Below are 144,179 nucleotides of genomic sequence, written 5' to 3' on the forward strand. Positions count from 1 at the left end.
ATGTATGGAGGCCAGTCTTCTAAGCAGGCAACATGGGTTTGAATCCTTACCTGCATGTTGTCATTCCCTGATTTCTTACACTAGATCAAGATCCCTGGAACCTGTCTGATTTTATTGATTAGAATAAACATTTAAATGATGTCTCTGTGTTGCTTTAAGGCCCAAAGTGACTACAACATGTCATCTAGATTAATAACTCAGTTCTTCTGCAGTTGTCAGGTGATGCACCTTCTGCCTGACATTCCTGTCCAGTAAGGGAGGTTTTTGTTGCCACTCTAACAGAGCTAAATACTGCTAGTGCTGAGAGTAACACTGGCCTTTATTGTCATATTAATGATTGACGCTGGTCTATTATTATAGACCCCAACGGAGAGTACGGTCTAGACCTGCCCTCTTGTTGATTGATTGATCACTCAGCTTCATGTCGATCATTTACTAATAAAGATGATCTCTCAAGAACACCACAAGGAATTTTCTTCAAACTAATTAATGTTCACTTTGACTCAAAGATGATCTGACTATGTCAATGTTATTTCAAATCTAAGGAGTACAGTTTTGCACATTTGCACACTTGGACTTGAATTTTGGATCAGATTTTGGAGGTCAGAGATCAATATGAACGTACATATTGTTATGTGACAGTCACCTTGTCCCATATTGTAGCTCCTACCTCTTCTTCTCTACTTACACTGTCAAGCAACGCTATACCTAGCAAAGGTATTTAGTTGCAGTTCATGTTTTATAATGATGAAATATGTTCAAAGTGATTTAGAAATGTCAGTTCACAGCTGAGCAGTTATTTGGCTGCACTAGAAGTGGTTGACTGTGAAAGTAAAACTTATTTTTGAGTCCTCTGAGCTAATTTTCATACTCGTATGGGTGCAATATCTGCAAACAGGCTACGTAGAAAACATTTTCTTTCAAGCTAAAAATAACACATTTGTGTCTGTAAGCACTTCATTTTTCACCTGTTTAGTAGGTAATAATGCTGATCCTAAAAATCACACTCCTTGTACAGTATCTGTGTTTTTTTTTTTTTTTTGCATATCTTGTGTTCTCATGCTATGAAAACAACCCTTGGCTGAGCTGTTGTGATAGTTTTGGTAAAGAAGTACACATGAATAAGGGCAGGTTTGGGAAGTGAATAGCAAGAGAACATGATGGAGAGACTACCAGTTAATAGAGATTAATTATTATGCTTAATTATTTAAATCTCCTTGTGTGGGTGGTATTAAAACTCTAGGTTGTGCTTGTGTGGTAACAGATTGTCGCTGCCAGTACAAGCAAATTTCACTCACAGTTATGTGAAGGTGGTGTAAACAAGCAAAGAAAGAAAAACACAGGTCTGTATTTTGCAAGAGAAAATAGATATAGTTGTCTTGTTCCTTGTATTCTTCATCAGGTGTGTTTACAAATGTGCTCACAGTACACAGCTCACAGCGAGTCTCCCACTGCCAGCGCAGTTGACAGCTTCACATACACAGACACCCACCCGCAAGCATCATATCACACGATTCCTACCCATAGATAACATCTCTGTCATATATTATGTAACATCTGCTAAAATATGTGACTCACAGCACAGTCATCCTCTGCACAGGACTGTGATATCAGCACACACAGACACTGCTTCTATTGTGAATACACCAGTGCTGGAGAACGTGTAAATAGTCATCCAGATAGTCATGATGCACAGCGAAAAAAAGCCTAATGACTTCTTGTTTTTGTTTTGCTTACGGCATCACTGACAACAGAGGGTTGGTCACTTTAGACGGCAGTTTGTCCAACAGTTTGTAGTCCTGCATCGTCCTTTTCACTGTTTAATGAATCCTCAGACAAACAAGGTATCCGATGGTTCTTCAAGGGGACAGTCTTTTTGTTGTTCATGGTCATCCTCATGGAAACAGCTGTTGTCAAAATCCCTCTCTGTGAGTCTGATCACCCTCCGTGTGTTAGATTTTGGTCCATCATCATAGATGGTTATCCGTACAAAACATGACCTACCAATAGACATTTTATTTCAATGTCAGCATATTAATATATTTCAATAATATCAATAAGAAACACATTTCCCTTATCACCCTGTAATTCAGTGCAGATAAACACTATAAATACAAAACTCTTGTACTTTTAAAACACAAATATCACCTGCAGCTACCGCTTATTTACACATAAAACACCTTTTTTTGCTTTTTAAAACTATTTCACTTCAAACCCACAATGTATGCTTGTAATTATTACAGTATGATTGCATAAATTCTAACTCATCCATATGTCTGTAGATGAAAATAAATATAGGCAGGTCATTTGTGGTTCACTCTCTTCCCAGGAAACAAAAAAAAGAACAGACACAATCAAGTTTGAAAAAATATAGAACAGATAGCTAAACTGCAAGTGCTGTGTTTTTAGTCCCATCCTTTAAGAGAAATGCTGCTCAGTACCATTGAAAGTGGAGCGTGTCTTCTTTTTGCTCATGTTTTGATGCTACAAACCCTTCTTGAAACTTACTTTACAGACAATCCAGAGACGAAACCAGGAGTGTTACATAGTTCTAAATTCAAAGTATCAAAAGCGTCTGTATGGATGGAAACAATAAATGTTGAAAAGAAGCCAGTTCAGTACTAAAAGGTGACCTCTTTGTTCAGGTGCAGGCATGTGCAGTAATGCATTACGAAGCTATCACTAGAAAGCAGCGCTATTGCCAAAACGCGCAAGCAATAGGTTTTAAAAAGGCAAGTGAATGCAACGTCTTACATCTTTTCATGCATCAGATTACATCCCAGTTGTATTTTACATTTGCTGCTACATGGTTGAGGAAGTGTTTTTTTCTCTGGCTATAGCAACAGAAAAATAAAAAACTATTATCTACAAGTTGCCCGTCTCCACAAAGAAGAGAATTTTTGTCACCTTTGACTGCATCTGACATCAATATTCAGTGCTATGGGAATGTTTTCAACAGTAAATGGTTCACAAAGTTGCACAAATCTTTAGTACAATGCAGGAGTTTTGAAGTCTTTGTGCTGCTTTTTCTCCAATGACTCATTTCTACGTTTTGATAGTGTGAAATATACGAAAAGATGGGCTTCAAAATGACACCATTTGAACAAAAGTGACACCGATCCACTACATTTATAGACAACACAAGATTCAAATCAAAAATTACTCTTTTAAAGTTATGGAAATTCATGCAGTCTGTAATGGCTGAGGTTGTCGGGAGTTTTCTTTTCCTTGGATTTGAAAGTCTGGGCCTGAGTAGGTCCCAAGTGGTCTGAAAGTGAGCCAGGCATGTGCCACTGTCTGCCTCACTGTCTGTATAGTGTGCATGTAAACAGAAGACTGTGTTCAGGCTTGGATCACTTTCAGAGCACTTGGGGGACAGCTTGTTACAGAGTTATTACTACTGCTTCTATGACTATCATTGTAACGGTTATTACCACTCTGGGCAACGCACTGACATCAGTTCAATTTTAGGATTGTGGTTCACACGGGAGTTTATGGCAATGTGCAGCCGCAAGTCTTCTGCAACTGTCAGTGTCGAGAACTTATATCAAACACTTAGGTGCTGAATAAATCTCAGAGATATATTTTTAGATCAAAGATAGAAGTAAACACACTCAGTATGACCCACACATGCATACTGCAGATGTATGCACGGGTGCCCATGACACCCGCACACAAACACACACTTTGACACACGCACGTCGAAGTTTCTTTGCACTACTTTCTCACAAGCTTCAATCTGTGACACGAGTCCTCTTTTTTCCCGATGTTGTTTATTCCAATAATTTGTGTCTTCTTCTCCTCGTCTTTCCACAGCGGCCTGTCTCCGTAGCTTACTGCTGGTGTTGCTTCAGGCTGAAAACAAAACACAGGAAAGAATTTGTTAGTTGTGTTTTTTCTCTGACACAGACAGATCCGACAAGACAGCACTCTTTAACCACAGGGAACGACGAACCCACGGGGGAAAGATATTCTGTTTCTGCTATTCTCTGTCCCTGGGAGGTAATCTCATTTACCTGTAACTCTGTGTCGCATGCCAGTCTTAATACAGTGAAGATGGCAAATAAATAAAGTCTTCATTGGTAATGCATCAAGACAAATGTGCAGAGATGAAACAGTAACCCTGCAATGCTTTTATCCCGCTGCTGCATTATAAAGAATTTCCTTTTACCGGGAATGACAGCTCCACTGTACATGAAGCATTAAGCAATAATCCCGTTCCACCATCTTCTCATAATTACAGTCGTCTATTACGCCTGCTATCTGGCCGTTCCCCAAATTAAAACAAAGCAGAAAAATAGGAGCATACACCCTCATGTTTAAGGTGCAATAATTACTGTGGATTTGGTCTTTATCTGTGGCGGCTGATTGTTTTTCAAGATGACAGGCGCTGCGGCTGCATTTTGCGGCTTTATCACCATGAAACAAAGCAACTCCAGAGGCAAAAGTGCCACATTTAATTAAAACAAAGAGATAAGTTGTGTTGAAGCTCATGCAAAGCAGCATTCACCTAATTGAGTAAGCATTTTTTTAGGGAAACATATTCAGGATTTAAAGGCAGATAATTGTTAAATGATACTGCCTCTGATCTCTGCAGTGAATGACTGAAACAACAATCCCACATTAGCATTCAGAGTTGCTCTCAGTAATTCAATTGGCTGAATGTCACAACAGAAATCTCAACAATAATGCACAAGTAATTCAATACGTCTTTCATCTGCAGCTTTTGGTGTAATTGTTCCTCTTGCCAGCTTAACTTTGTTTCGTGATACGGCTCTAAAACGCTTTTTTTTGTGCCTCAGTGTGACCTTATCTTGTCTGTTTTTACCTTTTGTTCAGAGAGACAAATAGAAACAGACAAACGTAAAGAGAGAAATAAGATGTTTGTCTCTGTTTGGGGCCAACGGCATGAGCCTGAAACAAAAGTCGTCCCCAAAACAGCACAACAAATTCCACCGTTTTCATCTCAGTCCTGGTTAAAAAGCTCCTCCAGAGTTTCCTAATAGGAGAATTGCCCATCACACACACTGAACCATAAAGAGAGAGAGACATTGAGAGAGGAAGGGAGAGAGAGAGAGAGCGGGAAGCATAGGCACCCTAGCTGTCAGCACCTATCCCGGTAATGGCTGTTAAAGCAGTGGCCTCTACACCCTGTCTGCTCTGTCAGGACTCATCAGGCACTTTGGAGTCTCTGAGGAAAGGAAGGACGAGACTCTGGTTGCCTGTAGTCTTCTTTGGGAGGGAACAGGTAGCAGTGAAAAGGGCGGGGAGGGCACAAACAGGAGAGGGGCAGAGAGGAAACAGAATGGGGCAAAAAGATGAGTCAGAGGGAAAGCAAGTCAATTCAGGGGAGGGGAGAGAGCGAGCTAGAAAGAAGCCTGCCCAACAGCTAAATAGAAATCATTTGTACACTGGGAATCATAGTGATTTTTTAGAACTGTTGTTAAGTTGTCATTTACATGATCAAAATAAAGATATCAATCAATTAACCAATCAGTCAATCTCAGGGTAACTCACAATACAACAGGATAGGATGAGGAATAGGAGATGGGGTATGTGGCCCAGGATAATGCTTACATCACAGTATAGTGATTGTGCGATCTTGAAAGACAGTAACGATACATCATGAGATCTGAATAATTAAAGAATGTGCTGAGGTGCCTATAATCATGCAAAATCTTAAAATGTATTCACACTGCAGGTCAGCATGATCCCACTGAATACTTCCTCTGTTTTTACACTGTCACTTTCTTCCTCACCAATTTGACTTCCAATCCTGTAACTCCCAGTGGAGCCAAATGATGACTCAGTTTATTGACTGGGCATGCAAGTTTTATTCATTCTTTGATTGTTTTTATGTTTTTTGACAATAAATATCTATGCTAGTATTTTGTCCCTTTATTATACTTAGCTTAAATATGCAGGGCTTCCCACAGTGTGGGCCTGTTGGTGAGTTACTGTTAGTGGGCTGCAGGATGTCATTTACAATGAAACATAAAAGAAACGTATGACTGATAAAATAGAATCACTTTTTAAATCATCATTAAATATTTTTTAGTATATATTTTCTTAATTCCCAGAACTTAAAAACACCTTAAGAAGATTTAATTGACTTGCCAACTTTTTGTCACAGAACAGGTGTCATGGCTTAATTGGTGTTGGATTACCTGTGACACTCTGTTAAACACTCTTTAACGTCACTCACTTCCCCATTTCAGGATTTATCAGTCCTCTGGGGACATTTACTTAACTTGAAAAGAGACTGTGAATTCACAAAGTATTTTTCAAAAGTTCAACATTAGAAAAGAAAGAGTGGCTGACTTTGCAGATAGCTGATCAGAAATACAGAAATGATGGTGGCTTGTTGATTTTTCTTTGTGATTTCACAAATCCCTTCCAGACAGTGTTTATGTCTTTGAAGGAAATGATGTATTATTTTAGTTGTAAATTGTGCAACAAAGAGGGATGTTTGAAGTTATTTTGATATGCAGGCAGTTAATGCTTTGTAGGTGATTGACTAGAGCAAAAATATAATCAAAATAAAATTATTAAATATGCCTACTCAATGATTTTACAACATCTGAATCTTATGCATTTATTTTTCCAGATATAAGCACTAGGGGTAGACAAATTATTGGCCTGACCAGTTATTGAGCTTGATATTTGACATTTGGCCCATTATCGGTGTTGGGATTTTATTTTACAGATAATCAAACATTTAATGAATCATAAAGTGCACTACTTTAGTTCCACTGGAAAGTGTGCCTTCACCTCTGGCTTTATTTTTACCCTCTACACTCTCACCAAATGTCTTGTATATAACACAGTCTGATTGGCTAGATGTCACATGAGTAGTGGCCAGTCGACACTTAGTCCTGGGTTCCACTGACATCGTGAGTGCATGGCACCACCTCCTGTTTTCCTGCTTCTGATAGCCACATTCTGTTAACCAGCTTTGCATCACTGTAGTGTGATGTAGTTTACCGTAACAGTGTGAAGTTAGTTTACAGACTGTATTTATTTCACTTTTGACTAATAATATTAATATTTAATGTTTAATTGGATGGTAAATTATGCAACTCCAAACATCTTAACTCCAAGATATGCAGTTGTTTTTAACACCCCAACAACCAATTATTTGATCTGTGCGTGGCTGTGATCTCAGTCGAACAAGTTTTCCTTTGATTGACTACAGGCCTACTAATTTGTTTACAGTAGTTCCCAGGTAACATAATGTGTATAATTTTCTTTTGCTGGTATGAGTTTGGATATCTTTTTCCTGCACAGTCACATATCAACACTGCATGCACTAAATCAGTCCTAAGTATTTTTAAAAACACTTTTATTGGTACTGTTACCAGTTTGGTGTCAGTGTCTGAAAAAGCAGATACAAGGTGAAATATCGAAGGTAAGAAAAGTGCAGTGAAGCACAAGGTGAGGCAGAGGATGGGTTCCAGAAACAGGTCATGGTGTGTGAGTGAAGGGGCCTGTTAATGGAGTAATCCAATAATCCTTTCCAGGGTCATACATGAGGGATGCTAGAGACATGAGGACGTGTGTGAGGGAGGTTATAGAGATTTCATTTGCCTCTCTGTCTGAGGTTTCTGTTTGTGAGGATGCGAAGGTCACCTTGGCACTGTGTGTGTGGGTGTGCGCCAGGTAAACGCAGTCTGTGATGGTTGCCAAGGGAGCTGTGAGTCATGATTCAGGCATGACCCCCCTCCCCCCTACCGCCCTGACCTTATTAACAGCACAGACAGTGATGCTTGGAGCCGGATGTGTGCGTGTATGTGTAAACATAGAACATGTTAGTGTGAGTTAAGGCAAAGGTGTGAGGTAAGGCGAGGATGAGAGCCTGCAGGGGGAAATGAGGAGAGCCTAAGGTCTGGGTTTGCATGTGTGAGAGAGCAGAGCTCAGCAGCGACAGTCCTGAATTAACCCTTCACCTTGCCTCAAGCGAGGGGGAAACACATATACTCAGAGCCTGACACACAAACATGTATACATGCAGCGAGCCTGCGCTATTAGCAGGTCGATAGCACGACCATTTGCATTTGGAGTTACTTTACACTAAGCACTGTAATCTCTCACACTGGTTGCCACCCTCCCTCGCTCGCTGTGCCCCTGCCTCTTGAATGTGCATTAGTTTGCTTGGCACTTTGTGTGTGTCCTCTGTGATACTGATGCTGAATAATTACCAGGGTGAGTAGGCTAAATGGATTGTCCCCGACCTCGCCACTGTACCCTTGGGGCTAGCGTAAAAATCAGCGTCAACATCACACACACTCACACATCCTCACTGCACATAGAAGCAGGCCAGAGGTCAGAATTGTGTAACTAAAAAAGCGCACAGCAAGCAAAGGACATACAAAAGTAGTGAGCGATGTGAACATGATGACATTATACGGGTAGTTACAGCGATGCAGCTTCATCGGTTTGGATTACAACCCTGCTGACAGTTCCCATCAACAAAACTGCACTTTACTGGTTGCTTTGTTTTCCCTCTCGTGGACTCTAAGGGGCTAATTAGTGCTTCTGTCTGTTTTATTCTCTTTTTTATTCTAATGCATGTATACTTGAGCAAAAACTTTCCAGGCTGTGTAAAAGCCACCAGAGCCTGGAGGACATTATCTAATGCGTCTATGAGCTCTGTAACAGCACTTTTTAATGGTTCAGACTGCTGGGTATTTCTAACAGGGACACTGTTTAACCAGAAAGAGAAGGATCTACATAATAGAGCCTGACGGATAAATCAGCACGCAGTTAAGCTCCTATTATTGGCATTAATGGTGACAAATACACAAAATGCTATTGAACTGCATAAATGTTTTAAAGCCCAGTGAGGCTCATTTTTTAAATTCTCCTTTACAGCTGGGACCACTGTTGATTGTGATAATAAATATTTGGTTAAAGCAGTAACACATCCTCAAAACATTTGAGTATATTCACTGATACCCTTGAACCAGCATAAATAAATGATAACACAGTTAATCGCATCACCAATCTGCAGACATCACTTTGGCTTTCCTACCTCCTCAAATTAGTGGCAAACAGTAAACCAGTATCAACACACTCACTGGTAAAATTACTGCCACAGAATGGACTTTTGCAACACTGAAATCAACAGCTTAAACATTGGTTTTGTTGTAGTTTACACACGAGGCATAATGGTGACTAGACAGGATTAGGTTGTACACATGCGCAACTCCAAAAGTAAGTCAGTTTGAAGGCAAACTGCTGTAGTGCATAAACAAAGGAGCATGGTGTGAATCAGGAGAAGACCAAAAACATCTTCTCCGCCAAGAAATCTTAAGGTGATTTCTTTAAATAAAGAAATGTGGCAAACTTCTGAGAAAACTGCCACTTTTCTACTACTTTTCCCTTTAGCAGTAGCATCTATTGTATACACCAGCTTACCGTAGAACTTAACCCACCCCATAACAATTGCAAACCCATGCTGAAGCAGGTTGGGAGAAGAGCAAAAACATCGTTTCCATCTTGTAAAGCTTTTGGTGTGGCTCTCTGCTCTTGTTTTCGTGGAGAAATTTGGTCAAATTATGATGAAACTGCCAGCGTGATTACATCCAAGCTAATCGCTCCATCAGCAATCATTTCAACTCACACTGCAACCTCCTCCCCCACCCTGTAGCTCTCAAACTCATGCCAAAGCTGGTTGTCAGAAGAGCGAAAACACCTTTTCTAATCATAAATAGCCTTCCTGGTGGTATTTTACTCTTCAATTCATGAAGAAATGTGGTGCATTTCTGATGAAACTGCCACTACATCCGAGCTAATTGCTACACACTAGCAGCAGCCATTGCTATCAGCTTTCAGAACAACTCAACCCTGCCCGTAACTACCGCCCCATTCTCCTCAAATGATGCTGATTGGTCCAAACCATGTTCAGCGCGGTGCAAACAGTGTAGATTGAATCTTGAGTCTGATTGCAGACTGGCACACCTATCTGCTCTGCAAGGTTATTTAAATACAGTAATAACACATTAATACTACACTTGTAACACCACAATATAAAACCATTATCATAAAGAGCAAAAATATTTATGTTTTAAGCCATATTGTCAAATAATGAGAGGCTAACATCAAGCCGTAAAAGGATATCAAATACAGTGTTGTCAATGTTTTATTTGTATGAGTACGCTTACTTCAGTTGTAGTGACACCAATACCTGACACTGGTATCAGTGCATCCTTTATTTGCTTCCATTCATTCTTTTTTATTTTTCATGTATATAATAAAAAACAAAATTTAATTTTTCTGAATCTGTCTTGTCAAACTATCTTTAATCTCAGTCTTGTCACCCAAACCCCTTTGTAACTGTCATTTATCAAGTTATCTGATTTTGCTTGCATTTTTTGGCTTCAGTGTCCTCCAATCTTATTTTATGGGGATATTTTAGATATGAATGTGTGTGATCAGTCAGCTAATCGTTTAAAGGCAGATCCCTTGGTAGTTGGCATTAGAAAAACTAGTCTGTAACCCTAATCTTTAAATTTTCTGTCTAAACCGGGGTTGTCAAACTTGCCGTGGGCCACTTCAGGCCCTCCAGCAGGTGTCATCCAGCCCGCAAGACATTTGGAGAAAAAGATATTTAAAAAATATATATTCATTTTCAATATTTACTAACTTAGGTGTTTTAAAAACAAATTTTCATTCATTTTTCAAGATCTATCTATAATTATAGCTAAGAAAGATCATCATACGATGGAATAAATGAGTTACTGTAAATATGGTACATCGAACCCTCACACAGCAGCCCAGCTGCTTCATCACCTCAGCCTGGCAAACACACGGTCCAATAAAAGAGGCTGATACAGACGCCATGTTTTTTTTTTCAAGACTGAAGGAGAAGGATTTTTTTGTCAATTTTTTTTTTTTTCTTTTAAAGATTAAGAATGTAACCACCGTGCACAGCTGCACTTTGCTCTCTCCTGAGTCCAGTCCTGTCTGACCTGTTTAGATTACTTGCAAGTAATCTATATAATCTATACAATCTATATACTTGTGTGTGTACAGATATATATATTTATATGTTGCCAAAAAATTGCCTAGGCTGCAGAACGTCTTATTGGAGCAAATCCGGCCCCCAACCCAAAACAAGTTTGACACCCCTGATCTAAACTGTAATGAAGCCTCCAATTGCCAGTGTAGCTGCAGTTCACGACTTCTGCTGTATACTGTAATAGTGCACTACAATGTGAATATCAATAAAGGACACTGAACAGATAGCACCAACAGCTCCTCAGGCGGAGAGCGCTGTTTTGATCTTGAAAACTGGGATAATCTTGTCTTGTGGCTTTTTTCAGGTTTTTCTCTTTTATAAACAGTTGACTAAAGCAAAAGAGTAACCATGTTAACCTGCAAGGAGGATCTAAGGCTGGTGATGTGAGCACTGCTAATGTCAGACACACTGTGCAAAGCATCTTCGAATCATTTCCCCACTCACGCTGTGATCCTGTGTTGAACAATTTGTTCTGAATTTTGACTGTTGTCCAAGTATTTCCTTAATTTTTAGACTTTGTCTCTATATGTCAGCCCTGCGACTGGTGACCAGTCCAATCCAGGATGTACCCTGCCTCTTGCCCAGTGACAGCTGGAACAAGCTCCAGCCCTCTGAACAGGATAGAGTGGTGTAGAAAATGGATGGATTGATGGAAATTTCAGTTATATACAAAGCTGGATTGCATGTATTAAGAAGCTGGATTTTTTTCATTAAAGTACTTTTGTGACCCACCCAAAAACAGACAAAATTGTCCAAAGTCCAGATAATCCCCAGTTTCTATGCCTGTAGCCATATCTCTTCAGAGTAAAAAAGCAACTATTTCTCCTGTTGTTTTTCCCCCTGCAATTCTGAACCAAGATTTAGCAACATTTGAACTGTATTTCACACCACGACGTTCAAACTTTCATTGATTCCCTTTAACGTGGATGCTAAACTGCAGGGGCTGTTCTGTATAGATCATGATCGCTCTGATCCATTACACCACAAGCTGTCACAACATCACACATCAGCTTGTTGGTGTATTATACTGCTGCTTGCTTCCATGGAAACAAAACTTAAAGAAAGTCCCCTGAAAGGTTACAGATAACATTACAGAATTAAAAATTAAAAAAACTTTTAATTAAATAGTTGATGCCTCCACTGGCACATTAAACTTGCTTGAAGAGAAGATAAAGTTTGTCTGATTATAGACTGTTACATAGATGTGGCCTTTGAATTCTCCCTGAAAATATATAACTCTTAAAATTTGATTAAAAAATTGCTGTATGAAGGCAGGCATACAGTCACCGTGGGGAACAGCCTGCCTTCATCAGAACGCCTGCCAGATTTTACAGCTGTAGGCTTTGAATAACCAATTCATCTCTGCTGACGGCCTTATGTTCATTATTAATTTTACTTTTTTTTAAACCAGCCATTATTTTTGAGAAAACTTGAGTCGGAAACCAACAAGAGGATTAAAAGTTCCGCTGTTTTTTTAGTTTTTGTTTCTGCTGCCCACTTGTCTGCTAGCCAGCTAAGCGCACTGTTTTAATTTCAACATTTTATAAACAGGAAATGTTCCACTGGGTTTCTGTAGTTATATCTCTGCTCTTATCATCCCATACAGCCCCAATTACATCAGCCAGACTGGAGCGACCGGGTGGAGTCTGCAGCGTTTCAAATGACCTGCAGCTGACCGTGCATGGAGCAGATGCATGCTGCAGATAAGAAGAGCTGGCAGAGAGGTACATCCAACTGTTTAAAGAATGGAGAAATTTGTTGTCTTTTTTTCCCTGATGACACATTCCTAATGCCAAACACAGGCATACACAAATGCACACATATAGATGCAGATACACATACACACTTTTCACGGATGTTTCTGCGGTGAGAGCTAATCCTCTGCCGCTGTCAGCCATGCTTTCGTCTCCTCCAAAAAGCTCCTTACACAAGCCAAAGCTCATCCTGGGTGTGAAAGAACACACACACACAACCCACAGAGATACATTCACACGAATAGACGCACAAACTCTCTGAAAGTTAGGGTTGAAGATCTCTCGTCACTTAAGCAAAGCCTTGTCCGCCCTGTAAACAGCCCAGAGATATGCATGCACGATCTCAATAGCCTGTTTTCATAAGTAGTCGCACACTTTCCTTCATGTACACACAGCTATAAACAAATAGAGAAAACACATCTGTGCTGCTGAACACTCCATAATCAGACAGCTTATTCTAAAGGAAGCAGACTTTAAAAAACATCAGTACTTATTCCATGTGCTGCAAAAATAAACCAATGCTGATGGGTGAACACTCACACACACTAAGCCCTCATTCATAGGCCCTTATGTCCTCTTCTTTCTAAACTTAAAGGTTGTCTTGGCTCATATTTGTTCTGCAGCCTTGGTGTGCGCGCATGTGTCAGCAGAAAAAGTGACACTTTACACACTTTGCTGCACAATGAAGTGTGACAGCAACATTATTTGCTATCATACCCCTGTTCTGCTCTGATTTAAGGCAAAAATGTAACACACACTGAAGCGGGAATGGGTTGTGTGTATAAGTGAGAGACTTTGCCTAAAGTGGTCTCTACCGCACAGTCCAGTACCCGTATTGGGTTTCACCTGAGTGACTGGGTGAAGGGAGAGGAAGTGAGGTCGATGAGGTGGAACCTTCGGCCATGTTCTATGTTTCCCGGAGGATCGATACAGTGCTACAGCAGTGCAACAGAGCTGGCAAGACTCATTTTCCAGTACCAGTGTTCACTCTAACAGACTTAACAGAATTCAGCGCGCGTGCCTGCAGTAAGTCTGTGAGGGCTCAGGGCTGTCGCACTGTAAAATCGCTCGTGCTTTGAGGGCTCTCTCATGGACTTTTTCACACTTCATGCACACTGCCTGCAATCCAGCAAATGCTGCTGGAGGGAATTACACACAATCCATAGCACTGGAGCTATGGAAAACAAACTTGTAACTAAAACTTGGTTAGACATAGAAGCAACAGTGATATTAAAAGAAAAAGCTGAAAACTACATATGAAAATGCTGCAGTCATGGACTTGTTATGCAGGGTTTTTCCTGCATATTAAAGAAGTAGTGAACACATTAATGTTCTTTTCAGCTGTACACTGAAGTATCTGACTGAACTATGGTAAAACACATCAAGGATCAAGGATCAAGGATATTTTTATTATCCCCGTGGGGCAATTTGCTTCACAGCCAGCAGTACCATACAAACAATTTCACTCACAATAGAAATAAAATAAAAGTTCATACACATAGGAAACATTCAAAGACACAGAAAACAATGGCAATGGCCTCAAAATAAATAAGTCATGGGCAAAATTAAAAGGCTAATGGCAGTCGTGATAAATCAATGCTGGTGTTATTTCTGACGTTTGCAACAAACTGATAAAAATCTGCATTTTACGGCTTTTAATTAGCTCAAACGGACATCTGCTTTGAAAAATCTTTCCTGAAAGGCAGGGCTTAACTACCATCGGTAGGTTTCTGCGTCACAAACTCTATATAAAAAGTAGAATGTTACCGCCTCTAACTGACTTTCCAATTCAGAGACCACTCCCATCCTCTCTTGCTTGCACCTGCACTGCTTCGGAGCCAACAGACTGAACACGTAGTGCTCAGAACCACCACGCTCCACCACCACACTACAGCCTGCTTCAGGGGACTCTGGAGGGAAAAAAAATCCTCCACCTCTAAAGACTGCTGTGAGGCAGCAGTACTGTGGGACTCTGTCTGTGTCACTCTGTGGCAAGGGGATGTCATTCTCACTCCCGCCTCATCAAAAACCCCTGTCCTTTTCCCCTCCCTCCTCTCAGCACCAAACTGCTCACTTTCTATGTATTTTTTTAATTTCTGAAGTGGGCGGAGTTAACTTTGAGCTTGGGGTTCACTTACACTTTAAATTATGAGGCAGCCGCCTCCAGCAAATTTCGTGCCGCCTCCAGCTCCCAAAGCTCTGACGTCATAAAACTGTATTTTCTGATAAGCATTACAGCAGGTGGATGACATCCATAACTGAAATTATGGTATTACACCAGTTGGGTGGCGCTGGGCCCAGGAGTTGCTGCCAAAACTGCCAAAGAAGACACAAAGAACAGTGAGTTTCCTAAAATTTCCTTCACGACAGTGGAATGCATTGGATGAACACAGCAGGGATGAACGCTGCGGCAGACGCATACACTGAATAGTGCGCAGAGGAACGCTGCGCCCTGTGTGTGAGTGAGCCCAAGACACACAAATTAGAGGAGACAGTGCAGTTCCACTGTTTCTGTCATGTGCACGGGCTGGTCAGCATACGTTTATATATCGGTAATGTCCTTTCATTAAAATGATTAAACCCTGGTGTGTCATTACTAAGACTGAGCGTCAATCAGATGTTTCACTGAACAGGAAATATGGATCAGTATAGATAACTGGCAGATTTAAAACATGATCAAAACTGGTTGTGCGCACAGACCCGTCCACTGAGGCAGAGAGGAGGTCAGATAAACGATGTGAAGCAACAGCCGAACTTAACGGTCACTGACTGTATGTATTTGTTAGATATTTCATAACTCCTCCAGGCAGAAGCTGTAACGCCACTAAATTTCTCAGTACCATTTATTTTATTTATCAAAAATATATATTAAGCAAAGAAGAATAAACAGAATGTTGATCCCTGTGGAATGTGAACTTAACCCAGAAGTTACATTACATATTATTATAGATCATTTATCATAGTGAATAAATAATATAATAATGACCTTAAACACAATCCCAGCACAGATAAGGGAATAAAGGTAAAATGAAATAAAGGTGTGACAGACAATTTTCTGGTGGAAATTAGTTCCAGTTAAATCAGAGATTGTCATGCAGGTCACATGACTTCTTTAAGTGGACAATGAGTCAGTTATTACTGACATAAAATTGAAATTCCATTAGAGAAAGATTAAAAAAGCTTTTTGATGTTAATAACAGCTTTTTCTGGCACAGCACTAGTATCATTAAAACCTTCATCATGTCAGACCAGGAAACCGTTCAAAATCAAAGCACAAACTTATAAAGAGAAAAAACATTTTTAAAAGATTAAGCCTCTTAATTCTACTCTCAAAGTGTACTAAATTGATGTATTTTCCTTTTAAAATGTACAAAATTTTCTCTGGTGAAGCACGCCTCTGGACCACCCTAGAAAGGCTGGAATACATATAATCAGGTTGGTACCACCTCTGCCTCAATTTGAGCCAAGAAAAAACCCTGTTATGGCCTCAATTGTCACCAAGTGCTTTCCCATTTTCATTAAGTTGTATTAAGAGGCAATTATACATGCTCGATATCCCTCAGTAAGCAGGAAATTCATTCATGTTTTAACTAAAGGATAGGTAGATACCTGTTTCTGTAAGAGGTGAACCATGGGGTCTGACACCTAAACTCATAAACTTAGCTCACAAAAACTCACCAAACAATTCAAAAATAATTCTTAAAAGAAACTGTCAGCAGTATGTTTTTATTGTTGACATTAGACCTGTGGGTTTGTCATAATATCATAATTAGTACTTAGATGTGATACTAGTAAAAACAAATATTTAATACTAGAGGTGGGTGGCAAACCAGTATCAGTACTGTCACCTGTATTATTTCTGCTATAAAACGGATATTCGCAAAATCCCCATCACTGGCTCAAATGCTATGTGTTGTAAATTCACTTTATTGTTTATCCAAGAAGTGACAGAAAATCTTCTGTGAAAGGGCTCAGACAGCAAAAAAAATGTAATTAAAACACATTGAAAAACACATTAAAACACAAATAGTAAGTCTACATCCTTTTGAACATAAAGGGGGGTATTAAAATTGGGATATACTTCATAGTTGACATGATATACACAGGTATTGACAGATATTAATTTTCTGCTGATATTAACAGCAGATGTATCAGCTTTATCTATCAGCAGGATATATCATATATAACCTTAAATATTGATCAAATACAGGTGTACCATAAGGTATAGACGATTGTATAGGGGGCTACATGCTTTTCTCTCAGCTCCACTTGACTAGGCCTCCTCTTATTGCATAGGAAACATCTGAGGTTCTGTAAAATACAAAAAAAGGTGTGTATATATCAGTATTGCTACAGGATTAAAAAAGAGTTTGGAAATGTTGGCATATTGGTGTCAGGAAAAAATCCAATACCGTGCATCCCTCCTGTATAGTGTCTATTTTATATAGTTCAGGGTAGTGACATGGAGTGAATCAGGGATTTTTTTTTAAATCTCATTCTGGGATAGTGGGACTTCGTGTTGTCTGCCTGATGGCACACAAGAGGCACAAATGATGCTACTGTGGCTCAAACTACCAGTCTAGGCGGTGGGTAAATAAAAGGAGCATAATGGAATGATATGTGGCAGACAACAGCTCAATTTGAGCCCTGCCATTAGCATGTTTCTCTCTGATAGTTAAGAGCAAATCACTTAATGAATCTGCACTGCTTGTGCCAGGCACTGCAGTGAAGTAAAGCTTGAGTTCTCTCTAAGTTTCATGTCTGTAATAACAGCAACTTAAAGCAAGTTAGCCTACTATGCAAAGTGTCTGCCATCTATGTGTTGCACTGGATCAACTCAGTTTGGTACTGAGCCCAGAGCTGCAGGGATTCATGATATAATTACTTAAACATCTGTTTAAAGGTGCATTTTAACTGATGACTTGGTTGTTTTAAGTCCATGATGATTAAAAGAAGCTAAACAAGGTCAGAGACACAGCCGTAAACACCCTAACTCCATACACTCACTGGTACCTCTGATAAATTACTGATAAACTGGCTATTTTTAACAAATCCTTCACAATAAGAGTGCGTAGTTCTTACTTTGTTTGGGCAGCTGTTCCTCTGCTAAAGGTGCTTTGAGTTGTCCTAAGATCAGAAAAGCACAAGCTTAAGCCCATTTATCATTTGAATAATCAACACACAAAATCAGAGTTCATTAAATAGAAATAGCTCACCTTTTAATGTGTTTACTACTATCCTCTACATACACTGCTTGTACAACAATAGTCACCAACTCACTTAAATTGCTGTTTATATTATATAAAGGCAGACATTTATGGCTTTTCAAAAAAGTTATTAATAAATTCATTATAAAATTCTCATTTATTGCCCATGAACAATTAGAATTGTGGCATTGTTTTGTACTTTGTATTATTTATTGTGTTATTTTCCTGATCATCAATAACTAGACAGTGGGTTGAAATACAAACTGTCCACATACACAGAAATAATGAAAACTTAACATCGTCTCTCTCCTCTGCTCTTCTGTCTGCAAATTTCACTAAAAGGTGTCTGGGCTTTAAAATGAGACACCCATAGTAAGTGTCCCAGTACAACATCTGTATTAATACAGATGTGATTGAGACCAGCCTGATGTCATGTGTTATAAGAGCTGCAGATGTGACGGAGGGCAGAGCAGAGGGGCTCAGAAAGATTCTGACTGCATACAAACAAAATCCAGCTACTTCCCGTGAGGTGATGTGGATGTGTGTGCAGACTTATTTGCTTTAAAGACCTTAATCCCCCATGAAACAATCAGGAAATAATCTTTATTTCTCTGCTTCACCTCTTTGTTCCCAACAATGCTCACTCTCTTAACTCTCTATCTCTCTTGATCACCCAACCACAGCTGTGCTCTGTTTTGCTTGCAGCAGGTTTGGCCTGAAATTCTGATTGTAGATATGTTTTAATTTAATTGAAATAAAGCATCAGTTCTTCTAACACGATCAAATATCAAATTTAAGATGAACAAAGATAGTATTGTTGTATGCATGTAGTATCCTGAGTCAGTTGCTCTGCTCTGAAATAAGACTGAAGCTCGTCTCATTACCCTTCATCCTGTAATCCTGTCTGATAAGGTGAATGAGATACTTTCCTGCCTTCTATGCAGCGTGCAGCCATCAGTACATTCCATGTAAATCTTCCTGCTGTCACTCGTCTGTCTCACTGCCCTCTTTCAGTCGAGATCCTGTCAATCTATCGTCTCCATCCAGAAAGTAGTAACGCCCTGCAGCGGTCTACGTACTCTCCATATCTTTTTATCTCTCTGACTCCATCTTTCACTTCAGTTTAGGGAGATTTTTAGGGGAGAAATTTGGTTCACCTTCTCTTTCACCTTTCTACCTCAACTACATCCTGTTTCTGTCTGTACTAGTGCTTTCCTCCATGTCCGTCCGTCTCTTTTTATCAACCTTGTCCCAGTTTTTTGCCATCTCTCTGCCCTTTTTTATTCCTTTTGCCTCTGCCTCAAACGCGATGCTTCTTTCTGTCTTGCTGCATCTCTCTCACCATCTGTCTCTCTGTGTTTGTGGTGCATAAGTGTCTCTCCTGTGTCTATCAGTCTTGCTTACTCTCCTTTTCTCTTTCTCATAAACATGACTCTTTCACTGTGTCTGCCCTCTTTTCTGCTTTACGACAGTAAAACTGCCAAAAGCAGAGTTATGAGCCATCATTTGCCCCACAATTTAAAGCCTGTGTGCACAGATATACATCTCTACAATCACACTTCTTAACAGTTTAGCTGACACTTTCGGCCAGACTGACTTTGAGTATTAAGCATTCAGTATCTAGTTGAGCAGTGTGCAGTAAATAATGGGTGTCGTCTTCTACAGACATCAACCTTCAGACAGAGACCTATAGTTTCACCAAAAAACACTATAAAACCTTTTCCCCCTGCCTCAACAGCCCCCTTTTTTACAATACTAATGACTCTTCTGGTCATTCTCAAGCCTTGTTGTATTGTTTAGCTTAGTGGCTCTCAACTGCAAGGTTGGGACCCAAAAGTGGGTCACGGAGTTGCTTTCAGTGGCTCACGAATGTGTGCCTGGGAGAAAGAAAAATGTGTACCTAGACATTTTATTTCACTCCATCTTGCTGTAATAATGGACTCTAGGTTGTTTTCTCAAGGTCTTGATTTAGTTATCCTATTATCTTGGGACACAACAATAAGCTTCCTCATGAAAAGTTGTAAATTCCTCAATATATTAATAAAAGGAGTAACCAAAATGTACACGTTATCAGTGAAAACTGAGTAAAATAAAATTCATGCACACGTCTTCCAAGCCTTGTTTATTTCGGTGCGTTTTCAATGTGTTTGTTTTTCCCTATCTCTTTTTCAGTCATGTTTTGTTCCATCTAAGGTCTGCAACTTGCCTCAATAAAGAAATCAGTGTCTTGAATTCATTTCTGTTTATGAAGTTTTTTACTCAAGTTAAAACATCAAAATTAATTTCCAATTCAGTATGTGGCACTGATAGTTGCCGCTGTCTCTTCACCAGCAGATCATAATGAAACTCTCTGAAAGAAGTGATAGCACTGTCTGCAGGAGTAAAAATCTGACTGTATGCTTTTTAAATAAACCTTTACCTTTAGTGTTTTTGGCTTCATAATTTAAGTCCAGTTACTGTTTCTGGATACCTCAACATTAGCTTTGGAGAAAACAGCTTACATTATTCATTTCTTAATCTTAAATCTTTTGTCAAAAAATGTATTCTTCATGCAAACCCATTTAAAATGAAGTATTACCCCTATTTACACCTTAACCATTTTATAGCAGGTGCCATTATTTTCTTAAGTATCTCACCCCTATGTATTTTTCAACAGACACAGGCAATAAATCAGTGTGTATTAAAACAACCCAATATTGAATAGATTAAACATGAACGTCTACAGTTTATGTGAGGATTAAATTAGATGATGCAAAAATCAGTATGAATTACATGATTAGATTTTTCTGCTACTTTCTCATGGTTTGTTATACTTGCAATTTACTTGCAAATTTGAAAGAATATTTCAGTGCAATTATTTTGACTGATTGCATTGAAGGGAATGATCATTTCATATCTTATTTTTAATAAGAAAGAATATACTGAACACACAAAATACAGAAAGCACTTTCGCAGTCTATTCTAAAAAAAAATATTCTTGGATGTTTGCATGAGCATAGTTTTGCTGAGCATAACGTCTCTGCTGCCGCTGCAAAAAAGTATTGAACTGGTCTTTTGACACATTTCAGGATAGGAAGATATTGCAGCATCAGCGATTTGAAAATTGCTGTAGGCCATATTGCGATTTAATCTGAATTTCCATGAATTGGAAGTCGTAGGCACTCCTTTTTATTACACAGTACGAGTGCACCTCTAGCTTTTCAAAGTAAAAGCCTGGTTTAGCATTTCTGTGGAGAAAATTCCCTTGTTTACAGAATGCTTTTATTCTTAAAGTTTCCTGCCTCAGTTCAGCTGTACAATGAATCAAGTCAGTTGTAGGGAGATTTATTGTTGTAAAACTTATAAAGAAAGACAGGGCTGTGACAACAATCAGCTTAGTCAACATGCAGCACAAATACACCTGCTATGAAAGTTATGACGGTGTATGATGGAGCAGACCTGTGCAGCAACTGCAGCATCAAAACACCATGATATAGGCCTAAGAGCTAAGATCATTTAACAAATCTTCAAAACAATTCAAAACATTTTTCCATACCATTTCCCACTCTCTCTCCAGGTTCCATCTCTATCCAATGTCCTTAATAATTAAAGGCCAACCTATTTTTAAAAAGTTTTTTTCATGTCTTCATATTTGTGCATTGACCTGCCTCATTTCAGGATAGTGGGTCTAGTTCTTTTGTCAAAGGGTTCTTTGTCGCTCTATCACAGTTTTGCTTCTTTGACTCATAAGCTGCAGGACTAACTTAAGCTTATAAAGTTTGCAGGGTTGTCACAATACCCAAACTCTAGACACAGTGCTACTAAAAATGATACCTGTTTTAATACCAAGAAACACAAATAGAGGTCATAGGTATCCAAAATTGGGAAGTTTTTTGTTTCTAACCAGAAACATTGCAAGCAAATTTTCACTCAACAAAATGCTGCCAATGCTTTGTGCAATATAAGCATTAATTTCTAATTCCTTTGTAGCAGCTTTTGAGATCTGCTGTTTATTTAAGGCTTTCAAGTACTTTTTTCTTTTAAACATATTATCAAAAGTATTGAGGTATTTTTACAACCTTAGAGGAGTGTGATGGGCAGAAAAAACTTCTGATTATAGGTAGTGTAAATTAAGTATTTACTTTATTATAACCATAGATTATAACATAATTCTCATCTCTACAGAGACCAGTAGATATAGGCATTCTGAATATCCTGACTTCTTCCCTCTCTGCCTTCTTCAGTCTTGTTACTGCTGTTTTTTTTCTTCTCACTACACCCACCACTCTCAGTTAACTTGTTGTAAAGTTTGGTATGTGCAGTCCAGACAACTTGTGCCCCTGGGAGATTAAGTTCAGACATTTCAGCGAAAGGATTCTCTAAAAATATGAATAGAAAGAAGCAGCAACAGCAACACCAAATTATTATCCTAAAGTAACCTTTTATGTGGCAAAAGCTCCAAATATACCACATTCACATTCCACCACACTGCTTTGAACTGAAAGAGACCCATACATGCACAGAGCATAGCCCATAGCAATGCTCACGGCTATCTCATGTTAAATGCATGAAACATAACTGGTCCATAGCATGCTCTTTTCCTGCTGATGGACATGATTTCCTTAGCTCTGACTCAGGATCTTTCAGAATGAGTCCTGAAATTACCACTACAGGCATTCTTTATGTATTATTATTTCTCTGAGAATATAATGAAATCTCAGGCTGTCCTTCACAATTTTTTCAGGGATCCAGACTTGCCATCGTCCATGAACCATATTAAAAAAAAAACATTTTCAGCTGCTCCAAAGAGAATCTCAACTGACCCCCTCCCTGAAAAGTTGCTTTTTTATTTGGTAGTGCGTCTGTTATGTCTACCTAAATGATGCCTTTGCAGTGGTAGCACTTGAAATTGGATGTGTCTCACAGGAAACTAATGACTGCTAGAAAAACACCATCAAATATTACGTGGCAGACGTGTTATAACACCAGCCCAAACAACCACTGTGATGGTTCACTCTATGTCACCCACTTTAACTGAATATCAGTAACAACATTTGTCCATGTATAATCATGCAACCATTATGTGTGACTCATCTGTATTGTTTTCATCAGTGCCTATCATCCACTTGGCTTCTAAATTCCATTTTTTCAGATATTTTTAAATGCAGTTGAATGAGGCTGATATTAGGGAGATTGAATTCATAACAGCCTGTAACAACCATGAAGATCTGCTGTTGTAATGAGAGCTGGTTCACTATGTAACTTTCTAAGCCATAGTGTTGACACATATGTTAAGACAAAGCTCATATACATGCATTAAACAATCCCTGCCGGGAGGAGTTCCGTTCATCCAAAGCACATCTTGCATTGTCACTGGGACATCCTTAGTCCCGAGCCCTTACTTTCACATTCTGCTCCAGCTCTCTCTGTATATCTTGTTCATGCACTAGTAAGAAATCCCATCCAATGAAAGTATTCTGCACCATTCCTTTTGTCTTATATTGCAAATTTATAGCTCCTATGCATCCAGCACTACTAAATACAAGCAAAAAATAACAGGGAAACCTGTGTATTCCTTTATCATACAGTGTAGTCAAAGTCTAAGGTTCTTGTCTAAATACTAATGCCTTATTAGGCTCTAACTGGCTCATCTTGTAGTCAGACCTAGGGCTGGGCAATTAATGGCAAATTAGATTAAATCACAATATGGCCTGCTGCAATTTCCAAATCACAGAAGTAGCAATATTTTAAATGTCAGCACAGCGGTTCATTTAAATATGACTGCTTTTTACTAATCCCTCCTTGTATCAGTGCTGATGCACCACACTGCTGCTGCTGGTGAAAATTCACCTCCTCCCCCCCAGCTGCCTCCTTTATAGCTTAAAGCTTGTTGCACCCTCATATTCAGATTCATGCTACTATGTATTAATTTTCTTTAAATAATTTAATTGTTTTCAGTACACATTGTCCTTTATATATTTATCCATATGGGGGTTTCTAGCTGTGCACTTCCTGGATTCCTGGGTTAGTCAAGCATGCTGCTTGACTAACCCAGAGGATATCTTTAGAGCAGAGCCTCTCCTGCCAAGTATTCATTTTGCAATAAAATGGTTAAATGTATGATGAGCATGTTCCTGACTGAATGTAAGTTATAATATAGAATGATTTACTGCTTGAATTTGTAGAAGAATACATAAGATGAGGAACCCAATGATAATCGCAAATTAAATTGCAATTGCAATTGATTGCAATTAGATTATTTTTGCAAATCATTCAGCCCCAGTCAGACCTGTGTCATGTGTATCAGGGTCCAACAGTTGAGCTGTGTCATATATCTTTTTGACTTTTCAGATGCATAAATGTGTGTATCCTGGTATCAGCATTCATGCATCTACAACATTACACAAGTGTTCCCCTTTAGAGTCATACCTACCTACATACGGTGTAGTGTTGTGAGTAAAATGAAGTTTATGACAAATAAGCTTTCATGTCTTTCAAAATGAATATCATGGGGCCAGTGATGAAGATCACACACATCTTTGAACATTGTTAGAAATAGCTAATTAAGTGTAACAGAAGTAACACAATGGCAAGCCATACTTATTTGCATCATTTGTGAAAAAAAGTGTCACTCCACCAATATTCTCACCACCTGTTGTCTCTTGTTCTCTATGCTTGTGTCAGTTTTTGCCAGGGACATTACTTAGTGTTATACAAGTAGGAGAGGGCTTTGGTGTATCAGCTGAAAATAGTTTTAATGATCCAAATGATATAAAACATGATTGTATAATTGAATAAGATTGTATACTATCTTCTCCTTTCCGGTCCACAACAATAAAGTTGTTTTCTGATGAGGAAACTCATAGGCTCAGGCTAGGCCTATGTACTGCTCTTCCAGTTGATGCTGTTTATAGTAACAAATGAAAAATAATGCAATAGTGGAAATGACTGTTTTTTTTTCATATACAAAGTATGCTCATTATTCACCGATGGAGACATGCAACCCGCATAGTTGATGATATCACGTAGGTTTGCCATGTGAAGTCTGTTAGTTGGTTTACAAAAATTTCCATCCATCCATCCATCCATCCATTTTACTTGTCATGCAAGTTTTATTCATCATTGGGTGAGATGCGGAGTACACACTGGACTGATAAGTCACAGGGCTGGAACCAAAACCAGTCAAACCAAATATATACAGGGTAACAAAACATGAACCTTGGTCTGGACTTCCAGTTGTGTATACACCCCAAGTTGCTGTCTCATCAATACTTTAAAATTGATCTGCAAGGAGTTACGAGTAGAGCCCGACTGATATGGGATTTTTTGGGCCGATGCCGATACCAATATTGGGGGCTAAAAAAAGCAGATATCTGATATATCCGCCGATATATGAAATAAGAACATTGATATAGCCTACACAGGATATATACTGTACATGAACACAAATTCGTATATTTATATTATCTTTTATTTCACAACGATGCAACTTATATGATTTTAAAATGCTGTATAATAGTCTTATCTTAGATAATGGTGGTCATGTGCATTAACGGTTGCATTTATCATTGTTAATTCTCTACTCCTGCGTCTCTACTCCTCTAAACAGTAGTCGCTGGTCAGCTGCAACTCCCACAATGCTTTGCATGTCAACAAATATGGTTGCCCACTGAAGAAAGTCAAAGTACATGATTGAAAATGGATTAAAAATGGATAAACAGACGCTTATGATTGGATGTCACGCTGTCGATTTAATCTCCAAAGACCCCAAAAAGTCACCAAAGTTCCGGGCTCGCTACAACGGCGTCCTTCAGAGCTACAGAAAGATCGATGGTAGCAAATGAACGGCAAAATGGTCAACTTTCAGGGGAAAAAAAGAGTAAGTTTCTATGATTTACTGTTCAAAAGTATCAGCGTTTTTATAAACTGTGTCACGTATTGTTGTATAGGACAACAATGTCCTTAGAGACTCCAGAAAGTCAGCTAAGTTCCGGGCTCACTAGAAAATGTTGAGCTACGAATGCTTGGAAGACATGATTAGAAGGGCACAACACAGAGCTTTCACGGATCAGTGCCACGTGAGCTCTAAGGGATAATATATCAGCTACATATTGGCTGATGTTGATTAATCTGTGATACGCTATAATCGGCCTGATTAAACGGTCAATCGGTTAGGCTCTAGTTACGAGGTCTATGCCAACACACCGAACACAAATGCTGTTCTGCTGCTGATTTGAACATTTTAATACATAAATAAATCCACAAATATTTAATACAAATGAAAGTTGTTGGATAAAACTACTCCTGTATCGATTGGGCAGTTGATTGCAGGACAGGTTTATACCATTTTAGTGTAATTTTTCCAGGAGTGTCTAATGGAGATGATTATGCAAACCTCTGCATGTGTTCACATGCATCACTTAAGTTAAATCAGGAAAAAGATTCTGTCTTAAAATATCTGCATGCTTTATTCACCAAACACAGGCACACGAGCATCCTGAATCCCTCGTCTCTCTCTGTAACTGGAAGGGTTTCTGTCCCGTGTGTCTCTGTATCCTTGAAGCAGCGTTTTGTAGAAACCCGGCTTAAGGATGCACATTCTCATGCTGTCTTTCCTCTGTGGATTTGTTGTGTTACCCACAATGTTGTTTAAAAAGTTTAGAAAAAAATGAAGAGGACAACATAAAACTGTACTTTTACACCTCCAAACATCTGGCCAGTTGCTGCTAGAAGCTAGTGTTCTTGTGGGATTATCTGTTTTTGTTTGAATTTGATAAAGTTGCACTGTGTAAACAAACAGAAACTTGTTGTACTCACTTGTTCTGGTGCTTGGAGCCCTGGAGGTGTGCATGATACTGCTCGATGGAGTTGAGGACCACACTGCAGACACTGCAGGAGTAACTACTGCGCAAACCTGCAGAGACACAACCACAAAGGTAAAGAGGTTACTGTAAAGGCAATCTCAATAAGTAAAGCCTGTAAACATCTTTAAAATCCCAAATCATCATCCTTGCCTGAATCAGCTCCAGCAGCAGCAGCATCGAGGCCAGTGTGAGCAACAATAAAACTGTGAGCTGACACCAAATAACTGTCTTATTTTTACTCTCTGCAGTGGCGGGTAATTTTTCTAATTAGAGTGCATCGAGAAGAAGATTTGATTAAACTGATCATTAGCAGAAAGTCAGTTCATTTTTAGATCCTTAGATCACTGCCTTCATTCCTTTCTTTTGAAACTTTAGCAGGGTGAGAGGAATTAGAGAAGTACGGGGTGAGAAAAAGAACAAGGTGGTGTGTATGTGCAGTGCTGAGAGTGTGAATGCACATTTGTATTGTACTAGTGAATGCGTGCTCAAAATAGCGTGCCTCAGACACAGATGTGAACTAATTAGAGGGTTTGCAGGTGGTCGAGATGAACACCCAAAAATAGGTGGTTGAGGATTGAGATAGAGGTGGTGAGAAGGAAACGAGCAAATTTCCGGAGAATAACAAGATGTGTACAGAAAGGGAGAGGAGATAAAGACATTGGGAAGGATAATGAGTTTTCTCGCTGCAGAAGTGATGTAAAATGCATGCTGGTGTTTAATGACCACAGCAGAAAACATGATGTGGGCATCTTCCTCTGAAAAAACATCCTTTAATGCATGCGTTAACTACCACACCGCAGCAGCACTGATTTTAAATCTTCTGTCTTTCACGAGGGCAGAGAAAGCGGAGGAAATGCTCTGTGTCGATGAGGATGGGGCAATCAGCAGCATGACATGATTGGCTGTGTATTCGCTGTCAGAGATGCTATTTTTGTTGTCTCCCATTTTGCTCAGTGCAGCGGCGTCTCTGCACAACTTTCCTTGGAGCAGAGATGAACAACCTTGACGCTTTAGGGTCAGTAAAAAATAATAGCTTGAATCCATTTCCACCTTAAAAGCCTGTCCATGCAGCCTCCTTTTTGTCTCTTTTGTAATAATTTCATTTTTTGATGATGGATTCTGGGTGTGGTTTCTGATATCAGGTGTGGATGTAGGTGCCCTTTTCCCTCCTGTCATTACTGTCCTTGAGATTTATGAGTTGCCTCTGTATTCCATCACCTTTTGACCTTCCGTGGCGGTAATTGGAGGAGTGTGTTGGGAGATGAAGTTGTAATACAGTTAGAGGGAATGGTGGGAGGTCATTTATACCGGGCTGGAGCTGCATAATGTGGCAGATCGACTCCTTGTTGTCTGTGCCAGCTTCAGGGGTGATTACGGACGAGCAGTCATTTACAATAAAAAGCCACAACTGAATTAGTTGCCTGGAGTAAGCACTGTTTTGGCATAAATGTTGGTATTTGCATCTATTAGGAGCTGAAGGGAGCAAAGACAGATAATGCATTCAGACTAGCAAAATGTCATTACTTCTGTCCTGTCTTAATGAAAAGGCCATTAATTGAAGAAGAGATAATTTGGAAAAGAAAGGAATGATAAGTCTCTCATTCTCCTTCCTCCGTAATTCTATACTGCTGCGAGGATTACACAAAGAGGTCTTTTCTTGTATACACGATTAAGTGTGCTGCATGCGCATGTGTGTCTGCGCACATACACACAGGCAGCTTCCCTGCTTTTAGCCTGATTGATGCCACCTCCCCGCCGTCCGACCGTGCAGCACTGACGCACAATATGCTGCAGCTTGTGTCTACGCCAGGAAATGTTCATGTTCACCAGCCTTTATAAAAGCCAACATGCAAGCATGGTCACATGCACTGACACAGCTTTTTGGTTAGGAAAGCAGTTCTGGCGTAAGACATCATTGTGCCCTAATCCATGGTAATTACATGCAGGGGAAGTGTGCGTGCAATGGGAGTGACAGCATGCAGCGTGTATTTGTGAGGGTGTTCTAAGCCCTGTTAATTACACACAGAGATATGCCAGGGAAGGGAGAGAAAAGAGGGGGTGAGATGAGCCGAGGCAGTGGGTGTGGAGCTGTTTGTGGTTGTCCTTTAAGAGTCTTTTTGGCATTTCTGGCCCCCCTGGAGGAGACGACTAAATGCTTGTCAAAAAAAAGTAATGAGCTGCATTCTGTGTGTCTTCCTTTTAAGATCCTTGTTGTACTGAAATTCAACATGATGTATTTTAGCTTAGCCTGAGCTCAAAAAACATTTATGACCCATTTGGAGCATGATGCTCATAGCTTGTTCCATAAAGACGGCCTGCCAAGCTCAAATTGCAGCGTCTTTTATTTGTGACTCTCCGGAGGGTTTTCAGGTGGTGGCCAGCGCCAGAGAAAGTGAAATCTAGTCTTAGAGGAACATTGTTGGTTCAGTGGTGGGAGGGAAGGATAAATGAGGCTAAAGCACCGCTGCACAACCACCATCGATCGGCAAAATTACTTAAAATAGTTTGAGTTAGCTCTGCTCCTCTCCTATGGGACAAAAGCATCTGAGAATCTCACTGTGAGATATTCATGGTAATTTTATTCACCGTGGAAGCAGGATAACAGACCTCTTACTACCCCAGAGCCTTTGTTCTGTGGTACAATGTAGGTTTGCCATGTGCTCTACAAGATTAAACAGGAACTGGATCCAAAAAGAAGTCCATTGAGATGCAATCAAAACCAACAGTCTGCAGCAAAGGCCTGACAGTACATCTCCCAGGAATAAATCACAAATAATATAAGAGAGAGAGGGGCTGAGCTCTGGGTGAGAGAAAGATGAATCCTTATGGAATATTACTTAGTAAAAATACTTACAGGGAGACTAATTAGTTTTGCTGCAGTTATGACACAAATAAAGTGTGCACCATCTGTTTAAGACTAAACACATGAACACAAAAGAAGATGATGAGAAGCCTCCTGAGCTACTGCTGTTGAATAAAATGACATTCTTCTAAGATTTCTTTACTTTTTTGCCCTTTTGACTGTTTGGCTCATTATTTTGTATTTTTATCACAATCTGAAATACTTCATTAAATCCCCAGGAGGAAAATTTGGTAATTGGCTATTCTGTCTTATCCTACCCAATTAATCTGTTACTTGCGCAATACTTGGTTTTGTTTCTTTGTGAGCTTTTAAGGAAGTATTAACACTTAGGCTGAGTGTTGTTTGATATCAGGGTACAAATGATGCCTGAGCTTTAGCAAAAGAAAGACAAAACCTCTCACTGAAACTATAATTACCTCTGTCCACACACAGATTCATGCTTTTCATATTACTTAATGTAACTGAACATGTCACATTTTTATCAACAATTAGTCATGGATTTTTGCAAAAATTTGGGGCACAAAAAATACAAATAGGGAATAAGAAGTCATCAAGGTGAAAGAAAATAGTAACTGCTTTGCCTTTCCTTTTGAGTATACATATATGCGCTGCCTCTGTTTAACATCAGTATTGTCTGATATCTGCCCTGCTGACTAACTCTGGTCATCAGCAACAGATATAAGTAGCTAATGCACAGTGTTCAGAAAGTATTCAGAACCCCTTCCCTTTTTTGCAATTTTTTTTATGTTGCAGCCTGAAGCTACAATTGTTTCAATCACTTTTTTTCTCATTAATCTACACTCAGTACCCCAAAATAAAAAAATGAAATATTACATTGACATAAGTATTCAGACCCTTCGCAACAACACTAAAGATTTATCTCAGATTCCTCCCATTTCCCTGGATCATTGCTGAAATGTTTCTACACCTTGATTGGAGTCCATCTTCAGTAAAATAAATTGATTGGACATGATTTTTAAAAGTACACACCTCTCTATAGAAAAACAGCTGACGATGCATATCAGAGCAGAAACCAAACCATGAAGTTAGAAGAACTGCCTCCAGAGCTCAGAGATGGGAATGCGTCAAGGCACAGATCTGTGAAGGCTACAAAAAAACCTGCTGCATGGAAGGTTTTCAAGAGGATAGTGGCATTCATAATTCTCAAATGGAAGGATTTTGGCACAACCTGAGCTCTCCCAAAGCTGGTCGCCTGGCCAAACTGAGTAATCAGGGGAGAAGGGCCTTTGTAAAATAGGTGACTGGTATCTAAAATTCTGTTTTAACTTTGTCATATGTGGTAGTGAGTGTAGATTAATCAGAGAAAAATGACTGTAGCATCAGGTTTCAACATAAAATGTCAAAAAGTGTATGGGCTCTGATCCTTTCTGAATGCATTTATATCTGCTGTGTCACATCAATTTGATGCTGGCTTCACCAACTGCTGATTCAAAGATGAGTTTTGTATTTGGAAGAAGAAGTCTCCTGTTGGACAAACTCTGACTTGTTTCATGATCAAAAAAAATGTTGACATAGTGGGAGGGTTACACCCAAAGAAGTAATGGAAAAAAACCGTTAGTTCAGCTAAACTGGTATCCTGGTCTACCTTTAGTTTTCACAATTGGTGCATCTCTACTTCTAAGTATCTAACAAAACATTTTCTGGGCATTCTTTCTGAGTCTCAGTAATTCTTGAGTGAAATATTCAGTTCTCAAGTTTTGACCAAGCAGGTAGATTGTACAGGGTTTTTTGTAGAGCTTATTTTTCACTCAGATAGCTGCCTGCTGTTACTGGGAACAACACAGATTACAACTGTTAGACTGGAGCACTACACTTAAGTTAAAAGACATCAAACCAGAACAAGCTACAAATGCCAAAAAAGCTGAGCTATAAATTCATTTTATCAATCCATTCATATTTTGAATAGCAACAATTTTTTAAAATGAAAAGCTTTCCTTTTGAACTTTCTCTGCTGCTCCCCAAGGGCTTTGAGTGGCCAAAAACTACACCAGAATGAACCACATTTGGAACATTTGTGCATCGGCTTGCTTTTTCTCCCTTTCCTTAACACATCAAAATACACTCATGCTTTTAGCAGGTGTTAAGTCAAGAAAGGAGGCAACTTTTTGACTGTTTCCTTCACAGACTATGGCTGGGCAACTCAGGATACATGAGTGGGCCGCACATTTAGGGCTAGTCAATCATGTATATTTTCTTTATCATTACCTTACGCTATCAGTAAATCCTTTTTCTCTGTACTTCTCAAGTATCTGTTACAGTAGTGTCTTACACACGTGCCATGCATCTTGCACTGTTTGGATTGTTTTGACAAGCTATATGTTTACTATTGCGCCCATTGTTAAATGGCTATGTTATGTGTATGAGGAAAGGGTTGATATGGTTAACAAAGCTCTGTACCTAATGTTTATATATGACACAATAGAATACAATTCTGAATGCTACTCACAAAACTGCTCCAATTAATGCCTGTCATGTTAATCAGACATGAAGAACATTTCTGAGGTGAAGCAGTAAAAAGATGGTATCAGGCTGACTGTTGCAGCACAGTAGGCTATAATTAATTAGGCTTCCTTGTAGAAGGGAAAAATGCAAAAGGTGGTGAAATTTATCACAAGTGACAGATTTCAAACTTGTCAGTGTAACTTGTATCCCTCTGTGGGCTTGTCCTTGTGTCAATCTAGAGAGCAACACAGTATTCTGATGGTAAACTCTCTCCTTACCTGACCTCACTCTTGTCTAAAAACATTTCAAGGCTTACAACCTGATCACAAAAGTGGTGCACTTCTAAACCTCTCAAAAATACCAAGGTTTAGAGCTGAACTTTAGTGTTGCTGCACCTATTATGTTGAAGAATTTCCAAATGACAGCCAGGCTGCAGGAGCCGTTATCTGAAGAATGTTAGGAAAATAACTGCAGCTGCTCTAAAATGTGACTTATTGACAAAAGCATAGGCTTGCAAGTATAGATATGCATTTTTGAATCTATCTGTATCTGTAATCTGTCAGTGTGTTTCTACCAGATAAAACTCAGTATATGCTCATGTTTCTGAAAATACCTCCCACCCCACCCTCACACACAAAAAAACAAGTGATGGCTGCCACCCCTGCAGTAATTAGCCTGGATGTAGCATTAGTATAGCTGCAGTTTTATCCGAACTGGATCACATTTCTTTAAATTTTCATGATGGAAAAGGCATTTTTGCTTTTCTGCCAAGCTCCTTAAGCATGAATTTGCAAGTTACCAGTATAGGGGGTTGTTGTATGGTATATACAGTTTAGTTCGTTTAAACAGTGCTTGAGGGATTAGCTTGTATGTAGCCACAGCAGCATTTTTTAACAGAATTGGACCAAATTTCTTCCCACTGAAAGCTGTTAATGATGGAAAAGATGTTTTCTTCTTTAGCATGGGTTTGAGATCATTACGGGTGGGGTTAAGTTGTATATATAATGGCTGCTCTACTGGAGCAAGAAGCTTGCATGTAGCTGTAGAAAAGCAGCATAGTGCCATGTTTCTTCAGTCAAACTAGAGCAAAGAGCAACACCAAAAGTCTCTCTTTGCAGTGAAGACACTTTTGTTTTCTCCCAATCAGCCTCAGCACAAGTTCTAGCGGTATTAAGTTCCACTGTTCAAAAGTCACAGCAGTGTTTGCCTGCCAAGCCCAAGTTTGTACCAGAGCTGTGCATGTGTATAACCTCACTTTGTCTTGTTGGTCTGATTAGCTGCAATGAATGTGACAGACAGGACATCCATCCAGTCACCTTCTGAGATTTCTTTTTTTTTTTATTCCTGCCCCTCCCAAACGCTTTGCATGGGAGGCTTCCATGATGAATGAGAATTATATCCATGAAAAGGATATATGAAAAGTCTATCTGGCATGTCAGATTAAATAATTCCACTTGTGTAAAAAAATTAAATTCCGGATTTTATCAAGTAGACTTGTGTTAGTTTCACAGACTGCATATAAAGATTGTCAACATAAAAACTCTCCAGGAGTGAAGCCAAAAATATTTTGAGCCCCCCTAATGGCATCTTGTAATAAGCTTCACCTCCTCCATGTTTACAGATGGGACATGAGTCAAACTATAAAATCAAAACACATCAAATAGATTCTTTTCATTTATGGTTCCTATCATCATAGGGAGTCATTAGCATATATGTAAGGGTTTGTGTTAAGTTTTCTGTCAATTAGTTATCTGATGTTAAAAAAAAGAAGTATAACTGCATGATAGACTGCTCCAATGACAAATGTGGCTCTTGCAGCACTGCATGTGCCAGACCAGCAGAGTCGAAGAAACACAAGAGGAAATGTAACAAAAACACTAACAGAAGAGTCACTGAAGTTTTAAAAACCATGAGAATCTGCTTTACACCACAACAAACACAAGAATGTGCTCTGCTGTGGACTGTATCGACCTGAGGGATCTTGGACATTTTATCAGTAAGTTAAGCTTTGATTATCAGAAGATGTGGGATGTCAATACTGTATCTCCACCAGCCGATCCCTACTGCAAAGACCAGACGTGTAGTACATTTTTATATACAGTCAATGGTTCACATAAAAGTTCTTTAACTTGGGCACCTGTTAAGTTCAGGTTTTAGAGCAGGCGCCCATATACTGAGGCTGCAGGATTGATTCCTGATCCTGGTGCTGCTCAGAGCATGTCTTCCCCCACTCTCTCTCCGCCAAATTTCCTGTCTCTCTTCAGCTGTCCTGGTCAATAAAGGTAAAAAAACACCCCGAATAATCTTAAAAGAAGTTTTTTAACCTCAACCTAAGAATATCTAAATAAACATCCAGGAACATCGATTGTAAATGTGACAATCTGAAGCAAATTTTCAGCAGCTACGGGACACTTGTTACACACAGTGTTGGGTTGGTGTTTCAATGTATTGAGTTTCAATACCCTGACCCGGTTTGTGTGTAGGTACTTGTTGTGTAGATCTGCAGAGCCTGCAGTAAATCTTGTTTATGTGTGTATGTATGTAAGCCTGCTTGTGTGATGGTGTCACAGTGTGTGCTGTCTCATGGGAGGCAAGGTCAGCACTGTCTCCAAACTCAGGCACTGTCATCAATTACACACAATTTTCTCTGCTGGTACTTCACCCTCTCACGGTTCTTCACACAAACACATGCGCAGATGCACATGCACACTTCAGTCCTAGACACTTATCTCACTGCCTCTAATTCTCTGCTGAGTCTCCGGAGAGAGGAGACAGCGCGCCGGCTCTGTCTTGAGGGGTTTCTACCCCTGTCGTGATTTATGTAAAGACACAGCTGAGTCAGGCGGGCTCCATCTCTCCTTAGTAACCACCCCCACTAGAATTCAGTCGCCCACCTCTGTAATCCATCTCCCAGGATTTTGTCTGCCACCTAACTGCTTAAAATAACGTCATTTTCCCCCGTGCCCTGTCTGCACAATTATACGAGAAAAATCCAAGAGGAAGAAATGGTGTCGATATAAATGTCATGGGGATTTGTGATATGTTTCAGTTGTGAGTGCGCGAATGTGGGGGCAGGAGATAGAGGAAAGGAAAGAATATAAAAGTGCAACTAAAGGTCAGTTAAATCAATGGGACACAAGCGGACAATACAGCAGGGCCAACTGTGCAGCCAGAGTTTTGGGACACAGGAAATATCGGTGTGTAAATAATTCACCTGTGCCTCTTTGGGGGGCTAATGAGGATGACAGATGAGACACGAGGAGCGATCGGAGCCCCTAGTGGTTAACATACACACACATTTACACACAGTAACACCATGGCAACAACAAACAAGAATGGTAGATGGAGTACAGTAGAAGATGAAGAACCAGAGAGAAAATGGTACAACAAAAAGGAACAGAGGAAAAATCAGGATTTGGCTGAGACCAAATTCATCATTCACCCTCTTCCTCCCTCTCTGAGCTCAGCTGCAGCCTTGCCCTCAACCCCCCTCAGAGATTACACCAAGCACACCTGTGACTTCACACCTGAAGTGGTGATAAAAGCCAATCAGAAGTGAGAATCTTAGACCAATGGAAAAGTGTCTAAGTGGAGAACAAATAAGTACTGACAATGGAAATGCACTTCCTGTTAAAGACGTTGGAACAAACGCATGATTGATGGCACGTATAATAGATCCCGTCAGCCGCAGGCACACTTTGAAATCTTAGACCAGTTCATGGCCCTTGAAAAGAACAAGGCTTAAAGATTCTGCAGTGGGAAAATCTGGCTTTTATACAGTATGTGTTTATGTTAAAAATAAAAATGAGTTCTGTGGTTCAATGCTGAGATTTGGAATCAAATCTGCCCAAAAAACAGCTGAGGTTGTGGGATCTGGGTCACAGTATATGCATGGAGGACGATATCCAACATGACACCTCTTAAAGCCTCTCAGCCAGTGTAGGCGGCAACATGACTCATGCTTTTAATATGATTGGCTTCTTGAGATGATGGTTTGTGTCATGGCACCTGGAGCACAAAATGAACAGCCTGGCGTTGGCTCACAAAGGATTTGCATGTGTGCAGCGGCATTGTCTGTGCAAAGGATGCATCGAACTTTTGTGCTGCAGAGGTGTCGTGTGACACTGCATGTACGTGCTGCAGTGGGATGATGGTGGACGATATCCCTGGTAGGTACCAGATGAAGAAGGCAATATCTCTTCCAAACACTATTAATAATTTTATTAGAATACCCCTCTGGCAGTGATGCCTTTCCTCTTACTGCTAAATTTGTACTGTTGAATGTGTTTGTGTGGGAGAAGGAGGATTAAAGAGGCAGAGGGAGACATAAATAGTAATTAAGACCAAGGACTTAATATGGAAACTGAAATTTGATCTTAGTTTTACTGATTAATTAGCTAAAGCAGGAAACAGTATCAGCATAATTGTTTACTTAAACACCTTATTGACTCCTCAAGTGTCACTGAGTGGGACTCATATTTCAACTGTTGGCACGGTGTGTATATTTAGCTAAGTTTGCTATAAGCAGGAGCCATTACTTTACCACACATTGCTGTGTTTACTAACAAGTGTGAAGCTGTGCTGTAATATGAGGGGCCTCTGACCTCAGATGACCACATGCAAATATTAGACTGTGGCACCAGCAGAGGAATAAGATGTGTCTAAATTTAACTTAGGTGTTAGATAGAGAGATAAACAGAACATTTGATTTTGATGATAAATGAACCACTCAGGTCAGGCCAGTTTGCTGGCCAATCAAGCACAGTAACACCATGGTCATTGATCCAGCTTTTGGTACCTTTGGCAGTGTGGGCAGGTGCCAAGTCCTGCTGGAAAATGAAATCAGCATCTCCATGAAGCTAGTCAGCAGATGGAAGCATGAAGTGCTCTTAAATGTCCTGGTAGATGGCTGCATTGACTGTGGACTTCAGAAAACACAGTGGACCGACACCAGCAGATGCCATGGCAGCCCAAATCATCACTGACTGTGGAAACCTCACACTGGACTTCAAGCAACATGGATTCTGTGCCTCTCCACTCCTCCTCCAGACTCTGGGACCTTGATTTCCAAATGACATGCAAAATCTACTTTCATCTGAAAAGAGGACTTTGGACGACTGAGCAACAGTCCAGTTCTTTTTCTCCACAGCCAAGGTAAGACACTTCTGACATTGTCTCTGGTTCAGGAGTGGCTTGACAGGAGGAATGCCACATTTGTAACTAATGTCTAGGATTTGTCTGTGTGTAGTGGCTCTTGATGCGCTGACTCCAGCCTCAGTCCACTCCTTGTGAAGCTCTCCCAAATTCTTGAATGGATTTTGCTTGACAATCCTCTCAAGGCTGTAGTTATCCCTTATGCTGGTGCACCTTTTCCTACCACACTTCTTCCTTCCACTCAACTTTCTATGAATATTCTTGGACACAGCACAGCAATGACCTTTTGTGGCTTACCCTCCTTATGGAGGGTGTCAGTGACTGTCTTCTGGACATCTGTGAAGTCTGCAGTCTTCCCCATGATTGTGTAGCCTACTGACCCAGGCTGAGAGATCATTTAAAGGCTCAGGAAACCTTTGCAGGGGTTTTCAGTTCATTAGCTGATTAGGATGTGACACCATGACTTTCCAATACTGAACTTTTTCACAATATTCTAATTTTCTGAGACACTGAATTTTGGGTTTTTATTTCTGTAAGTCATAATCATCAATATTTCAAGAAATAAAGGCTTGAAATGTTTCACTCTATGTGTAATGAGTTATATAATATATGGGTTTCACTTTCTGAAATGAGTGACAAAAAATATTGAACTTTTTCATGATATTCAAATTTTTGAGCTGCACCTGCAATATATAAATAAACTAATACATATAATAATAAACTGATTACCTATAAATATAAACACAGGATTGAAATCCTGGTCTATAATGGTCTTATCAACTGCGATGAACCTCCTGCCACTAGAAGCCGCTGTAACTTCAGTTAATGGCAGCTGCCTTCCTGTCTGAGCTCTTCCCTGGCACTTTGCTGGATGTAAACATCAGAAACTTAGCAGTGAGCATGTAGTGGGAACCCCGCAGTGTAACAGTTTTTTAAGTAATGAATGTAAATAAAGTGGAATGTAGGCTGTCGAGGGTTGAACTCAGTTGTAACTTTTCAAATGGCATACAAAGAGGCCACATGTACAATACTACTCTGCAAAAAGGAACAAAGGCTGGTGGCGCTAGCTACTAATGTTAGCCATGCTGTACAGAGCATCACATCACACATGCTGACACAACGTTCCTGTCATGAATTTGACTGTTTTTAGATGCAACTGAGACTACGTTCATGTTTTGTACGGTCAGTGATTAAAACTTGTAGCCTTAAAGCCCAAATGTCTGCATAATGCTCTTTGTTAAATGACCTCAGATTCTGACTCATTTGGTGGCTTTTTCTTTCAAAATAGTTGTATATTACCAAAGCCCTCAAACTGAACAATAAAACTTTATAAGTCTGCATTTTAATATAATTACAGGAAGGTATTTCAGCCATCTGTGGGGCATTAATTGTTTATTGAATATATTAACAGTGGAACAATAAAGAGGGTTGATCTAAGGAGAAGCTGTAGATTCATTTAATTGAAAGACACATGGTTCAAGGATGACTAAGAGATGTGTTCATCATTTTAAACCCTTTTTTTGTCCTTATGTATTAGATGCTTATCCTATATTAAGCTGTTGATAGGGCTAATTATATCTAAGTTACTAGTGTGGGTTAGATCAGTGTAACTTCTTTGAAATGTACACCACTTTAAAAGGCATATGAGCAATTCAAATGTCTCACTGCCACTGATCTTGAACATGATCTCCCCCTTATCGCCTTTCCTCTTACAAAGTCCTAACAACCCCCCTGCCCTTCACTTGTCACTTCGCTCATGTCGGGTTTATGGCCAAGAGGCTGACCTGTGCTCTCCGTGGCATCCAGACTGCCTGCTAGCTGCTCCAGGAGACGTGCTCTGGCCGCGTTCCTGCGGTGCTTCTTCCCCTCGTAGTGTTGCTGGGCCATCAGTGGGTTGTTGAACCAGGCTCCACACAGGCAGCAGTACTTCCCTGCTTCTCTCCCGCCGTTTCCACCGACAACCCCCATGGGCCAGGGCAGGGCGTGGGGAGGAGGGGGGCACGCAGCAGGGTCTGTGGGCACTGGCGTGGAAGGAGAGGAATCTGTACAGATAGAAAGTAGAGACAAGCAGTGGGGAGAGAGGGTTTGCAGAGGGAGCATTGGGAAAGGGAGAATGAGGGAGCAGATTAATATTAATTCAAAGGGGAATGGAGTGTAAAGGTGAGAAATTAAATGAAATCAAAATATTTTCATGAAATCACATTAACATTAAAATATCAGTCATTCATATTCAGTTGCTCACAGTCAGTCCTCTACAAACATATGAAATCCTGAGTACATTCTAACACATAAACTTAGATTAAAAAGCTCCAGGTTTAGATTGAACTGACGGAGAGCAATCAGACTTCTTCCTGCTTCATTTTCCCTCTCCTCTCGTCTTCAAGGGAATTTAAAAAAAAGAGAGGAATGGCAGACTTCCAGGTGACCTGCTATTCGTGACATGACACGGGTTACCATGGTGATTGCCCATTTATAGCCAACAGGCCCTGACATGTCCACAGGACACGCAGGGAAGACTGCATGTGTGCGTGAGTCTGCACGTGTGTCTGTGTGTTTTGGTGGCAAATGGAGGGCAAATCCATGCCTGAGAAAACGTGTGAAGGCTTACGTGTGTGTGTGCATGAATGAAGCTGTAGGAAAGGCTGCTCTTATATGAGCGAGTGTTTAAGGTACAGTATGTATACTGAAGAAGTCATCTTTGCTCAAAGTGTGTATCTGAACACAGGGAGGGGGTGTTAGGTCTACAGCCAAACTGTGTGTGAAGGCTTCTGATGCCAGATGGCATGTCCAAATGTGCCGATTTTCTGTCTACATGTGTCAAAGACTCCAGAGCAGTGCTACAGTGCTAACCTAATTTTACCCAGAGCCACATTGTCTGAAAAATACTTTTTCAAGAACCAGAGGATAAATGCATGGATGGATAGATTTTTAGTTTGTTTTATTTATTTATATGAAATAAATAAAATCAATTTGAATATTTAAGAGAAATTTGAATATGAATAGGCTGCAAAAATAGTATTGCAATAAACTGACGACTCAAAAACAGTCTCTGAGGAGGACCCCTTGCCCAAACAGCAAGGTCCATGCCCCTCAAAAAGTCTTCAGATCCATGGACATTTTGAAACAGTGCATTGGTGGATTATTCTGAGGTACAGTGGGAAACTCCTGAAGACCTTCTATGACTCTGTTATGGCCTCGGCCATCTTCTACGGTGTGGTCTGCTGGGGGAGCAGGATCACAGCAGCTGACAGGAAGAAGCTGGACAAACTGATAAAGAAGACCAGCTCTGTCCTGGGATGCCCTCTGGAACCTGTGGAGGAGGTGGGGGAGAGGAGGATGACAGCCAAGCTGTCCTCCATAATGGACAACTCCCACCCCCTCCAACACACACTCACTGCACTAAGGAGCTCCATTAGTGACAGGATGCTACACCCCAAGTGTGTGAAGGAGAGGTATCGCAGGTCTTTCCTTCCTGCAGCTGTTAGACTCCACAACAGAAACTGCTCCTAGTAATTGTGCAATAACTAATTTATATGTATAATCTGTACACGTTTGTATATATATATTTGTATATAGGTGTACATATTAATATCTCCACCACACCCAATCTGTAAAATACCCAACCTGTACATAACTGTTTGTAAATACTATTTATAATTTGTAAGTTGACATCCTTATATTCCTTATTTTTATAGTTTTAATAGTGCTCTTGCCACACTACTCTTATTTGTACTCTATTTCTATTGTGTTTCTGTCGCCAATGGCCTGCTTTGTCTAAGATACTTCTTGCTGCTCTAAATTGGAATTTCCCCTTGTGGGACTAATAAAGGAATATCTTATCTTTAAACAGTGAATTAAAAAAGTATAATTTGTGTCAGAACAATGAATATTAGAGACAAATACACCAAAATATCACATGGGCTGAGGTAGGTCTTTGGTTATATGTTTACTGATACACTTAGTGATCTGTTGTGCCCTTGTACTATTGTGGGGCAGTGGGATTGTGAACGTCTCTTTAAGTGTCTTTTGTCCTGGCCAGATTCTGCTCTTTGCATCTTAGCAGATCTTTGTGGGGTGATGATTTGCCAAGTGGCTCCTCATGTTACTTGTACTCCCCCTTGGGATACCGCATTCTGGCAGCATCTGCAAACTGTTTTTTGTTTGTCTGTCACCTTTTCTTTTTTCTTATTTCTTAACACCAGGAAAGCAAAATGCAATCTCAAAAACGTTTTAACCCAGTTCTCCCTTGCCACCATTTTTTTAAGATTTATTTTTGGGCATTTTGTGGCTTTATTGGATAGAGGAGGACAGTGGATGGAATTGGAAACGGGGAAGAGAGCTGGGAGCAACATGTGGCAAAGGGCCGAAGGCCGGATTCAAACCCTGGCCGCCCGCACACATGGGATGCATCTAAAACCACTACGACATCTGCACGCCCCAGCATCCACCATTTTTGTGATGTCAGATCAAGTCAGTGAGTGGAGCACAAAGGTTGATGGGTACACAAGGGCCGATGGTAACTGTAGTTCCAACGTTCTTTTGCTCTGCTCCACTAAAAAACGACATGTTTTGTCCTGAAGACCTATCATTTGATACTTGCACATGACAGTTACATGCTTCTGTCATCGTAATACTGAAATATTAACAAATCCTCACCAGCTTCACTCCAATATTTTGTTATCACATCACTTAATCCTTGTGAGGAGACTTTTAAATGATGATATGTATCACCATTGTCATCATAAATTTCAAGCATGTGCAGCAGGAAGCAACTGAAACAAATATTCTAACAAGGGCATAAGAACTTTCAATTTGAACATAAAACAGCACGCTTCAATGAATTAACTTACTGGAGGTGCACCAGTGCATCTTGCATTTTCTCTGATGGGTTATAATATACGGATGAAAATGAAGGTTTGCATTTCATTAAAGGTTATCATCTAAACTTAGCACAAAAAGTAAGGAAATTTGTGTTTGGTAGATTATTTCTTTGTTGTAACAATGCTTCTTGGCAATAAATCTTATTCCGTTGGAAAGCCTGTTTATTTCCCTTTTAAATGGTGCCACATTTATATGGAACATGCATTTGTGGGATGAGCAGCAGAGCTGAGTATGTGGGTTGCACACATCAAGTATTTGCCATATCTTCTCTGCCGATACCAAACAGCTGATTCTGCCATTGACTCTTGTTTGGTGTTTGGTGGATTGGATGATTGAAGTTTGAAAAAAAACAAGACATATGGTCAATTTAACAATTTATTCGTTTAACAAACAGGAGCCTCAGTAGCATGTGGAGGAACCATACACAGCCATAACAGCCTTGCACTTCCTCCTCACGCTGGTCACCAGCCTGGTCACACACTGCTGTGGGATGGCATCCCAATCTTCAACCAGCATTTGTCAGGCATGAGCAGCACGCACAAGCTGATCCCAAAAGTGTTCAATGGGGTCGAGGTTAGGACTGCTGGCAGGCCATTCCATCCTCTTCACTCCTAAATTCTGGTAGTCTCAGCATATTGTTCCCTCCACATGTTTAGGTTCAAGTGCATGTGCTGCCAACACCAGCGCAAATGGGCCTGACGGTGAAAGGCAGTCATGGCAGGCCTCCTGGCAGCCCTATGAGACCGGAGATTGGCTGCGTGCAGTCTATTTTGGATTATCTGGGCAGAGAGCCATCAGCCATATCGTCCTGCAAACCTTAATTGCAAATCTGTAGAAGACAGCCTACGGTACCTAAGTGATGACAGGGTGAGGAATGGGGGGGGGGGTCTTCTTGGGATGTGGAACTTGGCCTTCAGTTTGGAGATGGTACTAGGGTTCACTCCAAACAATGCTGGAAATTGGTTTTGCAGAACACCAGCTTAAAGTTGCCCAGCCGATGGGCCCTATCCAGATCAGTCAAGCCCAATGAGGCACCTGATTGGTAGCACCTGGGGGTACCATAAGCTCAAAACAAGAGTCAATAGCAACAGCAAAATAAGCTGTTTGGCACTGGCAGAGAAGATATGGCAAATACTTGATGTGTGCAACCCACATACTCAGCTCTGCTGCTCATCCCACAAATGCATGTTCCGTACAAATGTGGCACCATTTAAAAGGGAAATAAACAGGCTTTCCAACGGTATAAGATTTATTGCAAAGAAGCATTGTTACAACAAAGAAATAATATACCAGTCACAAATTTACTTACTTTTTGTGCTAAGTTTATGTGAAGAAACACTCATTACATAATACTGATGTGACTTGCAACAAATCTTTACTGACGACAGTGTTTCCCTGTTTAAAAGTTTTACAGGATTATTTTTGCCAAGTAAGCCTTAAAAAAAACCATAGCTGGTCATTTAAGAGCCACATGTGGCTGGAGAGCCGTGGGTCAAGTATCACTGCTCTAGAGTGACTACACTGCTCCAACACTTACATGTTAAACATTTTAAATCACCAGTAAAACCCCACTTGCACATGCTTTAAAGCCAGAATGAGTAACCTCTTTCACAACAAACATCAGCTCATTTACAGCGCATAAAGAGAATGCATGCAATGTTGACCAGTGACCACGAGTGTGAAGTGTGTTAAGTTTTAGTGTGATTTTGTTTGCCTGTGTTGACTCCCAGGCCTGTGAGCTGATTGGTTGCTCCTACCTTGATGTGTCTTTGGGCTCTGTTCACATAGTTACAGTATCTATGGCTGTGTCTGCTCCTCTCACCAACCACACCTACTCATATTCCCCTTTACTAGCATTTGTCTTCACCACAATATCATCTCACTTACGAAAGCTGCCCTGCAACTCTCCGAATCACTCTGCTTTTAATCTCAAAGACAAGGCCGTGCTAAAATCTCTGGTGTTGCACTCGTTTGTGTGTCCTTGCATGAGTGAAGCTTGTGCACTCTGGCAGCTCTTTGGAGCAGCACGTGCTGGGCAGCAACAGGGAGAGATCCTCCGATATATTCTTCCTCCTCCACTTGTTTTCCCACCCTTTCTTTTCCCATGACTGTAATCCCTGCACACTAGAGCAGAAGTAAGTGTTTTTCACAGAGCGGGGCAGAGCTCTGCGTGCACATTTCTGTGTATGTGTGCTAGAGGAGGAAGCTTCACAGGTACAATCTTTGCTCTCAGCCTCTCAGGGGGCTTCCACCAACATGTATGGCCTTTGCTTTCTGTCTCTTCTCTTTTGTGCAATGTGTGTGTTTATATTTGTGTCTACGCTCCATGTGTTCTTCGATGCAAGTGTGCAAACGTGCAGGCATCAGTCATCCTGCTTTTGTGTGTTCCCGCGCCCATGTGCACACTAGCCTGTCAGATTTGCTGTGCATCTTCTGTGGAGCTCTCATCTCCGAGTGATCGTGAAAGCTACTTTTGACTTTAATCACTCCTGAAATCTTTTTCTTCTCTCCCAGGTCACTCTTCCTCTCTCATCCCCACTCTCATCCTCTTGTTTCTTTTCCTCAAGGTCCCACTGTCACAAAAACGCCCAAACTACACAGCAAGCACTGTTCAGAAGTGACACTTTCCTAAAAAAGTAGGCCAAAGTTTAGCAAAAGTCACTCAAGGGCTTGATTATAACACTGCCATTTTGTTGCGATTGCGTGTTTATAGCTCTTTGAATTTTCACTTTGAATCCAATTTGAATCACATTAAGTCAAGCTCCCCTGGGGACGACTCACCAGCACTGACAGAAAAAAAAAATAATCTTAAACAATCATGAGAATAAAGTAAAATCTTTTTGCGGATGTCTTAATTTGTTAAGGAGAATTATTAATCAGAGGGTCTTGATAACTTGAAGTCGGTCTGTTCACTTCACCTTCAAAGTTTCACTTCTCTAGCCTCTGGCATGTTAGCATTTCCAGACCCTTTTTTTCCCCTCTGATATCCAGGCTAGACATTTTGACTGAAGCATGACTAAAGCTTTCCAAATCCACTCCAGATAGAAGATGTGCTTTGAACTAAAAATATTCTTGGTTCAGTGATACACGCCGCAAAATGTGGATGTCTGGATTACTCCGATGCACGCGAGCCGAGGTGAGAGCATGCTTTACAACCATATTAATTACTTCAGTCATCATTGAGTGCGGGCTGTGTGTGCAAACATCTAGATTGGAATCCAATAGAGGTATTGATCAGACAGTGCTGAAGAGTTGACCTGAAAAGTGCCAGTTTATTATCAGAAAACTGCTAGATTGCATGCATCAAGCTTTCACTTTCCAGACTGACCTGGAGGCAGGCAGACAAAGACCAACTCTCTCAAATAATCTGTTTAATACTCTATTCTCTTTGTTTCCAAAATCCAGCCTCTGTTCCCTTGATGTCTTTGGCTGTGCTATACCTGCTGTGTCCACTCTGAAATTACTGCAAAGCATGCTCGAGAAGATATGGTAGAACTTTGTATTTTATAGTATCTGGGGATATGATATGAGTTAGGATGTAAATTTATGATGCAATTTATTGCAAAATATTGCCAGAAAGATAGTGTGCTATTAAGCCCTCCCCTTCCAGAGGAAAATAAAACTCTTGGCTCTTTGCTGACTTTATGTTGTGTGACAGTGCCTCCTTGTTCCTTCCATTTGCCAGCAATCAACAGAAAAATGTCTAAAAGCCTCTGTGTCTAAGGGAGCACAGCCAACAGGAGAAGGGGTAAAGACCCTGACCTCAGTTTTTATAAGGTTCCAAATCGATAAAATGAACCTTTAAGACTACAAAAAATAGGCAGTGAGACGTGTCTCTGCAGGAAAATAGGAGACCTGTGTAATCCAGACATACTGTCATGTAGTGAGTCAGTTTGCTGAATATTAAGCCAAATAAGCCTTGCAAGGCCTGGTTTGAATCTGTGTGGGATTCATTAAGGACTTTACCTTGCAGTTCAGTATAATTGTTAAAAATGCCTAACCTAACCCTGACCCCAAATATACTGTTCACAAATCCAATTCTAAGGATATGTTTCATATTCATCTGGGCAAGCGCCTCCAGTCTGTTTGGGAAGGGTCAGGTCAGGTATGGGAGCATATGCCAGTTCCACACGTTACCGCATCAACCTTGGTCCGGTACTGCTCCGACCTCCTGATGGCCAACATCCAGGCCCAAGCCCCATCTCTCCAGGTATCCCTTCCAGCTGCCCCACCCCCATGATGCACGCGGTCCCCCCGTGGCCCACACGGTGCTGGGCACCCAGCTTTTGATGAGCTGGATCAGGTCCAGGAAAGCATGCCAGATGCACGTAAAAAAGAACAACCGCAGTTCTCGGATCTGGTAGCTGAGCCTTCACATCTTCACTCTCCAGAGCATGTCTACATCAGACACACAGTCTTGCCCACAAATCCCAAAGATGCACTGAAGAGAAGTTGTCACAAAGGAGTCCAGTCTGCACCACTGGCTGTCACTCAATGTCCAGGCCTCAAAAGACTATAGTAAGACTGGAAGGATCTCTTATGGTAAGACTGACTTTCATCTGCATGCCTTAGATACCAGGAACACCACACTGTCTTGCTCAGCAAACTTCTCATACCATTTGTGAGTCCAGGTCTGCGGTTGAGCTCAGTCTTGCAGTCAGTGGTTTAATGAATTATGCTGCCAAGGTAGGTGAACTGCTCCACAACTTACGCTCTTACTGTTCACAGACACAGATACGATGGCAGCATTCAAGACAGCTCTTAATGCCTGGATCTTTATTTTGGCCCAGAAGACGTGCATTGCCAACACTTCAACCTCCTCACCTAGCAAGTTAAGAGCCCCCACAAGGACATCTATAGTCAAGGATCAAAGCATCACCAGCAAAATCCAGATCAGTGATCTGGACATTGCCAAATGATACTCCACAGTTTGCTGCCCCTGTTACCTGCCCCATTATCCAGTCCATACAGGTATTGAAGAGTGTAGGGGCTAAGAATCACCCCTGCCTCACCCCAGGATCAACTGGGAAGAAGACAGAGGTGGAGCCACCACAGTTCACAGCACTCTCTGTACCAGAATATAGGGCAGACATCAGCTGGATGAGCGAATGGGGGATCCCGTGGAGCTCCAGAATCCTCCAGAGGGCATCTCTACTTACTTAGTCGAATGCCTGCTGGAAGTCAACATAAGCTGCAAGCAACCCTCTATTGAATTCCCCAAAGCGCTCAGTGAGTACCCGTAGGGTAGGGTAGAACCTTTGAAAAAAAATCTTGGAAGGTGACTGGTGAAACTGTCTCATTCATTACAGGCCAATCAGAGCAAAGAAAAATATGACATAGATGGCCTGTGCAGCTCAAGAGTGAACTTGATACGGGATCATGGCTGACTAGAGGGGGAATCAGTTGGTGAGACTAACTCATGAAGCTGGTCAGGAGAAGAGAGAAAACATTTCCTCTACCAAGAAAAAAAACTTTTCATGCAATTCTTGCTTCACTTTTATTAAAGAAATGTTGTCCAGTTTTGATTTTAAAAAAGTGCAACTATATTATATGTGAGCTAATTGCTACAACTGTCGCAATTATTCACTGGATTGCAGTGCAGCTAAACCACGCCCAGAGCTACCAGCTTATTCTTCTCAAACATGCAGATAGGTCCATACTTTCTCATCCAGGAACAGTCATTCCAGATCAAAGATTTGCAAGATGGATTTGCCTGATGACAGATACGGTATCTGGCCAATTCACTGGCTTTGCTAAGTTTAGAAATATCATCTTCTGGTTGGTCAATTTTTCCCTAGAAGACTTAATAGAAGTGATGAGTTTGTAAATGTTGTCCTTCTTTTTGGTACACGTAGGGGACCCAGATAGTCCTCTGACATAATATTATCCTGTGTTTTGGCTTACTGCAGTCCTTTTGAGCTGATGGTGACATATTGCATTTAAGTTTAAGTTCAAGAACTGACATTTGGGTGTTCTCCAATACCAAGTACAAATACGGGCACTGAATAATACCATAACTGTTACTGAATTATTTTAAGAGCTTGTTTTATTTTCATCATCCCTCCTCTTGACAGTTTATCAGGGCATAGTTTTCACTCTCCTCTACTCCTTTTTCATCCTTATTTATGTAAAATTACTGCCAATCTGCAGACATAGTTGCAGCTTTGAATCATGCTTTAAAGCAGTGTTACTCAACCCTGCTCAACCAAAGAGCCAAACTGTTGAAAAATAACTTTGCAAGAGCCACAATCTAAGTGGTGAAATGGAGAGCAAATTAGTTAAAGTGGCAATAAAAAATAGGCTTAAGTGGCAAAAATGGTCAAAAAGTGGCAAAAAAATGGATGAAAAGGGGCCAAATAAGCATAAAATTTCAAAAACAGGGTAAAAATGGCAAAAATGGGGAGAAAAAGTGGCAAAATAGATGACAAAAAATGAGTTACAAGTGGCAAAATGTAAAAAAAAAAAAAAAGCTGTAAAAACGTAGCATAAATTAGTGAAGAATGACTTAAATGGGCAAAAGCAGCAAGAGTGGCAAAAGGGGGGAAAAAGTTGCATTCAACGGCAAAGGCAGCTTAAATGGGCAAAAAGTGGCAAAAAAATGGCAAAAGGGGGAAAATTGCAAATAGCAAAAAGCAGGACAAAAGAGGCAAAAACTAGTAAAAACAAAAAAAAAAAAAACTAGAAAAGCACTCTGAGAGCGCAGACCTCTGCCATTAGCCCTATCTCCCAATAGTGAAGAATCCTTTAAAGTGACACAGAGTACAGTATCTGCAGTGTTTTTGTGAGTACAAGTACGATTACGTAGGCTTGGTATCTGAGCCAGTACCCAATTCTGGTATCAGTATCTACGCATCCCTAAAATACACTAGTCAGTCATAACCTTAGTACCACCTATGCCATCTTAAACATCAACTCTGACTTTATTATTATTCCAGAGAACATTGTATTTGCTGGAGACATAAGACACAATTGTTGTGCAAAAACAACATCAAATACAGAGATACAGAGTCCACTGCTCAAGTGAAAAATAGAGGTACTTCACCCACGCTGAGCCAGGGGCTGAAACAGTTCAGACACAGCACATAAAAGTGCATTAAGTCAAAGTGCTGTGTAGTAGGTAATATAAGAAGAGACAACAAATAATCAAACAAGATATATAATAGGTGAATAAATCGTCAACAAATAAATGTATACAATCTAAAACTGTTATCTAAAAATCTGTCAATTCCCATACACATTAAAACTAGAACAGCAAAGTTAGACCAGTAAATTAAAGCTTTTAAAAAGCAATAGGGGTAAATGGACCTCTGACATGCTTTGTTTTGGTTTGAGGCATTCTGCAACAGCAGCCAGAAGGAATGAGATTAACCTTAACAAGAAGAAGGTGGTCAGGAGGGGAATCTGATTCATTCCAACACACCAGTTCTAGCCTAGATTACACTGTTGCAAAGCTCAGACATCAATTCTTCATTATTCTCCTCATGCTGATGGGAGTGGGCAGATTATCAAGAACTCACATCAATTTAATGAACTCAACTACTCCAACACCACCCACTATGACTTCAGTTCTAAGTACATAACAGAAAAATCACCTTTCTGACCTTGTCAACAAATGCTGAAAATGTAACCGCCTCAAAAAAGTCAAATTTCCAGAGGAGCTGTTGTTTGTTTTGGTCTTAGATTATTGTGATCATATAATGACTGATTGGTGTAAGTATACAAGTTTCTTTTATGCTATCAGATCGGTGGAATCTTCAGTTGTATTTGCATTGTCAGCTCTGCAACCTTTAATATTGTAGCACTGCTCTATAAGCAGTCTCAGCAAAAGGATTACCATTGGCCTTTACCGATAAGAACTAATGCTGTGAAGTGTTCATTTAAAATTCTTTAAAGATTCTTTGTTATCAGTACAGTACATATAAAATGAAAATGCAATTCTTGAACGTATCACTTGTATTAAGGCTTAGTCAGATGCTACATCTGTTTTGTCTGATAATCCTGATAAATTCAGTCACAAGAAATGGCTTTCTGGAGGGTGACCTCAGCTTGTTTACTTTTCCAAGCAGTGATTGTCTTAATCAGAACAGATGCTGTTGAAGGCTGACCATCATTTGACTGACTGGAATATGGCGGTCATCCCTGTGTCCCACCAAACTCACACAGTCAAGCAGACCTTTTCTATTCTGCACACATGGTTGTGCAAGTGATTCAATCTATCAGAAAAGATTCTCCTTTGTGTATGTGGACATTAACATGAACCTCAACACCACAGGCAAATAAACCTGCCCCTTACCTGGGTGCTGACAGCCTGTTTAGGAGCTGTGGACCAGAGGTCTTAGAGCACATCTGTGACCACCATGGGTCAGTCCAATGGTGCCCTTGTAATGCAGCAAGTCAGCGTGCTGCTGAATCTGCTCCTACTACAGGATCAGTAAATCCCACATACAAAATATCTTTTTTTTATGGCGTATTAATAACTTGTCAATCAGCTATGGTCCTAAAACTGAACTACTGCATTTTTAATGTGGGTGTGCTCCACTGTCACTGGGGAAAAAATGATATGAAAAGTGAACACTAAGGTGGTGGTTTTTATTGCCAAACCCTGACTGCTCCATGCATTCTATTCACACCCAATCACTCTTGAGCAAATCACTCCTTTTCTAGTCAGTCTTTGTAATTTCACAGTAATATGTACAGTCAGTTTTCAGCAAAGCTTGCTTCCAGCATGCTTTAGTCATTGTACAAGAAGACAAACACAGGACCATTCAGCTAGTTCTAAGGTTAAGTAGCAAGTACAGACTGCTAATAGTTTATCTAATCACTGTATGGTTACTTCAAAGCATGAAGCAAATGAAGTAAATATCAACTCCTGTTGTTAGTGGTGAGCACTGACGACAGCCAAGCAGACACGGGCAGACTTGTGGCGTGGAGGAATAGCCAAGTGGGAAGCAGGCTGACTGAAGGAGGAAGTAAAACAAAAACACAGCCATGGTAATGATAGTAAACAGCAGTGCCATAGGTGGTGCTGGTAAACAGGAAGCGTGAAGTGAGATGGACATCAGAAATGGAGCCTGATTTGTGGCAACAAGTGCTTAACAGCATATACTGTAAAACAGACCACAGACGACCTGGGAGCTGAATTGGAACCAAATTGCAACTGTGAGATTTGGCCTTTTTTATAGACAATACCAGACTGAGGCTCTGATAGTGGGTGAACAGAATCTGTTGGTAGGTAGTGTGCTGCGTTGACCCTCTGGTTCTACACCACACATGATGCAAACGAAACTGGAAAACCAGCGATTATTTGTCACCATGTGTGTTGTCCAGAAGCATTCTTGTAAAAATCTAAATTCTAGTATTGTGACAAATCTACCTGAGACAAAGCAACTTTCAATTAGTATGATTTATTCCCTTATGAAGTTGATCCAGCTACTGTGTACTGAGCTGAACTGAGTTGTGCTCTATTCTGCTTCAGGAGCAGACCCAGTGGATGAGCTCTTTGTCATGGCACCACCAGAATGCTGTGAATTATATGAGCGATTTGCAAGTTAACCTTTTCTGCCGGGGTCTGATAAAATAGATACACCCTGTAATATTGTTCTGCATTAAAAAATTATTCTTGACAAGATTGTTTTGTAAATTGAACTCTGTTAATTATGCTTAATTACCATAAAAAGTACAATTCCAGTGGTGGATAGTAAACACTATAATTGAGTTTTTATGACCCTGTCCTTAAAGAGATGTAAGAGTGAGAAAGTCCCCCAAACATAAGAAAAAGAGAGCATAAAAGATAGTGTTTTCTGTGACAGCATTTATGGACTAGTTAATGAAGACAACGTAAACAGACTGTTACAATTAGGATACAGGAAGCCCCAGTCAGCTGCTGTGATTTGTCCTGTTCTCCCTCAGGCTGTAATCAGACCCGTCTGCTTTACTGTCAAAGTTTTTTCTGCTATAGCAAACCCTTCCTTATGCATATTACCTCACTTAATTCATGGCTCCTTCAGCATGTGTTTGATATGGGTGTTTGATGTTTTTGCAGTCAGCATCAAGCGTAGAAGATGTGGGTTATACCTGTGTTTGCTGGACTGGTCATGGCTGAGGGCAGGTTGGGCGGCTCCCCCAGCACCAGGCGAACTCTCTTAGCGTGGGTTTTTCCCTGGTAGTGCGACTGGGCCACAATGGCCGAGGTGAAGAACATGTTACACAAGGTACAGCACTTGTTCCTGTCCACCTCTGTCTCTGCACAGTCCTGCAGGAGGAGGGGAGAGAGAGGGATGGTTAAAAAGAGAGTGGAGGATGGAAAGATGAGAGGTATTATGAGAGAAAAATGGATCACAGTGGGAGAGAGGGTGAGGGAGGTGAGAGAGGAGAAGAGATTAGTGGAGGTGAAGAAGGAACAGTGTGAAAAGAGAGACAGGGAGAGGCAAAGGTGAGAAAAGGAGAGAAAAGAGGCAGAGTGAGATGAAAAATAGAAAGATGTACACTTTGCACTGACCCCTGAGCTTTGTCTTTTACTCTGCCTCACACACACTGCACACGCAGGCACACACTCGCACACAAAAGCAAAGAGAAGGCTGATCAAATATTCATCTGTCTCTCTGGGCTGAGGCTGTGGCTTGGCCCTTTCACCACTGCTGGTTCATTACTAATGATGGGGTGGAGAGGGAACACAAACACAGACAACCAGCCGCCTGATAGACACAAATATACAAACACACACACTTACAGATGCAAATACAGCACTACACACACACTAAGTGTATGCAACATTTCTCCCCCTCTCTTCTTTTTGCTCTGTTTTGGCACATCAGCACAGAAAAACCAAACCAAAATATTAGGCAGCAGGAAAATTATTACAATTCAGGTCATTTTTTTATGAACACTCCAAAATTGTCAGTAATGGTTGGTGCAAACATTGTATTTAGTGTCTAACCTTGCCCTCAACAGGCACAAGATGTTTAAAAATGGGAAAACCAGAGAAATAGAGAAATAATATTACAGAAACTCTGTTTAGGCGTGGTAATTTACAGCTACACAACAGGTCACTGGAGGGCAAAGATCTGCATGCAGAAGTGGACAAGCTCAGGATGCTTCCATGCAGCTAGAAGCAGCTGAATTACTGCCTTAGTTCAAGTAAACCGGACTTTTAAAATGCATGTTAACACTTTGGCCTGAGTTTCCTTAGAGCATGCCATCGTCAGATGTTGTATAACATCACACAGCAATGCATGCTTGTTGCTCTGTGAATTCCAGCTTTACTTTGTTCAAAAAATAAAAACTGTCCATTTTATGTAAAATGTGGTGCTTTGTACTGACCAACCTTTAACAGCTTTGAGCACAATAGTTTTGTGTCCATGTCACTGGACAATACATTTGAAACAAAGATATATATTGTTAATGCTTACCTCTCTTTACTGTGTAAAACAAGCTAGCAAGCAAGGAAGTGAAAGAAAATCAAGGAAATATTCCATCTGACACTCCTTATGTTGTATCATTTACCTCTTTCCTTGTTCCCACCCATCTCAATGCAAGTGACAGAGGAAAATGCAAAGGGGGCAACTTGGGAAAACAACAAGCTGCATCGCACTGATTTGCACTGCATCATCGGCAAACCATCAGGGTACTACAGTTAGAATCAATGTAATATAGCTGATTTTGTCGCTGATGCTCACACATCACATCGAATAAGGGCACGGTGTAACACACCCAGTTATCACAAATGATGTTGATTTTCTCAGCTGCACCAAACTGAACTAAGTGTTCTGCACATTCTCCACTGTCTCCAAATGTGGCTTTGATCCAGATGTTTAACAACATAATTGCTTAGTGTAACTGAAGTCCAATTGCTCAGACAAACACATCAGGTACAAAATAACTTCTTCTGTAAAGTGAATGATCAGGTGTGCTGTTACCCTGAGGTAGCTGAAAGCGCTGACTGATGTCCAGCGGTTTCTCGTCAGTGTGATGAATGTAGCTCGGGCAAGCTGCTCCACAGTTCTTGTAGGTGTTCTGTGGTATGGGTCATCCGAGGCGACCCGGATGATGTCTTGATGCCCCTTGTTGTCAGTGATGTCGATGGTCTGCAGTCTCTGGCGATCCATTGGCGATCGCATTAGTTAGCTTAGATGTTGTCATTTTGAGGTCTGCTGGACTGCGCCGGTGTGGCTTGACGTTATGGCTTGATCCCGTGTTGTTGTTAGCATCTTTGCTAACATTAGAAAAGATTCATTTTGCCATATAAATCCCCAGCAGTCCAGGATATAGAGATTTATCCTGGACTGCTGCGCTATTGTACTGCTCATAGAACGACAAACCCTCACCTACTGATTGAAAACTTGACTTTTAAGCACATGTCTGAGCCCCTACAGGCGTTCTTCTGCATATACGTTCTTTTTGAAACTCCCTGACATCCCCCCATAGAGGGTTCAATGGACCATATTTAACTCATTTATTGCATCTAATTATGGACATTCCTTGCTATGATTATTGATAGATCAGGATAAATGAGTAAACATTTTTTCAAACACCTGAAGTTAGTAAATATTTAAAAAAATATATATATATTTTAATTGCCATCTTTTTCCCCAAACGTCTTGCGGGCCGGATGACACCTGCTGGCAGCCTGGAAGTGGTCTGTGGGCTGCAAGTTTGACACCCCTGCTTTACAGTGTTTGTGCTAGACTTTGACCTGGAAGTTGATGAGCATAGAAGCTAACTATAGCAGAAATTGCGATGTTGTCTGCCTTCAGATATCACCACATGCTAGAGGCATTGAGTTCATTGCATTTTTGCAAAAAGTGAATTGTGAAATGGTAAGTGAGCTTGAGCTTGTATAGCACTTTTTTAGTGGTCTGACCACTAACCGGGTTTTGTACACCCATTTACTCCACAGTCACACAATGACGGCATAGTCTGCAGTGTAGAGTGGCTATCAGTATTCACTTATCCCATTCTTTCTTACACATTCATGCACCACTGACACAGCATCAGTAGTAAATTGGGCTTGCCCAAGGACATATCAACTGGAGCTGGGAACAAACTCATGCCCTTCCAGCAGTCGTGAATCAATAGACTACCTGCTGAATTGGTAAGCCTAGAGTAATAAAGCGAAGAGTATGTATGAAATACATGGAAGTAAGCCTGTAGTCTAATCTATTTCTCTGTCAATCTGCAATCTGAATTTATGAGTCCTCTGGTCCAGGATGCTATGAACAACAGTAGCTCATCTTTTAATGTAAATACACTGACTGTTAGTCGCATTCTGTCTAGTCTATCATGTCCTTTTTTTGTCCCAGTTTTGATATTATTACAGGTTTATCAAACGCATTTTCAAAAAAGCCAACTACCAAGGCTTTATCACATAACTTTTTGTTTCTTCCACAAAGGTGAAGTATTTTGTTCCCTGTGGTTTATGTGACAGGTTAACACACAAAAAACTACATGTTGAAGAGTGGCAATTTAGGGATTCTATTAAAAGTATGATAATGTTCACCTTTGATTTTACACAGGACTTGGATCTCAGTCTCCAGGATGTTGTTCCTGTGTTTTGCTCATTTATTGACTTTTTTCTTTTTGGCCTTTTGCCTTTAATTGATAGTATCTCTGAAGTGGTGACAAGAAAAAATGGCAAGGACAGTGTGGGGGAGACAAGCATAAAAGAGATGGAGTTGGCAGTCTAACCTGTCGCTGTTGCATTAAGGACTGCAGCCTCTATATATGGGGTGCCCGCTTTACCAGCCGAGTTACACCAGTGCCCCACTTTCTTTTTTGCCACTTGTCACTGACATTGAATCAGTTATACGACACCATCAACTGATCAGCCCTTTTGAAAAACATTGGCCACCAACAAAAAAATGTGACATGGACTGATGCCAGCAGATGTTTATCTGTTGTGTCCAGAAAGTGTAATGTTGGCATTTAGCACACCTAAAGGCAGATTTAGAAAAGAGATTTATTGAGCTGAAGATGTGACCTGTTAGACAAACTCAGGTCTGTTTTGTGGTCAAAGATGAGAGGAAATATTGTGGGAGTGTTACACTAATAGTAAAGTAGATATTAAATATTATTAAATATACACCTGATTTTAAAGTATGTTAAAGAAAGATGCACTTTTAAAACCTTTGTCTTTATCTGAAAATGTGGTTGACCCCATTCACCAAGGCAACCAATATACTAGAATAAAATGCTGAGACATGCGCAGTCATGGTCACAGGTGCATGCAGGTGCCACCATCACCAGACTGACATGACTGAAAACAGGCTCCCATTGCAAGCAGCCATTTTACAGCTCACAACATACTGTGATACATCCTAGCATAAACTTTGCAATTTTCAGCCAATTCAGGCTCAGTTTTCGAGTTGTATGACTCACTTCAAAGTCAGGTTGGCTCTCAGCCTGGTCATGTGTCGTTTGTTTGTGCAATGTACAGTGCGACATCCCGGCTAACCACCGCTCGACCAGCTTCTCCTGACTGGTGTGTTTGATATTTTGGTTGTACATAGGCCCACACTTCCAGTGAGAGCAAAGCCACAAGCAGAATCTCCAACTTTGAGACCTCTTTTTTCTTTGTAAACTGTCAGACAGGATGTTAAAACAACAAAGACAGCAGTAATAAACAAGCAGGAAATAGATACCCTATGCGTGGATCTTAAGTTGACACAGAATATTTATTATTTCACTGCTAGTTGTGCTTGCTGGCAATGATGTTAATGTGCATGTGAGAGGGATAGCGAGAGCAGTTTGGTCACTTTTTATGATGGTTTGAAGTGTGAAGACGGTAGTTATTGCTTCAATCTCTATGTGTGACTTTTAAAAGGACACTTCATTGACATTTGTCACAGACCGTCCTGACTCCCCTTGTGCAGTGTGAGCACAAGTGGTCCCCTGTTGTAAACGATTCAGTCAGACAGTCTGAGCTGACTTTCCACTACAACTAATACAGAGATGGCTCAAAATTGCAAATTGAACTCCTGACTTTAGGGATAGTCCAAAAAGCAGACAGTGGCTTTTATACTGGGGTGATTCATATTTCAAATTGAATGCTAATATATCAGTAAGTCATGCATTTAAGTGAAGTTTGACTTCACTCTTTAAGAGAATCCTGTCAATCTTCCTCTAGGCTTGTTGTCTTTAGCTCTGTGTTCAAACAGGAAAGGCTGGGACGGCACCACCTCCATGTTGTTTGTGTTACTTATAGACTCAAACATGTTTCATTTTCCTGAACCCCTCTCTTTCCAGCTGTTAGCCCTGCCATCATGTGGTGAGAAAGAGTCCAGATATAGGGAAGCTGTTAGAGAGAAAGTGATGGTGTTTCACTGCACGGCTTAAAATTCAAGAAGAACCAACAGACTTTCCAGAATAAGGTGATAAGAACTGAATCAACTTTGGGCTGCATATCTGAGTGGAGATCAGTCCTACAAATGGTTCCACTTAATCGAAGAGTGTGTGGTGGGGAGAGAGAGTGAGGTGAGGAGGGGAAGTGGTGTGCTGAAAGGCCAAATATGTTTTGGTTTTGGAGACTGGTGCTAACGTGCAACATGTCTAGGATATTTACTCTGATAATCACATATTTAAGCTTTAATGTTACCTCATGTGGCTGTATGTGACACCAACAGCCTTCAGATTCTTGTGCACAGTGGATAGAGCAGGTGCCTAAAAGCAGAGGCTGTAGTCCTCAATGCCCTGGTTACAGGATCATCTCCCGGTCTTGGTGCATGTCTGATGCATGTACATATGCGCTCTCCTCCTCTTTTCTGTTTCTCTTCAGCTGTCTTATCAAAAAAAGCCAAAGTGGCCCCAAAAATAATATAATAAAGTGTTTATTTGTTCTTTAACTTTGAATTTTGCATTTGCCTCTGCAAATATGATTACAGGGCAAACATTCAACTGCCCACTTACCACTATATGAAACCTGGACACTATAAAATTAGAATCTCTTCTGTCTAGAGTAGAAATAATTCACACCGTTTCACACTTTTTCTGCTATCTCCTAAGTTTCTATTATCTCCTTGCTGCTAATATTGAACCTCCACCTAAATCTAAACTTAGTGCTGCTGTTTTTGCTGTTGTTTTAGCACATTTCTTCCTTTATGTGGATTTTCTTTCTTCGTTTTGTCCCTCTTTTCACACCAGCACTCTCTCCATCCCAGATGCCAAGTCATGTTGAAGAAGCAAAAACCTCCGTCTGGATGAGAGAGAGGACAATAATAGAAAAACGTCTGCAACACCATATCTAAATGTGTGAGGGAGTGTTGTACACATCTGTGTGTGCATTTGAGTAAATGTGTGTGTCTAGTGTCAGCCCCGGTTAGCATCACGGACAGTAGATGTGAGAGTTAAGGACACCTTTACCTTCCAGGCTTCACTATGTCTCTCAGCTGTCCTAACTCCCTTTTTCTCTTCTCTCCCTCTCTCCTTTTTTCTCTCCTCTCCTCTTCTCTTGTATTTTTTATCTTTCAGCGTTCACTCTCGGCCCATTTTCCTCTCTTCTTCTCCCTCCTTGCCTCCTCCCTCCCCCTCTGGGCATCAGTCTCAGTGACTCTGTGTGTAGTGGGATGAAATATTTATCTGTATTGGCAGGCCCTCACCACCCCCTCACCTCCTCCCTCTCTCAGCGCCTCGCCTCCTCTCCTCCCCTGTGTCCGTCCCCGCTGTGATCATGTTAAAGGCTTTCTCTGAACTGTCCCATAGTCCCCCTTCTATCTCCACCAGTAACTCAGTTTCCTCTTCTTTTCAGCTGGTATGAAATCATTTTTCTTTGCTTCAGTGTGACACGATGTATTTCTCAAGAGATGTTGTGATGCCTTTTTTTTTCTTTCAGATGCTGGTTCCAATACCTAAATTTGCGAATGGGCGTATAGCTCGTTCAGATTCAAAAGCATCCCTGCATAGATGTGATGTGATGTGATGTTTTTTTTTTCTGAATGTTCTCACTCACAGAATGTATGAGAGAAAACGTCTTCAATTTGATGGATTGACTGTCAAGAACTTATATAAATGATTCAAATGAATAAAAAATCATTTCCATCAGGGGGAGATTTCTGTGACACATTTCTCTCTGTCTGCTAAAGGGTGATGGAGACACACTGACTTTCATGCTAAGCCAATTTTTGTCTCCCCCAGTTGTTAGTAAGGAAGGAGACCCTGATCAGGTTCTTTGTAGCCAGTACAGATCATCAGTGAGGGAAACTGGCCAATACCAACCCTGATCATATTTAATTTCTATTTATGGTTAAGCAGTTTATCAGTCAATTTGCCTTGGGGATTTACCCATACAGGTAACAGTGTAGCCTCACTAAAGGAGAACAAAATAGAGGTGTTGAAAATAACTTTTTCTGAGGAAACAGTGAAGTCAAGCAGAATAAGAAAAGACCACAGGAAAAAAAAAAAAAAAGAAAAAAAAAACATTCAACACCAGATGTAACAGGGCACACACCTTCTAAAAAGTTGCCTCATCAGTCCACAGAATATTTTCCCACAAGTCTTGGGGATCATCAAGATGTTTTTTTTTTTTTTTTTTTTGGCAAATCTGAGATGAGCCTTTGTGTTCTTTTGGGTCAGCAGTGACTTTGTTCCTGGAACTCTCCAGTGGGGGCTATTTTTTCCCTGTCTCTTTCTTATTGTTGAATCATGACCACTGACTTTTAACTGAGGCCTGCAGTGGTTTAAATGTTGTTCTGGGTTCTTTTGTGACCTCTTAGATCAGTCATCATTGCGCTCTTGGAGTGATTTTGTTAGGCCAGCCACCCCTGGGATGAGTCACCACTCTTCCAAGTTTTCTCTATTTGTGGATAATGGCTCTCACCATGGTTCAATAGGGTCCCAAAGCCTTAGAAATGGCTTTTGTAACACTTTTCAGACCGATAGCTGTAAGTGACCTTGTTTCTCATCTGTTCTTGAATTTCTTTGACTCCTGGATGTGTTGCCTATTGAGTTATTCAAGCCTTCTTTACTTTGTCTGACAGTTTCTATTTAAATGAGTTCTTGACTCAACAGGTCTAGCAATAATCAGGCTGCAGTATGACGAGTGAAACTGAACTCAACTTACCAAAAAATATATTTCCAATCCTGGTTTAACCACAATTAAACCACGGTTTGGGGGGGTTACTTTTTCACGTGGGGCCAGGTAGGTTTGAATAGCTTTTTTTTCCTTAATAAAATGAGAAATTATAGATTTGTTTGACGATCTGAAATTTTTAAATGTGACATGCAGAAAATAAGAACTAGGAAGGGGCAAATAGTTTTTGGGAGCACATATTAACTATGGACTTATTTTAAATTAAATTAATTTTGAATCAATTTTTACAATAACGGGTAAAATATAGCATTTAAAATGATTTCAAATTCTGATGTCTCATCACAGCACATAGAGTCCCCGCCCCCACTTTAGGGACCACTGTAATAGGGTGCCAAAAGTGGAGGCCTGTTGATTGGGTCATGTCCCAAATGTGGAAGTTGATCTTTGGAAACAAACAGCACATTATCGTCATTTCTCTCTCTCTGACATCTTACTCTGTCAACTGTCCTGTCCTCTCCAAAAAAAAGATATAAAACCTGAAAAGAGGCATCTTTGAGACAGACATGTGACGTCCTACAAAGCATCTAAGGAGCACAGATTTTTACTGTGATGCTGCTTTATTCTATTCAGCTCTGAAAAACGTCACAATTTCTGCTAGTTCTTCACAGTTGTTTGCTATTGTTATGTGATAAATGATCACAAATAGTTACTTCTAGCTGTTCTAATAGTTACTATAAAATCTGTTATTCACCAGTGTAAAGGATGAAGCCTATTTTTGGAGGTATCCCCAGAGGGAAGAATGATTTAAACTATCCCCTTGAGTGTCTTGAAGTCACAGTTCAGTCCTTATCTTTCGATCTTTGTGCAGCTCTGTCACTCTTATTGTACCATCTGTTTCTGTGATGTGGAGTTTCCACTTATGCGAGCTACCCGTTTGATAATTGAGCTCTCAATCCACAGGGATAGTTGTGTCTCTAACTGAGGAGTCTTTTCAATCAAAGCAGTGCTCCAAAAAGTTTGTTTACTTCTTGAATACAGAATAATGACCTAGTGATGGAGAAAAGCTGTTGAAGAGCAATGCCTCAAACCTGGTCCACCCTTTTTGTGCCTAGAATGTTTGAGTAGTGAAGCAACAGTTTGTAATAAACAATGAAAGGAAGTGAATTTGAGATCCTGTCGGGTTAGGTTGAGTGAGTGATTTGATTGCTGTGCTCAGTTATGACAAGGTGTACCTCAATGAATATTAATGGAATGACTTCTCATTTTCAAGGAGAGCTGGCACAATATCTACAATTATATACAATAACACAAGCACTTTCAACATGCAAAGACTCTCATGCACCAAAACACCCTCACAGTGTTCTCACAAGCACTCTCATAATGTATTTGGGGACTAGATATCACAAGATAGATATGACACGTTATAATGTCATTGATAGAAGTGATAGTAATGGCATTGTTATGATGATAGTGGCACAGATCACAAGTAAAAGCCACACAATTAACAGCACAGGAAGTCATTTCCACTTAAAGCAGTAATAAGTTTTTAAAGCCTTGTTATGACTTGTTCGCAGATTCCTGGACAAGTATTTCTAGTCAAAACGAACTTCAAATTTAAAGAAACAACTGGCAATTTCTCTTTTTGCGTTTATGGTACAAGGAAAGGAAGTTTAGTACATTGAAAAAATGCAGTCAGTGGATATTGGGGGACGGCGAGGCACGCAGTCAAGCTTTAGTGCAGCCATGTTGTACCGAGGAAGGACCCAGTATAAGTCTAGGGGTTAATCTTTATGCTGAAAAGAATTAAAATATCAAGTAAAAGTGGATTTTTCCTGTGATTTACTTCAGAAAGTAACATTTCCATGTTTTAGATTATTCTCAAACAAAGTGAAACATTTCAAGATTTTTTTTGTTTGTTTTAATCTGATTATTTACAGCTCATGAAAATTAAAAATCCAGTTACTCAAAATATTAGAATATTGTGGAAAAGTCCAATTTGCAAAGGTTTTCTAAGCTTTTTCACTCTGGTTCAGTGCACACAACAAATATCATGGTGAAGACTGCTGACTTGACCAGAGGACAGTCGTTGACGCCCTTTACATGGAGGGTAAGCCACATAAGGTCATTACTGAAAGGGCAGTTTTCAGAGTGCTGTTTCAAAGTATACTTATGGAAAGTTGACTGGAACGAAAAATGGTGAGGAAAGGTGCCATCACTCACAGTCGGGTCCAGGAAGAGGACTACAAGTGTTGTGTTTGTAGTGTCGAGCCACTCCTGAACCACAGACATCATCAGTGTCTCCCCTTGGCTAAGGAGAAAAAGATCTGGACCGTTGCTACGTGGTCCAACGTCCTATTTGTAGCTAAAAGTAAAATGTGGGTTTCATTTGGAAATCAAGATCCCAGAGTCTGGAGGAAGATCAGAGAGGTACAGAATCCAAGGTACCTGAAGTCTGCTGTTTTTAGTTTCCACTGTCAGTGATTTATTTAACCTTTATTTAACCAGGATTTATTCCCATTGAGATAAAAAAAATCTCTTTTACAAGGGAGTCCTGGCCAAGACAGCAGCATGGTAAATTTCACACATATGACATTAGAACAGGACATAGAACAAAGGTTACATCAATCAACAAATCAGCAGCTTTCCACTGAAAAACATGTGCACACACTGGTCAAATGTTCCCTAATTCTAGCTTTGAAATCTCCTAAACTAACACAACGCTCAAGTTTAAGATGACCCTGTAACTCTGACCAAGACGATGGAGCAAAAACATTAAAAGCTCTTTGACCAAAGACAGAGCGAGTGCGAGGAATCTCATACATGATGAGTCCATGAGAACAAAGATTAAAGCTACTGACAGCTTTTGGAGTCAGTAAAGTACAAAGATAAGAAGGTAATTCATGTAAAATAGCCTTATAAAGAAAGATATACCAATGTTCCATCCTTCTATTGTATAAGGACGACCAACCAAGTTTCTCATATAAAACACAATGATGGGTCCGAAAACCCAGATCAGTGATAAATCACAAGGCAGCATGGTAGACTGAGTCCAACATTTTCACATTTTCAGAGAGGATGAGGTAGCATGCATGTAAAGAACATCACCATAATCCATTACAGACAAAAATGTTGCTTGAATGAGTTTCTTTCTTACAACCAAAGAAAAACAGCGTTTGTTTCGATAGAAGAAGCCCAATTTCACCTTCAGTTTCTTTACTAGACAATCAATATGATGGTTAAAAGACAGATTCTCTTGTAACAAAAAGCCAAGGTACTTATATGTTTGAACACATTCAGTTGCCTTTTTGTTTAAGGTAAAAATCTGAGCACTGCCTTGAACTTGTGATTTAGACCTTGAGAAGCGCATCATTTTGGTCTTGTTGGCATTCAGAACGAGTCTTAGGTCACAGAGGTTTCTCTGGACAACACTGAAGGCCGCCTGTAGTTTGTTTGTTGCACTTTCTAAGGAAGAGGACGATGCATACATGACTGTATCATACTCTATCACATATTAATGAAACTGTGCCTCAGTAACATTCATACACAACTTGTTTATGTAAATAATAAATAAAATTGGGCCCAATATGGATCCTTGTGGAACACCATTTTGAACATTTAAAAAGCTGGATAACTGACCATCAGCTTCAACACTTTGCCTTCTACCACTTAAATAATTTGCAAACCATTTTAGTGCTGCTGGAGAAAACCCAGTATCAGCCAGCTTCTGTAATACGACAGCATGGTTAACGGTATCAAAGGCCTTCAATAAATCTAGAAAAAGTGCAACACAGTGTTCTTTAGATTCAATTGCATTTATGATATCATTTAAAACCTTTGTAGCAGCAGTGACTGTACTGTGTTTCCTTCTGAATCCAGACTGCAGCTCGTTTAAAATGCCATTTTGTAACAAAAAGCCTTTTAACTGGTTATAGATCAACCCTTCAAGCACTTTTGCTAAAAGTGACAGTTTAGAAATTGGTCTATAGTTATTTGGGCTAGAGGGATCACCAGCTTTCAAAACTGGGGTGAAAAAAGCAGCTTTCCAAATCTCTGGTATTGTACCATTTTTCAATGTCAGGTTAAGTCAAAGGCTCAGCAACTATTTCAGCAGGTTTTTTTTTTTTTTTTTTTTTTTTTTTTAAGGATTTATTTTTGGGCCTTTTCATGCCTTTATTTGATAGAGGAAGGACAATGGATGGACTTGGAAACAGGGAAGAGAGTGGGGAGAGACATGAGGCAAAGGGCCACAGGCTGGATTCAAACCCGGGCCGCCTACGTACATGGGTAGCGCCTTAAACCACTTGACCATCTGCACTCCCATTTCAGCAGCAATTTTTTTAAAAATATGGGTCTAGGCCATCAGGACCAGCTGATTTCTTAAGATCCAACATTTTTTAATTCATTAAAAGCTTCATTGACATTAAAAGGAATTAAATTAAATCTAAATTAAGAGGCCCATCTTCAGAATTTGAAGAGGTTTCAGGGAGATGCAGGTGTTTTTGGCTTTCAAAAAGCAGGCCAGAGGACACAAAGTGTTCATTTAACACATTTAGAATTTTCTTTTTGTCTGTTAGGGTCTCATTTCCTAGCTTTATCATCTGGGGCAGGACAAAATTTTGTCAAGCAGCAGAGGACAAGCCTTTTACTGTCCTCCAAAACTTGGAGGGATAAGATGCATTTTCAGTCATCTGATTTACATAAAACTCAGATTTGGCTTTGAAAAAAAGGGTACATTTATTTCTTAATTGTCTAAAACATGTCCAGTCTGACTCAGATTTAGATTTTCTTGCAGCTGCCCACGCAACATTTCGTTTATGAACAAGATCAGAGAGTTTATCTGAGAACCAGGGGTTGTCACGCCCTTTAACCCTAAATTTCCTGAGAGGAGCATGCTTATTTACAAAGGATAAAAATAATGATTTGAAACAAGAGAAAGCCATGTCAGGATCAGGAATCAAATATACCTTCTCCCAGTCACATAAGTACAGATCATATAAAAATGCTTCCTCACAGAAATGTTTAAAATATTGCTTGATTGAAATACATGGCGTATGCTTTGGAAGCTTTGTGTTTCTCACAGTAGCAATTATGCAGTGATCGCTGACATCATTTGCAAAAACAGCAGTGGCTTTAAATTTCTGAGGAGCGTTTGTCAAGATTAAATCAATAAGAGTAGATTTGTCAGGTTGTTTCAGGTTTGGTCTCGTAGGAGACTATAATTTGAGTTAAATTTGCAAAGATGCATAAACATTTAAAATGATCAGAGGACGGGGACAGCCAGTCCCAATTAAAATCCCCCAACACAACCAGCTCATTATAACGCACAGAAGACAAGGATTCGGACAGTGATGACAGTGTTTCCTTAGGTGCGGAGGGAGATCTGTAGCAGCCCACAATAGTCATCATACATCATTTTGTGAATTCAACATTTAAAACAAGCAACTTGTACTGCTTAGGAACAGTTTTAGATAAAACTACGGTTACCTGAAACGTGTTTTTAATATATATCGCAACTCCCTCACGTTTAGTACGGCGGTCAGTGCGAAACATGTTATACCCATCCAATAACCCACCCATAATGGTCAGGAACAGATTTACTTAACCAAGTCCCCAATAGATCAAGAACATCAGCATCTGTGGTTTTAACCCATATTCTAACCATATCATCCATTTAAATGAAAAGGCTTCATTTAAATGGATAAAACCAAGTCCAGATCTATTTTTAAAGTTACTTGGAGTTTCCAGATTTATCATGTCAGCCACAGGTCCAGGATTTGGCTGCACATTTCCAGACAACAACAACATAAGCGTTATTACGCATCTCAGCATGCGTGTATAATGTGCAGTGTTCGTACTGATCTTTGAATGTGAATGTGATTTTTAAGTTTGTTCAGGGGGGTGAGCGTTCAGACACGAAGTATTCATCTAGGAGGAGCAGGCTTAAGAGTTTCTTTAAGGATGTTTGGTGTGTGGTAAGGTGTGCAGCAGGTAGCAAACACCTCCGCCAGTCGCGCACACCGCCGTCAGTCATTGTTGAGGTGTGTGCCATGAGCGTTAAACTGTTATAGTCACGCACCCAATTCTGTTCTTCCCCCTCATGAGTGTAGATCAGACAAGACACAATCAGAAGCAACATAATCCTTATGATAAAAAAGTGGGAGTTAGTCCCAAAGGCACCTGGCCAAGGTGTCATGCACGTCTCCAGAGTCAGCTGAGAGATGAAAACACAGGCAGTCACCGCCCAGAATAATCCAGGAATAATCCACGGAGCGAAGTTGATAAGTGCTGGAAACTTTAGAGATACTCCAAGTACCCCGGTTTAAGGCCAAAATCCACCGTGGAGGGCTGCGTACACAAAGCACCATGCAGGCCGCAGCAACAGGTGAGTCCAAAGACTCAGCACAGAGCAGGAACAATGCAGGTCATCGTGGCCAGAAAGTGGAAAGCCGACACATAAAACATCCAAATAAAGGCTCCACATCAAGATCAGGAGTACGTCCAAGACCTTATTGGTTTAGATTGGCAAAATTTCTGAGTTTTAAGGAGTTTTAAAAGTTTTTTAAGGTAGATTCAACAATGAACACAGGATAGAGACACAGTTGGACACACAGCTGCTGCCATATAGTGATGGTTTAGGGTACCATGTCTAGGGCCCCATGAAATCCGTTTTATTTGCCAGATTCTGTTTTTTCCGTTTTAATTTTTTGGAATTCTGTTTTTTTTAACCTTTCCACTAATTTTACCATAGAAAAGAGTATCTTGTTTATGTAAATGAATCAAATGTTCACTAATTAAATAGAAATAACCTTGAATTTATTGAAAAGGGCCACAGTTGGCTCAGGAGCGGTTGTTTGGATAACCTTGATATAAAATAATTATAACCAGTGTAACAGTCAGATATTTCCAACATTTTAAGACACATCCACGTGTGTAATCACATCCTAACTGATGTTTATAATGTAACTGAAGAAATCCTTCTGTTCTCTCAGAGAGTGACAGTAACTTAATAAGAAAGTAACATTAAAGTTAAATGGTTAAAAGTAAACCTGTTACCTAATTTTTTCTTTACTCTCTCAGTCTGTAACAGTCCATGCAGTTTGATTATGTATTGTTCTATTCCTGACTGTAACGGTTCTCTCCTCATCTCCCTCTATCCTTGCTGTCTGTCTGTCAGCCTCATATCAGACCCCTACGTTAATGCAGACACGTACTGGCTCCTTAAGCAACCAAAGGGAACTACAGTATCTACAGGAGGAATTATTAAGCTAATTGATACTCGAATGTAACATCATTTAGACTGTGGGACTTCGTAAAATGTCGAGTCTGTCTGACTTGAGTTTAAAGCCTCCGAGGGTTGAGTACGTCTTCAAGTTGTGACTTCAGCGGTGTGCCTCACGCACAGACACACCTCTCTTGCCATGTCTCTCTGGTGTGGTGAGGAAAAATAACTCGAAGCCCGGATGAGTTTTCAACATTATGTTGCACGATACTGCCCCGTGTTGAGCTACTTGATGTTTGCCGGTGTTTCGGACAGCTGCTTTGTCATGCTTTTATTGTTTAGGAGGGGGTTGGGGTGAGTGTTTGTGAAGTGAGGCACAAGTTGTGCCATGCTTCAGTGGTCCCCTGGAACATATTCCCCAGATATATGTCCCTCTTTCTAAAAAACACAACATTTCAGTCAAATTCATGGCCAATTCCGCGATTCCATTAACGCGGAAATCATAGGGCCCTACATGTCTGCTGTTGGTCCACTGTTCTTATTCAAGTCTAGAGTCAAACCTGTTAGCTGTCTACCAGGAGATTTTAGAGCACTTCATGCTTCCATCTAGTAAAGCTTAATGGAGATACTGACTTCCATTTCCGGCAGGACTTGGTGCCTGCTCACAGTGAAGCCAAAACTACCAGAAACTGGTTTGTTGATCATGGTATTACTGTGTTTGGTTGTCCAGCTAACTGGTCTGACCTGAACCCCCTAGAGAACCTCTGGGGAAATGTCAAGAGGAAGATGAGAGACACCGGACACCGGACAACACCCCAGCAGTGCCTCTGACTGATTGGCTCCATGCCATGTCACATAGATGCAGTAAATTGTGCAAAAGGAGCTCCAACCAAGTACTGAGGGCATAAATAAGCATAATATTTCAGAAGGTCAACATTTCTGTATTATATATCCTCTTTTGGGCTGATGTTTTGTGGTTTTCTAATATTTGAGACGGTAGAGTTTTTATTTTTGTGAGCTGTAAATCATTGGAAATTTCACTGGGGGAAAGAATGAACTTTTTCATGATATTCAAACGTTTTGAGATGCACCTGTCTGGGATTCATGTCAGACCCTGGTATTGATGTCATAGAATGAGAAAGGAAATGTTTGCATACAATGTAGTGTGCATATGTTGCATGTAAAGTCATAACTCAGATCATATTTCTTTATTGCTGATCGCACTGTGGTGATGCATTGCTATGAAGACCGGTCTCATTTCCTATTATCTTACCTATATTCCCTCTGCTCCTTCATTACTATCTCTCTATGCTCTGCTCCCCCTCCTCCTTAATGTGTACTTTCTGTTCTTCTCCTCCTCTCCCTCACCATTTATCCAGTTGTTCTGTTGCCTCCACTTCACCCCTCGCCTACTTTGTCTCCTTCTATTCTCCCATGGGCTGCACTGCTAAGATCTACCCAAATCTTGTTTTACCAGAATGAGGAATATGAACCGCAATGACGTGATGTCCTTTAACTGTGTTCTTTAGATTTAGGACAAAGATACAGAAATGATTCTCTGTCATAGCCTGAAGTGGCCTCACCTGTCAAAACACACCAAAAGGTAATAAAAGCAGTCGACAAAGATGGGACTGAAACACAAAGACGAGGCAATGCATATCCTGTCGCTCAGCGACTGATGTTACACCAGGGATTTAGTGACAGCGCGGGGAAAGTTTTAAACAATCACAAGTGTGTGTGGGTGACTGACACATGAATAATTGTCAGCTCATTACAGCTGCCACTCTGCTGAACCACTTTAAACAATAAACAGCATCTCTGACTCACTGTTTTTCCTCCGTTGTCTATCTCTGCTGAAAGTCATCAACCTTTCTGTTTCTTCATTTTTGATTCCCAGACTTCTAACGCGGCTCATTTCAATATTCTCTCTGTGTTTTGTCTCTACCTGTCGCACCACTCACATCTGTTGAGAATGATTTGCATGCGACCTAATTGCAGAAAATGTTTCTGTTTGTGTGCGTGTGTTTGCCTGTTTATCCATCGCCTGACAGTGACGTCTGTATCGCACAATATTTTGTGTTTGGGTGGCTTCATCCTGCTCATGCACCTAACAATAGACTCCTAATTAGCTGTGTTAATCTTTCTCTCCTTCTGTTTTGCTTTCTCTCTGCTCCTCCTTTCTTCTGCCTCCTGCTTGGTGTCGAGGCGCTGTGGGAAACATTGCTAAATATACACATGGAGCTGCACAGGGAAACAGACGATCTCATTTGGAGTTTGAAGAAGCACTGAAAGTGTAAATTGAAAGGAGCGCCGGTGCAAATATAGCATTAAAGGAGAATAAAAGGCGAGGAGAAATAGCTCTTTGTTATCTCTTGCCCTTTTCACAAGTGGAGAACTGCTCAGACGGAGAGAGAGAGAAAGAGAGGGAGCAGGGTGGAGAATAGGGGAGAAAAACGGATGAAGTCCCCTCCCCTTTCATCTGGGAGCACCTTTACGACCTACTTTCTCCTGTGTTTGCTCTGTAACAAACGCGTCCACACAAAAACACACATCACAGCATTGCAATTCTTTTCTGCCTCTCCCATTGGACTGCACCACGTCAATCAGTGCAGGAACAGAGGGGAAAAAACACTGAGATGAAGTACAGATAAAAACGTGCAAAACGTCCCTTGCAAGAAAAAGAAAAAAAACTGATGAAAGATATGAAAGAAGAAAAGTTTATCCAAAATTGAATGTGGAGAATTCATCTCTGGAGGACGCTTCATCTTACATCAGTTTTCCTGCGTTGTCAGATAATCAATGTCACATCTCTGTGTGAAAGGTTATGAACAAAGTGCTAGCTGGGGCACTCACAGTGCGGTACAGTATATGTGTGAGCACATGGTCTTTTGTGTGTATTCAGCATCCCAGATGAGGTGAGAGCCAGGAGGGGCTGAGTCATGTCTTATTCACTTAGGGAGACAGATGGAGACGCAGGTGTGTGTTTTCCTACAATATGTGTGAGTGTGTCAGTAAACCCACATGGTCTTGAAATGCCTACAGTATTTAATACTCTGGGGTGTTGGTGGATCACCTTTGCGCGACTTATTGTACGGCTTTTATGAAGAACCAAGCACTTTTACAGTTTATAGTGATTCCCACTACTGCCACAAAGCTGCTCTGAAGTTGAACTTTAGACTGAAAGCATATTGATCAAGATTTGTTAAACTTAAATGCACCCATTTTTTTTCTTGAAAAACTTCTTTAAGAGCGTTAAATATATCCCACTTAGTTTTGGGCATGAGCACAGAATATGAGCATGATTGCCTACATGCTGTCCACATTTTCTCCAGGACTAATCTGACCTTGTTTGGTTCCATTTCACTGATTTGTGGTGTTCGTAAACATCTATTTAAAATTTTCCACTTAAACTCTCTCCAAATATTAGAACTGGCCACTAAATGTGCCTCTTCACATGCCTGTTCCCAGGTTTCAAGAGTTATGCTTGTGCCAATTTCAGTCTCCCACTTGTTCTTTTTGTAAAGTATTCACTTGAAAACTTTTCTTTTGATCACAAATAATAAATGATTGGTTTCATTATTTATTTGCTTTGGTAAGTGACCATAGTGTAAGTGGGTTAAAGCCATCCATTAGTCCATTAGTCCCTGATAACTGGACATCTCGTTTGGCATTAACCCTTACTTAAGACAGAATGAAATTCCAAAATGAAATGCATGTTAAAGAAGTAAACAACGAACAAGAAACAAGAAACAATTATGGATTGGACTATGTTTTTTGGATAACAATTATGGATGTATCAAGAAGAGGACAATATGGACTGGCTCTCCTTTAGTTAGAACTTAAGGTAAGCATGAGATAACATAAATAAAATACAATAAAATAAAATAGAATGTACACATTAGTTCTCCAGAGGGAGAAAAAGTGGGGACTCTGGTAAATGATGATACAAAGATAAGGAGCAAATGCTCTCCTGTAGGCAGGCATCAGGATCACGTCATTGATGTCAGGTCAGGGTGTAAACTTGGTGACGATGTGAGGAAAATTTTCACGTTAAGTCTTGTTGAGTCATGAACGTTGGATGTGTAATTAATTATGTCACACTACAAGGCTGTTTATCGTTGTTAACATTCAGAATCGGGCCAGAGGTTTGATGATGAGCTGTGAGTCAAGCCAAAATCTGAACCAGCCTCAAGAGTCTCCTGGCCAGACAGATTCTCCTCCCAACTTTGCAAATCTTTTCAGGGTGATTTGCCAACTGGCTCCTTGTGTTACTCATATTCCCCATCAAGTGTATCACTGCTCTCTGGCAGGTTCTGCATATTGTTCGTTGTTTGTCACCTTTTCTCCTTTCTCATTTCTTGGCACCAGGAAACCAAAATGCTTCCACACACCGTATTTTAAAGTCGCTGGAGCCTCCACAATCTCAAAAATGTGGTCACTTGGTTCTATCTCGCCACTCATAGCATCCACCATTTTAGCGCTGTTAAATCACGCCAGCGAATGGAGCCCAAAGGATGATGGTATGCAAGGACAATGGTTTTCTTTAATCATAGCTATTTCTGCTGATATTTCACAAATTTCTACCTTCGTCCATGAATTTATATCCATTTCCTTTTAGTCTTATTTTCCTGTAAACTGACTTCAAGGCCACTTTGAGTGAGGACTGGGGTCACACTAGGTCTCTGGGCCACCAGTTGCCCTCCCAACTTTAATTTTTTACTTTTTAATATAGTTGAAAATGTGATTAAACACTTGTGCTTTAACATCTGGACTACTGTTTAGAGGTTTGGTTGACGCTGCCATGTCATATAAAGAAACTCCATCAAAACAAGGCAGCAGTGTTTTCTGCACTGCTCAAACAGACTGAATGTCAAACCAGTACACAACTGCTTTGTTGTTTAGCTTCATTAGAAATATTTCATTGACTGAGTAACCAAAGGTATTGGATGAAAATATATTTTTGGTTCTGATGAGCACATTTATAACAGCAGGCATGATACTGCAGGCAGATTCACACTACCTGAGGGGAAAACCAATGCCTTCAAAAACACTTTAGTGTCCAGAGCTGTGCTCACATGGAGCTTGCATGGTTCCCTGAACAAATCAGTCAAGAGAGTAGCAAACATCAATTCAACAAAGTGTCTCCTGGCTGAAAAACCCTCTGCTACTGCTGATATTTCATTAACTGCTGTCACAATAAAGAATGATGGCATCAGCATGATATCATTATTAGCAGATACTAGTGCAAAGTTATCATATTGGTTGACATTAAAATTTCTATCAATATTTTCAGCCCCTATACCAGCTGTAGAAATGAGCAGAATGTACAAAATATATATGCGGTTTTAATGGACTGACAACAGCTGAAGTCATTTTTTTCTCTCACCCTCATTCCTTAAACTTTAAAGAGTTTTCTTCTTAGAAATGAACTACAGCTACTTTAATTTTTCACACTTACAAAGAACGTGTTATGGTTGTTTTATTAGAAGATCTTGTCTTTTTTAAAAGTATAATATCTATAAAAAGGGCCACATTTTTATGTGGTGCTCCACAGAGCTCACTGTCTGTCAGCAGGTTTTTCTAGTGCTGCTTGTAGCTCTCAAAAAGGCCCGTGAAGCTTGGTTTGACTCTGTTTAAAACACATTTTGCTGTTTATTAATCCGAAAGATTTATTTGTTTTCATTTCTGAATGCAATTCTGGGGGAAAAAACTACATCTATCATTTATGATGGAATCAATTTCTGTGTTTTTTTTCTGTTTCTCAAACAAATAGTCTGTCCCCGTAAGATTAAGGAATGATTAACAGTAAGAGAGAATTGGTCTTCTTTACAATGAAAAATTAAAAGGTGGGTTTTTGTCAGTATCTGTGAAAGTTGAAATGAGTATGGAAATACAGGAATATCCGATATCAACAAACATTCAATATTGTACATCCCTAGAGAATTAAATGTTGGTATTGGTGTCTGAAATATGAAGAAATATAGTTAAATGTTATGGTCTGACCACCAGTAGGCCTTCAATCTATCAATAATACTTAGGTTAAGCTAGGGTCTGTGTTGTCTTGAATGTTGTTTTTGTAAGCACTGTCTGTTCTGTACATTATATTGTTGCCTTGAATGATGAAGATATTGTTAGAGTGGTTTTGTTAATTATTGATATATTTTTTATATATTGTGTATGAGTGTGAATATGAACTGTATTGAACACTGTATTGGAGTGGATTCCAGGAAGAAGAGTTGTTTTCTGGTCACAACTAATGGAGATGCATGGAAATAAATACTCATGGCTTTTTTCTGACACATACAAACAAACAAGACCATACATTACATGACTGTTTCTGTATCCTTCTATATAATGGCTGTAACCGGTGTAGTAAAGGTTTAGTTTACCTCATTTTACATGACCACGGTGTCTCTGACACTTTTGCCCTCTGAAGTGAGGTGTTTTCCAGCATAGCTTGGCCCGTGTTGTCCAACTTTAATTTTTACTGTGGATATAAAAGGGGGCTGACGTGATCTCCTGGAATGGTTTTCAAAGTTTGGGCTTATGAATTAATCATGCAGAGAGACTTTGGATATACTTGGAAAAGGAAATGTTGTTAGGAGGGAGCCTTGAGGCCCACAACATGTGACTGTGAACTGTGAGGGGACGAACACATCAGCAGACTCAAGGACTTTTTGTTCTGTAAAGCACCAAACAGACGGGAGGTATCACAGATCGACAAAGACCATCAATCTTTCATCATGTGTGGCAGTAAAGCAGCTCTGCTGCGGGTTTGCTTTTAGTTGGTAAATATGACCAAAGAAGAGAAAACCTCCTTCCTCTCATGGCTGTCCTTAAATGTGAACCGTTAATCCGGCTCTGTCTTTAGGCTTTAGCCGCGATGGATTTTTGTTTTTGATTGAAACTGAAATAACTTTAATCTGTTTCCTTTGAAGATGTTTGCCTGCAAACAAACATTGTTTGACAGGGTGTTGAACTCTGCAATGCCTATTCGTCAGGAACAACCTGAATTTACTGACACTGGGGATTCTGCAGACATTACAGCTGCTTAGCTGTAATTATTCTGAATTTCTTGTCAGTGTTGGACTGAAGGTCAGTGCTGGATAAAGCTGATTGGCCCCTGCACTACAGCCCAGGGTTTTTGGCTCCAGCAGTGCACTGCTTTTGGAGACAATACATCTCCTCTCCTCCATCCCTCTCCCTCTATCTCTCTCTCTTTTTCTTTTTCTGGCACAGATAGATTTGTAGGTTAGTTTGATAACTTTTCCCCCCACATACTGTGTCCTGTATGTATTTTCTGTGTCTATTTGAATTATGCCATGTGGGATTTATGGGCTTGCCAGAGAAATGGGGCAAACAGTGTTGGATGATAAAGCCCCCTCTTCACAATAGTCTATTACGTTCACATTCATTTTCATAGACCCACACCCGCATGCATTCTCACAAAACACAAGACAAACAAACACCAAGTCAGAATTTAATCAAGTGCAAAAATGCAGCGGTGCTTCTTATTCCAAGCCCAACAGTTCACTCTGAATGCAAATGCAGCCTCAGCATTTGCTAAAATTGCAGAACAGGATCCTAGAAATCTACCGACACAATAGCCCACCTTTAGCACACGCACATTGACACACACAAACATTCATACAGCACTGACCTCCCCAGTCATGTCCTGCAATAGACAGATACAGAGCTGCCTGGTGGCTTCTGCCTGCACTAAATCTCACCAGCAACACCACAAGCAAAGACATGACCTCTCTAGGGAGAATTATAGCACAACAACAGCACACAACAGATCAAACAAATATTCCCATGAGCACCTGGCTGCAGCGGCCAAGCCTCAGAGTGGACAAGCCTAGTATAGGATTAGAGCAAGGTTTTTTGTCTTCTATATGCATGAAAGCATGCTGCAAATTTGCACATTTTAGCATGCAAATAACTGTCCTCCCATAAACATTCCCAACAGCTCCTTCATTTTGGGATTGAACTGCAAAACAGGTGAATCTCTGAGCCATTTCATGCATAATTTATCTTAAAAGCTTTGCATTTTAGAATAAAGTTATTTAAGGTGAGAAATGCTCCCGTATTTTAATGCTGCACAGACACAAAAGCACACAGTGAGTGAGAACATACTGGATTATCTGGCCTCAGTCTCTTGGAAGGAGGTCCTCCGTCTTCAGGGTGAAGCATGTAGAACAGACGTACCTTGTTGGCATGTTTCTTACTCTACAAAGGAGACAGACAGACAGGGAAAGTAAGTGTTAGCCATTGATCTGGGTTTCATCTTATCATGTGAGGCAGGGATCTATGACTGTCACCTGTCACCTTGGGAACTGGCTCGCAGCTCTTATCTCAGTTTCAGCTGATGATGCTAGCAGACATTTTGCCCCCGGCTGAGTGACTAATGGCCTTGGCCGGTCTGCGCTTTCTAAGAGCCCGGGGTAACGTGGTTTGGGAGGTCGTACAGGGATAGAGTGTCTTTACTTCATCTGTGAGCTCTGCCACGGTCAGAGGGTTTAGCATTTTTAAAGTTCAAATTAGAATCGATTTGTCATGCTGATATGCTGGTTATGGAAAACAAAATCAGCAAGAGCATTTGTCATTTCAAAAATAAATCTATAAAATTGTTCAATAGATTTTTACATAATATTAGCAACACAAAAAAACTGAGCTAATGGATGAAAGTGGTCTGCCTAACATTAAAAGCCTTTGGTTGATGATGGTTCAATACATAACTGTTATGGTAATGGGTTTCTGTGCTGCTGACCGAGTTGTAATCTGCCTCTGTCACAGGGCTTTACACGATAAAGACTATAAGCTATAATAAAACCACAAGTGTTTATATGAAAAGGACATTGAGTTGTCCTTCTTAAGCTGCTCACTGTCACTTTAATGCAGAACAATGAAAATCACTGGGCATACTGCAGGGTGAAGATTAGAGCATGAGTGTGTGTTAAGACAGCTTTGTGTGTTTGTTGACAAAGCTATCTTACTCCATATGCATACTGTTTTACTGACCTTCATTCCCTACTATGATAGAACTTCTATTATTATCAAGAAATGATGCCGCCTAGCAATTTCCCAGAAGCTGGTGTCAACCCACGATCTGTATCTTTACAGCCAAATACACAGAATGTGAGTCAGGCTGTGGGGAACAAAGACATTAAAGGGGTTAAATGTCTAATTTTGGATGAATGGCCATTGATCAATGAATTATTCATAAGGGAAGAGATCCCAGTAAAAACGTCTGGCTCTCAAGTTTATTTATATGAAGTTACTTCTTTATCTAATGCAATAACCTGTTGGCAAACAGCAATAAATCATTGGTATTATCAGGTGGGCTGCATTACTGCCAACTAGGGGAACATATTAAGCTGGGGTCTGAGAGTCCTCCCCCAGAAAATCTGAGCATCAGACAATCCATTTCCTGCTGCCTGGTGGATTGTTATGTACCAGTTTGAGAATTTTCTGCCGTTGCATTCTATGGGGAAAATTTTTTTAGAAAGCCAGCAAGACAACACATACAAGGCCTTTTTTTGAGGTTGGTGGTGGTGCTGCTCTAGGAGGAAATGTAATGTAAGCAGGTGTGCTATTATAGCCCCCTCTAACCCTCATACAGATCTTGCAATCATCAGATAACACTTATGACATTGACATACAGCTCTCTTTCTATGTATTGCTCTCTCTCTCTCTGTCTCTCTCTCAGCAGGTGACATGTAAGTGATCAAACACTCAGCTCTCATTTTAAGCCCTCTACATGAATAAACTCCACATATAGCCTACTTAAAACCACACAGAAGATGTATTTTATAACATAACCTAAAACCGAAAACTCCCAAACCTCCCAGACCTGCAAAGCATTGCACACATGCAGGTACATTGTATCCAATGCACATTGAGAAATATAACAGCTTCCAAAAAATGCATGCAGAGCCGAATAAGCAGTTTGATTGACTGTAAAGTCTTGGAGAAAGATGGTGATGTGCATTGAACTATACCTCCTATTTGAGGAGGTATGGTCTTTAATCATACATGACGGTGAAATGACATGGTTATTAACAGTATGGTGAGGCTAGCTGGCAGTGCTCAACTTCATCTGCAGTCTTGCTCTCTGTGATGTCTCTCTGCATTCACAATGTTATTTTTTTCTTTTATTATTTTTGGGTGTCTTGCCTTTATTCTGACAGTTGAAGAGAAACAGGAAATACGGGGAGAGAGAGTGGGGGAAGACACGCACCAAGCCATGCCAGGATTGTAAATCGATCCCACGACTGCAGCCTCTGTGTATGGGTGCCTGCTCTACCCGTTGAGCCTAACTAGCACCCATACACTATGGTAGTTTTCGACTTGTCAGGGATAGGGATTGTGAATTTTTGTGCTGTTAATACTCGACCTATTGGTATTGAAGTCCTTATCCATACTGCTGTAGATACAGTCATGTGCATGTTTTAGGGATGTAGGGTGCTAAGGATTCAACACAGGGCCCTTGAGGGGGGATATAAAGCACACGATATTGCACAAAGCATCATGTACAAAATTAGCATTTTACATAGTTTCTATAACTTTTACTTGCATTTAAGCACAAATATCACTTAATAACTATGTTTTCATTTTAATTTGGACTCATTTAACAATATTTTTTCTTAAAATAATAGACAAAATTTATTATTTTAAATCATATGAAATTTCTCATTGTTTTATGGTAAGTATCCCACAACCCCACTTCACTGTCTCGTGACCTCCTGGGGGGTCCCGACCCCAACTTTGGGAACCACTGCCATGCTTACTCGCCACCACCCCTGGCTCTGTGCTTAAGATGTGGACTTTGTTATTTTTTCAACATTGTTTTCCCATGCGCCTGGTATTATGTAAGGACATCCAGATCATGTCTGGCATTGTGACAGTCCTCATTAATTTGTATACTGCTGCTTTCAACACAGATTTCAACATTTGACTGACAGTTTTAAATAGTGAGACTCAGTGCAAAAGTTTGGGGCACTTTTGAAGGTTGACATGAGCAAATGATGGGGATAACTCACTGCAGCTGCTAAAGCAAGTGTTAAAGGTATGTGCTACAGCCACTGACAATAAAAAATACTGGATGTTGTTTCAGTTTTAAGCTCAGTACTAATGTGCTTTAAGTTAACATTCCCTGTTGCAAGAACTGGTTCATGTTTTTGCACCAGTGGTATGACAAACTGATGTTATGTCATAGAACCCTTGAGACTTGGAAGAATTGACTAAAACGCATTGATTTTAGTGTTTGAAAAATGCAGAGCTCCTCTGTCCTGAAAAAACTGGATCGTTATAGAACTGGGTTTTGATCTTCATCCCTGGTAATCAGATTCGTTTTTTCTGCTGTAGTTGAAGAAAGTTCACTTAAAAAAAACAAACAAAATCAATCTCTTGCCATTTACTGGACTTCGGGTTGTTATCAGCAGTCTGTTGGCCGTCTCCTGTTATTTCATTTCATTCACGTTGATACCATGCTATGATTTAATCGCTATGAGGCCAGAGAGCTGTTGGCTTCCCTTGGAAGAGTCCTGACTAATCAAAGTTTGGCTGTGTCATGGCCTAAGCCTCATATGTTTGGTTAGTTCTCTATTTTTTTTTTTTTTTTTTTTAACCAAGGGATGCCAACTTCAGCTGGCTTCCTCAGAGACGTGAGAAACAAATTAGTTCAGGGCCACCGAAGTTTGAGCACACATCTACCAAATTACACATAGAGGGGTGCTGTTTCACTCAGAGTAAAATGAGAAATTGGTACGATTAGAGATGACAGCAGCATCACTGAAGAATCTTCCAAACTGTTTTACATTGTGCTTTATTATGGTCTGTCTGGCACCATCACATTAATGGTGAATTAATTCCAAAACTGGTGAATGTTAATAGATCTTTGTGTGCTTCAGCGAGGTGTCAGCAGTTTTATATTTCTGTATGCAGCTGAGTATGCACGGTGGATTTGTAGCGCTGAATTAGATTGCTGAAATAACTTAATTTTCAATTTGCAAACTTGGAAGAATTAGATTGAGATATGCTCTTTTCCCCCACCGTGAGATTCACTTTACAGTTTAGAATCACTTTACAGCTTAACCCCAATGATTTATGGACTCCTGTTCTGTAGATAAAAATACACCTTTGAGTAAAAGTCTTTATACAGGCTGAAAAGCACAGAAGGGAGACTCTGGCAGGGGCTGTACTTGCTGCTCCAGTGCTTAGATTGGATCCTCACCCCCACGGGACAGAACCCCCCATTCCCCCCCACTCCCATCTCACATGACTCCTCACTTGTCGGCTACCTTAATGCTTTTTGTCAGTGCTTGTGTGTTTGTGTTTATAGGTGTATAAACGGTCATGGAGCTGATGGCTCTGGAATATGGTTTAAAACCAGGGCCTGGAGTCACCATGGTTACCATGTGCTGACCCTCAGTGCTCACCCTTCTCTAATGGACTATGCATGTCTCTGTGTGTCTTGTGTCTGAGTGTCAAATCAGACAGTGGTGTGCAAGAATCCTGTGCATCAGACCTCTCTGTGGAGCTTCAGTTTAAGTGAAAAGTTGTGGTATTGGACTGATCCCCGAACACTTTGATCGTTGCTTAATCAGTGCAGCAGCAAATGGACTTTGAAATCGCTAAAACTTTCTGTCTTGCTTGTCGTCCATTCATGTGTGTCACTGCATGTCTGTGTTACCTTATGGCTGGTGTTATGGGCAGATTGGAGAATTTTCAGAAAGCATCAGGTGCATTACTGCTACCTTCTGGACTGCAGAAGGAAGTGATCTCACTCGCATTTAAAATGTGGCCAACAGAGATCAGTACAGATTCATCTCTTACAAAAGGTTGATTATGTAGGATCAAAATATGACTATACATTTTTGAATGATGTTCATACCTGCACAGGTTTAAAGCAAACCTTTACATTAGTTTTACATGAAGGGTTTTTAGGAATAATGTTTCTTGTACAGTGAAAAAAGCAGCTCAGTTATTAAACCAAACTGACAACTGAAGGGGCAGAAAAGGACAACTATTCCTCTGGGCAACAGATAAGAAATCCGCAGTCATTGTAGAAAAATAAATTGGAAACTTGTTATCAAATGCAGTGCAGATAATAATAGAAACAGTTTGTTATTGCAGTGTCAAGTACACATTAGTGCCTGTAACAAGCTGTAATTAAAAGCCATATAGCTTAAGCAAAGCTTTTCCTACAGCTTCTAAATAGCAATCAAATGTACGTGAAGGGTTAGCAGTATTAGTTTTTGATAGTAATACATCTGCTGAGCATAGAATGAACAGACGGTTAAAGCTGAGTCAGTCCATGAGCCAAAAGACTAAAGAGGGCACAAAAAGAAACAACCCAAAAATATGCAAACCCCTGATTGCGAGCCGTGTTTGGCTCAGCAATGATAGGGTCATGAGGGTCTTTCTGGACTGGAAAACAAATTAAATATTCTTGTGGACTTGGGGGAAATTCACAACAGCAACAGTCGTGGAACAATGTCCGCTGACCAAATGAAAGTTTGAATCTTTATTTTTTCTCTATTGTGGCCCAAACAATTGTAAGAGTTGATAATAAATATGGTGTCTTACATATTTTCTTATGATTGTATTTGAGCAAACAAGAGTGTATGAAGTTGCATCTAGGAAAAAAAGCTTCAAGTGGAGGGGCAGGCTCGTAGAAACTTGTCCCCACACTTTATAATTATTCTTTTCCTGTTTCCATGGTATGCTCTAGTTTAGTATCCCCATGTTACATCATTATAACATCATGTAGTTAATCTATGACCTGTATGGATGACCTCCCATGGTTCAGAATGCGTATGATCCAAGGTTTATGCAAAATTAAATCTTTTTTTATTCTAAGATGAGCCCTACAGCAGTATTTTCAGTGCTTCCAGTCGTTCATGCATCTAGCTGTCAGTGTTTTTTTGCGCCTGCATCTCTCCTAAGAACATCCAGAATTATGAATGTGTTGGCTCCCCTCACTCCCACTCCTCACCAGCTTATTGACTGGAAGCTCCTGATGTCTCTGGCAATGACATGCCAGCCTAACCCTCCCGGATGAGGCTGGCACAAGATTGAACCATAGTTAATATTTATAGTTACAGCAACCAGGTTTCATTGCTGTCTCTGTCCTTTCTCTGCTCTCTGTACTGCTGGGTTTAAGCTACACAAACCACAACATAGAGGTAGAATAAAGCTTAGGGCTGGCAGAGCTACAGTATGTAACTCCCATATGAAACAAGAGATGTTTTTTTTTTCCTGATTTAAACATTGCCTCCTCTCTTTAGTCATTCAGTGACCACCATTACTTTGCTCAGGTACCATGGAGTAGAGAGGTGTAGTGTTTTTCAGATGATGCATTATCAAATACCAAGTGACTGCACGTTAACATTAACAATACGACTTCAGTGACAACCTGATGTTGGTTGTTTGCAATCACGTGATCCCAAATGTTTGTTGGGGGTCAGGTGGGGGACAGCTGTTAGAAATGAATGGAAGTGAAGGAAAGTTAGTACTTTACTGCTCTAAATGGATCTCTAGACTGCAATCATCAGAATCTTTTAAAATACACTGAGTATGATCCCTACACTTTACCAAAAAAAAAAAAATAAAAAATTAACGCAATTTAACCAATTTACCTTGCATGGAGGTAATCAATGTCACAAATTACTGTCCTACAGACCTTCTTGTGTCTAGTGTTGTCTAGCCAGATGAAGGGAGACAAGAGTCTAGAGGAGTCTTGTACTGAGCTAAGAGGCTAGCTGAGCCACATAAAGAAAATCCTCGTTTTGTTACAGACATGCATTTCATTAATAAGGTGGTGTATTATCAACCAAATAAACCTTGTGGGGCAAGCAACCGATTGATGATGTGCTGTTCATGAACAAGCCTGTTCTATGAAACAGCTCTTTAATGTGAACGTCTTCAGCTAGCTCAAGCTTGAGCGCCAGTTTCCTTTCCTTTATCCTTTTTTGTTATGTAATCCACATTTAAAAAGCTAAACTGTGACTAAGGTTGTTTTCACACCTGATAATCCGTCTGACTCAGTTCAGTTCGAGGTTCTAATTGCACTGTTGTTGCACTTTCATTTTCCGGTATGGTTCACTTTCTCATTGCACTTTCTCATAAACCAAACCATCTGGATAATGCCAAGCGGTTATACATCTGTGGTGCTGTTGTCCCAAACAAAGAGTGAAGAAAAGAAGACATAGAAGAAGACAAAACCAGAAATCCATTCCCTTCTGCTGTTTTTTTTCATCCACATAAACAGTGAAACAACGCCAAACTTATGGCGTCTTGGGATTGCTTTTGCTTATGAGCAGCCAGCGAGGCAGCAAGGCGTCCGCCACGTTGTGAGACGAGTGAATCAGCACCAAAGAAGACAAGCCAAAATAAGACCAGGTATTGACATGCATTTGAGTGCATTAAATTACATAAATATGTTCGTAAATCATTACTCTTAATTCCACTTCCCGCCTTTGATTCACAAGTTTTTCCACTTTGCTATCACACTTCAGACAAACCTTGCTTTTCACGGCTCAAACTGTCCCAGCATTTGTTTGGAAACCAACCAAGACCCCTGTTTTTAAGTGGACCAGAGTTGGCTTGTTTGGTTTGCACCATAGTTCAAAAGAGCTTTCACACCACTCCAAACAAACCGGACTATCTGGGGAAATGGACCAGAGTTTATTAAAGCGGACCAAAGAGTGAATGCAACCTAAATAAAGAGCCGTCTGGGAGCCAACAACCAGCTCTACTGAGCCAAATGATCTGGATCTCATGAACGTCACAACGAGCAAGGCTGGAGGTTGGTGTGATGGACATCAGCTGAGTAAAGAAGGGTAAGATCAGAGTTTAATAAGCTAGACCATGACAAAATTGCACTGAACCAAAAGGGACTGCTTTGTGGAGACTAGCCATACACCAGCAATGTGTGATACCAAAGCTTTTTAATTCCTGCTTGCTGCCATCTCTCTATGAGTTTCTTATACTTCATTTTCTTTTTTTGCACTGCTTTCGGGACACAAAAGTATCTTAAGAATTAAGAGTGTCTATATGTTCACACTTTGAATGCTTGGCATAGTCATAAACCTTAAAACATGGCCTTTTTGGTAATGTTTCTCTGTGTAGAAATCATTACATGCCCCCCAAGGGTAGTTCTCATCTGCATTGAACCAATTGATGTTGTGCAAACAACAGCCTTTACATCATTTCTATGGCTCTCTTACCTTAGCTGATTATCACTGTGTTCAGTGAAGCCAATGGCAACAGGAATAAATGGGGCCAAATTAGCAACAAGCTAAGAGGCTAGCAGTGCATCTGTATTTGCTTTTCTCCCTCATTTTGTCTCAAGAATGCATTTGAAGCACATGTTGATTTACTATTTATGTGCATGTTGAAATGACAGTTTAAGGCCGGCCACACACTACAGGATTTTAAACCTGATTTGGGCCTCCCCCGACGATCGTGGGGGCGTATCCCGAGAGAGCCTCGTTGCAAATGACTGTTTGTCTGAGTAGTCTGCATGTGTGTGGTGTCAACACGATTGTTTTACTGTTCCAAACCGCATCGTAGCCTTCAAAAATCCAGAATTGTAAATATCAAACACATTTGATATTTAAGATTCTAGGTCATAGTGCCGCTGACGGAGTACCCACAACAACCAATGAGAGTGAGCAGACGGGGTAGCATCACAGCCAGATCATACGTACTTTCACCACTCACAACCATGAACACAACTTTAACTTAATCTCAGCCGTGATTTCATCCCAAGTCTTTCCCTTGTTTTATGATTGTTTCTGCACCTGTAATGCATGCCAGGATAGCCTGTTGTGGAGAGACAGCAAGACGGTATCGACAGACATCCTGTTTTTTTTTTTTGTTTTTTTTTCTGAAGTCATGTGATCACGCAAGGTCGTAGGCAGGTCGGCAGGTGTGTGGTCTCCAGTGATCTTACAGTCTGACTGAGTTGTCTAATGTGTGCGGGTACAAAAAAATCTTTGGAAATTGTCCTGAAGTCTGGTCTCCCACAGTTTAAAAATCGTTTCAGATTAAAAAATCGTCTAGTGTGTGGCCAGCCAAAAATGACAAGTTACGAGGAAGTTGTGATCACTCAAAGACAGGCTGGATGAGCAGAAGTTAAGCTGTTTTTTGTTTACTGTCTGAATGCAGCGAATCATGTTAGCTGAGAGGGTGGTCCCCTATGCCTGTGTGCTTTTTATCTACACAGCTAAGATAAAAGCATCCCAGACCACCTCCATATGCAGCCTATGCTATCAGATACCAGTGCTCATTGAGGGATGTCCAAACAAAGCATTAAGGATTACCACTTGGTATTCAAATGGCTAAATACGATATAAATCCCTGTTGATGCATTGTATAAGCAGAGTGTTTTAATGGTTTGCATACAAACAGCTCCCCTATTATATCATAGACATGTGGCAATGTGGTATACGTGATCCAAGCTGTTTCCTGAATGCTGGTTTTGTGATACAAGAAACAAATCAGTATTTGTCTCTTTTTACCTTTTTAACAGTCCTGGATATGATCACATCTGTTTCATAAAACCGTTATCTTCTTCTAAATGTGAATTTGCAATCAGTAGAAATCTGCTGTATGAGTGCAGCTGCTTTTTGCTTTTCCTTACCTTTTTAAAACTTCTGTCCTTGTCCATTCCAACCCATACACACCCTGTGTTCAAACGATTCTTTGTCTTGTCTCCTTGATCTACTGCCCTCTACAGAGACTGTTTATAAAGTGACACTGAAGACGGGGTGACTCAGCTGGACAATCTTTCTTCACAACTCAAGGCCGTGACTCAAGACACATAGATTACTTTCATCATGAATGTGGTTGGTACACACGTGCAGAAACATAGACACTGTTTTGGTTCTGAGTTAATTCTCTCCAGATAAGAACCTTGTCCTCATTAGTGTGCTTGTTAATCCCAATTGTGTCGTGTAATCAAGGACGACCTGGATGCAACACACGCACACAGGCAGACATGCACACAGATAGATTTGAGTTAAATAACGAACAGAGCTGATTATTTAACGGCTATTCATTAAATTACTCCTAGTAAATCTGCTGAGAGGTAGACAACATTAAAATAAAGTGAGTGTGTTTGTTTGTGCGCGACTAACATTACCATACTGCATTAAAGCTATGTATAATGGATGAGCGCTGTTTTGAACGGCACAGGCACAAATTGGTACAAATAAGGCTGATGCAAAGAGCACAGTGCTGGAATCTGCCTGTTAGAGCAGTGGCCGCAGTATCACTACTTTTTTTGTATTTGTGTTTGTTTTTTTGTGCGAGCAGAGATAGACTCACCTCATAGTGAGCGGTGCGCTGGGACTCGGAGATGAGCTGGGCATTGCAGATGTTACAATAGCTCTCTGTGAATAAGCCTCCATCCACGACGCCCGCAGACTTCATCTTCATCTGAGACTACATGAACATAAATGGACAAATATGAATAGAATTAAAATCCAGGACATAGTGACATGCCAGTGAAACATACAGTGTTAGTGTTAGAGGTGCATGGGCTTAGATGGATCAGGTTGCACATTAGAAATAGTTTCATTCAGAATGACAGATTCAGAGTGACAGTTCAGCCCAAAATATGTTGATCCTCTCTGTCAGAACATTCTCTCATGGATGATTCTGGCTACACTCTTGGAAGCATGGCCCGGGGCTTTGGCTCGAATGTCTGCTTTTTACTTTGCAGTGAATTTTTAAATATATGTATGTTTATAGTTTTTGCTTTTGGAATTCTTTCAAAAATGTGGAATTGCAAATGCAGAGGATGCAGAAAGAAACAAAAGTAATATTGTAATAGTTTTATTCATACTGTCAAGCCCTGGGGTACCCATGCTGTTTCAAAACAAAAATGTATTTTAGTCCATTAAAAAGAAACATCTGATGAAGGAATGGTCTGTATTCAAAGCATAACATTGATCTGGGTTTCAAGTACTTGTTACACAGCTATGTGAAAACTTGATTCTGATTCGTCAATTTAGTCATACTTCAGGGTGATATTTTTCAGTCTGCTGCTTTGAATAAAGGCTTTTGCTATAAACTAGGACTTTCAAATGTCAATAAAGAATCTTTTTTTTAATTGTTAAGGTTCCATGCAGAAATGGAAAGTCACTAATAACATTTACTCAAATTACTGTAATTGAGTTTTTTTTTTTTTGCATACTTACTTCTTTGACTACATTTTAAAATCAGTACTTTTGCTTCTACTAAAGAACATTTTTAACCAGAGTAACTGTAGTTTTTACTTGCACACAACACTTTTTCCACTTCTGTTAAATACACAGTAGCACACAGTGAGAGAATAATTCCACATCACACCCTAAAACAGCTGTTCTACTCAGAAAAAACGGAAGTATTGACATTTCAGTGTTAAACACTTGGGTGTTGATTTTGACTCGCTAAGTGTGTTTTTTCTTTTAAGATTTAATGTTGGGCCTTTTCTTGATAGAGGAAGGACAGTGGATAGACTTGGCAAAAGGGAAGAGAGTGGGGAGAGACATGCGGTTAGGGGCCTCAAGCTGGATTTGAACCTGGGCTGCCTGCATATATGGGTTGCACCTTAAACCACTGGACCATCTGCACTCCCATTGCTAAGCGTGTTTTAAACTCCATTCTAAGTGAAATGGTCTCCGGAGCTAACAAATGTAACTTGTTACGTACTGAGAAAAGAAATTTGTTACATTACTGCGTTATCCATTAATAAAACTAATGCATTAGAGCAGTGACCAATGACTCCCACACAAGTCAGCTTTGGGCCACGTCTGCCTTTGAATGTGTTGACTGCTCTCATTGTACAGCCTAGTTTACAGCACATAAGCTGTAACTCCACAGCCTGATAACAGCACTAACAGCAAAGAAACTTTTACAGCTCTTTAATGTGCTCACAATTTGAAAACAACCTGGGCAGAGACATACAGAATTCCACAAACGCTGTGCATAATAACCATGCATAGTTGAAATGGCTGATTCACTGAAAACAGTACAATCTGAGCTTTTAAACTTGGGTTTCACCGCAGTGCTGTTCTGGTCCCTTTCATCAAAAATCCTACATAAAGGGGATAATTCCACAGTGTAATACCATCCTCTCTGCCATCACATGAGTTTTGAAAGCTAGTAATACTCGCATACTGACACAGTCGTGTCATTCTGCTGATATGCTGCAATGTGCATACATGAAAGAAAGAAAGAAAAAAGGTGAGGATGATTTGTGGAGCTTCTTTTTTCCTGCTCTCTTTTTGTACCCACAGAGGCGAGAGGCGATTTTTCTCTTAGCAATGGTGTAAAAATGTAATTAATAATGGATTGCTTGAACACATTTGACACATTTGAACCATGAGTGAAGTTATCCACTGAGTTGAGAGTTTCCACCTGTGACTTAAGGTGATCCTAATAGATGCATAGTGCATAGTGTTGCCTTGCTATGAGGTTGAGACTCTCTGCTCTGTTCTTGCCAGAGGAGATGCACCTTTGCATAGATTTACAAGAGCTACTGCAGCTCTGTCTTACTCTAAAATATTTAACACATGCAAAGGTTAAGTTGAACTGTATGTAATATGGACCGATACAGACAATTCTAAAGTGTTACATTTAACTTTATGAGTTTAATCAACACTGTAATCTTTGCTCTGTATTTAACTTTATTATAGCCGTGTGACTTTAGCTGAACAACCTGGTTGGAGACGTGTTCACTCTTGTTCTTGCCAATAGGTTTGTCATCTTTAGTTGTCGGTGCAAGTTGCTTTTAGATTGGCGGGGCTGAGATGCGAGCTGCTCAGCTAACGGTACGGAGACATATGGTATTTCCAGCTTTCCCTCATCAAACTCATCAAATACACAATCGAACAACTCCAAAACGCTCTCGTGGACAAGTTGTGACCTGCACATTCACCACACTATGAAATAATAACGTATAATTATGTAACATTACAACACATGAAGCAAATACTCAGAACTACTTTCTTGAGTAAACCACTGGGCGTGGGCTTTTAAAATCACTCCACCCAGCAGCCATGTCTGGAGTGTAGTTCCAGCTTTGTATTTGCCTCTAAAAAAAACTCCAGAGGAAGTAAATCTCACCTTTAGCAGTCAAATACTTTTACAAGAATAACAGAGAAAAAAAAACAGAAAAGAGGCTTAAACAAACTCAAAAGCCTGGGTTTAGTTTTGCTGTAGACACAGATCCAACAGTTAAAACTAACAGACTATTTTTAAATTTGGAGACATGAATCACTGTGCCAAGGTCTACTGTTACAAACATAGCTATCGCCATATCTCCCTATGTAAATATTGAGGTTGTTAACCACCACTAATAACTACTGAATGTACCATTGGGTGTTTCATCAAAAATCATCATGTATTCTTAAAGTCTGTGCTTGTTAGTGTTATTTCAGATTAATATCACATTGGAAAAAATACCCACAGGCGTTCTTGGCTGAATGCAGACAGTTTACAGGATCACTCTTTGAACCAGAACCCAGATCCTGTTTCATTTTCCTGTTTTTGAACCAACCTTTATAACAGAACTCATCCATGCTGGCTTGTCTAACAGACATGTCTGTGTCTCTGCAGTAACAATGACACATTTTACAGGTGTGGACAATACATATGGACTTAGTCTATCAGCTCTCTTTAACCTTCTGCCATTGTTGTTCCCAGATAACACATCCATACCCCCTCTGTCTCTACACACCTCCTTCAAATCATGTATATCCTGCAACCAACATCCGTATCACACTGATTTTCAAGGACCTGCACAGCCAATGTGCCAAACCACAACAGGGGATGCACTGCAGCTATCATGTGTACATGTAGTTAACAGTAAGTATATCTCTGGCCTTAGACTGAAGGATGTCATGCTCTTGTAGCCTGAAGGCCTGAATGTTTACATTGATCCCTGCTGGGTTTTTATTTGGCTCATGTGTCTGATGGATTGTTGTTGTTTTTGATGTGAAACACACTGGCATCATGAGTGACGTTATTCACCAAGTTAGAGTTCCTGGCTGTGATTTTAGGTATTCCTGAAGGACACACAGAGCCAAACCACCACAGGGGGTGCATTGCAGCTATCATGTGTATACATAGTTTACAGCAAGTATATCTCTGGCCTTGATAGATGTCATGCTCTTGTAGCCTGAAGGCTCTTGCATGTTTTTCTTATTTACCATAAATCTCTTCTGCTCTGTAGTGTATTCAGTCTTAAGCTTCTGTATCACTTATCGGCAGTTTTCGTACAACAAGGAGTAACAGTGAGTTAATAGAACAAACATACTTTAAAATCACAATTCAAATATGTTCTGGAACATTTTTGAAATACTTGCCCTGAATCTCTACATAATTTTCTGAAGACTGGCAGAAAATGGTAGAGCCGTAAAGTGAACAGCTGAGCCAAGAAAACTTTCTTAGGATTAGATTCTCTGAGATAATCTTTTAAAAGGTCTTCAGCGTGATTCCCTGGTGAGAAACAGTGACTTTAATGCTTGTCTTTGCTGGGATTGCCTAACCAGTAAAACCATAGAGACCTGAGCATCCCACTGAGAGCTGGGGCTGTGGCTTCTTAACAACCAGCCAGCAGTGTTTTCTCTCTCCTTTCTACTGATAATAGAAAATGGTTTAATGATGAGCCCTGTGGTCTTGTCTTCAATTTTCCATCCTCTTCATTATGTGTGTGCTGTAGGCGCCGCTCTGACAGGGTTAGGGTGAGTAACGGGTCTGTGGGGAGCGGTCCAGGAACATCAACCATTAAACTGGATGAGCTCCTCTCCCCAAGGAAGCGACAGTACAGAGTGCTTAAAGGGCCATAGTGCTTCACTGTGTAGGATGCACAGATGCTGCAGAGGTCAGCTCGAGTAACTCTGGAACACCCTGACCTTTTGTCTAGCATGGGCGTCGTGGGAATCGCAACATTAGTGATGAGACCAGATAAAATGTTCTGCATGTGTCAGCAGGGAGAAGAAGTGACAGGAATTGATGGTCTTTATTTCAAGTCTAGTGGAGTGTAATTACCTTTCGCCAATACCTTCACACAACACAGTCATGCACACGCTCACACACACACATACACACACACATGAGAGTGCACATACACTCCTGGTAATTACCCCTGTCTGTTTTCCTTGTCTGTTTAGTGCACCCAGGACCTTCCAATTAACCACAGACATGCTGCACAGACACTTCTTCCATTATCTAATTTAATTTACAAAATGAGACCCTTCATTAAAATTTAATGACATTTTAGACACATTTCCCAATAAATACATAAACTTACAAGTTATACAGGTCTGTGAGGTGTGATATTCTTTCTGAAATGTCACAGATGACACCCGGGAACCTGTTTTGTCTTGAGGCAAGGACGCATTATTACCTCCACTATCTAAAGTGTCCTCCGAGACATCATGGAGCAGATAGATTCTGCAAACTGACACATTATATTTTCTGCACTATTTGAGTCTTCTGCTATTTCGTGATACAATAAAACAACCTTTGCTGTCTTTCGAAACGTCATTCAGGCAGAAGAGGGTCTATTTTTTAATCTTTCGCCTAATTAAAAGTGAATGTGACTGCATGAAATATCCTTATCGTCCTAATATCTCTATTACCTCTGATTATTACATGCAAGATGGGAGAAGAGGACTAATTAATAGAGGCAATCTGTTGGCGAGATTAATGGAATGGCAGACCCAACCAAGCGAAAAGATGGATAGACTGATAGTGTGGAAAAATAATGAAAGGGGGAAGAAGAGAGGGATAAAGAGGTAGGGAGGAGGAGGTTATAATTGGAGCACTGAATATGATATCTTCATGTTACAGGTCTTGATGTGAAAAGTGGTTTCATTTCTGTCATATGCAATAGCTTCTTCCTGTAAAATACGATTTTAGAGAATCAAATTAATGTCAACATTTGTATCCTTTTACAAATCCACATGAACCACAAACAGGCCTGTGTTATATTTAGTATCAGAAGACATCTTCCCATTGCTTCATTACTGTAATGCTCTCTAGAGTTACAGTATAATTTGCATCTTACTGTTGCTTGGCAGCAGACAGAGGTCACTGTATTAAACTTTGTAATCTTTGATGATGGAGGTGTCTTACAAGTAAAGAGAGTTTATATATAGACCATACTTATGCATGGGTGCTGATGTCAAATCAGCTGTGAAGAAATAAAAGGCCCTGCAGACTTTTTTTCCTATCACCTATTTGCTGTAGTGACAGGTCTAATATTTACAACAGTTGGAAATGTTAAGTCAGAGATGTGTACATGTGAAAGAAAACTCTGGCCGTATAAAGACGATTTAGATTCTCTGCTCTTTTGACAAACTCAGTATCCACATTCAAAGTGCTCCTTACTAATCTGGTCAACTATAGGCTAGGGGTGTAAATCACCAGTTTCATCCCGATACGATATAGATATTTTGGACACCAATACGATATTTTCTGATATCAAAAAATCTGCCACGATACAATTTCGATTAAAGATGGGGCCTATCTCTTTAACAAAAACAAGAAAGACCCTGATTGCCTTTAAATTAGGAACACAACTATGAACATTTGCATTAAAACATGTTGATTTAAAACAGCAAACCTTTTCAGTGCCAAACATTTTTATTTCCTCAAATCCTCAGATCACTCTAAAGCAACAATATGGACCTTTTCTTTATAATAGTGGTCAAAATTTTTGGCCCATATTCTCATTTTAGATTTTTTTTCTTAAACTTATTTTCACACACGTGGACTTCAACATACATTTCTACTCTATATCAGCCCTTCATACTTTACACAGGGGCCTATTAATGTGGCAGATAGTTCTTTTTTGTAGTTTATTCATCTTATGAGATCTAAATAAGGTTAAATATGGGGCATATGATGTGATAGTGATTAATTTTTATTATTTTTTTATTTATTTCTACCTTGATTTTAATAAATGGAGAGTTTAGCAAAATATGATTTGCTCTTGTGATGAGCAGCCTCATAACAAGAGTGAGGGGTATGAAGAGAGCAGCTGTCGTGCTTGAACCACGTTAGATTTGGACAGCTTTTATTTTCATAATAAATCTGACTTGAGACAGACAAATAAAATCAGTGTATCAAAGGAGGCGTGCAGCAACGGACTTTTCCGTCTCTGTGTATCTGTGGTCTGCTGCAGGCAGCGCTCATGCTACCTCAGCCATAATGAGCAGAGTGTTTTTATCTGTGAATGATCTCATACGGCGGTTATATACGGATGAGGATGTAGACATAGTCGGCAAACTAAGGGGAGAGACCCGTCCTGCAGCAGCGTCTGTCTGAAATATATCCACACAGCCAAGAGAGGAGAGGAAATCCTCTTCCCCTGAGCCGCAAAACTTTAAGCCACTGCTGCTAGTTAGCTAGCTTGCAGCTGGCTTGTTGAGGATGCTGCCTGGGGCGGAAACTGTCAACAGGTGTGCAGGGGAAGAGTTTCAAATTCAAAACTTAGCTTGAAGCATCGATTTAGATCCATGTTTTGACTTTCCATTGATCTGATTGGATCATCAATCAAACGATTGATATATATCGATATACATCGATGAATCGTTACACCTCTACTATAGACCCTGTTTACATTTTACCTTAGCGATGTATGTTGGGATACCAAGTGATAGCACTTTATAGTCATGTTTTCATATTATGCATTGACAATATGTCTTCATTGACAGTGACAGAACTCACTTTCCCTTGTCTGTTATGCAAACAACAGCCCATACATCCTTGTGGAAAACCTTCCCAGACGAGTTGAAGCTGTTATAGCTGCAAAAGGTGGACCGACGTCACCCTGTGGATTAAGAATGGGATGTTACTTAAGTTCATATGCGAGTCAAGGCAGGTGAGCGAATACTTTTGGCAATATAGCGTACATCAGTATCAATATCAGTATTAGCTAGGGCTGGGCAATTAGATTAAATCGCAATATGGCCTACTGCAATTTGCAGATCGCAGAAGTTGTAATATTTCTTTAACAGAAATTTGTCAAAATACCAGTTTGATAAATTCTTTTTTGCTGCAGCAGAGATTTTATGCACATTGTGCAAACAGTCAAGTGTCAACACAGAGGTCCATTTAAATATGCCGTACTTCTCACTAATCCCTGCTTGCATCATGCTGCTGCTGGCAAAGCTTCACCTCCTCCACCCCAGCCTCCTCCTTTACAGCTGAAAGCTTGTTGCACCCTCATAATCAGATTCATGCTGCTATGAATTACTTTTTTCTTTCATTGTTTTCAATACTCATTGTCATAAATGTATCTATCCATATGGGGGTTTGTAGCTATCTGCTCCCTGGAAAGTCAAAGCATGCTGCTTTACTAACCCAGAGAGCATCTTTAGAGCAGAGCCTTCTCTGCCAAGTAAAACTGCATATCCATTTTGCAATAAAATTGTATGAATGTAGGATATAATATAGAATGATTTATTGCCTGAATAACTGCATATTAAATTTCAGTCACAATATTGGAAAAGAAAATGCAATCAGATTTTTTTTGCAAATCCTTCAGCCTAAGTATCAGCTAAGACGAATTTATCAATATCTATATGTAGGATATCAGTAAAAATCTAAAATAATGTGTCCCTACCATGGATTATGTTAGTTGACAGCATGATATTGGTATCATGAGATATTATCTTAAGAAGTAAATTAACAGTATCAGCAGATATGAACATTTCTTAACCATTTAATTTTCTTTAAATCATTTCCCATTTGTTCCCCAAGCACGAAAAGGCTCACGCACAGACAGCCTTCCAACACCTTCAACTCAAATTACATTATGTTGTTAGTTCCTGCTCATTTTTGTCTTGTCTTGTTTCTGCTCTCAGAACTGGTCAGACAAAGCATTGTTGTGTCTTTCTATTATCTGTGTCATATCTATCACATGTCCTGTATTGTGATGTGTTTAACAGTGGCGCAGTGGTATTAATATAGACATATCGAATATCAGCAGAAATCTAATATCATGCATCCATACTTACTAATCTGGTCAACTACAGGCCCCATCATGTCAGTTGATGGATGGTACTTAATGCATGCCCGTATGCATCCAGTCTAGATAAAGGCCTCTCAGACCACCTCTGTATGCATTCTGAGTTTTTGGATGTCAAACCATTTCTAGTACACATTGAGGTGCATCCACACAAAACATTAACACTTGGTATCTGATTGCCCAGATCGAACATAAATCCCTGTTAAAACCTGTTAAAGCTCTATTTTTCATAATTGATATTATTTTATGTTTTAGATTTATTTCCTGTAGTTCTATGTATTTATTGTTAAGCACTATAGAGTAATTGTTTTTACAGTATTAATGCTAAACTTATCATGTTGACAGATAATAGAACTAATCTGGCTACAATGAAGTTGATGTGAATGGATGTAGTTTCTCCTTGTGGCCATACAATGAGATCATGGCCATGTTGAGTTCATCTGACGCTCCTTCCTGAACTTTTTCTGCAAGGCTTCCATTGCGTCTATGAAAATATTTTGAAGACCATCACCCTCCCCATAGTACACATTTACCAAAATGCACTCGCAGTCATGTTCTTTCTTGAATGAACTTGAATCACTGTCCCAGAAAATCAAAGAATCACAACTACGGCGTGTGACATAGAGCTGAAAATAGGCCTGTTTTACAAAAGACGGAATTAGGAGTGACACTCTGTGTGCATTTTATTTTAATGTGTAACAAAGCACATTACTTTTACTAGATCTTCTCCTAACTGCTAGCCCTTCTGTGATCTACCTTGCTTTACTCAGGCCTCCTCCTCTAGGAGGTTTGTCTGCTATTCTGAGAATGACTGCACTATTGTATGTTTTTTCAGCAACTTAAGCTCCACACAGAAATATACCTGTGGTCTTTATGAAAGCTGTGATGCAACATGCCTTCAATTCAAAACACAAATTCTCCGCAAAATGCATTTAAAACATTTGCAACTGCAGGGCTACTTATTATGAAAATCAGGTTATCCAAGAAGAGCTTTGCATTTTGGTCACAGCAACTGTCTGCCTTTCAAATTAAATTAAGTTAAAAATAAATAAAAAACCCACTGAGTGATTTGAAGGCTGTGGATTGCATCAGAATGAGGAAAAAAAAGTGCCAAAAAGCAAAGCATTTTGTGCATTCAGTGTTGAGATTTAAAAGAGCCAACAAGGTCTCTGCAGAGAGAGCTAATCATCAAAATAAACATGCATGTTTATCCAATGTCAAAAAGTCTACAACACCATATGGGAGCGGAGTGCTGTGTGGCAGATAATCATTTCCATATTGTAAACCTTTATGAATAACATTGGACGTAAACAGACAACCCAGCTGTGAATGAGCAATTCATGAAGCATGGATGCAGCAGGTAATGCTGCAAACATGAGCATGACTCCTGCCCATGGTAAGCTGATGACTCCATTCTTTACTGCTTATTTAACATTGGAGTCTCTATTCTTTGCTTGTTATTCAACATTGAAGACTTTAATCTTTACTGTCACATGTGCTTTCTCACAGGTTTGATGATGAATGTAAGTTCAGTTGGAAAATGCTAATTTCACATAATGCATCATTCAGGATTTTGCAATAATTGACTCATAATCAGATGACAGTTGGTGGGTTGTCTGCCTATGTGGCCAAGCTGTCAATCAAATTAAACTACACCCACACAGTCCTACTGAAGCAGATTAGTTTGAAAGCTTACTAAGTCATAGAGATGGGTTTTGTTCCTGTCACTTGCTCTGATTATTGAAGAGATACTCATTTTTCAGTGTTCAGTATTCTAGGTGGAGTTTCGGGGAGATAAAAATTGCAGAATGAAAAGAAAAAGGTAGGAATATATCACTGAGGAGTTTTAAAGTTTAAGTGAGGTCATAGAGGAGCATTACAAACAGAAGCTCTAAATAATAATGAGTAAAATCTCTAACCTCGATTAGAAACAGAATCACTAAAGCTTGATGAGTCTTAGCACTAGCATGAAAGCCTGAGGCACTTGAAGACAGAATGAACCTTCAGGGGATTTCCTTTTAAGACCACATCAAGTATTTAACACGGATGTGAACTCTGAGCCCTCCCTCAAATCTCAGCCTCTGGCCCACCGTTCGTTTAACCGGATTGGACATGGCTTTTTGTTCTTTTAGAATATAAGTGCAGCCACTTATAGGTTGTTTTCTGTCGCCTGGGCTTAGAATATTAATTAGTTTGTAATATTACTTACCACTGAATAGTGCTGTGCTAAGTGAGTGCCCTATTGTACTGACAGAGATAGAGTGTAATGTTTTAGCCTAATGGGGAGCTCAAGAGACACTTCTCCTATTAAAAATACATTCTCAGATCTCGTGTGGCCTGCAAACACACCTAAATGGATAAAATATGTTCTTAAAAATGAACTACAGGAAGACTGTATTACATTTTGCAAAGGATATGAGAGATAGAGAGGGATGGGAAGAGACATAACAGCAGGTGGTTGGAAAGAAGATCTTCTTTTAAGTTGCCACATCCCCCAATCTGTCAGAGGAGTGACCGCTTTGAGTCGGACTGTCTTTTCCTCTTTTCCTCTTCTTGTACTCACATATTCTATACTTCCTTTCTCATTTGGAATAAATAGCTGCTCTGATTTAGCTGTCAAATTATGCATTCAGACGATGAAATATTGACATTGGCCTGTGAGCCAATGACCTGCCTAATGAGTCCCGAGTGAGAATAACAAGAGAAAAGGTTGAGGGGGTAATAATATGGAACCCTATATCGCAGAGGCACTCACCCGTGTCACTTTGATGTTCCACATTACAGTACTTCTTTCTCTCCTCTTGGTAGTGTTATCTTTCTGAACGCTGTCTTCCTTTAGCATTCCCCCTCTTTCTCCAAGATTAACAACCCTTTGTACATTAGCAATCAAAGGTATGAGACTGAGGGAGTAAAGTCTTTAAAGCAGCCCAAGCCCCAGTCTGAATCCAAATTCGCATTCATACTGTTTTCACTGCAGGGGTTTGCTTTGTACTTTTTCTAGCTCAATGCTGGCAACTGCAAAACATACACACACTCAAACACAGCCGGGCTACAGACACAGAATTCTCGCTGTGGAATTTAAAACTAGGAGCTAAAGATCATAAATGAGTAATGCAAATATGTAATTAGGGCTCCTGTCTGTTCCCCCATTTATCATTTCAGGTTACATTTTCCTGGAAGGAGACAAAAACCATGGACTGAAGGAAAGGTAAAGTGCACTCCAAGGTCAGTTCACACCTTTCTCCCCCTGAGACAGTGACTGTGTCTTTGTTTTTATGACTTCCTCTTCCCCAAACTCCCATCCTGTTCTGCCCTAAATCCTATTTTGGACCTAATTCACCTCTCTGAGTTATGTGCTCGTGCTCTTGTTATTGACAGTCAAAAACAGCCTCCCGTATTCACTCCATGCATTTCTCCCCCCTTCTCTCCGCTCCCTTCTTTTCTGTCCCAGTGGTGGAAATACGGCCTCGAGGGCAGGGATTACTCATGAGGGATGGTGTAGGCTAGACTTATCTACTCGTGCAAAGCAGAGCAGATAAGCTACTGTATTATTCACCCCACTTCTGGAATAAATTGCAATGCAACTTGAAGTTGGAGGCACCCATTCCTCTTGGGGATACTTGCAGGTATTCTTTTTATCTAATATTTGAGATAGGTGTGTGTTCTTTCTTGGCTTTACCTTTCAAAGGAGATTCAGATCTTAATGAAACTTGCTGAATAAATAAGGCGTGACAACAAAAAGAAACAGCTTTGTAGACTGCTCTTGTATGAATATCACGAACTACTGAAGTGGTATGAGCATCAGAACCTATTAAGAGCTTGGTATCAGCCCTCGTGTACCAAACTAGCTGGGTGCCTATATTGCTACTTTGTAGAGTATGATATTTTGAGCCTCTATGACTTTTCTGGAAGGTCAGAGAGTGAACGGAGAAAGGTAACGTGTGGAGGAGAGAGTAGGAGAGAAATTAATCTGTATTGCCTCTGTATATGAGGCTCTACAGACTCTATTGACTCAGCAGCTAAAGAATTACCAAAGCACTTTGTTCAGTCATTTGCTCCTTAAAGATAATGAAAATAACTTTTGTGATCCCCTTACTTCCATATGTAAACAGTCTTGGTTTCTCTAATAGGCTAATATATCTTGATTAATATGATTAGCAAGGTATCTACTTTGAATATTCTGTAATTTGGTGAACAAGACGGTCAAATTTTCACATATCTATTCAAAATACAAATATATCTACAAAAGATTGCACATTTAGTAAAATTTCATATCATGATTACAGTGTCCTAAAATATTACGGTTATCAGTATAATCCTGGTGTTGTTATAATTTGCTAAAAAATGTTCAAAAACTACTGATACATCTGCTAGTTTCTATATATAGGAGCCAGTCTTTGTCATTGCAGGTGCTCCACCTAAAACAAGTCCTGAGGGCCGGACTATTTAGGCCAGGAGTGTGAAAGTCAATTGCAGATTCTGAGTTTAGGCCTAACCTAAGAGCCTAACAAGCTTAACATTTAAACATTAACTGTCAACATCATATCCATCGTGAGTAAAATACGAAAATATAAATATAATGATAGTAAATCATTCTCAGTTTAGAAAAAGTAAAAATCATAAGTTTAAAGGCTCAAAGTCTGAGAAAAAATGTCAAACTTATTAGTTCATAAGGTCAAAACATGAAATTTGAAGGCAAAATAAAGTTTTAAAAGGCAAATAAAAATGAGACAAGAAGTAAAAATCACAAGTTTAAAATGTAAAAATATGACTTAGAATTGTGAATCTTGAAAGTCAAAACATGAAAAAAACTAATCATCATAAGTTTAAGTAAGAATTGTGAGATGCAAAATTGAAAATATGAAATGACAACATTAATTTATTTTAAAAAATAACTTTTCCTGACTTTTTAGCCAACTTTTACTCTTTACTTTTTCAGAATTTTATAATATAACAAGGATATTTTGAGTTTGACACCTGTGACCTAAAAGGTAAACCATTTTTGACAGTCATTGTCAGATATCAAAAAGCAATAAAGGGCTACAGTAGCTGCGTTTCCATTACAGTTAATCACAAAATAAAAGCGATATTTCTTACATTTCGACTAAGTAAAACTGTGCTTTGAATATGTTTTCATTGAAGGGAGTTTTGGGCATTAGCCTCGCAATTCTCTTAAAATCACATCTTGCAAGACTTCACTGCAAGGAAGCTGGACGCTCAAAACCTGTTGCATGTTGGTATGGTTATGATTACAGCGTCCAACCTGTCCACCATCCTCCTAGGATGTCACCGACATAGTTTTAAAAGGGCATTTGTCTTTTGTTTGTCATTGGTATGGCCTCTACAATGGCATTTGAAATCTCTTCACCAAGTTTTATATGACAAAACAACACATATTACAGACTACATAACTTTTTGTTTGTAAAAATATTAAAATTAAAGAAGTTTCCAGATGTCTTTTTCCCTGTTTGGTCAAAAGCCCATTTAATTTGCATTGAACTGACTGGTCTAAAGAGGAGAAAATGCTTAGAATACAGTCCAATTCATCACAGGGTCACTCTGTCAGTGGGTATATGATGTGATTCTAGTTTGCAGAGTCAAGTGTCACTAAAGTTAGCAACTAGCTCCACCATCCTTCATTCTGCGTTACTGGTGATCAACTTCATATCAGTTTTCTTGCTCAAAAAACTGCCATACCATGCTTCTCATTATGTCTGGTGAAGCGGGGAAATCTCTGACAGGACAGCAGCTGCCACTTACTGTAGCTACTAGTGGCGGGAGGCTTCAGTACAGTTTAAAAAGAGCATTTGACCAGAATTTAGATTTCAGACCTGTGTATAAAAATGATATGCAATCAATTAAATTTTAATTGAAATATTTACATGTTAAAAGTAAAAATACAAAAATAAAATCTTGTCAAATATGCATTAACAAAACTAGATTGTTAATAAGGTTGCTAAAATACTTAGATGGTATTTTGACATCAGGTTCTTTAACAACACAATGTTATTTTTAAATTTGATAGGGTGGGAACATACCAAAATTCCCAATCAAAACCTCCTTATTGATTTGAGTCCTTATCAGTGCTACTGTTGATACTTTTCTAAAGTTTTGTGGAAATATAAAACAACAGTACATTTTAACAAAGTAATCTAAGTAGAGTTCGAGTTAAAAGTTAATGATTTGATAAATATTTATTGTATATGGCTAAAAAACAACCAAATCTCTTGCCAAGTTTCTAGTCAAACTTTTTGTTGTCCTGATGTTTCACACCACAACAGTACATTTAAATTCACCTTATAGTCATTGTACTGAGCTGACCTTGAGGCATCATAATATAACCATCTGACAGCTTGTTAAGTGAGCTAATTAACATCCATTTTGCTAACGTCAACACAAATTTCAACATTGGATTACTATTTTCACCCAGGGTCCAAAACTAACTTTTCTACTTACCAGCCAGGCTGGCTGGTAGGTGAAATTCTTTACCAGCCAGGCAGATAATTTACCAGCCAACCAAATAAAAATTGCTTTTAAGTGTTGTAATTTGCTATCATTTATTAATTATTCTATTTTTCTTAGAGGTTTAGTTTTCTTACGTTTGGTTTAGTTTTAAACCTTATGGTCCACTTAAGAGCATACAACAAATCAATTTCTTTTTTTTGTATACAGTCTTCATTAACAATCTAAATGGACCAAAAAGAGACAATAGAAAAAAACCATCAAGGCGCCTTCACAGCACGGTTAATCTGTAGTCTGGACATGGAGGCATGAGCATCTCCTGCTCTAACCGCAGCTAAGAGGGACTGCTTTACAAGGAATGGTTCTGCCTGTCAGTGCTTTGGGATGGGGAGGGGCCCACGGCAGCTACCGCTGCTTAAGAGGCGCTACAACGATACGTGCTTTCATGTCAGAGTCTTCAAAAGTCTCCAGTAACACCAGAAAAAGTAGCTAGAGGGGTCTGAAAACTCGCTAAATATAGTGACAGAGTCGCTAAGTTGACAACACTGCAAGGAGCTACGGCTACAGTAACAACCAGCTCTCCACCTCGGCGTGCTGTGAATGATGTCATGACTGACGCACTTAAGTGACCAAAGATCGTCTCGGCCTGAAATACACATTACTCTGCCAGGAAACCAGCCAATACCAGTATCGTTGTCCGGTAACAAAAAAAATAACTCGCCAGAGTGGCGAGTGGTCTTAAAAATTTACCAGCCAGAGACAAAATCTACCCGTAATTGGCGAGTGGGGAGTGGGGAGTGTTAGTTTTGGACCCTGTTTTCACCTAAAGAGACCTCCTGCAGAGTTTGAGCGTGCATTTCACAGCGATCTAAACAGAAGGTAAAGCCAGTGAGTTTATGCTACTCCCACAGTTGGAGTTTTTTTTTTTTTTTTTTAAGCTTACAGTCAAAGGAACGTTATGTGATAAGGTGCAGACAGCAGTTTATCCTTACACTGACTTGTGTCAAGTCAATGTAAAGTAAACAAACCCACAGAGCTAGATGTCTTGACATTATTACCATGATATTAAAGTGTTTCAATAAAAACTAAATTTCAAACATAAGCATAGAGAAATGTAATCATTAAAACTGGTATCTTTTTCATCCCTGATATCTACTACAGTGGATGTACAAAAATATATACTTAAATACTTTCTAACTTTCTATGACCAAAAATTGATCTTAGATTTTGTTTAGAGAGAAGTTTTTTGGTATTGTATGTAGTACTTCAACACTAAGAATGTGCATGTTTAGCAGACTGATTGATTAAATTTCACCACCCTTTTTAGTCTGCATCAGAATAAGTAGTTGGTTGAACCAATCATGGGTGTAAGAGAACAGGGAGTTACAGGCTCCAGCTACAAGAACAGAGAAGAGATCAATGCTATCAGTCATGACAATCAACACTCAAATGATCAAGCAAAGAAAAGTAAGATCCAAATATATAATAATCCAAAAATAAGAGACTTTGAGCTATTTTAGATGAAGTGTGATGTAAATCTAATGAAATGAGGAGGCATGTCTTGTTTAGCCTCTGAATCAAGGAGTTGGTTGCAAATGAAAGTGTTCTGGTCACTTATTGTGTAACCATGTATGAAGCATGTAGGCTGTCAAGTTAAAATGGCATAAGACTGAAACCAGCACAGGCATGTGAGAAATAACCTGCAAGCAGTGGTGAAGGCTGGTGATGCTCGCTCTGCTCATGTTAGCTTACACTGGCAAATAATTTGACATCATTAACCCACAGATGCTGTAATACTGTATTAAGTTGTTTTAAATAAATTGTACTGTTTAAGTAAATAGTAAAGTATGGAGGCAGCATTCCAACCCTGTGAGAAATGTCCCAAAGACAGTATAACAGCTATAAGGATAACCAACAAAATTGTCACGTTTCTTGTTTAGAAGGCCAGCCCCATCCTTCACAGAAAATGTTGGATTTTGCAGCTTAATGGAGGATTTGGAGCCAGGATATAGTATGCCACGGTGCAAATTTATAACTGAATCTGCCCTCCCCGAACTCTTTGGCACAGTAAATTGTTGAATCGGTCTGTAAATTGAATCTAACTTTGTGTTGTAACAACAGAGGACTTTGTCGCCAGGAATATCACTTGTCAAAACTACTTGATTGATGGCTATTGTTTATTTTGGGAGATACCCTCATGTCTCTGATCACCTTTCCCAGATAAAGGGGTTTTTTGGTTTATAGGTTGTTTGCAGTCACATGTTCTTGAATGTCCATTGGGGGTCAGGAAGAGGGGACAGCTATTTGTAATGAATGGGAACAGAGGAAAGCTGGTACTTTAAGGCTCCTCATGGATCTCTACACTGCAATTATCATCAGAAAATTTCTACATACATCGAATACAGTCCCTATACGTTACAAAAAAGTGACTTTTGTTACGGTTTAACTGATTTACCTGGCGTGGAGGTGATCAATATCACAATTTACTCAGTCCTGCAGACCTCCTAGCATCTGGTGTCATCTAGTCAGATGAAGGGAGATGAATCTTGGGGAGTCTAGTACTGAGCTTAGAGGCTTACTGAGCCCCTTTAACATCAGCCGCAGTAGCTAGCTAGCATTTGAATGCCAGTTTCCTTTTCTCCATCCATTGCAGTAATCAACATTCAAAAAGCCAAACTGGTACCAAATTTAGAGCCATTTGGGTTCAAAACAACCAGCTCTGCTGAGCTGAGCCAAATGATCTGGATCCCTCAAAAGAGACAGACTTCCCATCACAACGAGTGAGGCTGAAGGTTGGTGAGACAGACATTAACTGATAAATCATGGGCAAGGTCAGACTGTAATGAGCTAAACAATAGCAAAACTGCACTCCGCCAAACTGGACCACTTAGTGGAAACAGGCCATACACCATACACTGCTGTGTGGAAGTCCAGACTGCTGTTGGTCTGGGAGTTTTTAAAACTTTTTCTTTTTTTGCCTGAATATTTCACTACTTTCAGGACACAAAAGGTCACAATGCATGAAGTCAGCTGCAAAGAATCTATATCTGCAAAACTAATGTCTCAAGTGCAGCCTGTGTTTAGTACTAGTCAGCAAATTTCATCATGACAACATTCTAACATAAGATGACAGCATTAATAAAAAACTGCTGAATATTAGTATGTTGGCTGTATTACTGTAAGCATGTTATCATGTTGCAGATGTTAGCAATTACTTCAAAGCTTCATTTCAAGCAGGGCAGCCTTTTAGAGTTAAGACAGCTATACCCTTCTTGCCGCTGCCCAACCTTATAGCCTCAGGGATGAATAAAATGAGTGTTTTATTGATTAACATGAGATACATGAATATGTGAAGGGCTTACAATCTCAGCTACTCACTTCTTGAATGTAGACACCTTCTGTTATGTGTTTTTGTTCTATAGTAATATTTTCAGTGGATACTGTCTTGAAATAGAAAAAATATTTTAAATGTATTTGATCTAATTTTTCACATCACGTATTGAAATCAATTGGGATCAAGCTGACACAAGTTGAATCTTTTCCTTTTTTAGTGGAGTCAGCCAATAATGAGACTAAGAAGGCCATTTCTACTGCTTCCTTTAGAGTTTTTAAGCTCTCTTCCCCTTCTAGACCTCTTTATTCATAAGGGTACTTCAGTACTTTTATCTCTGAAAATCCCCCTTCCTGGACCATTACTTGTTAATGGTGTTAATAGCAGATCCACCGCTTTAGGTCACAATATGGATTCATTGGAGGGTGAATGAAGACTATTATCCCAGGCCAAGTTAGGTTTTCCCAGTTTAACCGAGCACATCTCCGCCTCCATGTGTCTATCTTTGTGTGTGTATGTGTGTGAGTAAGACTCTTAGGCAAACTGAGTTAATGGGGGGAGACAAAAGGCTGCCTGAAGTTTGAGCGGTTGTAATATTACTGTAACATATGGGGGATGCCAGGCTGGATGGCAACAAAGCTGTTGGGGTCTATCTCTTCCATTAGCATCTAATTGCTCTGTTTTTATTCTTTGGCACATTGAGCCAGAAAAGTTTGACTAAATAGGACGAGAACATTTAGACAAAGGTTTAACCCCCTAATTTCACTGTGAAATTTACACTTGTTCAGAGCTGAGACTGCAGTGATGTGAAAGTGTTGTTTCAGGATCTTACTGATGCAGGAAAACGCTGTGATGAATAGAAATGGTCTCTTTAAATACCATTGCACTATGCATAAAAGCCAGAGCTTGACAGATTTTGTTTTTCAGGAAGATAATGTCGTCTCAGTGTAATATCCACACAGCTGCACACACATGGACTCTCTTTGATAGTCACAGAGTGAATAGAGGATCAGAGGATCTAAGAGTATTATAATAATTCAGTATTTTCATCAATGCAATTTCCTAAATCCAAACAAAATTTGCACATTAACAAAATAATATTGAATTTCAAAGAACATTGTGTGTTGTGGCAGTGTTATGCAGATTAGAGCAACAGTGAGAAGGAAGCAAACAAATTTCCCATGAGGCAACATGCACCAAAATACAAAAGACATACACGACCTCAGAGAGGGATGTAAAACTAATGCATTTGAGAGGTATAGTGAGAAAAATAAGACACTGTAAAAGAAATCAGGCATAAAATTGCAATAAGGGGAACAGCTGAAGTGACACAAGCCGAATAATGCTTTGTAATGACTTTCCTCCTGCCGTATCTCTCAATCCATCATGAAGCCGATATGGCTGCAAACAGCTAACCAGCACTATGACTCTTTCTCTGCAAATAATTAGTAAAATAAGCTCCTTGTTTGTAGCACAAAAGACTCAACAGCTATAAATGTCATGACAAGTCTGTTGTTTGACTATAAAGCAGGTGTATTTATAGTTTTAGTACAATACAGCTGAGACTTGGTGATGTATTTTGGTCCTGAGGGGACATGAACACAAACACCCTTGTAGGATCAACTGTCAATCACAAGGGCTTCTACTTTATATGTGTGGCTGTGTTTAGCTCTCTGTCAGTGTGAGTGTATGTTTGCTCGAGTAAATGAAGGTTGTCACGCCTGCAGGGATCCACACAATAAGCCAGAGGTAGAAATCACAGCTTATTAATGCACCCTGTGTGTGTGTCTCTCTCTCTGCAGGTGTGTGATGCATTATTTCCTTTAACAGTTTTTCCATGACAGCCTAAAAATACAACCTTGATTTTGTCTGTATGCATGGTCAGCTGCATGTCCTGCTGGGTAACTGCTGGAGTAATTACAGGCATCAAGGTCAGGGTATAAAGATGCATCTGCAAGAGTAAGCAAGGGAATTACTTTGTGATTTTTGTGCTTAACATTCACACAGCAGTGATTCTGTTTTGTTCAGTTTGTGGCACTCTCTGTTTTCTAAGTGTTATAACATTGATAATATTGATTGTCGCTTTTGGGTACAGCTACTACAGCTTGCTCTGCCTTTAAGTGTCTGTTCGAGAAGAGCCCTTCCAGCAAGCTTGAGCTACAAGAACAGAGACTCGATCGATGTCATCGATCACGGCAATCAACAGTCAAAATGATCAAGCAAAGACAAAGTCCAAGTAGAGAATAATCCAAAAAGAGAAGTCTTTGAACTATTTTAGATGGAGTGTGAGGTAAATCTAGCTAGATCAAAAGAGGGGAAAAAAAGAAATGTCTTGCGGCTAAAACCTCTGAATCAAAGTGGAGTCAGTTGCAAATGATAGTATTTATCCACACATCACCCTACAAATTACAGCCTGTTTAACTTACATGAACCCTGCCTTCTTTGCCATTTCAGTCACAGAGAATAATGCACTTTTTAAATATGACTTTGATAAAGGAATTGAATATGAGAGGGCTGCCTTTGTTTATTTTCTCTTCCAGAAATATGTCAAGGGAAAGTAAGCAAGCAAGTGAGGCAAACAGCCTTTATGCATACAGCACGGACTCTACTATGGAGCTGTAAGTAATTTATTATTGAGTCTCCACATGCAAACACTACCCCCATCCTCACAGATAACATGCAAGCATATGAGCCCCATACTGTGTTGTGTAAGTCATGCCCAAACATACATGCACGTAAAGGAATATGCTATTGATATGTATGGCTGCATGCTGAGATGGCACATCATGTCTCATATACACTCTGGCATGGACTAAATAGGGCATGACCTTGCAGCACCTAGCATGTGTAAATGGGAAGCTATGAGCTGTGACGGAGAGCCTTTGCTTCCCCTACTTCCATCTCCTTCTCAGTGTGGGTGCGCTTGTGAGAATGTTTATGAAGTTTTGGGCAAGCATATAACTTATTTAGACAAATTCAAAGTCAGGAAAGAATAAATTCGGCATCTGATAAGCATATTTTGTTCCCTCGCTCACTGATACACAATATCCCCCCTCTCTCCTTCCATCGGTGCCTCCCTATCTGGCAGTGGGCCAGTTTCCGAACGCTGTGATGGAGCAAAAGAAAATTGATTTCTAAAGAGCTCTGTCTGCTATTCCCGGATATGAAATACGCAACCAGTTATTAGTCTAACACTGATATTAACATAACAAGACAACCATGCCAAGATATATATTAAAGATGTGTCTCTTGTTCCTACTAAAGAGAGACATGAAACACTATAAAAATGATAATGCCGCTTCTTCAAAGTGTGGAAAATCATTATCAATACATCGCAGAAATGATGAGATCTGCTTTGTTTGTGGGAAAAGACAGAAACAGCACTTAGCGCTGATTCTGAGACACATACAGATTCAATTTCTTTATCATGAAAATCTGCACAGCAGGCTGTTATAATAGTTATTGTGCAGCTATTAATGAGTGTACACAGAGAAAGGTCAAATGGTCCACACACTGATGCACATGAAGACACAAATGCACAGAAACACACATGATGCACTCGTGCAAAAAACTTGCATGCACACAGTCAGCAGAAAAGGTCACAGCATACGTTATGTGAGAAAAAGATATTCAAAGAGGATATGCTGCCTGTTGCTATGGAGCACTCCTAGAGGAAAATGCACATATACAGACAGACACCTACACATGATGCTCTATCAATCTTTAAGAAAGTAGAGCAGTCGCTCGCCTGTGACCACGAACATGCACACACACTCACGCCCGCACTCCCTCAATCAATCCTTGTCCTATTAAAAAAGAGCAGAAGCTGCAGCCGCTTTAAAGAGCAGCGCTGCCTCAATTATTGCCCTCGGACTGCATTCGTGCATGCGTGCATCAGTGTTTGTGTCTCTGTGTTTGTGTGTGAGTGTGCATATGCTTTATTTGTATGTATGGAGGGAATGCGGGCACTTTTCAAGAACCACATCTCTTCTGTTTATTCCTCCAGGACTGTGTAAATTATGCCAGTCGGTTAATCAGATTCTCCCCCTGATGCAGTTCAGCACCTCATGAGAGACGTACAGACAGAGAGAGGGAGAACGGAGCGGGCTCCTGTACGTCTAAATGGCTCAGAGCTTGACTGCATATGTTCCACATTATGAGCATGCTAATTAACTTGCTTAATTTATTTCTTTATTTTACTTTTTTTTTTCTCTCCTCTTAATATCTTCACCTTGAGTAACACTATGAACTTTTATGTTGTGCACTGGCATAAATGTGTTTACACAGATTCTATGAAACTAAGACAGGATAAAACTATGAAACAAGCATTAATATCCTCTTCAGATTGTTGACAAAATATGCTGTGGAGATAAAATGATTATCTATTTAGAAATCAGTTGATCTACAGAATTATAATCAGCTACACACTAAGTTATTAAGTCATCTTTCAAGTGTGGATGCGCAAGGCTAGCAGATTTTAGCTTCCCAAATGTGATTTCCAGCTTTTTTCGTTGGACTTGATACTTAATCTGACCATTCTTGACTTGGAGAAGGGCCGCTATCAACTATAAACTTCATTATCAATATTTGTGCTTATTTTTTCCTGCCGTTTGACTTTTAGTGTAGGTAATGTAAGACACCACATCTTTTAATTTATCTCTTACATCATAACCCCATAATTTCAGTTCATGATCATTCAATTCAAAGACAAGGACTTTTATTATGGTTTATTTACTTGTTTATTAGATAATAAGTACTCAGACTGATCCAGGTCTTGTTTGAACAGCTGTACCCTAGTTTCCTGAGGACTATCAAAGGAAATATTTTTCTAATCTTTGCCATTTCATACACCCATTGATATAGGTATGTGATATATTAGCATACTGATTTCCCTTGCTCTGAAATTGTATGTAATGTGTCTTTCTGTTTTGTTATATTCTCTCTTAGCTCTGTGACACTGTGTCACCCTGCCTGCTGCCGTGACCTGAAGTACAGTAGAAGGCGGAGCGGGTGGATCAATACCTGTATGTAAACAGAGCATGAAGCCTCAGCTCGGCTCAGGTTGGTGGCTTCATGTTAGTGGATGCAGGTTGAAAAAAACAGACCTAGTGCAACACAGTGGAAATAAAAAAGGCAGAGTGTAAACTGCAGAGTGCCACTCAGGGGTAAAATGTTCTTTTTCAGGGGACTGATGGTGGCTATGTGTGATGACATAAATAACTGGGAATTGTTTTACTCTATGACACTTCATTACAATGTGTCTGAGTGAGTGATATGTGATATTTGGGGATAGCCTGTACTTAATACGTATGTGGATGTGTGTGTCAGTCGTGGTGACAGGCAGGCGGGCGCTGTGCAAAGGCCATAAGCTGGTATCATCCTGCCCCAGACGCCCTGCATGGAGATGACTGGACATTCATCCCAGAGTGACAAATAGTTGCAGTGAGAGGGCTCTCAATGAGATGGATAGGAGCCAGTGAAAGTAGATGCATCAAGTATCAGCGTTAATCCATATTATATCTGACGTGTGTCTCATTTTCACATTTCACTGAGAGTCATTGCAGAGCACGGCACGGAGCTCAGGGTCTGCTCTGCCGTGAAAAGTTTCTAAATCATGAGGAAAATCCCTGCGCCTATTCCAACTCCAGCAGGTTGCCAAGTTTTTCTACATTAATTTAGATTGTACTTCAGCTGTGATGATCGGTGCTTTATAGTTATTGTTTATTATCTGAAAGATTATCTGAAGCTATTCTGATAATTGAATAATCATTTAGGTAATCTCTCAGGCTGAAATACCAGCCATCCTCTGGGCTCAATGGAGAGATGAGCTTCTCATCTCTGTCTTTGTGCCACTCTAACCTGGATATCTGGTTTGCCTCCATTTGAAGATGAAAAGAAAACATCACAGGAACCCAACTTTGCCTCTAGTACACTGGCTATTTTCCATTTTTTCTCACTTTTTAAAGACCTCGCAATTACGAGGTGAATTGGGAAAACAATCTAGGTTAATTGTCCATGAAAACAGGCATTAGATGCAGCCCTACATTAGCACAAAACCTTCTGGTCACCATTCTGAGAGGGTATACAAACACAGGCATTGACCTAAAAGAGAAGTCAGAGTAATGCCTTTATGAGAAATTCATGTAAAAATGCGCATAAAGCATTATAGGAGAGCTATTATGTCATGCAGCTGTATAGAAGCATATATAGAGGACATATTCATCGAGTTTTAGTCCTAATATTCAGAAATACCACAAAGTTTGCAGGTGTTGCTACGAACTCGGACACTCACTACCCCAGCAGGAGTTTCGTTGACGTATTGAGTGATTTTGAGGCGCAAAAACTTTCGGTTTTCTCTTTCAAACAGACCGTCCAGACCGTTAAATAACGAGGTCAAAACCGGTCGATAATTCATCTGTTGAACAAACCGTCCAGTCAGTATTTCCCAGTCCATCACTCACCTTGCGCAGAGGCAGCGACTCCTCTTCACGAGACCGTCAACCATCCGCCAGCTGCCTGTAATCCTTTATCGTCCTTTAAAATCCGTCAAATGTAACAGCAGTCTGGCATGTGGCGCTTCCAGAGACAACGCTGCCGTTGAATAAAGATATTTTCTGTGTCTCTTGCTAGAAATCACGCCGTAGCCTCCACACGAAATAAATAAATAAAGAATAAAAACAGAACTCCCTCGCGCTGCTCTCTGTCGTGATGCGCGTGTCCTCTAGCGACTCCTCTGTAGCCCGTAGTATCGCGCGGAGGGATGAAGAAACGTTGCTCTGTTGATATCATCCACTACTACTCCGACCGAAAAGGCACCGCGGAGTTAAAACAAAAACAAAGTGAGCTATCCCAGCGCGAGGGAGGGGGAGGAGGGACGGGGGGGAGGAAAGAGAGAGAGAGAGAGAGATGAAGAAGAAAGTGCGAGCTGCCTTCACCGGGATGAATGAAAGACATAAAGCGCTCTCGGCTCACCAACGTGTGTGTGATAGTGAACAGTGAGCGCGAGGTCTGCTGAGGGAGCGAGTGAGGGAGTGAGTGGGAGCTCTGGTCGAGTGAGTAGGTTTCCGCACGGTGCACCCACATGAATATCGTCTTACATAAAAATGAAGACACAGAAAGAGCGCGCAAATCCCCCAGTATATAATTATTATGATGTTAATGTGTGTTTTCAAAGCAGTTATTGCAGCAATACCAAGTGTGAAAAAATCACTATGACTTTTAATGTCCTCCCTAAGATCTGCTGTGACCTCTGAATGTAGTTGCACTTAAGTAATGGTATGGCTTCCTATATAATGTCGGTAAATATAAGTGTTGCAATGAGGAGGGATGAAAATGGGAAAAAGTAGTGCCAGTACTTTTTTCTAACACTCTTGAAGCTTGGACCTTAATCTAACTAGATGGATGGACAAGTTATTGAGGCTCAGTAGGAGGGTGACTCACTGTTTGGTCACATCACTTACAGCTCATATAGACAGTGACAGTCTGCTGTAAGTGGTGTCAAGTATTAGAGCTGAATGTAGGTTAGCAACATGAACTGTAATAAATCTGTGTAGCCTCTGTGATGCTATCCATTGGTTTCTGAAGTGGTGTCAAGACGCCCAGTGATAGTGGTTACCATATTGGAGATGTTGCCTCTCCCTAATTTTCGGTCAGTTTAGGAGCAGGCCAAGAGGTTGAGCTGAGCAAGCATTGACCTGCAGATTCTGCAGGATCTATAACCGTAGTTCAAATTACCAGGGGGCTGAAGGGAGCTCAGCTCCCCTGAAAGCCTCAAATGAGAGGCTCAGAGGGAGCTCCAAACAATTTTCACCATGAAGGTTATTTTATTTTATGTGCATTGAGTTTCCTGAACTATAAAACTAATAGAAAATTGCTCAATGCCTTTTGTTTACTTGTTCATTAAATTAAAATTGGTGACCATCTGTCCCTACAAATAAACAAAATTCTGCATCTATTCCTGTTTTGGAAATTCATGCGTGGCAAGTTGCACTGAAATAATTGCGTAGGTACCTGAACCTATCAGTGAGTTGGCTTCTTTTTTTTTTTTTTTTTTCAAGGATTTTGGGAGTATATTAACCTTGCATCCCAGATGGATATGCCTATTTCTGTGTTTCTCACTGGCGAATCCATCTTGCAAAGCTCCCATCTGAACCGTTTTGGCCCATTTAGAAAGTGACAGGACCAATCAGTGTTGAGGGGCAGTACTTTCTGGTGCGGCAGAGTCGTGACGTACGCAAGCAGCAACAAGAGACCGGTGCAATTATGGCGAAGACATTAGTGTGGTTGCTGCTAAAGAGCCAGTTTTATCAGAACTCGACGACATTTCTTCATTAAAAGAAAAACAGAACAGCATTGAGTTGTTTTCTTTTCAAAAATGACAAAAGTCCTGTACTGACATGTCTACTGTTGCCATAGTTCGCATTATGCAGTTCCCTATGGAGTTTACTCCTTCAGTAGCGCTGCAACTCTATAGTGGCTACATCACGTGTTTTGTTGCTCTGATTGGCCCATAAAGATGTGACGGAACATTCATCCAATCACACTCAGAGTTTTTTTTCAAAGGCTCTGCCCTTTCCCAAACACGAGTGGTTTTCCAGATGGATGTGTGTGACTGATGGCATTTACTGCCTGCTGCTGAAGTGGAAAAATGACTGTTCACTCTGGTGTTCACCATGCTGCATTTATACATGTACGTATGTCAAATGTGACTTGGAATGCTGTGGTGCACATTGGAAAATGTGGCTCCCACAAAAACCACTGTATTACTTTAACACTGAAAGAATTGCATTCTGTCCACCGAGCACAATCCTGAGCTTGTTTCCACAACACACCCTGTGATCAGTCTCCAGCGTATACCAGATACATTCCAGATACTCTCCAAGTTGTTTTGGCGCACGCTGAACAGAACAGATCATCTGTGACAGGAAGTCAGACACAGGAAAGTATATACAGTGTCCTTACAATTTCAAAATGCAATGCCGAGACAGACTGCAGATAGTACATCCCACTAACATTCTGCCCGTTCTTGTCATTTTTAAATCTAGGTGCTCTGGGCTTGCTCGAGCTAAGCTTTAGAAACTAATGTAGTTGTTAGGTCACACTCTGTCAGATGGAGTAAAGTTGCAACGGATCACTGCACATGGCTACAGTGAGTTTCAAACATCCATCTGGAAAACCACTCATAGACAGCATTTGGGAAAGGGCAGAGCCTTTGAAAAAAAAACTCGGAGGGTGATTGGATGAACGTTCTGTCTGTCACATATTTACGGGCCAATCAAGCAACAAAACATGTGATGTAGCCACTACCAAGCTGTGCCCCCACCGAAGGGGTAAATCCATAGAGAACTATATAACGTGAACCATGGCGACTGCACACGACAGTATACGATTTTTGTCATTTTTTTGTCAAAACTTGCACTTTAGCAGCATCCACGCTAATGTCTTCCACCATAATTGCACGGTCCTCTTGTTGCTGCTTGCATATGTCACGACTCTGCTGCGTCTGAATGAACTGCCCCTCGTCGCTGATTGGTCCTGTCACTTTCTAACTGGGACCAAACGGTTCAGACGGGTGCTCTGCAAGATGGATTTGCCAGTGAGAAACAAGGAAACTGGCATATCCATCTGCTTTACAAGGTTAAGTTTTATTAGGACTACTTTGGCTCAGGCATTAACCAGTGCCTTAAATGGCATGATACTGAGCTCTATTTTGTAAAGTGCTTTATCGCCTAAGTTGAGAAAAGTGCTCTTTAAATGTGTTTATTCTTTCCCAGAGTGCTAACAATTGAGCCAAGAATTTGTCAGCCCTTTTTATAATCGATTAAACATTTATGTCTTCTTTCAAGCACAAATGTCATGCATTAGCTGTTCTCATATTGTCAAACATGGGAATTGGTGGTGTTTTTTTCGTTTTATGTCACTGCACATTGGGCGCCTTGGACCATTAGTCAGACCAAAACAGCAATTTGATGACGTCCTAATTATTTTCTGAGCTTTAGAGGAGGTCGAAATTTTCTCTTACTTTTTTTCATTTTTGATCTTTATAGACTTAAAAGTTAATGTATTATATTTCTAATGACATTTAATGACACATTTATTTGAAAAATCAATTGTAGCCTTATATTCTAGTACTCCAACAAGCCTGTATGAATAATAACACTGCTGCTTATTTTTCCAATAGGTCAGTTTGATCTTCGTCATGCTGTTTTTTTACCTGCAAACACATTGATGTTTCACTAAGGACCTGAAAGCAAGATGCTGACTCATCAACGGACAAGCTCTAATATGAAGATGATTTCCGGTGTAATCGCTGTTGGTCTAATTACAAACCCCCGGAACAGAGCACACTTGTGTTTACACTGGGGGATTCTACAAATCATTATCTCTGCAAACACAAACTGTTGCAAATGAACCCAGGAAGTATTTCTAAGGAATCTGAATAAACAAATGTTGCTTTTAAGTCCTTATCAAAATGAAACAATGTTTCACTGCTGTGAATCATCGCCCAACTCATAGAAATCCAATGTATGGTGCCAGTAAGCCTTGCACAGCCAACAATAACCGCCCTTGATCCATCAAAAATGGCATTAATTTACTTTAGACTGCAAACACTTCCCCTAAGCAACTGCATGCACCAAATTTAGAGCTTAGCTGAAAAGAATGACATTGCTCTGCCCTTTTTTTTATAATTTTTCTGTTCGATTATCCCAAGTCTTTTTGAAATGCCACATTTTCTCGCAAGCATATGGATGTGTATTCATTCCGGCAGAATGGGTGCCCATTACACGCTTTCAGAGGCTGTGACAGCAGCCTTCAGTGAGGAAGCCAAACACTTCACAGCTCAGACAATGTACCCCGGCAGACACACACAAGTGTGCACTCGCAGATTCAAATACACACGAACTCACTGACACAATGCACATCGACGAGATGAAAGGGCCAATTTATCAAACCACCAGCCAAGGCAGGCCTGAGGACGTATAGTGCCAGCACTGGTCTGGAGAAAGAGGGCAGGATGTGCCTGTAAGTGTGTGTGTGTTTAACTTTGTGTGACTTTCCTCTTTTTTATGCCTTCATAGTAAAGTCTTTCCTCTAAACATAACATGCACTTTTGCCTTTGGTAAAAAAAATTTCAAGTAAACAACATCACCTTTAATGCTCATGCTGTGTGATGAGGCTGCTCAGCAGGAGAATGCATCCTTCCTGTGATTGTCAGGTGCTTTGGTGTAAAGGAGAGAGCTAGTGTTTGTGTGTGAGTTTGTTAGAAAGAGACTGGGTGCAAAATAGAGCTGGGGGAGATAGTGTCCAGACTCTGTCCCATGTTATTTCTCATTAAACTGCTGGATCGATGTTCATTCTCAGCATTTACAGCATTTACAAGCCCGAGCTAATCCACTATTAGAGAGCTGCGTGACAGAGCTGCAGAGAAGATACACAGCAGTGCTTGGAAACTGGGTTGTGTTTAGTTGACAAAAGAACAGCACTAAAATGTGTCCAGTGCTCTTTCTGAACATTTCACAGAACTCTGCTGTTGAAGGACATCCTCTCTGTAAGGCATTGATCAGCTGTGTGATGTTGTCAAGTCTGGAAACTATTCATCTTTCTGAGGAGAGATGGAAGGATTGAGTGTGACATACAAAGAAAGAATCTCGTTTGATTTAGAGCCTGATATCTGACAGTGACAGATGTGTTGTTGTGCGGATATAAGTCAGTATTGAACTCTTGGACAGTGACATGATGGAGGCTCTTCCTGGGGAATGATTAAAACAAGAAATTCTGCAGTGATATTGTATTCTCTTTGGGTATTTTAATTTACTTATCAAGACTCTTATAAATAATTGATTCTGTTTAAATTAATTTGCCTGGAATCCCTAGCTGCAGAATCGGTGAGGTGGACTTTGATTACACTGAGTTAAGAAGCTGCTCATCCAGCTGAAATTATTATTTTTTCAGACTGATGGAAGATTTCATCACCCAGGCTGACAATAATCCAATGGGGTGCCCTCTACCACTGTAACATCATGATTTAAAGCCCTCCTGTCTCTTCTACATCCATCTGTTGTCATTTTATGGTAAATTAAGCATCACACTACTGTATCACCTTTACTATAAAATCCAGATTTTAAGCCACACTGGTATAAGAGGCAGTTTGTTTTGAAGGAAAAAAGGTCAGCTCTCTTCTTAAGTGCTGGTTTCTTTTGCATTCAGCAAGGTTCAAAACATCATGCTGTCCCTTTTTAGTTGTGTAGCTCTTTATGGGGCTTCCATTACATTTATCAGCCTGGCTCTACTTGGTTTGACTCAGAATGGCAGCCCAGTGTGGTAGGGCATTTGCCTTTCAACCACAAATGTATTGAAGCCCATTGAGTTAGTTCAGGCGTCATCTTGAGCCTAATGTTTCACACCTGACATGCATTCTAATCATATCACATGACTCACATCCTCCTAATTCAATGGTCTACTTGGACTGCAAGATTTCCAGTCTCCTCCTCTGTTCTGCAATTGCCAGCACTGCCCTGGAACAGCACTGCGCTCTTGCTTTCAACCCACCTCCATCCCAGCATCTACCTGTTGGCTGCGACTGGGGGTTTAAGATGTTATCACTCCTCAATTCTGCATGTAACCTAATCTGAAGTTACAGCCATACATTGCTATGGGTGCACCTAGAGCTGATGATGTAGCGTTTTGAGTTGATGACATTAAATAGCTCTGCTGCAGTAAGCATTGTTTTATTCAAGAGTTGGATATCGTTTCTTCCTCTCCTATTGGTAATCCGGCAGCTATTACAAGTTTGGATCAGCACGGCCAAGAGTCAAAGTGGAAAAGCCCCATTAGTACTCACTGTTTTAGCTATGTGGATTTCAGACTCATTCTAGAAACAAGTTCCTCAGTTGAGTTCTCAACCTGTAGTGATAGTTTTCAAGTACTGGCCCACAGCCTTGGTGTCACGCTTCCCACCTTTACTCGTTACTTGTCTTTATTTGAGGAGTCTTTTCAATCAGTCAAGCGCTCTGCAAGGTTTATGTGCCAAACAGTTTCACTGTTATCTTCAATGCTAAATTATAACACAATAATAAGGGAGAAAAGCAGTTGAAAAGTAGTGCCACCAGCCTGGTCTGTTGTGCTATGAATTCCTGCACACCTGGAGCCATCAGGGCAGTAACATGATGTTAGAGAGTCAATTTCTGTAGTTAATTTGCCTAACACTGGACTCTAAAAAACATGCTAAGGTGCTGACTAAAATGTTACCAAGTTGAATTTCTCAGCTGGACCAGCACCTTGATGCAGGTAGAGATCATTATATTCCTGTGTCTACCTCAGTCAGACCTAACCCATAAATATGTAGTATAGCAGGAGTCCCCTTGCTGTTTGTTTTAGTTTATCACTATTTGCTAGAGCAGAGGTTCCCAAACTTTTCACAAAGAAAGCAAAAAATGAGCACATTCCAGCAATAAACTTCTTAATGTGCACGATGAAAACAGACCTACAAAACAGAGGAGTCAGCACTCAGAAAAACTCCTTTTGAGTAGTTTTATTTCTAGGCAGGGCAATGGCCACAATAAACACTGAAGAAGTCCACCAGTCAAAATGCACCTGTTGTGACCATTGCCTTGCCTAGACATCAAACTACTTTTTTGAGTGCTGACACCTCCATGTTATTTCCAAACTTTTCAGCCTTTGACCCCAAAAATAACAATTCCAGTGAAAAATCTCTTTGGAGAAGGTTAATGCATATTATATGTTGCATTATACTCACAAATAGGTTTTTCCAGCTTGTAAATTGACCACACAAGAGGAGACAGCAGTCTTAAAACATTGTATTACTAATAATTTTTGTAAGAAAAAATAAAAGCAAATCAAAACAGATCTCCAGCACTAAGTTGACATACTACATTTAATAACATAGATTTAATGTATGTATATGTCTTTAAAGAGCAGCAGGCCTGCTGTCATGTGCATAGTTACATGCTCTTACATTTGCACATTACTCTAAGCTTAAATCTCACCTGCTGACTGATGGTTTTGTTTTTATGAATTTTTTATTTTAGATTTGTTTGGGGGCTTTTGCCTTTATTGGAGAGATAGGATGTTGGATAGAGCTGGAAACAGAGACAAGAGAGTGGGGAGTGACATGCGGGGAAAGATTCACAGGCCAGACTTGAACCTGGGCCGTCTCTGTACATGGTGCGCTTCCTGACTACTTGGTCTCCTGTGCCCCTGGTGTTTTTATTTGAATGATAAATGTAAAGCATTAGTTTTTACAATAATGGGTAAACTAGGCATTTTGCTGCCCCCTTTCAGCGTTTCATGACCCCTCAGGGGGTCCCTCCCAACCCCCACTTTGGGAATGACTGCTCTAGAGCATCCATGTTTTTACTGTTCAGCACAACCAGTTTTCCATCTGGTAATCTGTTTGCAAGGTCACTTGGAAGAAGGTCCAGTAGTAGCTTGCTGAAAGGGGGCATATGAGCTCCTACCATAGAGGAATTGGACATACTTCCATCAATAAATCAATTCTCCCCTGGTGCTTGTTTACTGGGACAAGGACAATAGACCAATGTCATGTCCTAATTGAGCTATAACTGTAGCTCAGCTTAACTGTGCATGTAAACATACTGAGTGAAGCAGACACTTGCATTACACAATGAGTGGGGGTGAAGTTTCAGGCATCAGGCCAAGTGCAGTGGGTAATGGTGGTGGCTGCACTTGCAGTCAAAATGGTACATGCCTCTACATTTTACTCTCATACCGGTTTATAGCATGCAGCCCCTTTTAGATGGGGTCTCATGTCTCATGGTTAACCTGCGTCTCACAGTTTACGTTATTTTTTTTATCATGTGTGTTAGTTCTGCCAAGTCAACTTTATGTACACGACACATTTAAAGATGACTAAAGGGTTTTAGGGAGTAAAAGGTAAAGCATGTTGGGAAAATGTCTTTTTTTCTTAGAATCATGGAAGTCATAGTCCTGCTTGTATTAAAGTATAAAATCTCAGCACACTGCTATGTCTCCTGCTGCAGCAGAGCAGGGAAGAACATGAACTTTTCACTGTTTTCTTGGAAATTTGTGGAGTCGTCACAGACAGTTTAGTCATCACTGGTGCAGAGAGCAGCAACCAGCAGACAGGAGTCACGCTGTCTGCCCTTGTTTTCTATCACCTTTCTCTTTCTCAGCATGCAAAGTTTTGAAGCCAGTTGTCAATGTCATGCTGTTGAAACTGTAATGCTTCTGTCAGTTACCAACTCTGAAACAAGAATTCCATCCTCAGTCATGATATTTCATGCTGTGCAATGTGTACCATGTTGGCACATGACCATTTCCAACCCTAGGGATTTTGTCTGTGTGCTTTTAGATGTTACATGATGTAAAAGAAAAAGCTTCAGGCTTGTCTTTAATATTTTTTGTTAAAAGCATACTGTAAAGATGTTGCAAAGCAATACCAGAATACCTTACATTGGTTGTAAAAGCAGTGGCTCAGTCTGTATAGGGACTTTGGCTGGGAACTAAAGATTACAGGTTCCTGTAACCAGGATTACAACTGGTTACAGGAATGGTGCAAGTTTACTTCCTGAGCATTGCCATGGTGCTACAATAACTGAATTTACCCTCTGAAACAATATAGTATGTCTCCGTCTTCTTTGACTTCTTGTAAACTTGTTGCAGGACTTTTAAGGTTACTTAAAATACTACTACCACATCCATCTATCTATCCATTTTCTGTACCACGTATCCTGTTAGAGGTTGCAGGGGGCAAGAACCTATTCCAGCTGTAATTGGGCAAGACTACCACATACAGCCATGTGCATAAGTTTTAGGCATGTAGGGTGCTCCCACAGGCGTCACGTTCTACAACCCAGGGCTAGAGAGAATGGGAGGGCAGCCACAGTTAAGCCCGACACATAGTGTTGCTCAACAGTCAGGGTCAAGCTAAATGGCATCTCTGTTGTCTGGGCCTTTAACTACCACCTGTGTCTCTGCACTTTGGGTGCCTTTGGACCATTAGTCAGACCAAAACAGCAATTTGATGACATCCTATTTATTTTGTGAGCTTTAGAAGAAGTTCAAAGAAGATCCCTACAACCAGGCTGGATGGTACCCTAGGCCATTCATACTTGCCACATCATCCCAAAGTCTGCCCTAAAGAAGTGGATGTTGTTATTTATTCAAAAGATTATTTTCCCATGCCCCTGGTTGAATGCAAGGACATCCAGAGCAAGAGTCAATCCGCCTTCCTCTCCAACCCTCAGGCAGCTTACTCACCACACCTACGCCATATTTCAACCTCAGTTTTTGGCCTGAACATGCCTAAAAGTATTGTACACATCTAATTCATCCGAAGTCCATACATCACTTGATGGTCTCTGGTCTGTTCCACCCTACATAAAATTGGGGTTGAAAGTCAAATTCAAATAGAAAAGAAATCTGTGGTTATTAAATTGGTACACCAGCTTTTATTTTCACTCTTCTGCAAACTCCCAAGCTGAGCGTCTGTTTATATTTAGCTGTGAATATGCATGTATTTATATGTGAGAGAGAACATTTCAAACATTAGCCCCTTTATTTTGTGAAGTCCGCCTCAGTTCGGTGCATCTGTTGGGTTTTGGCTGCTCATCTCCTGGACCGGTCTGCTTGATTCGGCTCCAAAGTCTGGGGGCAGCCTGCTGGCATTGCCAGTTGGTGGCGAGCCGGGTGGGGTGTGCTGCCCATTATAGTTTGGGGAGGAAAAAGAAAAGTAAGACAAGATCCAGGATTCATGATCCCAGAAGTATTTACAAAACTGATTTGCCTTTTTTTGTCCACCACAGGCCAGAGACACAGAAATAGACTTGGACCACCGGGACACAGACTGAAAGTGAATAAGGTAAGAGAATAAGTACATAGAAACACGATGTTACAGGCGAATACAGGCCTATGTTCTCTCCAATAAAGTGTTTATTGGAGACAGCTGAGAGGTAATCCAGAGATAGAGATTTGATTTCAGGAGCATCAGCAACTCATCCAGTCAGATCACTTACAAACAGCCATATATAGAGGACAGCTGAGAGCGCACAGTAGGAGCTAAATCAAAATTAACGTGGCGTTGTCATCGCTTTAAACCACCAGACGAGGTAGAGAGAGCAAGGAAAGAAAAGTAATTGATATCAACACTACTCCTTTTGATTAATGTCTTCTTCCTTGAATATCCAATCCTTATCAAAGCACTGCAAACATAAAACCCTGTTTTTATTTTAACTGCTAACATTGGCAGTAGATGTGCATTCTCTTGCCTTGTGCAAGCAAAATTATGACACATTTTTAATCATGAACAGCTCGTCCTAAACTCCATTTCAGGCTACAAAAGCTGTCAATTGATTTATGCAAACCCTGCAAACATTAAGTGGCAATTCATTAGCTTTTAACCTTTCCGTTTTCTCATTAAAATAGTTAAATAAATAAACAAGGAATGTGCATGTGTGTGTGACGTCAAACTGCTCAACTGTGAACATGATTTACAAAGAGGTGGCAGACAGATCTATGTTAGTGCCGCTGTACAAACATGATACTTGTCATCAGATGTCTGTAGCCATATTTTTACACTAACAACACCTGCAGGATCGGAATATGCATGAGGGTCTGTCATGGGGGATGATGTGTGAATAGAAAGTGCCTGTCTTTTATCCTTTTATAACAAATCTTCAGAAGAACTACAAAGGAACATGAAGGATATCTCCTCTAAAAAAATCCCTCTCCTTTTGTCAGTCCCTCCTTACAATAGAGGTACAAAAAGCCTGCAGTGAATGTTATTTAAATGCTTTGCTTAACACTTTAATGTAGAATCAATAGGACTCTGCTGTAGCAGAGAGATGACTTTCATTGACCTCCAAGCATTTTTTTAGTATTCTGCAGCGCTGCAAATACTGCCCTACTTTTCTGAACCTCCAGTGTGCAGTTGGTAAATACGGCCATCTAGAGGAAAAATGAAGACAGTGCACTTTGAGCCTGTGGCTCTCAGTATTCAGTCTGTGATCCTATAAAGAAAGCAAACATTGCATTTTAAAAAAAATTTAATCTTTATTTAACCAGGAGTTTTCGCATGATCATCCCTTTTTAAAGGGGAAGATTTCACCACTGCCCCTTTCAACTCTGCTCAAAGGGGACGGAGGCACTCAAACATAAGGAGTAAGGGTAAAAATTAGAAATAGGATTGAATCTAACTGCATGATAACAAAAAATTATTAAAAAAATAGAAGAAAAAGTCATTCATTTATAAAGCCTTTTTTGTAACTGATGTGACAAAGTGTTAAATAAAAGCAGCCAAATGAAACAGACAGGTCAGTAAAACAGAATTAAAGTAAGGATTAAGGCATAAGGTTTATATTTAAAGACATACTATTCTTTTAAAGGAATCGGTTAAATTTAGAATAGAATCTAATAGAATTTAAAAAAGGTACAAACAGGAAAGGCACTCTGATAAAAGGATTTTCAAGAGACAACTGGCTTCGCTCATCTTATCAGACTAGGCAAATCATTTTAGAGCTTCAGAGCCCTCACAGCAAACACACTTCTCTGTAGTGTTCAGCTTTGGAAAGAGTTACAAGCAAAAGACTTCAGATCCCAAGGATCTTAATGTTTTTGTTGGCTCATACAGCACATCCATTCCTGAAGTGTTGCTGGGAGAACAGCCACGGAGCACATTAAAATTTATCAGTGAAATCTTAAAATAAATTTGAAGACATGTGAGATGCTGAAACAGGAGTGATGTTGTCATGTTGGTTTTGGTTTTGTTCTAATGATGTACTTATTAATAGTAAGTGTACTGCATACAATGAATGACGGTTTGCATATCAGCTGTACGGTTAAAATCATGGAGCCGTTGAAAGGAGCTGACTAAAGCAAAGTGACACCTAAAAAATGTTCAAAAGTACAGCATATTCATTAAAGTCAGTGTTTTTCTCCTTACATGTGGAGCTTTTTAAAGTGGCTGGTATGTGTCTCTGGTGGCCCTGTCAACAGCAGAACATATCCTAGCTGCATAAAGGTATCCTGAATTTCAAACATCCCCCATAAAGCCTTTTAAAAAATGAACAATCCTTTTACAGCAGGCTCATGTTTTAAAAATAAACAATTCAGTATTTGTAACTATAATCCTAAATTTCCAGCACGTCTTTGTATGAGTTAAGTATGAATAATTAAAGCCTATGTTAATTTAAAGAGCTGCTTTGACTTTTGTGGTTAGGTCGGGTTTGGTTAGGCTAGGTTGCTTAGGTCAGATTAGATTAGATTAGGTTAGGTTAGGTTAGGTTAGGTTAGGTTTGGTTAGGTTAGGTTAGGTCAGGTCAGGTTAGGTTAGGTTAAGTTATGTTGGATTAGGTGAGGTGAGATAAATTTAGGTTAGGTTAGGCTGGTTAGATTATTGTAGGTGGGGTTAGGTTAGATAAGGTCAGACGAGGTTATGTTAGGTTAGGTTTTGAAGGTTAGAATAGGTCATGTTTGGTTAGGTTTGGTTAGGTTAAGTTAGTTAGAGTTACGTAGGGTTAGGTCAGGTTATATTAGGTTAGGTTAGTTAGATAAGATTAGGTGAGTTAAGGTTTTGTTAAGATTGGCTTAGGTTGGGTAAGATATGATTAGTTTAGGTTAGGTGTGACAGGGTCAGGTTAGATTAGATTAAGTTAGGTTAGGTTATTTTAGACTTTATCATGTTAGGTTGGTTTAGGTTTTTTTAGATCAGGTAAGGTCAGGTTAGGCTTTGATGTGTTATCTTAGGTCAGGTTTGGTTAGGATTAGGTATGGTTAGGCTAGTAAGGGTCAGGTCAGGTCAGGTTACATTAGGATAGCTTAGGTTAGCTCAGGTCAGGTTAGATTAGGTTATAATCTTATTAAACAGTGGTTTTGTTTGGTGGTCCTCCAATCACAATAAAGTGCTTGTAGTCAAACAAAAAAATAATGTTCTCAAGTGTAAAATTAAAACCAGCTAAAGTTCAGATCTACAACTTTAGTCCTAGAACGCACTTTGAGGTTTAAGTCATGAGGAAAATAGAGGAAAATGAAACTTGAGCTGAGGCAGGTCTAATGATTGTGCTTTAAACTGCAAAATATTATTTTGCAAATTCTGATGATATTAACAGCTGATATGTGGGTAGTAAATATCATTAGAAATTTTCAGATCTAGTAATACTGATGAGAACCTTGTTGTCTCCCAGTGTGATTTCATGGCACTAATATCATGTATCTCTTGCTTTTTCAGTATAACTTAGTTCTTCAGGACGGTCTTATGTGTCTTTACTGAGATGGAAGAGGCTGAAAGTTGTCATTTATAGGCAGGGAGGTTTATTTTAATGGTGAGACAGATATACTCACTTAAAAAAGACAACTGCCACCCTTTTCCTTTATTCAGCATATTAACTCAGTCATAACGCATATGAGCATTATCAGCTCAGTTGATTAAAAAACCAAGTATTATTTATTTTTGGCTTGTTAAAGTTATTTAATGAGGAAAACCTTAAAGATTAACCTGAGATTAACAATGTTGTTTGCAAGAGCGTCCTGGCCTAGACAGACAGGGGCACAATTAACACTTGCAATTCACGTTTTTTGTGAACTCGCACTTTTTACAGAATGCTGTTGAAAACACAAAGTCAAAACAACTCATGAAAAAATGAACAGAAATTCAAAGAACCCCTTCATTTAATCATCTGTTGTAGGACCAAAGAGAGGACACAAGATGGCACTGGAGTGCTGCCTTCTAACAGTTTCTTATCGAGAGCAACAGAGAGGAAGGAAGTCTCAACCTCAGCAATGTTTTATGACACACAATCATCTGAGTGCTTCCATTTAAACCAACATTAATTAAATTTATGGAGAATTGAGTTTACACTCTGGAATTGAGTTTTCTTTACCGAAATCACTTTGACTTGATTTACTCCATCTTCTCCACTTGGTTGCCCATAATTGGATCCAAATGACTCAGTCCTCATTACAGACGTCTCCCTGGAATTTAAACACTTGTGTTCACTCTCTGTGGATCTCCATGTGTGTGCTTGTGTGTGTGTGCCTTTAAGAATTTGATTATGTTACAGCACATACATGCATTAATGGTCTGTGTACAAAGTGGTATGTCCTCTTCTGTGTGCTGGTTTGAGAGCACAGTTTGCAGTGCGTCTCTGATGTTCTCAGCCATATATAGAACTGCTCCCTCTGGCCAACATGACTAAGCTCCTCTTGGGCTTTAACTGGGAGGTTTGGCCATCTTTATCCCTTAAATCCCACTTTCTACCTCATCAGATCCCAGTCTTCCACTCCTTGATCACTCCCAAGTCTCCCCTTTGCTCCAGAGGATCTTATCTTGATCCCTCTGGAATAAAGCAGGAATAATGTATCTGGGATATGCATTTTCCCACAAGCATCAGATTATACAGATACTCACATGTACGTATGTGCACATATTAAAGTTAATTTAACATGTATTCATGGGGAACAATGTGTACATATAGGCATGCCAGCAGTTGACTTTGACTTTACACATAAATCTCTCCATCATATTTTCCTAACATCATTGACTGCAAACTCTACCTAAAGTCTGTGAATTTCCATCCTTTGTGTATCCATGCTGCTCTGAACAATGACATGATCCACAAATGGCTTTCTCCTAAATCCCCAGAAATCCGTAACAACCACCAGCATGAAAGTAAAGCAGGGTTACTCTTTCCAACAAGACTTTATTCTCCCCCTTTTAAACAAAAGGGACTCAGCTTTCCAGCTAACCAGGCTTAAGTCATGAGCCTGTGGTTGGAACTGAACAAAAACAATCACACAGTCTTCATCTATGTCACAACCATGCATGTGTGCACGTGTGCATGTGAGCGTGGTCATGATTGTACATGTACTCAGTCTTTCCTCTTGGACAGTCTGTTATTCCAGTAGATACTCAGACTACAGTGGTGAGTTTGGGGTCTGCATGTGGCTTACACTCAGGACTGTGTGATAGTGCCTGTTTTTGTGTTGGAGGAAAAACTTGTGCAATAAAAATTAGAACAATGAAATCGAAGCAGTCAATAAATTAATGTTACAAAGCCACCCACCCACTAAGCTGCATGCTTAAATAACACAACAAACAACAATAGCATCATGACAAATACAGCTGCAAAAAGCATCATGGGAATACAGTGAAAGCAGGCATAAAACTACTTTTCTTCATTTTACTTTGTGACATCTTGCTTACTTCCTGTTGCAGATTTATCACAAAATTCATGGGAAGATCACAGCCAACAGCTAAAAGTATGAAAATAGAGGCTTCCTTCTGCATCTGGTGTGGATTAAATTAATAGTTTACACAAGAAACACGTCTTATTGATTAAATTGAACAAATTGAAAAGAAAAATGTGTTGTTACATGAAAAGTTCCAAGATTAACAGTCAAAGCTGAAAGTTAAACATATAAATGACGGTATTAAAGAAATTAAATATGCACATGGGTTTGTGTTTAAACAGTATTGATTTTGGAAAACAGGCTCCTTTCTTCATCCTCAGACTGGACCATTTTGCTTGTGTGAACTTTTAAGCTAACTTCAAAGGAAAAAAGACATTCAAAGCAAAGAGATTTATTGGACTTATAAAGTATTTTTTCACATAATGTTTTTATCATGAGTCTAATGAAGACACACAAGTGTATAAACAGTGAATTTATGCACTTGGTTGCAAATCAATCACAGTGCACCAGTTCTGAAATCCAGGGTGTCTGCAGGGTCTTATGAAGTATTAGAAGTTGATAAATCAATGTAGGAAAAAATAAAACTTTTGAAAAGTATTTAGAAGTCTTTAATGCCAGACCACAAGTTCTTAAATTTTAAATCTGTTTTCAGTTTTATTTGTCATATTTGGCTGTTTTTCAGCTTTAGTTTGAATTTTTAGTTTTAGTAAAAGGGAATTCTGATGGAACTCCACCAGAACTGACATCAGTCTGCACTCTTCTTTATATTCTGGCCTGTTGAGCCATCAGAACATTTATAAAGCTCTGCTGTGTCTCTAACCAGCGAGTTAATGATATTATTGAGTGATGCATTCATATAATATGCAAGTTTTCTCAGAGGTGGTTGGAGGCGAAGGTGTTCAAGCTGAGGCTGGGGTCAATACTTGCCATCATTTTACAGGATTTTACAGATAAAAAGCAGCTGCTTTTGCCTGGTATAATACTAGCATGGAGTCAGTTAACGTTTGCACAAGCTTCTCAACGAAATCTTGATTTGCATACTACAGTACAAGCAAGACTAGGTTAAAACCTAGTGTATGGCTGACTGCAACTGTCTAGGTTGTCTGTTGAAATGCCTGACTGAATTATGTGTCCTTGTAGGATGATTTTTTTTTGTTGGGGGGTGTAATTGTGCTGTCCCTAATGTCTGTGGGCTGAGAACTGAAGGATCCCAAAAGTTTTAAACATAAAGCCCCGTTGGCAGGAAACAGCTAACCTGATACGCCAGATCGACTCATATCCATTGCATGAATATATTTGACATACATCCAGGAAAGCTAATGAAATAAGTAACACTGCTCTGTCAAAGTATTTCCCAATAAATCAAACTCTAAATGGAGCATGGGGACAATAGATAAACCATAAAACTCAAATGATTAATAACATATAAAAGCTGCTACACAACCTGGTACTATCCTTGTTCATATGGAATTTATTGTTACTGTTGACTTAAATTTATATAGCTCCATTCCCTGGAGACTGAATGATACACGGAGCCCTGAGCAACATCATCCTCCCTCCCCTTTTACTTGTCTTTTATTGAATCTAATTGACATCTAATTTTATTGCATCTACACAGACACATCGAGTCAACAATAGCGCTAATGTTGTTGACAGAACAGTGAGGAGGAAATATCCTCCCTTTATTAGGTGCTGTTTTGATCAGGGAAGAGACATGCAACTACTAGAGACAAGCAAAACATCTTCTCTGCCAAGACAAATTTTTGGTGTGGCACTCTGCTCTGGTTTTAACAAGAAATATGGTCCAGGTCTGGGTAAACTGGTGTTCCTACAGCAGCATGTGAGCTGACAGCTAACGTAGCATTAGGCCCTGGATATACCGGACAATCCGACCATAATGATTGGAAACCCATACCGAAACAGACCAGGAGTAGAGGGAAATCACTCTCTCTGCCAAGGAAAGCTCAGTGTTTAACACTTTATTAATAGTGTTATACACTGACCTCTGATGCAGATTAAACATTGTCCCAACTGTAATGCAGTTGTCTGCCACTAGGTGGGGCTGTAGCCATAGACCGACTATAGCTCAAGTTACAGAACCTGCTTTTCTTCTTATTTCCTTTTTGTGTAACATGTAGTCTTGTGTGGAAGGAAACGATCGCTTTGTTATTGGTGGATTTTGTCAGTTGATATTCTGTTATCTGAATAATAAGTTTACATAGAATATTTGCAATATCAGCCAATAATTTATCATTCAAGATAATTGCAGTGCATCCCTACTAGCTAACACATAAGAAATTCAAGGCTGTCTTTGCCATAATTGTTCATTGTCCATAACAATACCTGCATAAATACCACTCATGCAGTTATTATTATGGTTATCAATATAGAAAACAGCTGTGCTGTCCTTCTTGTAAAGACGGATTTATTGTGAAGTAACATAAGAAATACCAGATACATAATTTATCTGAAAGTGATTTTGAATAAATTGACCTCAGTTTTAACTGTGTTCTGATTTTTTTAATTATTCAGTTAATTGGGATATTTACATTTAATTGAAATAATTTGCCTAAGAACATCTTTGACATATTACAACAATTGAAATGAAGTAAAGAGGCAAAAAGTAGCACCTTGATTAACACAAAGGAAAATGTTCCTTGCAGGCAAAAAAAAAAAAAGATCCAATCACAAATTATCCATCCTCCTCAAATGCTCAGATTCAATTCTTAAAATGTGACAGTCTCCACTGTAGGAAGAAGTCCACACTGCTGAGCATATTGGTATTGCTGTTGCATACTTCTTACCTTGTTCCTCCAGGTCAGCCAAACGGCTAACTTGGCCGGTCAGATGGAAAATTTAATTGAACTCTGTAAGTGTTTAAACAGAGAAAAGGAAATGGAGCCTTGTTAAAGCCATCAAACGGAATAACCTATGCTTACCTCAGCTTGTGTGTACTTTGTGTGATGAATGTGTACACCTGCATTTGTTGGTGTGTGAAGACTGTTACTCTACTGATTCAATATCCATCATTTCCTGCAGTTTTCTCCTCCAGCTTCTCCTGAGTTTGCCAGAACATGACTGACAGCTGCAGCGGCTCTCTCTGATGTGTGTTTGTGTGTTTGGATCTCACTCAATAGGCTAGCGATGTATGTTTCTCTGGTGGACACAGTTTCACATGATACAGCGATAGACTGTGTGATTCCTGTGTGTGTTTTATAACTCAGCCCTGTCTCTCAGGTGAGTGGGTTTGTAAGGTGTCTAGGGAAAAACTGGCCTTCCTGCTTCTTTACTCTTCATCCATCATACTCGCCGATAACAAGCTGTTTGCTTAATTGTACCTGGAGATCCATCATGCAGGTGACTGCTGAGCACACTGTCATATGAGCTGTGTGTTTGGCTGCTGCTGTGTGTCCTGTTGCTTCACATCTGCCCCTGTGAGGCTGCTCTCAATACCTTTACATAACGTAACACAAAGTGTCGTTTGTCTGTCCTCTTTAACTGTGGGGCTGCTGTGATGCAACTTGTGTAAAAAGTTGATTACATAAAGAAAGGATTTTGGGATTGTGCCTATTGTGCTTTGTTCCCTGTATGGTGTGTATTCTAAAGCGTGCACGTGTGCAACCATAACTTTGTGGGTGAGCAGGAGTGTATGGACATGTCATGTAAGGGCCTCGGTTTGTGAATGCTGAATCAGTACTTCAGTCGAGTCCCCAAACTTTTAGCAGAAGTGGATTCTGGAGTCCCTGGTGTTAATGTTGGAGTCTGACTCACCAGAGAGGCTTCTAAAATCAGTCTCCTTTAGTCCAAGTCAGAGTTCTCTAGGCTGTCTAAGCCGTTCCAAGATTGGCGTCATTCCTCCACATTAACACAGCCTAAGAGAAAACATACAAATCAAGAAGATCACTCTAAAGCTCTCTACACAAGAGTGAACTTGAACTTGCATACAGATGACAAAGCATGTCATCTCTTGCTCCAAATTGAACAAACTATTAGAGCTACACACACACACACACAAACGATACACTCACAAAAAGTAAAATAAAAACCTAGCAAGCTGTATACATAAAGAACAAAATAGATTAAAAAAGAATCAAATATTATTCACTTTAAAAATACATACACAAAGTATCAAAAATAGTAAAAAACAAAAACAAACAAAAAATGCAAGCTATATACAAAAAACAGGTAGCCTTTACAAATAGATAGCAAACTGTCTACAAAAACCTACAAATTGTATGAATAAAAGCTGGAAAAAATAAAGACTGAGGTTAAAAAAATATATTCAAAGACTTGCAAATGGTTCACAAAAATAAACATAATAGAAAATATTTAAAGGCTAGTAACAAACAAACAAACAAATAAAATATACTATTTGTATGCAGAAAGGCAGGAAGAAATATACAAGGAATTAACAAAATACAGTTGAAAACACTGACAAATGGTCTACAACAAACTTATGAATAGTCAACAAAAATTATTAAAAATATGAAAATTGAAAAAAAAACCAATTTAGGACATAAAAAACTACCAAAATGTGTAGGAAAAACTTAGACAATAAAACTCACAAAACAAATGGTATTTATCAACAGAAACGTCTATAGGTGAATCTAAAAAATTAGAATATCACATTAAAGTTAATCTATCACGGCATATGCCTCATGAAAATCACAAATCCACTATCTCAGAATATTAGAATAAATTAGAAAAGTCCTCATTATTTTTTCACACAGAGCCGGCAGGTTTGGATTTTTTTCCCTTAATAAAAAAAATCATCATTTAGAAACTGCATTTTGTATTAACTTTGGTTGTCTTTGTGAGGTATTAAAATTGGTTTGATGATCCAAACATTTATGTGTGATAAATATGCAAAAAAAATCAGGAATCAGAAAGGGGACAAATACTGTTTCACGGCACTGTAGATACAGTCATTTCGGTATGGGGAGCTCCAGCAGATTACTGAGTGTATAAATGAGCATAATAGTCCAGAAGGTCAACATTTCTGTATGCCATAATCATCAACATTAAAACATAAAAAAAGGGTTTTGACTTTGTAAGGGATGAATCTGGAATCTGTGGAAGTTTCACTTTTTGAATTAAATCACTGGAAAAAAATGTTTTGTTTTTGAGATGCACCTGTAAGTTGTCTCTGTCACTTTGCATGTGGGGATGTAGTCACTATTTTCAAATCATCCACACTAGAGATCTGACAGTAAGGACTTGAGTCAGAGATCTAAACTTTAGTACTAGAACAAATCCCTTTAAACCGTAGACTTTTATTAATAATTCAAGCAATAACTGGACCATCACCATTGACATATTAATTCCAGTTTGCCACAACAAAAAGAGTATCTTACTTTAGCCTTGATTTTGCTCTGAATATGCACCACATATTAAAAAATAAAGTGATGCTGTTCTGAAGAAGACCATCAACTTTGAACCAAGACCATAGACTTCACAGGAGAAATTCATCTAAATTGATCAGTTTCTGAAAGGTAGGTTCATGTTCTCATTTTGTTTAATACTAGTGGAATTTGTGCAACTAGTGGAGTCTCCTCCCTGCTGGCCGTTGTACTGGTTTCAATTTTGAAACCAGGCATTTGATCCACTTCTGAAATACAGTCTGCCAAATGTAAGTGCTGTTTGTGTGTCTGGTCTTCTAATGCTCTCTTCTGATTTGTCATTTGAAACAAATTAGGGTTTGGTTCAAGATGTTTGGCGAGACAGGGACTTGTCATCATCCAGGGACAGGGTGGGGTGGAAATTAATGAGGTGCTGGGACTGACGCAAATGCTACTAATATTGCTAATGCATTCATAGGCCTGCAGATAGTAATCCTAAAGAGTTAAAGGTAAAGAGCTTTGCAGTAAATATGCCATCTAAACTATTAATGCATGTGCGTGTTTGTGCAGAAACTACAAATGAATCACACTCACATGTGGCTTCACAAGTAGAACTTGCTGTTCCCAGGAAAAGAATCGCCATTAATCTATCAACATAGTATTAGTCTATTTGAAATAATTGACACTGACAGCAAGGGTTGCTCTATATTTGATGTTTAGTTAATTTATTAGCTGCAGATGGGTAATTAAATCCTTACCAAACTGAGCAGAACAGTGAGGAAGCAGATTGAGACATTACTTTGTTTCATGATTTGTGTTGTAGGCTGCAGGCTTTGGTATCCAAGGTCTATTGCTTCAGCTGCTCTGTCACTGCATGGGTTGCCAATGGCAGGCGCATTCTCCTCCTCTCTAGCCTGGATGGTCTTGGTTTCCTCCAGATGTCGTCTCCAGACCCTGGATGATTAGGCATGTAATGGAAGGCGACGCCGATTTTGGCTAGTACCTGTCCAGGGGCCCCCACTGAGCCAGAAGAGAGGGCCGTGCAGGGTCATTTGATTCAGATAGAGCAGGGTGTCATTGCTTTTTGATGATGCAATGGGTAGTTCTGCCATGCAAGTGAATTGGTCCTCTGGGTGTTCCAAGCATGCTTTATGTGTCTGTAAAGTGCACTGAGGTGTGTTTTATGGTTTGTTTCTGAGCTACCAAGTGGTAACTAAGGAACTGGTTAACTTCATTTCTTTCTCCATGTCCTGCATGGAAATAAAAGTATTGCATGCACTGCAGAAATCACACATCTCTCACAGGAGTATTTTATCATCATTCCTTTACTTTGATGAGGCTGAAAACACTTAAATTATACGATGGTGGTTAAAACTTAAAGACAGCTGGCATAAGAAGAGGGACTTTAAAGAACTGAGGAGATTAATAGACATAAAATAAAGGTTTTAAAAAGTAGGCCAAGATGAATCAAAGATTATTTCAGTTGGAGCATTGAGCAGAATGCTTTTATAATGAAACATTTTTAATTAAATAAATCCCTAAAAGCTTAAAGACCCTTTTATTTTCATCTTTAATTAATCACTGTCTTACTCATGCATAGAACAAAACCTTAAATGCACAAGTTGCCCGCTGTCATGATTTAAACAGCACATAAACACAGCACACCATACTGTCCATACAGATACACACATAAATATAAATACCATAAAAGCCTTCCTGCACATTTACTGTATATGAACATAGAGCAGTGCCAACTATAACAGCCATACATCAAGAACCCTCAGTTTTACAGCTGGGCTGTGATATGCAACCTGTGGGGCTTAGGGGCTTCAGGAGGGCTGCAGGTTTAATTTGTTCTCTTTGACTGAAAAATGGAACCCACGTTGTACAAGGAAGGACTAAACTTTCACTTAGTCCTACATTCCTCCATTCAAGTCTGTCATCAGTGTGTAATTGGCATTTAGCTGCCTCAGTGGTTCTCTGTGTGTGTGAGAAAGTGTGTGTGTAAGCCTCGATGCCTATCATAGTGTGGAACTGTTGGACCTTGAGAGTGGAGACATTTTTAGTACAATAATAATTCTTGTAGTGTTGTCAGAATTAAACATTTTAATTCTACTAGCAATCAACAACTTGGAATGGGGATTGCACAGTAATTGCAATTGTGTTGTTATCCACGAGAAGCATTCGCAAAAAACTCAAGGTAAAAGCCTGTAATTATTGCATAAAACAGGAAAAAATTGCTTTATGGAAAGAAGCAATGGTGTTTTGTGCAGCGTAGGCCCATTTTACCCATTGAATGAAGGCCTGACTGTTACAGCCATACTCACACCATTTTGATGCCGTACTTTATCCGCGAGACCTCGCTGTCTTTCAGTGAGCTACTTTGATGCTGCTCCATCTTAGACTTTAGAAAGAATGGTCAGCAAAAGTATTGGAACGTGTGACTGACAGGTATTTTTGTTGCCCAGGTGTGTCTTGTTACATTGATTATTCACACAATAAATAGTGTTGAATTTCTACTCTCAGTTTCAGATTTGGGTTCTGCCTGTGCAGACTGCATTTATAGTTAGAGGTGTAACCAACATGAAAACCAGACAGGTGTTTATGGGTGAAAAACAAGTAATTGTGAAGCTGAGAGAAGATGGATAATCAATCAGAGCCATTGCACAGCACTGGCTATAGCCAGTACAACCATTTGGAATGTCCTGAAGAAGAAAGAAGCCACTGGTGTACTAAGTACAGGATGTCGAATGGGAAGACCAAGGAAAACAGCAGCAGTTGACGACAGAATCATTGTTAGAGCTGTAAAGAAAGACCCTAAAACAGCTGTTAGTGACATCAGCAATGACCTCCAGAAGGCAGGAGTGAAGGTATCACCATCTACTGTTCACAGAAGATTTCATGAACATAAGTACAGAGGGAAACCAGAAGATGCACCACCAGAAGATGCAAACCACTCATTAGCAAGATTAACAGGAGGGCTAGACTGGAGTTTGTCTAAAAATACAGAGACGAGCCTCAAACATAATAGCACAAAGTTTTATGGACTGATGAGACAGAGATGAACCTTTACCAAAGTGATGGAAAGGCTAAAGTTTGTGGAAAGAAAGGATCTGCTCATGATCCCGAGCATACAAGCTCATCTGTGAAAAACAGTGGAGGTCTTGTCATGGTTGGGCTTGCATTGCTTCTTCTGGGGTGGGCTCATTAATCTTCACTGATGATGCAACACATGATGGCAACAGCAAAATGAACCCAGAGGTCTACAGAAACATTTTTTTCTGCCAGTTTAAGGAAAGATGCAGCCAAACTTATTGTGAGATTCTTCATTATGCAGTAAGATGACCCAAGATACACTGGCAAAACAACAAAGGAGTTCATCAGGGGCAAGAAGTGGAAGGTTTTAGACTGGCCAAGTCAATCCCCAGACTTGAACCCTATAGAGGGTGGAACCCTATAAGAGCATCACAAAAGAAGAATGCTAAAGTTTGGTGATGTCAGTAGGTCACAGGCATGTATCTATCCATCCATCCATCCATCCATCCATCCGTTTTCTATACCGCTTATTCCGTTCCGGGTCGCAGGGGAGCTGGAGCCTATCCCAGCTGTCATCGGGCGAGAGGTGGGTTACACCCTGGACTGGTCGCCAGTCAATCACAGGCATGTATTTCAGAGATAAAGGATAGCACAAGCATTTTTTTCCGGTCTGGTTCAGACTAGGAAATATCTGTTTTGATAGTTTGGCATCAAAATTAAAAGTCCTAAGCACCCAATATTTGGCCATGTTCTTGTTTTAAATGATGAACAGTGCTAGCATATTCCTGTACATCATCTAAACTATACAGAACCACTTGCAATGTTTCAGTAGCAAAAAAAAAAAAAAAAAACATGCTTTTGTCCCTATTTTATGTAGCAAGTGTAGTTTATTTTTCCCCATTTCACTACTTTTCAATACAGTTGAACATTAAAATGAGAAAATATTGTTACAAAATATAAAACTTCAAAAGTGTTGAAGCGTCAAAAATTTGACAGCCTAAAATTGTGGATCAGATTGGGGAAAAAATTAGTATTTGTAAGTAAGGCACCACACAGACATGGAAGTACAAATATTAGTGAATGCATGGATGTAGCTCTGTGTGCTCACCACTGCATTATTAGTGGAAAACATTAATTAATAAAAAACATGCCTAAGTAACACATAATATAATTATGCAAAGAATTTGCTCATAATCATCTTAAATGTCTAAATCAGTGCCTCAGGCTGGAAATGTGTTAGTGTTCATCAGTGTTCGTGCTTGTTTGCATCTTTGTTTGCATTCTTCTAAATTAGTCAGTACCTGGTGCTGACTCATAGCCTGTTTTTAAGCAACTCCAAGCTTCATGCTCCTTTAATTTAAAGTGATGTAGCATGTAGAGGAAATTAAAAGGCAAATTACCAACCGGACTAAACATTCTTTACCTGTGTATCAGACTAAACAAGACAGAGATATTTTAAGTCTTAAAGTTGCCACTCTGTAAACAAATGTGAGGAAGTAGACAGTCCGAACAATGAGCACATGGGCTCAGCTGCAGTAGCCGGTAATAAACACTGACATAAATGAATATTTGTGGTGAACCAAGTGTGTGTATGTACGTATGCACGGGTTCATGTAAATCTGCTTGAATGTTGGTGTGTGGCAGGTCTGAGTTAAGCCGAGACGTCAGGACGTGTTTGCACAGACCGTAATGATTCTGCCAGGCATCTCTCCCATGGCAGCAGTACAGTGGCAGAGACACACACGCACCGCTGCCCCCCACCAAATTTTCAACACTCCCTCCCTCTGAGGACATTATTCCCCCTGTCTCTTATTTACTCAAGCCAGTAGCACTGCCATGGCAACCAGCGGTGTTTTGGAGAGTGCTTGTTTAGGGAATGTGTGTCAGGGGACAGATTAGCAAACACATGGGACTCTCTCTGCTCCTGTAGGCACCTGAGAGGAGAGGAAGTCGAAGGAAGAGGGGGAGACAGAGGGCAGCAAGTCCAAAAGCAGGAGACCAGCAACTCTGTCATTGCACTTTATTTTTATAGCACAAAATCTCAAATCCAACAAGTAAAATTTGCTCTTCCCATATGCAATTTTATTTTTACTGATTACAAGTAATTTAGGCATTAAACTTTCTTTTAATGTCTCTAAATAAGATGTTCATCTGTACTTTTCATGCTACTGTGGCTTTTAAAACAAATAATTACTTTTTTTTACTGCAAATTTGGCATAAATGCTTGCCACATCTTGAGTTTTTGAAATGTGCACACTAAGATGTATGTAATTCATAACTAAGCAGCCTATTTGGCCTTGCATCCTCTTTCAGTGTATCTACACTGTTATACAGTGGCTGCCTTTGTTTGATCTCATTTAAGTTAGAAAAAGCCCTGTAGCCTCCAGCTAAGTTGTGTTCTCATAATAAAAATCTTGTGTCTAAGTGAATATTCATCAAATGAGCTCTGTGCCCTCTGACAGCAGGGAGAAGAACACAATTTAAAAATGCAAAAACATTTCCTGTTTGGAGCAGAGCAACAGCACAGATCTGCAGAACATCAGTGCACTGTTGCATGCAGCAACAGGGAGAAAAGTATGATTTTGTTTTAGGATGGCTGTATTCAAACAAGTCAGACAGCAGGGCTGGAAAAGTATAAGAATACATTACTAAAGTAAAAAGTTATTGGACGGTTATTGGATCGGAAAGCAAAATATTTTTCCCTTATTTGAAAAACAAGACAATACATATCTTAAACCATATGATTTCATTAAAGACCCTGTAAAGTGAAATCCAAATTTGTTTCTTAACACACTAGAAATGTTGGAATATGGTTGCTGTGAACATGTGAAAACACTGAGAGCTTCATGTGACTAAATTTTGGATTTAGACCGTCAGAAAGTTTTTCACCTCTTTCCTGACTTGGTTGAATGTGGGCGGGGCCAATATGTAGGCTCATGATGTCACGAGTCCACAGTGGGAATTACCCCGCCCCTCTAACACAACAATATAAAGTCACAGAGCAGTTCATCTCAGTACAGTCTGCTGTTAGCTGATGTCACTACCTTTATTGAAAGTTAACAGTCAGTTAAATGCTGTTTTTTTGTTCTTTATGAGGTAAATTTGTCAAATCTATCAGCTACAGTGGCCAATGGATTATTTAAAGCATCATAACAGAGATTTGAGCCATAAAACAGACTTTGTCTCTTCTTCTAATGTCAACAAAAGGTCAAGAGGCCGGCTAATGACGTGAGTGTTTTCCTCAATTCAGATTGAGGCTTTTTTTTTTATTTGAGATGATCATATTTCTCCTGAGTGGGCTTGGCTTCAGCTCATTCAACAGACATGCTTACACCATCCTGAAGCAGATTTTACTGCTCCAGGATGAAGCCTAATTTTGTAAACGTAGAAAAGTTTTATTTGACTGAAATTTGACCTGGGGGTTCATAACACAGTGAGCCATCATACAACAAACCTAAATACAGATCTATTTTCACTTTACAGGGTCTTTAAAGGAATATGTTTTTTAACCACTGAAAATTTAGGATGTAATATGGAAACTTAAGCTCAGTGCCATTTTTAACTTTTACCCCTTCCTCCCACTTTTGAAAGGTTGCCCTTTTACACTTGACATAAAGTTTAGGGGAAGTGGTGAAATCCTGACATATAGATGACCCTTCTGGTTCCTGACACATCATCACTGGTCGTCCGTGTCATATTTGTAAACAGACCTGACACCAATAGTGGCCATTTCTCGTACGATTATGTTTTAAAATGCTTGTTCAAAACCAGAAGGGCCATAATGCATTGAAACAACATTGGCTTAAGATATAAGATAAGTTAAGTTATTAAATAATTTGTTTTGAAATGTTACTAATGATTTGCAGGACACTCTGGGAGATTTCCCCTAAACACCTAGTTTGGAGTATGCCTCTGTAAAACCTCCCTTCAAAATTCCATATATCTCTTCACACTAATCCACACATGCATAAGTTTAAAATGAAGCAAAGTACAATACTTCCTCAATTGAAAAACTACTCAAAAAAGTTCAAATACACGAAAAAGACACTTATTTATTGTGACATGAGAAAATGTAGTTAGTTGTTTTCCATTTCTGCCCATTAGATAGATCTGACTTCCCCCCTCTGCAGCTGTTTTCCAGGTTGGAGCCTAAAGAGCGACGAGCCTTTTGGAGCCACTGGGCTGCAGTTTAAAAACTGACCAAGATAAACTCAGCTCAAATCCTCCGTCTCATAAAACCCAAATCTCTTATGACAGCTCCTCACCAAACCCTGGAAGACCTCATAATAATGAGGAAAACTAAATTTGCAGTTACCTCTCTCTGGCTCCCTTACTTATATCCAAACACTGCAGGTGAGGAAAAGCTAGAAAAAATTTCACTTAAAAATGTCAATAAGTCATCTGCAGCCCAGATTCATGTCAGGCCTGTGGCTCCTTTCCTGCATGTCTCTCCCCCACTCTCTCATTGCTGTTTCTGATTCTATCCACTGTCCTTCTCTCTAAATAAAGGAATAAAAAAACACAAAAATGTATTTTAAAAAAAGGTCAGGAATAGCTCCAAAATATATAAATTATATATAAAAACCAAAAATCAGTAATAATTGAAAATACATGCAAAAATACATACAAAAACATGCCTAAAAATAAATTTAGAATAACTTTAGACCAGAAGAGGGCAGTCATGTGCAGTATAAATTAATACAGACAGGTATTATATATAAACAAAAACCACACATTAAGTGCCATGTATTATACCTTTACTTCAGTACTTCATGTCTATTGTTGCAGGCCTTCATGCAGAGGGTTGATCCCATCCAGTCAGGATCCAAAGAGTGTGATTGGCCTGATTAGGTCCTTTCCAGCGCTCTGCATGAGACAGATGTGTGGCTCCTCAACACAGTGACAGATTTCTCATTAGATTAACTGTGGTCAGACATCCTGCAGATAGAGCTGCAGCATGCAGGAACGCAAAGCCGATGCTGACTGTAACTCCACTTCAAAGAGAGCGGCTCCTTGGTGTGGTCGGAGTGATAAAACTGCCCTTCAATGTAAGAATGTTAATGATCAGGGCTGCTTTTGATGCAAGAATATATATAGAGCCAAGTGAGAGCGTGTGAAAGAGCATAAGTGGGTGTAGGGCTGTCTATGGTATTTCACAATAAAGGCTTCATAAAAAAGTACATGAGCATGATACTTAACATAGTAAGACATGGCAGAATCACAGATATAAATGGCCTGTTAGAGCTTAATGAAGTATCAGCGGAGACACTCCAGTGTAGCTGGACAAGCTCGGAGGTCGCCGCAGGTTTAGAGTGTGTGTGACCACAAACGCTGATGAATAGAGACCGTGTGAAAGTGAGGCCTGCTTAGCTGTGTTAGGGGCTAATTCACAGAACCACTCAGGGGAAATTATGAATCAGATTGTTTTGGACACTACGAATAGAACTCAGGCTCAGAGAGAAAGAGAGAGAGAGAGAGAGGCAGCGAGAAAGGGGCATGGAAAGAATCACAGAGGATTTATGATGTCTGAGCCCTCCTGTGAGACGGCCTTTTCCTCTGACAGGCGAGGAAATACTTCTCCAATCTGTCTCCCTGCTGACACCAGTGCATAACAGACACAAACATGCCCCCCCTTAACCCACTTGTGCCCCTTTGCTTTCCCCGTGTTGGTATTCATGTGCCCTGTCTTTAAATCTGCTGGTGATGATGCAGCTCATTGAAAGTGGTGAGAGCAGGGGAAAGGAGGGGAAAAATGGAGAGCATCCCCTTGAGCTTCTAGGGCCGTGGAAAATGTGCGCTCGTTGTGTCTTCATCCTCCTCCAGAGAGCACAGTTTCCAGGAAGTGTAGGGGTTAAGCACACACAGTTTGGCTGTGACATTTCACCCCTGATTAGCCTAGCATAGCCGCTAAGTGGTTCTTTGTGACTCCTCCACTCAGCCTGGCAGCTTCTTGGTTCTTTTTCACACAGTAGTAGCAGCATAATGATGTATCTTGTGTGTCACGTGGCCTTGGCTATTGTAGTTAATGACTAACTAGGCCTGCATGTCACAGTACAGTGTAGCTCGGTTTCATTAGCGTGCAAATATGCGTGTCCACTTAACCACTGATGTGCACCCAGCCCGGTGTAGCTGAGACGAGCTAACCAACAACAGGCTTTGGTTTTGTCGTTGTACACGAATGCCTGCAGGCGTAAGCAGCACGGCTTTGCATTGTGTGATTTTTAATGCCGCGCTCCTGTGAGCATAACCGCTGGCTTTGCTCATGTTTTTTCCTCCTCTCTCCACAGCTGACCCATTTCTGACCCGTTTTTTCTTGTCATGCCTGATATTAGAAAAGTTTAATCATTGCTGGGAGACATACAAAGAGGATTAACATTCCTGGGTCTCCTACACTCAGACGTTGCCTTTCTCCCTCCCGTTTCTCCTCAGTTTGGTCTCTTGCCCCCTTCTCTTTCTTGGTACACTTTTCATTTGTTTTCTTGTACTTGATGTTATTCCTCTTTCTTTAGCTGCATTGATAGTTCTGTCAAAAATCACTGAAGGAACATCATCGGTGTTATTTATTCTAATGTAAAAGCATTACAAGATTGGTGTAATACTTCCCCATAGCTGTTATGACAGCACCAGATATTTAATGTTGCTCTTGTTTTTCTCTTGCTCTTCCTTTGTTTATTTGCATCTGTACAGGAAATGACCAAATTGTTTGTGTTTGTGCCGGACAGTTAAGCTGCAATTACAGCATTTGACCAATGACTCTTCTTTAGTTCTTGGCCTGAGGGCCGAGCGCGCTGTGTGTGGTGTGCGGGCTCCCTGGTGCCATGTCCTCAGTAATACATACAGGATGTGTCTGCTGTCTGTGTCTACTGTATCAACAGAGTATCTGTATGCTGTCACCTACTGTACACAGTGCTCTCTGTATGGACAGTAAAAGCAAGGCTGTATATTACCAAGTAATGAGTTTGGAGAGAGATTAGTGTGGTTACTGTGTACTGCTCTGCGTCTCTTTTATCTATAACTGGTCATTTGTGCATGTTTCCACTCACTGCTACTACACAGACATGGAAAACCACACGTTGCAGAAGTTTATGTTTTTTACAGCACCAGATAAGATCTGACAAATCAGCTTTTAGCAGCACTTTCACTATCAGGTGTATGCTCCTCACTCCCCCCACTTTGTGGGTGCAGCACGCACTCCCTTCTAACATTGTCCAACAGTTCAGCAAAGGAATGAATGAATAAATAAATAAATACATACAGTACCTATAAAAAGTATTCACCCCCTGGATGTTTTACCCTTTTATTGGTTTTATAGATCAAGGATGGTCAATATAATTTGGCTTTTTTGACCAAAAAAAAACTCTAATGTCAAAGTGAAAACAGGTTTCTACAAAGTAATGTCAATTAAATAAAAATATGTAATGTAAAATAAGTAATTCTATGAATATTCACCCCCTTTAAAGTGACTCCCCTAATTTAACAGAGGTCCAGACAATTAGTAGTCTCACAATTGGTGAAATAGGATTACCTGAGTGCAGTGAATGTGTCTCAAGTAATTTGGTATAAAGACACCTGTGTCTGGAAGATCCAGTCACTGGTTAATCAGTATACCTGGCTACCATTACATCATGAAGCCAAAAGAACACACTAAGCAACTCAGAGAAAAACTTTATTGAAAAGAATAAGTCAGGGGATGGATATGAAAAATTTCCAAGGTACTGAACATCCCCAGAATTCAGTTACATCCATCATTAAGAAATTGAAGAAATATGGCACATGTGTAAATCTGGCTTGATCAGGACGTCTTCACAAACTGAGTGACCGTGCAAGAGGGAGACTAGTGAGAGAGGCCACCAAGACACCCATGATTACTCTGAAGGAGTTACAAGCTTCAGCAACTGAGATGGGAGGCTCTGCATACAACAACTGTTGCCTGGGTTCTTCACCAGTCCAAGCTGTATAGGAAAGTGGCAAAGAGGATGCCACTTTTGAAAAAAACTTTAATTAAATCTTGATGAGAGTTCGCCAAAGGGCATGTGGGAGACTCCATGGTCAAGTGGAAAAATGGTCTGAAAGACTATAGTGGTGCTTTCTGGCCATTGAACAAGACATTATGTTTGCACATCATCACAAACACACCATCCCCACCGTGAAGCATAGTGGTGGCAGCATCATGCTGTGGGGATACTTCTTAGTAGCTGACCCTGAAAGGCTTGTAAAGTTAGAGGGTAAAACAAATGTTGCAAAATATAGGAAAATCCTGGAGGAAAATCTTAATCAGTCTGCAAGAGAACAACTGCATGGAAGAAGATTTATTTTCCAGCAAGACAGTGACCTGAAGCATACAGTGAAAGCTACACAGAAATGTTTTAAAGACAAGGTGAATGTTCTGGAGTGGCTGAGTCAAAGCCAAGATGTCAATCCAATTGAGAATTTGTTTAGACTTGAAAGAAGCTGTTGACACCTGATTCCCATGCATACTGACAGAGCTTGAGCAGTTTTGCAAAGTAGAATGGAGTAAAATTGCAGTGTCCAGATGCCAAGGCCTGATTGAGACTTATCCACAAAGACTGCTGTGATTGCAGCCAACCATGCATTTACTAAATATTGGCTTGAAGGGGGACATTGAAATGTGTTTTGCATTTTATTTTCACAAAGCCAAATTATATTACCATTATTGATTTATGAAGTCCCTAAAAGGGTGAAACATCCAAGTTGTGAATACTTTTTATTAGCACCGTTTCTAGATACAGGAGTATTGAATGCTTCATGTTATTCAGGCTCCAGCAGCACCAGGTGCACATTTGACCTCTGAATGTAAAGACTGATCAAATCTTATTTTTCACTTTAACTCTGTAACATGAGTATAAAACCAATACAAAGGTGAGATTTTAACACTGATTTTGATATTGGATGTCCGTAACCCATCAAAATGTTTGTGTATTTGAGCATTCCACATGTATGTTTCCATGTGAAACCGTGTGTGGCCTCAAACTAGATAACTTTGCTCTGCAGTTGAAGAGCAGGCTTGTATTTCCAGAGTTTGTTTGATATATGATGCTATCTACTGAATGTATAGCGCCACCTCAGCACTGTCTCCAGATTGATGAGTGGCCTGCCTCAGGCAATACAGTACAGGCTCGGCTGGCCTTTGAAGTTCCTTGTAGATGAAGTCAGCCATCATCTGTCTCAGCCTTGTTACAGCCGTCCTACATCATGCATAAAAGCTTTGAGTGTTTTCTGACTTATGACTGTGTGTCAAACTAATTTGTGCCCACAAATAAACATTTTTATAAGCTATGCTATTAAAGCTTAGAGCTACACAGGTAGCCAGAATACAAAGGAGAACAAATACTTGGCTCTACTACTGTG

At 39.9% G+C, this 144,179-nt stretch overlaps 1 protein-coding gene across 3 annotated transcripts; it reads right to left on the reverse strand.

Moving 5' to 3' along the window:
* Positions 1-1,387: 1,387 nt before the first annotated feature.
* Positions 1,388-111,207, reverse strand: zgc:171482 (zinc finger protein). 3 transcript variants are annotated; one of them, XM_041788910.1, is made up of 9 exons: positions 110,712-111,207; positions 93,155-93,257; positions 85,760-85,876; positions 75,560-75,652; positions 52,260-52,437; positions 39,089-39,346; positions 26,778-26,874; positions 17,857-17,901; positions 1,388-3,855 (listed from the first exon to the last, which is right to left on the reverse strand). In XM_041788910.1, exons 2-9 carry the CDS (start codon positions 93,185-93,187, stop codon positions 3,834-3,836), a joined length of 843 nt encoding a protein of 280 aa, XP_041644844.1. In that variant the 5' UTR covers positions 93,188-93,257; positions 110,712-111,207; the 3' UTR covers positions 1,388-3,833. The 3 variants fall into 3 exon arrangements, with proteins under 3 accessions (XP_041644844.1, XP_041644845.1, XP_041644846.1); XM_041788911.1 differs by lacking the exon at positions 93,155-93,257; XM_041788912.1 differs by lacking the exon at positions 17,857-17,901.
* Between the last annotated feature and the right edge of the window lie 32,972 nt (positions 111,208-144,179).

Source organism: Cheilinus undulatus, linkage group 6 (assembly GCF_018320785.1).
Source record: "Cheilinus undulatus linkage group 6, ASM1832078v1, whole genome shotgun sequence".
Taxonomy (NCBI): Eukaryota; Metazoa; Chordata; class Actinopteri; order Labriformes; family Labridae; genus Cheilinus; species Cheilinus undulatus.

What these genes read in the sequence shown, in the direction of transcription:
- zgc:171482 (XM_041788910.1), bottom strand. Translation starts at nt 93,187, where the DNA reads ATGGGCTGTTGTTTGCATAACAGACAAGGGAAA. An exon ending in GACCAGTCCAGCAAACACAG is followed by an intron (nt 39,347 to 52,259) that starts GTATAACCCACA and finishes CTATCTGTACAG; the next exon opens with ATTCCTCTCCTTCCACGCCA. An exon ending in GGAACAGCTGCCCAAACAAA is followed by an intron (nt 3,856 to 17,856) that starts GTAAGAACTACG and finishes TTTTGTTTTCAG; the next exon opens with CCTGAAGCAACACCAGCAGT.